This window comes from Erinaceus europaeus, chromosome 16, assembly GCF_950295315.1.
Source record: "Erinaceus europaeus chromosome 16, mEriEur2.1, whole genome shotgun sequence".
Classification (NCBI taxonomy): domain Eukaryota; kingdom Metazoa; phylum Chordata; class Mammalia; order Eulipotyphla; family Erinaceidae; genus Erinaceus; species Erinaceus europaeus.
In genome coordinates this window covers 71636619-71777614 of record NC_080177.1, presented here as the reverse complement: position 1 = coordinate 71777614, position 140996 = coordinate 71636619, and the positions used below count along the sequence as shown (strand labels likewise).

Here is a 140996-nt window from a genome sequence, read left to right as displayed (position 1 = left end):
TAGTGTACTTCTGCTTTCAGGTATATATTTTGCAGTAGTTTATGGGTACGTGTGAACATAAGCTCTCTCTCACAGAAACTGGTGTATATCTAGGTTATGGGACTTTGTTAGAAAGTGAACTACCTGAGATGAAATTAGAGTGTACTATAAAAGGAAAGGTCTCACCTGAGTAATGAAGTTGAAGGGTTGTCATTCCACACGTGAAGTCTCTGGACACAGTCTGAGGTGAAGCATGTTGAGGTGGCAATCGTTGCGTTGGTAAAAAAAATTTTCTTTTAATAAAGTAAGAATGGGATCCTACATTTCTCAAGTATTCTCAGTCTGCTTGTTGATTACTGATGGGAACAGAGACCAAGAAATAATTCCACCAGCTGCCCCTTTAAAGCAGGGGAAAGGAAAGAGCTCATTTGGTGCTGTGCTTTCAATCTAAACTGGATTTGGCATAGATTTGCACTGCCTTTTTTTTTTTTTTTGTAAATAGGCCTCTGCCTCTCATAATTACTTTTCGTTGCTAGGGGCCACCTTTTGAACAAACACTGGCTGTCTGCCTGGCTTCTCTCATTGTAAACTTGGATTTTAATTAAAAATAGATTTCCTGTCTCTGATCTTTGTACCCATTATTTTTTTTTAGCCTAAATTTGTTTTGATATTATTTGGAATTAAATTGCATTTGTTGTCTTGTGTTTAGGACAAAAAAAAAAAAAAAGCTCCCTTTCCATGTGCTTTTTTTTTTTTTTAATTTCTTTATTGGGGGATTAATGGTTTTCAGTCAATAGTAAAATACAATAGTTTGTATTTCCCAGTTTCCACATAACAATTCAACCCCCACTAGGTCCTCCTCTGCCACCATATTCCAGGACTTGAGCCCTCCTCCCACCCCAGAGCCTTTCACTTTGCTGCAATAACTATGTGGTGTGCTTTTTTTTTTTTTTAACTGCATTTCCATTCTGAGTCTGTTCATTTTAGAAATCTTTCTTTATCTCATTTGCCATTTTTTTTTTCGTGTTCTCTTTCTCTTCTCTCTGCTATTCATGTTTCTGAAGGCCATATTTTTGCTTGCCAGATATTTAATTTTGTCTTTGTCTTTCCTTTCCCTTTTTATTTTGAACTGTTTCTATCTGAGCTCCTGCTATAGTTTCTAATTTTTAAAAAATTACAAAATGTTACACTATTTTATGTGTAACCTAACCTACTCTAGTTCTAGTAGCTGACACTGGAGATCCTCTCAGGTCAACTCCAGCTCAGCTGAGTTGAAGATCAGAACCTGCGCTCCTGTCTAAGTAATAGCACATACCTACCACAGATATTTGTAAATCACCATCAAAGCATGAAAATTATTTAATAAAGTTAATATTTAGGGCAGTAAATGTGGGTTTTTCGTTCTGTTTTGTTGAAGGCCATTCTCACAGGTGTGAGGTGGTATCACAATGTGGTTTTAATTTGCCATTCTCTGGTGATGAGTGAATTGGAGCATTTCTGCATTTGTCTATGGGCCGAGTGTATCTCTTTTTTTTTTTAAACTTTTTTTAAATATATTTTTTCTTTCTTTCTTTTTTTAATCTTTATTTATTGGATAGAGACATCCAGAAATCAAGAAGGAAGTGGATGACAGAGAAGGGAGAGATACAGAGAGACACCTGCAGTCCTGCTTTACCACTTGCAAAGCTTTTCCCCTGCAGGTGGGGACCGGCAGCTTGAACCCAGGTCCTTGGGCATTCTAACATGTGCACCCAACCAGGTGCACCACCACCTGTATCTCTTCTTTAGAGAACTTACTGTTCATATCCTCTGCCCATTTTTTTTTCTTTTTGTTGAACTATATGAGTATTTTTTAAAAGATTTTATTTATTTATTCATAAGAAAGATAGGAGAGAGAAAGAAACAGCCAGACATCACTCTGGTACATGTGGAGCCAGGGATTGAACTCAGGATCTCATGCTTGAGAGTCCACTGCTGTATCCACTGTGCCATCTTCTGAACCACGAACTGTATGAGTTCTTTATGGATATCTGATATCAACCATTTGTCTGAAGTGTGGTGTACAAACATGTTCTCCCAGTTGCTATAGGTTTCCTGTTTATCCTTATGGAATTTTCTTTTGATACGTAGGAGCTTTTAAATTTGATATAGTCCCATTTTCAATCTTGGTTTTGTTTCCCTTGCCCATGGAGTGGAGTCTCCAAATACATCTTGAGTTAATGTCATGAAATGTTTCACCAATATGTTCTATGTATTTTGTCCTTCCAGGTCTAATATCCAGATCTTTCATCCATTTTAAGTTAATTTTGGTGTATGGTGCTAATTGCTTGTTTTGTTGCATTTTTTTTTTCTTAATATTTATTTATTTTCCATTTGTTGCCCTTGTTTTTTGATTGTTGTTGTTATTATTGTTGTTATTGATGTCGTTGTTGTTGGATAGGACAGAGAGAAAAGGAGAGAGGAGGGGAAGACAGAGAGGAGGAGAGAAATATAGACACCTGCAGACCTGCTTCACCACCTGTGGAACGACTGTCTGAGAAGTGATTCCCCTGCAGGTGGGGAGCCCCGGGGCTGGAACCGGGATTCTTAAGCTGGTCCTTGTGCTTCGTACCACGTGCGCTTAACCCAGTGTGCTACTGCCGGGCTCCCTTGTTGCATTTTTCTACATGTGGCTCTCCAGTTCTCCCAGCACTGTTTGTTAAAGAGGTCTTCTTTTTCCCCACTGGGCAATTTTGGCCCATTTATCATATATAATATGCCTATATGTGTGTGGATTTAGTTCTGGACTCTCTGTCCCACTCCATTGGTCCATATGTCCTTCCCCACCCCAGTAGGACACTATTTTAATTACGACTGCTTTGTACCATAACCTGAGACCAGGTATTGGGATGCCTCCATTTTTCTTCTTTTTTCCCTCAGGAATGCTTTTGCTATTCGTGCTCTTTTATAGTTCCACACAGATTTTTTATTATGTTGTTCAATTTCCTTGAAATCTGCCACTGGGATTTTAACAGGGACTGCACTGAATCTATAAATAGCTTTTGGTAGAGTGGCCATTTTAATGACACTTATTCTTCCAATCCAAGAACGGGGGTGGTTTTCCTTTTCTTTGTGTCATCGTCTATTTCTTTTAACAATGCCTTATAGTTTTCCTTGAAAAGGTCCTTCGCACACCACCAATGTGTCCTGGAGCTCAGCTTCCCCAGAGACCCATCCTACTAGGGAAAGAGAGAGGCAGACTGGGAGTATGGACCGACCAGTCAACGCCCATGTTCAGCGAGGAAGCAATTACAGAAGCCAGACCTTCTACCTTCTGCAACCCTCAATGACCCTGGGTCCATGCTCCCAGAGGGATAGAGAATGGGAAAGCTATTGGGGGAGGGGGTGGGATATGGAGATTGGGCGGTGGGAATTGTGTGGAGTTGTACCCCTCCTACCCTATGGTTTTGTTAATTAATCCTTTCTTAAATAAAAAATAAAAAAATAAATAAAAAAAAAAAAAAAAAAAAAAAAAAAAAAAAAAGAAAAGGTCCTTCGCCTCTTTTGTTAGATTTATTCCTAGGTATTTTGTCTTTGGGGGTTTGGTTATAAATAGAATTGCTTTCTTCAGTTCCCTTTCCTCTGGGTCATCTTTTATGTAGAGAAATGCCACTGACTTGTGGGTATTGATTTTGTAGTCTATTACTTTGCTGAATTTATTGATGATTTCCTGTAGGGTTTTTTTTGGGCAGTGTTTCTGGGGTCCTCTAGGTATATCGTTTCAAAAAAAAAAAACTGATACCAAAGACCAAAGTGTGTGCTCAAAGAGTCCATGTACATGGAGAGAAGGAGCTAATCTATGACTGGAAGAAGACATTTCTCTGGTGACTAGATCCGTTGTGATTGAGTAACCAATACATACTGCTTAACAATTTACAAGGAATTTACATTCTTTGTTACTTTCTTTCTTTTTTTTCCCATTTCTATTATCCTTGTTGTTGTTATTGTTATTGCTGTTTTTATTGTTGGATGGAATAGAGAGAAATGGAGAGAGGAGGGGAAGACAGAGGGGGAGAGAAAAACACCTACAGACCTACTTCACCACTTGAGAAGTGACACTCCCTGCAGGTGGGGACCCTGGGGCTCAAACCGGTATCCTTAATGCAGGTCCATGAGCTTTAGCCTTGTGCACTTACCCCACTGCGCTATCGCCCAGCCCCCATGTTATTTCCATTTTTATATATCTAGAGAGACCAAATAGAAATGTTAACAAATATCCGACCAAGTTCATTTTAAAGATCTAATTAACCTTATTTTAAAAAAATATTTATTTATTCCTTTTTTTATTGTTGGAATTATTATTGTTATCGATGTTGTCATTGTTGGATAGGACAGAGAGAAATGGAGAGAGGAGGGGAAGACAGAGAGGGGGAGAGAAAGATAAGACACCTGCAGACCTGCTTCACTGTCTGTGTAGGGACTCCCTGCAGGTAGGGAGCTGGGGGATCCTTATGCCAGTCCTTGTGCTTTGGGCCACCTGCGCTTAACCTGCTGCGCTACAGGCCGCGTCCCCAAATTAACCTTATTAAATGATTCATGCATCAGATAGCATCCTATCTAGCAATTGGGAAAGCACTGTAATAGGTACTCAAAATGAAAGGTACTTGCAGTCCAGGGGGTAGCACACTGGGTAAAACATTATACTCTTAAGCACAAGGTCCTGAGTTCAATGCCGGGCATTACATATGTCAGAGTGTTACTCTCTTTCTTTCTCTCCCATAAATAAATGAATAAATAAATCTTAAAAAATAAAAGGGATGCCAGGTGGTGGGTAGCTTACATTAAAGAAAAAAAAACAAAACAAATAAAAATATCATGATTGGGAGTCAGGCAGTAGCGCAGTGGGTTAAGCGCACGTGGCATAAAGCGCAAGGACCTGCTTAAGGATCCCAGTTCTAGCTCCCGGCTGCCCACCTGCAGGCCGGGAACGGGTGGGGGGGTCGCTTCACAGGCGGTGAAGCAGGTCTGCAGGTGTCTGTCTTTCTGCCTCTCTGTCTTCCCCTCCTCTCTCCATTTCTTTCTGTCCTGTCCAACAACAATGACATCAATAATAATAATAACTACAACAATAAAACAAGGGCAACAAAAGGTAATAAGTAAATAAATAAATATATTTTTTAAATATCATGATTTATAGAGTTCTACTTCCCCCATGCCCTTCCTCTCAAATTTATTAAAGAATTATAAAAAAAGAAAAATGTTTATATTTAGAATAAGGGTGGGACAAGGTCCTTAGAGACGAGTATTTGGGCAAAACCAACTTCCATCAAGGGAAAGCCTTGGGACTTAATTTGGTAGTGCTTACTAGGAATCTCCTGGTTCCTGAGTTTGAATTTCTACTTTTGGGAGATGCAGAAATTGTAACTAGATAAAGTATTAAATCTTAAGTAGCCCAGAAAATATGATTCATTTTTGACCTGCAGTTTCTTTCTTTTTCTTTTTTCATTTTTACATATATATATTTATTTCTCTTTTTTCACAGTAGTTATCTTTAGTATCTTTCTCACTTCCTTTTTTCAGGTGAATAGAGATCTGGAGAAACCTTCCTGATAAAGAGCCTGGTGGTAGTGCACTTGGAGGGACCCAGCCAGGCTTGAGTCCCCACTTGCAAGGGGGAGGCTTCACAAGCAGTGAAACAGGACTTAAGGGTTTCTGTCTGTCGCCCTCTTCCACCTCAGTTTCCCTTTGTCTTTATCTAATAAGTGAATAGGTAAAACATCAAAAAGAAAAGTTAGTGATTTTTTTCCTGCAACACGATAGCCATTAAAATAGCAAAAGAATAGCTAAGTCAACACTGGGACTCTGGACTTTTAGTTCCATAATATTTTCTTTTTACTTTATTTTTTTATTGCCACCAGGATTATTGCTGGGACTTTGTGCCAGCACTATAAAACTGCCATTCCCAGTGACCTTTTTCCCCTTTAAATTTTATTTGATAGGACAGAGAGAAATTGAGAGGGGAAGGGAGATAGAGAGGGAGAAAAAAAAAGACACCTTTAGACCTGCTTCACTGCTTGTGAAGCTTCCCTCCTGCAAGCTGGGAGCGCGAACCCTGATCCGTGCACATGAGGATATAAGTGCTTAACCGAGTGTGCCACCACCACCCGGCTCCCAATCTTTGGGGGTTTGTTTGTTAATTTTGTTTTATTTATTTATTTTTCCTGTAATCCAACTAATTATCACTTTTTCTCCCTTTATTGGGGGATTAATGTTTTACATTTGACAGTGAATACAATAGTTTGTACATGCATAGCATTTCTCAGTTTTCCACATAACAATACAACCCCCACTAGGTCCTCAATTTTGTTTTATTTTTAAGCCAATTTTCTTTTTTTTAAATCTGTGGCTAATAGTGGTTTACACAATTGTGAAATTATAGAGTATCGTTCTACACTGCACCTACCACCTAAGTTCTGCATCTCCATCCTTCCAATGATAATTATTAAGGTTCTCACCAAGTCTAAGAGACTGTTTGCTTCTGCTTTTTATTTTTCTTCTACAGTCTTAGAATCTGTTGGTGAGCAAGCATTACAGTTTCTATCTTTTTTTCCACTTATATATACTTCTTTTGTATTATTATTACTCTTCTTTTTGTTGTTTTTGCTGGTTTGTTTTACCAGCACTGCTCATCTCTGGCTTAAGGTGGTGCTAGGAGTTGAACCTGAGGCCTTTGGTGCCTCAAGCATGAGGGTCTTTTTGCATAACCATTATGCTATCTCCCCAGTCCTTACATCTTTTTTAAAATTATTAATTTATTTATTCCCTTTTGTTGCCCTTGTTGTAATTATTGTTGTTGTCGTTGATGTCATCGTTGTTGGATAGGACAGAGAGAAATGGAGTGAGGAGGGGGGGAGGGGAGAGAAAGACAGACACCTGCAGACCTGCTTTACTGCTTGTGACTCCCCTGCAGGTGGAGAGCTGGGCCGTACAGGATCCTTATGCAGGTCATTGTGCTTGGCACCACATGCGCTTAACCCGCCGCGCTTAACCCGCTGCGCTACCACCCGACTCCCTAGTCCTAACATCTTAAACCCTCTCCTCTCTGCCCTTTTGACCCAAAGAATGTTAACTCTCTTTTCAATCACCAGGTTCCAGATGCCACCAGGATGCTGGCCAGGCTTCCCTGGACTGAAGACCCCACCAATGTGTCCTGGAACTCAGCTTCCCCAGAGACACACCCTACTAGGGAAAGAGAGAGGCAGACTGAGTGTGGACAGACCAGCCAACGCCCACGTTCAGCGGGGAAGCAATTACAGAAGCCAGACCTTCTACCTTCTGCAACCCACAATGACCCTGGGTCCATGCTCCCAGAGGGATAGAGAATGGGAAAGCTATCAGGGGAGGGGATGGGATATGGAGATTGGGTGGTGGGAATTGTGTGGAGTTGTACCCCTCCTACCCTATGGTTTTGTTAATTAATCCTTTCTTAAATAAAAAAAAAAGAAGAATGCCAAACTAGGAGCTTCTCACATAAGCCTTTGGGGAAAGAGAAAACTAAGAATCTGTCATGTAGACTCCCTGAAAGAAACAATTGCTTAACGATGCTATACCAAAGATTTGCAAAAGACAGACCACTAGGTCCTAATGATTTCTTCCAGCTGAAAGAACCCTTCCAGCCAGATGGACAGCCATGAGATGGGACTTTTTATGTCAGACCACACAACGGGACTCTTCTCCCTCACTGACCCCACTGCACTTTATAATCCCTGAACCTCAGTTTACTCAGACAGTAAGGGGGAGGTCTTTCGAAATATGAGTCTGCCATCTTTTCAGATGTGCTGTTGATAGGAACTGATTAAGTCAGCTTTCCACACCCTTTTGGTTAACTGATCTTCTGAGTGGCAAGAAATGAAATTCTTGTGGTCCTGGAGGTGGCACAGTGGATAAAGTATTGGACTTTCAAGCAGGAGGTGCTGAGTTCAATCCCCAACAACATATGTACCAAAGCGATGTCTGGTTCTTTCTCTCCTATCTTTCTCATTAATAAATAAATAAATAAATAAAAAGAAATGAAATTCTTCAATTCCTCTGCAGCAGCTCTATAGAAGAAGGTTACTGATGGACAATGTGGAAATGCATCACTTGTTCAGGTCAAATATCAAAGTGTCCAAGGGAAGATTAGCTTGTGACATACTGGGCCAGAAATTATGAGTTGAAGTATTATCTTCTGTCATTTTTAAAGGATGATTCAGGGAGTCAGGCGGTAACACAGAGGTTAAGCACAGGTGGCACGAAGCGCAAGGACCAGTGTAAGGATCCTGGTTCGAGCCCCTGGCTCTCCATCTGCAGGGGAGTCGCTTCACAGGCAGTGAAGCAGGTCTGCAGGTGTCTGTCTTTCTCTGTCTTCCCCTCCTTTCTCCATTTCTCTCTGTCCTATCCAACAACGACAATATCAACAATAATAACTACAACAATAAAAACAACAAGGGCAACAAAAGGGAAATAAGTAAATACTAAAAAAAAAAATTTTTAAAAGGATGATTGATGTGGAAAAGTCAAATATTTTAACTAGTTATTTACTTGTTTATTTTGGGGTTGAGACAAAGAGAAATTGAGAAGGGTGAATTAAAGAGGGAGAGAGAGAGAGACAGACCCCTGTAGCACTACTTCACTGCTTGTGAAGCTTCCCCCTACAAACGGGGACCAGGGACTTGGCTGAGTCCCTGTACATTGTAACATGTGTGCTTTGCAGAGTGTGCAACTTCCTGGCCCCAAATAATCAAATTCCGAGTCCTTGTACATTGTAACACGTATGTTTTGCAGAGTGTGCCACTTCCTGGCCCCAAATAATCAAATTCTTTGCAACTTTGGAAAGTTAGAACTAGAACTCAGAGACAGATTCCACTCAATACTAGCCAGAGATCCCGCCAGGTGGGGAGGAGGTGATGAAATGGACACCTGAAAAGTATTAAGAATATTTGACAAAGTTCTGGAGGGAATTCTTTGACTTTCTATAAAATCTCTAAAGATCTGTTCAAGTATCCACAGAAGTTAGGGTCCTGCTTGCCAAAGGTTGAATAACAATAGTACATTTTCTGAACACTGTAGCAAGAAAGCAGTCACACTGTACTTTCACGTGATAGTTATAGATTCGTGTGTGCCCACTGCAGGGTGGGAGGGGAGGAGCTGGGAGTTGTGACTGACTCCAGACTGTGGTGGAAGAAATGTACTGTTTCATCAGTCATGGAAGGTGTGCATGCCCTTCAGCAGCACGTCAGGACTCCACCAGTGGACTGAAGAAGTGGTTCAGAAAGGGGGGGGGAGGATGAGCTTTGACAGGAACCAGGGAAAGGATGGCTTAACTGCTGGAAACCATGCACAGAGGTGCACTCAGTGGGGAAGGAAGCCATTTGTTCTGGAAGAGCAATTTAGAGGGTGCATGCCTTCCTTTTGGACAGCAGTTTATGAGAAAAGTGTTTGTAGGCAAAAGGGCTATGAGGCTAATTGTATTTGTGGAAGCACTTATTTAAAAAATGTGTTCTGTTTGAGGCCTACTTTGCTGTTGTAGGAGTAGGGGAAGTGTTTGGTGCTATGAAAATGGACATAGGCAGAAAGTCCTTGATGAAGCACTATATATATATATATAGATATATATATATATATATATATTATATTATATATATTAAAACTTGTCCCCAAGTCTTTTTATTTATTTTTATTATCTTTATGTATTTGCTAGAGACAGCCAGATAGCAAAAGGGATGGGGGAGATAGAGAGGAAGAGAGACATCTGCAGACCTGCTTCACCGCCTGTGAAGTTTTCTCCCTGCAGGTGGGGACTTGGGGGCTTGAACATGGGTCCTTGTGCACTGCAACATGTGCGCTCAAACAGGTGTGCCACCACCCAGCCCCTTCCAAGTCTTTACTTTTAAAATCTTCAAGCCTATAGAAAAGTAGAAAAGTGGGAGTCGGGGGTAGTGCAGCGGGTTAAGCACAAGTGGCACAAAGCGCAAGGCCCAGTGTAAGGATCCTGGTTCCAGCCCTTGACTCCCCACCTGCAGGGGCGTCACTTCACAGGCAGTGAAGCAGGTCTGCAGGTGTCTGTCTTTCTCTCTTCCTCTCTGTCTTCCCCTCCTCTCTCAATTTCTCTCTGACCTATCTATCAACAACGACATCAATAACAACAACAATAATAACTGCAACAATAAAACAACAAGGGCAACAAAAGGGAATAAGTAAGTAAATGTAAAAAAAAAAAAAAGAAAGAAAGAAAAAGAAAAGTGACTTGGGAGATGGCACATTGGCTTGAGTGCTGAATTTAAAAGTGTGAGGTGTTGAGTTTGATCCCCAGCATTGTATGCACCAGAGTGCTGCTTTGACTCTCTCTCCTCGGTTAATAAATAACTTAGTTGTTAAAGAGGTGAAGTTCCTTCCTACCCTTAAGAAAGACAGAAGGAACGGCAGGATAGATAGCATAATAGTGATTAAAAGACTCTCGTGCCTGAGGCTTTGAAGTCCTAGGTTCAATACCCCACACCACCATAAACAAGAGCTGAGCAGTGCTCTAGTTAAAAAAAAAAAAAAAAGAAAGAGTACAGTGAACCTTAGTACACTTTCCTACTATTCTAGCTAATGATGTTTCCACATACACACTTCCCTTTTTTTTTTCTTCTTCTGAAGTCATTTGAAAGTAAGTTGTTGCAATTATCATGCCTGTTCACTTTTAGATAGACTGGAGTGCATCTCTAAGAACAGGAATTAATATTCTCCTACCTTAACACCATTACTATTATTTCACCTATGAAGATCGGTACTAATTCAGTAAGGTCCTCATTGCCTTACTACAAACTCTAAAATTCTCCCCCTCTTTAATGTGGTTTAAAAAGAAAAAAAAGGGAGTCGGGCTGTAGCGCAGCGGGTTAAGCGCAGGTGGCGCAAAGCACAAGGACCGGCATAAGGATCCCGGTTCGCAGGGGAGTCGCTTCACAGGCGGTGAAGCAGGTCTGCAGGTGTCTATCTTTCTCTCCTCCTCTCTGTCTTGCCCTCCTCTCTCCATTTCTCTCTGTCCTATCCAACAACGACAACAACAATAATAACTACAACAATAAAACAACAAGGGCAACAAAAGGGAATAAATAAATAAAATAAATATTTAAAAAAAAGATTTAAAAAAAAAAGAAAAAAAATTTTTTTGATGAAGAAACAAATTGAGAGAGAAGGGAGACAGAGAGAGAGAGAGAGAGAGAGGTGCAATGTTACTTCATCACTTGTGAAGGTTTCCTCCTGCACGGGGGCTTGTACATTTTAACACATGTACTCTACCGAGTGTACTACCGCCCTTCCCCAGACAATGAATTATTTTCCTTTTATTTTTTTATTTAGCTTTTACTTTCAAAGGCAGGACTTTAATCATTTGTCCAGTGAAGCCAAAACAACCATACCCTGGAAAGAGGAGGGAAGGGTCAGAGAGAAAGTAAGGGACACTAAAATAGAGAGTCCAAAATGTTAGTGGTCTGTAAGTCTGTTAGGTGAGCAGCTAGGAGTAGTTTGAGGCATTTCTCTTTCCCCTGAATCTTTCTCAACTGCTCTCCAGGCAGAGAGAAAATTAAATCATGTATATAAATATAATAGAATTTTCTCAAAACTTGAAATATTTTTTCCATCTGAGAATTACATCAGGCCATATCACATTTCATAAGGAGTGGACACCATTTGTGAATCTAACACATTCAGCGTGTTCCAGGATGTGGAGCAGTGGGTAAAGCATTAGACTTTCAAGCGTGAGGTCCTAAAATCAATCCCTGGCACTATATGTGCCAGTGCGGTAGTAGTCTGCTGTGTTTCCTCTCTCTCTCTCTTTCTTGAAAAAAAAAAAAATCTAAAAAAAACACAGCAAACAAACAAAGCAAACTTTAAAGCTTTCAGGGGGAAAATAAAATCAGTGAAATTTTACTGATAAAAAAAAAAAAATCCAGGGTGGGGGTAGATAGCATAATGGTTATGCTAAGAGACTCTCTTGCCTGAGGCTCCAAAGTCCTAAATTCAATCCTCTGCACCAACGAAAGCCAGAGCTGATCAGTGCTCTAGTAAAATAAATAAATAAATAAACCAGTGCTCTAGTAAAATAAATAAATAAATAAATGAATAAATGAATGAATAAATGAATGAATGAGTGAATGAATGAATGAATCCACTTAAATGTTAAACTTATCATAAGGGAGTCGGGCTGTAGCACAGCGGGTTAAGCGCAGGTGACGCAAAGCACAAGGACCGACATAAGGATCCCGGTTCGAACCCTGGCTCCCCACCTGCAGGGGAGTCGCTTCACAGGCGGTGAAGCAGGTCTGCAGGTGTCTGTCTTTCTGTCCTCCTCTCTGTCTTCCCCTCCTCTCTCCATTTCTCTCTGTCCTATCCAACAACGACAACAACAATAATAACTACAATAAAACAACAAGGGCAACAAAACGGAATAAATAAGATAAATATTTTTTTAAAATTATATAAAAAAAAACTTATCATAAGATGAGAGAGGCACTAAAACCCCACAAACTTCAACTTTGGAGATAAAAATGAAGATTTAGAGAAATTAAAGTAATAATAACTTTAGTACCCTCCTCATAAATGTTTTATCAATTAAACTGTATCCTATACTCTTTTAAAATTTGTTTTTAATTTTTACTATTTATTGGATTGAGATAGACAGAAATCGAGATGGGAGGGGTGTTAGGGAGAAAGACACCTGCAGCCCCGCTTCACCACATGCAAAGCTTTCCCCCTGCAGGTGGGGACCAGGGGTTCAAACTCCATCCTTGAGCACTGTAACATGTCACATGTGCGCTCAGCCAGGTGTGCCACCAACTGCCCGCTGTATCCTACATCCTCTCCCTTGCCCTCACCCTCTCTCTCCTATCAGAGCACTGCTCAGCTTTGGTTTATGGTGGTGTGGGGGACTGAACCTGGGACTTCAAAGCCTCAGGCATGAGAGTCTCTGCATAACCATTATGCTCTCTACTCCCACCCATCTCTCTCTCTCTCTCTCTCTCTCTCTCTCTCTCTTGCCACCAGGGTTAGGGCTATGTGCCTGCACTACAAATACATAGCTCCCAGTAGCCACTTTTTTCCTTTCTATTTTTAGTTGACAGAACAGAGAGAAATTGAAAGGAAAAGGGAGCAGAAGGGAGGTTGAGGGGGAGAGAGAGAGATAGACACACCTGCAGGCTGCAGGTGTGGAGCAGAGGCTGGAACCCGGGTCCTTGTGAATGGTGATAACTGTGCTTAACAGGGTGTACCTCACGGCCCAGCCTCTCAATTTTTTTTCTCTTACCTATATTTGACTGGCATTACTATTTAGTGTGGTTTTGCAAGTTGCTTTAATCTTATCTCAGAAAAGAAGGGGTATAAAAATAAACTGACCAGTATGTTACTGTTTTTTCAGACAGTGATTGGGAAGCTTAGAGACTAGAAAGGGAAATTCTAAATATTGAAACTTGTTACCTTGTAACTGCCAGGAACAAGACACTGACCTTCGTGTTTTTCAACCCTTACCCTGGCCCTGATAAACCTACTTACTCATCACATTGATTCAAAAGCAAACTTCTTTTCATGGTTGGCCACCCACTTGGGTCAGGGAGAGTAGGTGTGGGACAAGTTCAGTTCCTGCAGTTCATGTTTCAATGGGCTCTTGTTTCCCATTTTATTAGGGGATTGGCTGGTATGAGTCAATTCTGTGAGACTGAAAAACTCCCAGATGTGCAGACCAAGTCAAGCATGAATCAGAACTGTGGACAGGATTCCATGTGGTTTAAGTAAACTCTCCCTCCAGAATCCCTTCCTGGGTGGCCATCTTGTCTTCCTGAATAAATTCCTCATCTCAGCTCAGTCTTACAAGAGAAATACTTGTAATGTAACAAATACAGCTTACAGCGACCCAGAGGGCTGGAAATAATTTAAAATGTCCATAGTAGATCCTGCAGGAGGCTTACCTGGTAGAGCCCAAACATTACAGTGCACCCGATGACCTAGGTTCAAGACCCTGGCCACCACACAAGAGTGCCTACAGTGGGGAAGCTTCCTGAGTGGCAGAATGAGGGTGTGCTTTATCTTTCTTTCTCTGTCTCACTCTTTCACCTTTTATGTAGAGGAAAGAAAAAGGAAAGCTGCACTATTCTGCAGCCCAGCAGGCACCCAGCACCAGCAACAACCCTGGTGGCAAGAAAGAAAAGTCCTTAGTGATGAAAAGATAAGAAGCCACCAGTTAAGCTGGTTTATCTTCTTTTGACTTAAGAAGCTTTTTCTCAGTTGAATTTAATGTGGCTCTAGGAGAACTTGTTGGACGGCTACTGTAAGTTGAAATAGCTAGACAGTGCTTTTTGTTTGTTTGTTTGTTTTTTCTCTGTGAAGTTCATTGTTGGACTAGGCTGTGGACATTGTAAAAGAGTTGTCTTATTATTAGCTCTTTTTTATATTTATTTATTTAGTTTCCCTTTTTTTAAAAAAAATTGTTGTTGTAGTTATTGTTGTCGTCGTTGGATAGGACAGACAGAATTGGAGAGAGGAAGGGAAGACAGAGAGGGGGAGAGAAAGATAGACACCTGCAGACCTGCTTCACCACTTGTGAAGTGACACCCCCCCCCCCGCAGGTGGGGAGCGGGGGCTCGAACTGGGATCCTTACCCAGTCCTTGTGCTTTGCACCACTTGCGCTTAACCCGCTGCACTACCTCCCGACTCCCCTAGTTTGTTGGTTTTTTTTTTTTGCCTCCAGTTATTGCTGGGGTTCAGTGCCTGCACTACGAATCCACTGCTTCTGGAGGCCATTTTTTCCCCATTTTGTTGCCCTTTCTGTTGTTGTTTTTATTGCCATTGATGTTGTTGTTGTTGGGTAGGACAGAGAGAAATTGAGAGAGATGGGGAGGCTGAGGGGATAGAGAAAGATAGACACCTGCAGACCTGCTTCACCACTTGTGAAGCGACCCCCCTGCAGGTGGGGAGCTGGGGACTCCAACCCAGATCCCTACGCGGGTCTTAGCGCTTCACACCATGTGCACATAATCCACTGCGCTAGGGCCTGACCCCCTACTTATTTATTTATTTATTTACTTATTTTTTAACCAGAGCACTTCTCAGCTCTGGTTTATGGTGGTTTGGGGGATTGAACCTGGGACCTCAGAGCCTCAGGCATGAGAGTCTCTTTGCATAATCATTATGCTACCACCCCCTACCTCCCCCCCACTATTAGCTATTAATCGCTTCACAACTGGTCATTATCCACTACAGGAAACACATACATGACTTGACCAGTGTTCTGTTTTTATATAATTTTTAAAATTTTTATTATCTTTATTTATTTATTGGATAGAGATAGTCAGAAATTGAGAGGGTAGGGAGATAGAGAAGGAGAGAGAGAGACTGCAACACTGCTTCACCTCTTGCAAAGCTTACACCCTGCAAGTGGGAACCAGGGCTGGAGCAGGGTCCTTGTGCAATGTAACATGTGCACTCAACCAGGTGTGCCACTCAGCCCCAGCAATAGCCCTGGAGGCAAAAACAAAACAAAACAAACACACATGCGCACACACACACACATACACACACACACAAAAACCACCAACCCCCAATAACATGATAAAAACAAAACTAAAACTAAAAAAGAAAGAAAGAAAAAGAAAAAAAGAAACTGCCCCACTCTCCAAAGGGAGGCTGGGTCAACATACTTGAGGAAGACTGGTCCTGAAATGAGGGCAGCCTAGAATGTTCCTAGATATGATCATGGAAGGTGAGCTCAGACCAGCAAGGATATAGAGGTTACTCAGACTTCTGTACTTAATATGAATAGACATAGTCAGATTGATGGGGTTTACAGTTAATAGTTTTTATATATCTTTCCCATATTTGGGAGCTATTCTCTGCCCTGATCCAGCTTTCTAGTCCTATTCCCAACTCTGACACCATCTCCCCAGATAATACCTTTAGCTCACCTGCATGTTAGCTGTCGGGCTCAGGCAAAAATTAATAAAGTCCTGGGTCCCTTGGAATATACCTAAAATACACTTCCTAGCTTTTTTCAGAATGGAAACCCCAGATCTCATCTGATATTCTTACCTCTAGGTTCCTGATTATTAAACAATTTGTTCTGCTCTATATCTTAATGCTTTTCAGCCATCAAGTTGAAGTTGCTACTATGATGCCAACCTGACTTCCCTGGGCAGACAACCTCACCAATGTGTCCTGGAATCCTACCTCCCCAAAGCCCTACCCCACTAGGGAAAAATATGAACAGGCTGGAAGTATGGATCGACCTGTCAATGCCCATGTCTAGCGGAGAAGCAATTGCAGAAGCCAGACCTTCCATGTTCTGTACCCCATAAAGATCTTTGATCCATACTTCCAGAGGGATAAAGAATAAGGAAGCTATGCAAAAAAAACTCTCATATCTGAGATTCCGAAGTCCCAGGTTCAATCCCATGTACCACCATAAGCCAGAGCTGAACAGTGCTCTGGTATTTCTCACTGTGTCTTTCTCTCTCTGCAACTCTCAAAAATAAAAATAAATAAATAAAATACTTTTAAATAAATAAGAATAGGGAAGCTTCCAATCGAGAGGATGGGATGTAGAACTCTGGTGGTAGGAATTATACCTCTCTTATAATTTTCTTAGAATTTTGGTCCATACTCCCAGATGGGGAGAAATGTTACTGAAAGATAACCAGAATGCTCTGAACTACAATTCCATCAAGACCCAGAGAGAGAAGCAAAAAGGAAAAATATTCAACAGTAGCAACAGGTGTAGGTGTGACTTAGAAAGGAAGAGAAGGCAGGACTATAGAAAAAAAATGAGCAAATATACATAAGTATAGATAGTTACAGAAATAATAGTCAACCCATATCTGTGGCCTTAACAGAACCACTGCAGTTTCCACTAGAGGGAATGGAGACACAGAACTCTGGTGGTGGAAATGGTGTGGAATTATACCTGTTACCTTATAATTCTGTAAATCAGAATTAAATCAATAATAAAAAAAAATACTAAAAAAAAAGAAAAAAATTGCCTAAGCCTCCATAGTCCCAGGTTCAATCCCTGAGACCACCATAAACCATAGCTGAACAGTGCTCTTGTATAAAAAAAAAATTACTTGACGCACTACACATACAAGGACACACACATGGGGCGGGGAAAGGGAAAGAGAGAGAGAACACCAGAGCATCACTCTGGCACACCTGGCACACCAGGCAACAAGAGATGGAGCAATGGAATTTGGAACCTCATATGTGCAGGTCACTGTTTTACCTGCCTAGCCACCTTCTAGGTTACCTAAATGCAAATTCTGCCTCTGAGACTAGGGAGAAAGCCTAATGGGCTGGGGAGACAGCATAACAGCTATGCAGAAAGGCTTTCACCCCAGGCACCAAAGGTCCCAGCTTCAATCTCCAGACCACCTTAAACTAGATTGAGCGGTGTTCTGGTAAAATAAAGAAATAAGTAACTAAGTAAGTTCTCTGACAGTGCGAAAGGTGATGTATGGAGGAAGCATTAGACTCTCAAGCATGAGGTCCTGAGCTCAGTTTCCATCATTCAATGTTCCAGAGTGATGCTCTGGTGTTATCTCTCTTTCTCTCTCTCTCTCCCCTCTTTTTCCCACTTTCATAAATAAATATATACATTTCAAATTCTGCTCCTGTTATTTACTACTGTACAATCTTGGGAATTTAATAAAATATTCTTAATGCTCTGTTTCCATTTATGAAATGGGGATTTTGTATCCATTACCTTGATGTTAGGAATAAATTATAATGTAAATAAAGTGCTTGATTTCCTGGTATTTGACCAGTGTTTCATAAATTGTTACCTATTATATCTCCTAGGGGAGGGGTAACACAGACTCTGTTAAATACACATATATTCTACTGTATGCATATGTAAATCACACTAAGTTGATACTGACCATAGGCCAAATTAAACTTGTCAGTCCTTTTTTGGTACGTTCATCTTAAAAAAAACGGACACAGGAAGAAGATGCATGTCAAAGGTTGATGTACACTTGGGGCTGAGCCAGTGCTGCCTGAACACCACCCTCTCTAGACTCACTATGCTTTGGAACCACTTACCCAGAACTGGGTGACTGGTCAGAAGGGAAGACCAGGGCCCGTCAGGAAGTGGCTTCAACTACTGAGTGTAAAAATTCAAAACCAAAAAAAGAAAAAAACATACCTATCCCAACTCACTCATTTATCACTTCCTTTCCCCACAAAGTACTCAGACTTCCTGTCTGCAACTTCCTTTTCTTTTAAGGTAAATTTATTTATTTATTTATTTATGGCCAGTGATTGAACCCAGAGCCTCATGTATGCCAGTTGTACCCTATTTCTCTGAGCCACTCCTATGCCCTCAAGTTGATTAAAAACAACAACACCTTTTATTATGGAAAATTTAAGACATGAACCTCATTAGACAGAAAGGTCCACAAAGCTAATTCCCAGATATCCATCCTATACAACAGTCAGCACTTGCTCCTCTAGCTTGATGTATCTGGTGATGTTGGGGACCAAGCCTGGGTCCCAGATTTGAAAGTTCAGTGCTAACCACTAAGGTATCTCCCAGCCCTTTTCTTTCTAGTATTAATTTTACTCTTGTTAGAGAGTGAGAAAGAGAGACACACACACCAACATTTTGCCCAACTGGTTTCATCTCTCCTATTTTATTATTTTCTACTTATGTGGACTTTTTTTTTAATCTTTTCTTTTTTATATATAATTTTTATTTATTTTAATGAGAAAGATACACAGAGAAAGACCTGCTCAGCTCTGGCTTATGGTAATACTGGGGACTGAATCTGGGACTTCAGAGCCTCTGGCATGAGAGCCTTTTACATAACCATTATCTGTCTCTCCACCCACACCACCCCCTTTTTAAATATTTATTTATTTATTCCCTTTTGTTGCCCTTGTTGTAGTTATTGTTGTTGGATAGGACAGAGAAATAGAGAGAGGAGGGGAATACAGAGAGGGAGAAAGATAGACACCTACAGATCTGCTTCACCGCCTGTGAAGTTACTCCCCTGCAGGTGGGGAGCCAGCCAGGGGCTCAAACCAGGATCCTTACACCAGTCCTTGCACTTTGCGCCACCTGCTCTTAACCCGCTGCACCACAGCCTGACTCCGGTGAAATTTTTTTTTTTTAATTAAAAAAGAGTTCTGGCAGTTTTGTCTGTGATTTTAACTCAAAGTGTCAGTCATGTAGAATATCTAACTACAGCTTTTTTAAAAATGATACCTTAGTCTGTTCTTCCTTATTAAAGACAAATTCTGATCTTTATGTTATTGCAAGGCCTTCAGATAAGTATGATAAGTATTCGGGTAAACCAGAACTATCTCTAAGTAACCGAGCCTTCACATGACTGGTGACTGACATTTGGTAACCCCCAAATGTGAGGTTATTGAGGTTCTTAGTAAGAGTATGACTCACAAGGAGATTTGGTTATATCTTTGGCATGTAAATCAGATAATAAAGTTATTTCCAAAAGATGTTTTAACAAAATGCCTTTGAAGGTAACTCTTAAGCCTATTTCAAAGAAGTCAGTGAATGTGGCTTTGCAGATAAAATAATAATAATAAATAATGGGGCAGGGGTAGATAGCATAATGTTATGCAAAGAGACTCTAACCTGAGGCTCCAAAGTCCCAGGTTCAATCCCCTGTACCACCATAAGCCGGAGCTAAGCAGTGCTCTGGTTAAAATAATAATATTAATTAATTAATTAATTAGTAATAGTGAACCCAGACTACCAGTGAAGTGGCATCTTTCCCAGCAGAGGTGTAGGCTGTGAGAACACAGAGAACTCAGACAGGAGGGGTTCATAGATTAAATGTGATCTTAGGGCCCTACTTCTGTAGATTTCTGTAGTCTGAAAGTTTCTGTGGTTACAACAGAGTGGGGGGTGGTTGTGGGCTGTCTTATTGACTCCTTGATATTAGCAAAACTACAACATTACAGGAGCTGCCCAAATCACTCAATTAGAAAGAACAAGACAAGGGTGTATTAACTCCTCCAGAGGATCATTTGTCAAATAGATCCCGGCAGGCTATTGCAGGATCTGAATAGGTAGAAACCCAAATTGGTACTTCTGTGATTAAAGAGATGATAAGAGGGTTACAAGAAAATCTGGTGGAGGCTCGATGGATTGGTTCTGTGGATTATGAGCAGGTTTGTGTGTGTTCGTTTTATACATGTAAAATATTGAGACTCTTTTTTATATAACTTTTTCTATTTATTTGAAGTATTTTGATTCTTAATAATGACTAAAAATAGTCAATACACACACATACACACACATTGATGAGTATTTTAGTGTCAATGGCAACCAATTATTTAGATTCATGAGGAAATGACCTCTATTGGAACAGATGATTAGGGACAAGGCAGCCAGTATATAATAAATAATATGGGTAAGTCAGTAGATCCTAAGTGACTTCAGATAAGTCACTATCTCAAAATCTAGATTATATTGTAAAAACAGGAGATAAGATGCTAGTTTTTGCTTCATGGAGAGGTTGTAAGGCCACAGGAGGTCATGTCTGTGAAACAAAGTGAAGATGGAATGTTTTCCATGTCGGCCTCTGAAGAGCCTACACAACGGCAATGTATCAATTAGAAACAGCCTTTTCCTGTGGGTGAAATCAACTCTGGCAGTCTGAACTCTCGGTGTGATGCTTCCCTCTCTGTAGGTGAGGGTCAGGGAGCTGAACGTGGGTCCTTGTGTGCACTCTACTGGTTGTGACACCACCCAGTCCTTAGAATTGTTTCTTTAAGAAGAAACACACCATATGATGATATCATAAGGAAGCTTCACTATCAAGATGTATGCCAAATGTCCTTAAATGCCTGCTCCCTGTGTGTTTTGTTGGGGTAGGGTGAACTCCCCAGGCTCTGCGTACAATTGAACACTGTAGGATCCCAGGGAGAGCCAGTGTTCAGTGATTAGGGTATCTCAAATAGCATAATTGTCTCTGAAAAGGTGCTTGCTTCTTTGCCCTTTCTCTAGATTTTTTTTTTTGTGTGTGTGTGTATGTGTGTGTGTATATCTGGCAGGCATGTGTGTGACAAAAACTTGGAAGGAAAAAAAATCTACCAGTTTATTTGTAGCAGAGTTAGGCTCATAGAACATATTTCCCATAGTCCTTCCTTTTCTTTTTCACTGTGTTTCCTATACTAAGCAAGGGTTATTAGTGAGTCTCCAGCCCCAGATTGATCTGGAATCTTGCATTCCACTGTCACTTGGCAGCAGCAAGTGCAACTGTGGGACGAGAAAGAAGCTTCTACTCACACGGGTGTAAAGAGATCCCTGGCCATGTGGTGGTCTGGGTGGTGGCGCAGTGGATAGAGCACGGGGTTCTCAAGCATGAGGTTCTGAGTTCAATCCCTGACACATGTACCAGAGTTATGTCTGGTTCTTTCTCTTCTCCTATCTTTCTCATTAATAAATAAATAAAATCTTGAGAGAGAGGGGGAGAGAGAGAGAGAGAGAGAGAGGGAGAGGGAGATATCCCTGGCCATTAGCATTTTTCTCCAACCAGTGGTTCTCAGTCTTTTATAAAAAATCTAGTAGATGCTTCCTTTATACAATTAAATGTGTAAATAGTTCTATAGTGTAGATAACACATTGATGAGCTGGGGAGACAGAGCACAGGATTTGTAAGCCAGAGACTTTGGAAAGTCTAGGTTCAATTTCTGGCATCACCATAAACCAGAGCTGAGTGGTGGTCTGTTTAAAATCTGCTAGTTTACCACATCCACCACCCAAGTACCAATACTTTGCTACCAAACTCCCCAGCCCTGGCAGGCCAGGCTTCCCATGCTAACACTCTTCTGCCTCCACACTTTAGTGTCCTTAGGTCTAATCAACAGGACATGACTGAGGTTCCACTGTATTTTCCCTTACTTTGTTCCTTTTTTATTTTATTTGTTATTTATACTCTTTTGATGCCCTTGTTGTTTTATTGTTGTAGTTATGATTGATGTCGTTGTTGGATAAGACAGAAATTGAGAGAGAAGGGGAAGACAGAGAGGGGGAGAGAAAGATAGACACCTGCAGACCTGCTTCACCGCTTGTGAAACGACTCCCCTGCAGGTGGGGAGCCGGGGGCTCGAACCAGTATCCTTATGCCGGTCCTTGTGCCTTGTACCACCTGCGCTTAATCCGCTGCGCTACTGCCCGACTCCCACTTTGTTTCTTAAGTCCCACTTATGAGTGAGATCAGCTGGTGTTTGCCCTACTCCTACCTTGTTTCATCTAGCATGACTCCCTCCAGTTCCATCCAAGTTGTAGCAAAAAAAAAAAAAAAACTATCTTCCTACAGCTGGTTAGTATTCCACACCTTCCTTAACCATTAATTTGTTACCCTGATGCTTTCACTCACCCAGACTGTAGAAACTGACAACGACAGTGTTGCTTTGTTTATGGTCTTATGTAGGGCTAATTTATTAAATTTGCAAAATCTAGATTTTTTTTTTAAATCTGAACTGGAGCCTCACACATGAGTGCTTCATTGTCTCTCGGTTACTTTTCACACACACACACACACACACACACACACACACACACACACACACACAGAGAGAGAGAGAGAGAGAGAGAGAGGGAATGAGGTACCACAACATTAGAACTTTCCACAGCACAGCACTGGCTATCTCCCATATAGTAGTACTTAGGACTCAAATCTGTGCCATGCCTGTGACAAGATAGCCATCCCACCTGGTGATCTATCTCTCTCTGGTCCCAAAATCTGGCTATTCTTATGGGAATATCGTTGTTGACTGGAGGGTGGGGGACAACAGTAGAGGACTAGGACATGTTTTTCAGACAAAGATGTGAAAATTCATGATTGACTCAAATACTCCAAAACGTCAAACGACATGCTGATACAGTTCTAAAAAGTCAAAAGCAAAATAACCACATTGGAAAAGTGATCCAAATAAAGGCCAAAGATCTCCAAGTTCCAGAAATGACAGGAACAGGTGGGATAGAAATAGGAATAGGATGTACCTCTGGAGAACCCAAGGAGGTGAACTGGAAATGAAATAAATGCACCACCAGGGTCAGCTTGCTAAAAACCACAGGAGGTAACTTGGAAGTGAAGCAATTGCTTTACAAAATAAAATTGTCTGCAATTTCCCAGGTTGGAGACATTTCCGGGTCTCAGACGTCTGGATCTGTCTTAATTTTCAAATAACCTTACTTCAAAGCGTTTGTGGGAACAGAAGGCACATTTTGTCTGAGTGTGTTTGCTCAGTGTTGGGTAAGGGAGGAGGGAAGGAGTGGGTTTAGGAAGTGAGTCTGGGTTTAAGAGCATAAGAACCAGCGGAAGGTTAGCCCTCTTCTGCAGTCCAACCATCAAGATACAGCTCAGAGAAGACACCCTGGAACACAAGAACTTGGGAAGCTGGAGGACACAAGATCTTTTCAAACGACTTAGGTGTGCAGGTAAGTCACACAGGCATTCAAGGGTGCCCCAGGAACAACACGAGAGGTTCTTTCTCTTGAAAATAATAAAATAGAGAAGAGAAAAGAGAGAACCAGAGCCTCACGCAAGCATATGCAATACTGGGGGTCAAACTTGGGACCTCATGCTTGAGAGTTTAACACTCTATCCTCTGTACTACCTCCTAGGTCCTAGCATTTTTTCCTTTTGATCTTTTTAGAGGAGTACAGATAATAAGAAGAGTAGTAAATACTTGAATGAACAAAAATTAATTTGAGATAAAAATAAATATGTGACTTCTTACATTCTAGTCCTTCAAATTTGATTTTATTATAGATTCTATTATTCACACCACTAGGACCTCACACACATGTGATTTCACTGCTCCTGGGAAGATTTTTCTTTCCTTCCTTCCTTCCTTCCTTCCTTCTTCCCCTCCTTCCCTCCTTCCCTCCTTCCTTCCTTCCTTCCTTCCTTCCTTCCTTCCTTCCTTCCTTCCTTCCCTCCTTTCTCTCTCTCTCTCTCTCTTCCTTTCTTTCTTTCTTTCTTTTTGCTGCCAAGGCTGACTAGAGTTTTATTTCTGTGTGATTTCATTGCTCCCAGTAGACTCCTTTCTACTTTTATTTTTCCAGATAGAGGGTGAGAGGAAGACATCACAGCACACCTCCACCACTGGAAGCTTTTTCTTTGTGTGGTGTCCCTATGAGGTGGTTGGGCATCCTGTGTATGATAAAAGTGCCTTCTCTACTGGGTGAACAATCTTCTGACCCAAGGGCAAAATATTTCATTCTTTTTATGAGAGAGAGAGAGAGAGAGGGAGACCATGGGGGCTGGGCAATAGCATAGCAGGTTAAGTACCCATGGTGCAAAGCACAAGAACCCATAAGGATCCAGGTTCGAGCCTCTGGCTCCCCACCTACAGGGGGATCACTTTACAAGTGGTGAAGCAGGTCTGCAGGTGTCTATCTTTCTCTCCCCCCTCCCTTCCTCTCTCAACTTCTCTCAGTCCTATCCAACAGTAGTAACAATAATTATAACAACAGTGATAAACAATAAAGGCAACAAAAGGGAAAAACTACTCCAAGATCAGTGGATTTATAGTGCAGGCACCGAGCTCCAGCAATAACCCTGGAGGCAAAAGAAAGAGAGAGAGAGAGAGAGAGAGAGAGAGAGGCCATGTGGTGTGGGGACTAAGCCTGGCTCTAGTACATAACAAGGCACCTGCTCTACCAGATGATCTATCTTCTGATTCTTCATATTCATTTCTCCCTTCCTTCCTTCCTTCCTTCCTCTTCCCCTCTCTCTCTTTCTTCTCCTTTCTTCCTTTCTCTCTCTCTCTCTTTTTTTTAATTTATTAATTTTATTTATTTATTCCCTTTTGTTGCCCTTGTTGTTTCATTGTTGTAGTTATTATTGTTGTTGTCGTCGTTGTTGGATAGGACAGAGAGAAATGGAGAGAGGAGGGGAAGACAGAGAGGAGGAGAGAAAGATAGACACCTGCAGACCTGCTTCACCACCTGTGAAGCGACTCCCCTGCAGGTGGGGAGCCGGGCTTCGAACCGGGATCCTTATGCCGGTCCTTGTGCTTGCGCCACCTGCGCTTAACCCGCTGCGCTACAGCCCGACTCCCTCTTTCTTTCTTTTTCTTTCTTTCTCTGGGTCCAGGCAGTGGAGCACTGGCTGAGCACAGACTTTATTATGTTCTTGGACTTTATTATGTTCTTGGACTTAGGTTCAAGCCCCTATTCCCACCTGCAGAAGGGAAGCTTCACAAGTAGTGAAGCAATTCTGTAGAACCACCTACCTACCTACCTACCTACCTATCTGTCTACCTGTCTATCATCCATCTATCTTCCCTTCCTTCTCAATTTCTCCTTGTGTTATCAAATTAAAAATAATAAATAAATATTAAGCAAAAGAAAATGTAGTGGGCTGGGAGATAGCTGAACATGTTAGAGCATAGGATTTATATGTCTGAGAACTCTGGTTTCAGGTTCAATTCCCAGCATCACCATAAGCCTAAGAGAGAAGTGTTCTATCTCTCATTCTCTCTCATAAACAAACTATACAAATTAAAAAATATATATATTTTAAAAAGAAAGAAAGTGTGACACAGTACTTGTTTTCTCAACCATTCTCTGATCATCTGGAAATGACTGCTGTTTAATAAGAGACAGCAATGTCAACTTTCCTCACGGATGTCCCACCTGCTACCCAACTTCACAACTGGTCCTCCCCCTCCACCTCCCCATCATCTCTCCCTGCAAGGTCTGTTATTATTACAAAGCCACAGAGAGGAGCCAGGCGGTAGCCCACCTTGGTGAACGCACCTGATTGAGCACAAATGTTACAAAGCTCAAGAACCCAGATTCAATCCCCTGGCCCCCACCTGCAAAGGGAAAGCTTCATGAGTGGTGGAGCAGGGCTGCCGGCAACTCTCATCCTCTATCTCCTGCTTCCTTCTCAATTTCCCTCTCTCTATCCAACAAATAAATATTAAAAAAAAAAAAAAACATAGAGACTATGTGGAGAGGAGGAGTAAGGGCAATGGAGCAAGAATGAGGAGGGCTTTCTGCCTTGAGAGGAACGGGGTAACACAGAGAAGGGAGAGGAAAATCCAAAGACCAAGTTGTCCGAGTCTAAGGAGGCAAGGTTATCTTCTGGATCCAAGTTCCATTCTAAAGTCCATTCTTCTGTTTCCCTCTCCTACTCCAGGCAAAATGAAGCTGACTGTGGTACAGATCTTCCTCATGGTGTTGCTGCTGCTTCTGGGTCTGGGCGTGGGTCTGGGCTTGGGTCTCCACATGGCCGCAGCCATCTTGGAGGAGAGTGATCAGTCACTGAGTGAGTTTTGGTCCAGTGATTCCCAGGGTAAGACTGAGGCCAAGGAGGAAAGAAAGGGCTCCCAAACCAATAAGATTCTGGTGCTTAGCCAGAAAGAGAGGCTTCTACCTCGCTGGCAGGAAAAGATCCACCTAAGTGAAGATGAGGTTGGAGGAAACAAGATACTCAGAGCTGAGGCTGTCTCTCACAGCAGCCGAGACTATCTTCGGATGGACTTGATGGCCAGGGAGTGCAATGCCATGATGGCGCACAAGAAAAGGGATCACAACCACACCTGCATCGACCAGTACACGTTCATCCACGAGGATCTAGACACAGTCAAAGCTGTCTGTAAGAGTCCTGTGGTTGCCTGCGAGCTTAAGAAAGCCAAGTGTCACAAAAGCTCCCGCCCTTTTGATTTGACTTTCTGTAAATTGTCCAAACCAGGCCAACTCACCCCTCACTGCAATTACCTAACTTTCATTCTAGAAAAGTACATTATCCTCTCTTGTAATGACATGAAGGTCCAGGTAGCATCTGGTCAATGAAACAATTTTTTTTTTTTTGCCTCCAAGATTATCGGCTGAGGCTCGGTGCTCCTGGAGGTCATTTTTTCCCATTTTTGTTGCCCTTGTTATAAATGTTATTGCTGTTGGATAGGACAAAGAAATCGAGAGAGGAGGGGAAGACAGGGGGAGAGAAACACACCTGCAGACCTGCTTCACTGCTTATAAAGCGACTCCCTGCAGGTGGGGAGCCGAAAGCTTGAACCAGGATCCTTACGCCAGTCCCTCGGTACTTGGCGCCAAGTGTGTTTAACCTGCTGCTCTACCACCCGGCCCCATACAAGAAATAATTTATTCTCTTCTTTCTTGTTACCTTCTATTCCTCTCTTCCCACAACCTCTTTTCCATATAACTCTCCTCTTAATGGCTCTGCAAAAGATGTCAAGGAAAGAGAAGATACTCTACTTTTCACCACCCCCTCCAACATGTGTGTATGTGTGTGTGTTTTTCCCTTGGACTCAATCAACTTGTATTTTGTTCTGGGATTAGAAGTGGCAGGGGAGATCAGGGTAAGGATGTCTAATCTCTTTAGGTTCCCTGTTTACAAACCCTATCTCTTGCCCTGGAAAGAGACTCCTCTGTGGTGCTGTTGTCAGTCTGCTCCCTTTTTCACCGGGGTCCTGACTACAAAGGGCTTAGTGTCCCCTTTACCCATGTCTTTCCCTACTATCTACCCAGAGCCTCCGTGACAATCATATGTGCCTCCTGGCATTCCATACAGCATTTCTCATTAGTGAGCACAAATTAAAGTGATTCTGTGCCTATGTCTGGAGAACCATGTGGATCAGCTTTCTTTCCGTGAGCCTGTACAGACACAGGTCCTGGAGTTAGTGCTCTCCTGGATGGGGTGTAGCATACAGAGGATGGACACACAGGCATGAGGTCCTGAGATTGATCCCAGACATCATATATACCAGAATGACGCTCCAATTCTCTCCTCAGCATCTCTCTGATAGATTACCAGGTGGTGATATGTGGTTAAGTGCACGTATCACCATGCACAAGGCCCCAGGTTCAGCACCCCCCGTCTCCACCTCCATAACCGCAGAGAGGAGGTTTCACAAGCAGGGAAGCAGGCCTGCAGGCGTCTGTCTTTCTCTCTCCCTCCTCTCTCAAATTCTCTCTGCCCTATCTAACAAAAATTAGAAAGAAAAAAAAAAGCAAATGAAAACAAAACAAACAAATACCCAACAGGAAAAACTGGCTGCCGGGAGCAGTGTAGTTGTCAACAAACAAGCCCCCAGCCACAACCCTGGTGGTGAAAATAATTGCTGAATAAATCAATCAATCCAGTTTAAGGAACTGCTGGCCAAGTTCTGTTGAAGGAAGACCAGAGCAGAACATACTGTGGAGGCCGGTGGCGGCACACTCAATAGAATACACACATTATCAACAAGGACCTGAGTTACTCAAGAGCAGTGGAGAAGTCCCAGTCAGCCACTCTTTCTCTCTCCCTCTCTCCTCCCCTCTCTGTTATCTCTGTCTCTCTCACAAAAAGAAAGAAAAAGAATTTTTTTAAAAAAATCATAAAAGTGGGGCCAGATGGTGGTGCACCTGGTTGAGTGCATGTTACAATGTTCAAGGATGTCGGTTCCAGCCCCTGGTTCCCACCTGCAGGGGGAAAGCTTCACAAGTTGTGAAGCAGGGCTGCAGGTGTGTGTGTGTGTGTGTCTCTCTCTCTCCCTCTCTATCACTCCCTTCCTTCTCTATTTCTGACTGTGTCTATACAATAAATTAAAAATATATAATAAAAAATAAAAATTTTAAAAATTTTAAAAATCATAAAAGTGATTAGTGGGAGGGTGGGGTCTTGGTAAGCAGATGCTGTCACTACACTTAGACTGCAGCACCAACATTTGGAGGGAAGGTGGTCACGACAGATGGGGGGGGCAGGCAGTGGTGTACCTGGTCACAGTGCCCAAGGACCCAGGTTCAAGCCCCTGGACCCCACCTGCAGGGCTTCACGTGTCTCTCTCCCTCTCTATCTCCTGCTCACCTCTCAATTTCTTTCTGTTTTTATCCAAGAAAATACTTTCATGCTTGAGGTTCTCAGGTCCCAAGCTCAATCTCAAGAAATACTGTAAGACCGAGTTCAGCCGCGCTTAGATAAGAGAGAGGGAGTACACACCATTTTTCCAAATCAGAAAAATAAAGACTCACACTCATGTTACGTGCACAATGGATAGACCATGAATGGAGTCGTGGGAATCTATTTTCACTCAACCTGTTCTGTTTCTTGCTCTGAAGAACAGAGACTTGGTGAAGAAGTGACTTCAGTGGAGAAGGGATTAAATCTTCTCAGGGAGAAGGAGAGATATGAGTTTGAATAAATAGAGATTGAAAGCAGTCACCTTTAGCCTCTGACCTCTGAATCCAAGTCTGTCAAGAGATAGTTTAGCTAAACATGTGGGCAAGGAAGGGAAGCTGAAAAAATAAAATGGCTAGATAGATTTGAACTGATTTTGAGAGATAGTCTCCCTACCCTCATCTCCCTCCAGGGCTTTTCACTACTCAGACATCAGGGGCAATGAGCAGTCAGGGACGCACAGGTAGTCTTTGATGAAAAAAAAAATCTAAAAAAACATGTAAAAGTGAGGGACATCCATCAAAGAAAACTGGAGGAAAGAAAATATTTGGTTCACTCTGATGTGGCTGGTCCTGCTGTGTTTTGTTTTATTTATTTTGTTTCCCCAATTTCCTTTATTTTTCCTGTCTCTCAGGCAGGCAGTCGCTTCACTGTGTTGTTTCTAGTATCCTTTCAGACTGATTCAACTTTTCCCTCTAAATTTCTGACTCACTTTTTTGAGACTTGACCTCTTGGGAAGGGTGTTGAGCAGGGTGTCTGTCTATCTGCATGTGTGGGTTTCTGTGACCTTTTCAAAGTGGATTTTAGAGCCTGAGGCGGTGAGGACTTGACCAAGCAGAGTCTTCTCCTGAGGAGGAACACCTTCTAGAGGACACAGAGACACTGCTGCACGACTCTGTCATCCATGGAACTCCCTTGATGCCAGCTCAACTGCTTCTGTGTGGTGCCAGGCACAAAGCCGGGATCTCACACACAGCAGAGTATGTACTCTACCAGGTGATCTATCTCCTGGCCCAGATAAATAAATCTTTAAAACATTAAATAAATAGATTAAAAAGCTATTGAGCCAGGGAGATAGCAAAACAGTTGACACAACATATTTTGATGCCTGAGGCTACAGAAGTCCCAGTTTCAGTCCCCAGCACCACAATATACCAGAGCTAAGCAGTACTCTGGCCTTAAATAAATAAATACTTTAGCTCAACAAATTGTTTGGCTTCATATGTTAACTCTCTTTTCAATCACCAGGTTCCAGATGCCACCAGGATGCTGGCTAGGCTTCCCTGGATTGAAGACCCCACCAATGTGTCCTGGAGCTCAGCTTCCCCAGAGACACACCCTACTAGGGAAAGAGAGAGGCAGACTGGGGGTATGGACCGACCAGTCAACACCCATGTTCAGCGGGGAAGCAATTACAGAAGCCAGACCTTCTACCTTCTGCAACCCTCAACGACCCTGGGTCCATGCTCCCAGAGGGATAGAGAATGGGAAAGCTACTATGGGAGGGGGTGGGTTATGGGGATTGGGTGTTGGGAATTGTGTGGAGTTGTACCCCTCCTACCTTATGCTTTTGTTCACTAATCCTTTCTTAAATAAAAAATTTTAAAAAATAAATAAATAAATAAATACTTAAAAAATTTTTTCACTATTTTTTATTTGTGATTAATAGTGAGCTACTACAGTCAACAATATTTATACCCCTTTCCCATATTAGGGAGCTACTCTCTTCCCTGATCCAGCTTTCTGGTCCTTTTCTAGCCATGACATCATCTCCCCAGACAATAACTTGGATCTACCTGCATATCAGATTTCAGGCTCAAGGGAAAAAAAAACAACTAGTATAGCCACAGGCCCTTTGGAATATAACTAAAATATGCCTACTAGCTATCTATAAAATGGAGGACCCCCCCCCCAACTCTTCATCTGCACTATTCCAGCCTTTAGGTTCATGATTGTTCAACAATTTGTTTGGTTTTGTATGTTAACTCTCTTTTCAGCCACCAGGTTCCAGATGCTACCATGATGCCAACCAGATTTCCTTGGATAGACAACCTCACCAATGTGTCTTGGAGCTCCACTTCCCCAGAGCCCTTCCCCACTAGGGAAAGAGAAAGGCCTGCTGGGAGTATGGATTCAGTTGTCAATGCCCATGTTCAGCGGGGAAGCAATTGCAGAAGCCAGACCTTCCACCTTCTGCATCCCACAACAACCTTGGGTCCATACTCCCAGAGGGATAAAGAATAGGAAAGCTACAGGGGAGGGGAGGGGATACGGAGATCTGGTGGTGGGAATTGTGTGGAGATGTACCTGTCTTATCCTATGGTTTTGTCAATGTTTCCTTTTTATAAATAAAAAATAAAAATAAAAAGTAGTGAGCTACTATATATATACATATATATATATATATATATATATATATATATATTTTTTTTTTTTTTTTGCCTCCAGGGTTATCACTTAGGCTCAGTGTCAGCACTATGAATCCACTGCTCCTGGAGGGTATTTTTCCCATCTTGTTGCCCTTGTTGTTGTTGTTATTGCTATTGTTGTTATAAATGTTGTTGCTGTTGGATAGGACAGAGAGAAACCGAGAGAGGAGGGGAGACAGAGAGGAGGAGAGAAAGATAGACACCTGCAGACCTGCTTCACCGCTTCCCCTGCAGGTAGGGAGCTGGGGTCTCCAAACTGACATCCTTACACCACCGGTCCTTGCACTTTGTCACATGTGAGCTTAACCTGTTGCGCTACCGCCCAGTTCCTAAGCTACAATATTTTAAGATTACAGTGTATGGTTCCATACCACAGCCACCCAAATAAATACATAATAAAAATATTTTTAAATTATTTTTAAAAAAACCATTAAGGGGACAGGTGGTGGTGCACCTGGCTAAGTGCACACATTACAATGCACAAGGACCCAGGTTCAAGCCCCCAATCCCCACCTGCAGAGGGAAAAAGTTTCACAGGTGGTGAAACAGGGCTGCAGGTGTCTCTCCTCCTCACTGTTTTTCCCACCCCTCACAATTTGTCTCTATCCAATAATAAATAAATTAAATTAAAAATTTTTTTTAAAAGCTTTTAAAATTAAATTAAAAATCAAGCCATTGATAACAAATAAAAAAAAACTACTAAAGATAAACAAAAACTAAAAAGTTGTAGGGTTTAACTGTTGTCCCATTTGGTAATGCATAAACATTACTATGTACAAGGGCCTGGGTTCACGCCTCAGGCACCCACCTGCAGGAAGAGAACGTTGGGATGAAGCCTTAGGAAGAGTGGAGCAGTCCCACAGAGGTCTCTGTTTTTCTCTCTCTCCCTCTCTACTTTTATCTGTGTCTGTAAAGTGGGGGGGGGGGCCTGCCGGTAGCTGTGGAGTCATCATGCAGGCACTGAGCCCCAGAGATAACCGTGGGGGCAAATAAGTAAATATATATCTGTTTGTTGGCAGACCCAGGAGAGCACACATGTTACAGTGAACAAGAACTTAGGTTCAAGCCCCAATTCCCACTTGCAGGGCAGAAGTTTCAGCAGCAGTGAAGCAATGTTTCAGGTGTCTCTCTCTCTCCATCTCTCCCTCTTCCTTTCCTCTTAGTTTTTCCATCTCCACCCAAATTAGACAAATTAAAGAACCTGCACAGACAGCTGGAACTCAGGAATAGCTAGGTGTAAAAGAGTCTTAGGGCAGGCAGGGTGTGGGGAAGAACTCTTAAGTCCCCACACCCTTTCTAAGGTCTGCCATCCTTCCCAAGTCTCCACACGTTGGCTAACCCCATTGCAATCAGTCTTACTTGTTCTTTCCCAAACCACTTTCTTGGGGAGAAATGATGATTTACAAGACCGTGGTAGTCACACGAGGCATAAAATGCTTATAGTCACCCCGAGATACAGACCAGGGAGCATCTCAGAATCAGGACTGTAGGCGAGTTCACCCAGCACCTAGCGAGTGTTCTGTCTCCTCTCTCCAGTCATCACTTTGGAAGAATTCCCAGCGGTCAGGCTTTTATCCAAAAGACCTGATGATCTCAGGGAAACAGCTGGCAAAATACCCTGCAGGTATTTCCATGGCTGTTGTAACATGGTGGAGAAGCCATTGCCAACCCATTAGAGACAGAGAATTAACTCATTGTACTTCCAGTTCTGCCTTGCTCATAAAAAAGAAAAAAAAAAATCACCAGTGCTTCCAGCTCTGTGCAGCTCAGTTTAGATTTCCAACAAAATACTACAGCCCACATAACACATACCCCATGCCTTCTCCGGTATCTGATAATCCTCAGACCTCTAAAAGTAGGGCTGGGGAAACAGCATAGTGATTATGCAAAAGACTTTATGCCTGAGGCTCTAAGAAGAATAAAGCTGTGGTCTGGGAGATGACGCAGTAGAAAGACATTGGACCCTCAAACATGAGGTTCCCAAATTCAATCCCTGGCAACACATATACCAGAGTGATATCTGTTTTTTTTTTTTTCTTTTCTCTCTTCCTATCTTTCTCATTAATAAATAAAATCTTTTTTTAAAAAAAAAGAATAAATAGGGAGTCAGGCAGTAGCGCAATGGGTTAAGCGCAGGTGGCCCAAAGCTCAAGAACCAGTGTAAGGATCCCAGTTCGAGCCCCGGGCTCCACACCTGCAAGGGAGTCCCTTCACAGGTGGTGAAGCAGGTCTTCAGGTGTCTATCTTTCTCTCCCCCTCTCTGTCTTCCCCTTCTCTCTCCATTTCTCTCTGTCCTATCCAATAACAACAGCAATAACTACAACAATAAAAAAGGGCAACAAAAGGGAATAATAAATAAATATTTTAAAAAAGAATAAAGTTAACTTAAAAAAGGATTTTCTTTAAAAGCGACTCCAACTTTCATTAAGGTGAAAATTTTGATAATGTGCAGTGATTTACTGTCTTTACTCTTATGCCTTACGACTATTACACATTTCACTGAGGCAACATCAATATGTTTTTTAAAAAGTGACATCACACACGCACAATATTTCTTTATAAAAAGTCTTAAAAATTCTAAGTTTCAAAATGCATTGACCCACAAAGTTTTGGGTAAGAGATTATAGGACTATAGGATTTCATTAATTCTTACTTTATTTGAAAATATGACCCTACCACAAATATATGATATTTGTGGAAATAACTGTAAGCCTCTTCTGTATTTTCATAAGCATGCTAATCAGTGATTACCTACACTTTAAGTACCCAGTAGCTGCTCAGAAGTTATAAAAATCGCAGTGAAGCAGAGTCATAAGGAACACCAAGATATTCTCTGACTTCTGTCAGATACTGAAGTTCAATAAGATCTGAGTGACTACCATGTTTTAAGGGGCTCGTTGCTGTGTTTTTCTTTTGTTTGTTTGTTCCCCAGAAGTCCTTCAAAAACGTAAGGATCGCATTCTTGCCAATTGCCTGATGGTCCCCCATCCCTTCGCTGCCATTAGCTTCTTTCATCTACCGGCAGGTGGTGCTGTTGCCATAGTGTTGGAATTCTCTTGCTTCCGCTGCTGGCCAAGGACTGGGAGAACAACCCATTTGGGAAGGGGGTGTGGGGTGCTCTAGGAAGGCCCTAGAGCAGTGAATGTGGCTCACACCACAATTCCCCTGACAGCACAGGTTACTGTTCTCTTTCGGATTGTCACAATCAGTTCCTTGCGGGAAGGGACAGACCCTGCTGGCCCAGTAGGGCTAGGTAGGCTCTGTCATCAAGATTCAGACAGATTTCAGTCCCAGTGCAGCATCTCTGCTAGTGCTCAGTGCTTCATCCTCCTCAGAAAGCTGTTGGCTGAAGCCAGGCGCTTGCTTGCTCAGTCTCTTGTCTTCCCTCAGATGGAGTCTGTCTGCTGGCCGCAATAGCAGTTGCTGTACCAGGTTCTGAATTCTCTCCTTGTCTGCTCCCACTCCTTTCACCACAGTCACCAAACTTTAGATACCCAGGTGCTTGTGTCACTCAGACAAGCCTGGCAGTGGGTACTTGAGGTTTTCCTGAGGAATTGTTGATGGTGACGCTTGTCAGGATGGGAGAGGGTTAGCTAGTGTCTTTTTTGCTATGATTCTCCATCCTCTAATGAACCTAAGTGATTTTGTGAAAGAAACATGAAAACTGGAATTTATATTCTGCTGACTAGAATAACAATCTCAGAGTCCAGGCTAGTGGGTTAGGGAGATAGTACAGTGGTTATGCAAAAGACTCTCATGCCTGAGGCTTGAAGGTCTCAAATCCACCACAAGCTTAAATTGAGCAGTGCTCTGGTGCCTCTCTCTCCTGTCCCTCTCTATATTTCTCATGAAAGTAAATAAATAAAATATTAAGGGGGGACAAAAGAAATTCCTTCTCTCTCTCTCTCTCTGACAAAAGAAATTCCTTCTCTCTCTCTCTCTCTCCATATATATATATATATATATATATATATATATATATATACTGTTGTGCCCAGAAGTTCGAGTCCTGATCTCACGCAGAGAAGACCAGAATCACATGCAATAGCAAGAGCCTTTATTGGGAAGCTTAAGCTTAGGCTGCCGACACCCTTCCAAGCAAAGGGAGAGTCTGCGACCCCAATCACCTCTTGTCCCACCTTTTTATAGTTATCACAGGGTGGGCACAGGTGGAACTATCCACATGGAACAAGGAACAATTGGCTTCGGGTCAACAGCTGCTCTCAATATTCAGGGCCCCCCTCCAACCCCACATTCAAATTCCCCCCTTGTCTTTTTGTGACTTTTAGGGACCAATTTTGGGCCAATCTCTGTTTCTGACTACTGTCCCAGTATCGGTGGGGTGTGAGGAGTAGTAGTAGCAGGAATGAAGATTAGAGTCACCAGGAGAGAGTCTACAGAGTCACGAGCAGACCAACCGGAGCCCGAGCGGGGCTGGCTACACGCACTATACGAACGCGGGAGTGGCGGATCCACGGGCCGACACCATCCACATTCAGGGCCGTGGGGATGGCTAAAATGACAGTATACGGTCCTTTCTATCGAGGCTCAAGTGTCTATTTTTGGTGGTGTCTGGGCTGGAAGGGTTGAGGGTTTGGAGGGGATGCATCTTATGAGGGTTTGGAGGAGGTGCAGCTTCATATATTGCTCTCAGTCTTGGCCACACAAGCTTTTGGACCTGAGCTATTGTCTGTAAAGAGGCAAGCAGGTTCTGAGCATTAACATCAATGAGCAAGTCTGATCTCAAGGTTGGGATTATGGGAGGGGGACGACCGAACATGATCTCAAATGGGGTCAGCTTTGCAGTATAAGGGGTACTTCTTACTCTATAAAGGGCAAAGGGAAGGAGAGTTACCCAGTCTACACCAGTCTCCAGAGTTAATTTTGTTAAGGTCTCTTTTAGAGTTCTATGGGGTCTTTAGGCACGATGTAATCTCCATTTTGCCCCAAGGACACCTACCAAGTCCTGGGTTACCTGGGAAACCAAGGCTGGACCACCATCTGAACTTAATAGAAGGGGCTTACCAAACCTGGGAAAAATCTCTTCGAGCAGTTTCTTCAGCACTGTCTGAGCCGTCTCCCTCTTGGTCGAGAACGCCTCAATCCATCCTGAAAAGGTGTCTACAAACACTAACATATATTTATCCCCATATTTTCCAGGTTTTACCTCAGTGAAGTCTATCTCCCAGTAGGCACCTGGTCTGCTTCCTTTCTCATGCACCCGGGGAGTTCTAGGCTGGTTGCTAGGATTTGCAAGTCTGCAGGCTTTGCATTCTGCAACTATTTCCTTAATCAGTTGGCTCTTATCGTGGATTCTCAGGCTGGCTTTTAGCAAAAGTTCAGTCATTTTTTTTTGTCCCAGGTGGGTAGTTCTGTGTAAATGCTGTAGCAGGTGTTTGGCCAAGGCTTGGGGTAAGATGAGTTTACCATCAGCGTTACCCACCAGATACCGTGCTTGTCAGCGAGAGGGAACTTTTTTATCGACATGACCAAACCATTCTTCTTCTAGCGTTTGCCCTTCTTCCATAGCCAGTCAACAGCATCAGGTTGAGCCTGATGTAAAGTTTCGAGACCTCCTTTGAATCTGGAGAGGTGGCAGTCGTTGACTATGTGGGTCATAGTCTGTCTGGAGCCGCAGGGGCAGTTCGGGTCGTCTCTGGCTCCCCAGCGATGGAACATAGCGGCGCACCGGCCATGGCCTGTTCGATAGCGATTGAGGAGGGCCCGATCATAACGTGCTAGGTCAAAGCCGGGTTGACGCTCGCAGGGGTCTGTGATGAGGTGTTTGTTCTTTACCTCAGCTGACTGCCAGCTCTGTTTCCAAGAGACTGGAACAGAGAAGTTCAGTGTAGGCGTAGGGGACCAGATTGGGTGACGAGACGTCAAGCGTTGGACAGGGTGGGCGAAGATATCCGCGTATATTGGCAGGTCCGGTCGAGCGTAGACGTGAGAAATGAACTTAGATGATGCCGCATCCCGACGAATATCTGGCGGGGCGATGTTGCTAAGAACTGGCAGCCATGGAACCGGGGTGGAACGGATGGTTCCAGAAATGATCCTCATGGAGGAATATAATTTGGAATCGACCAAGTGGACATGGGGGCTACGGAACCATACTGGGGCACAGTATTCTGCAGTGGAATAGCATAATGCCAGAGATGATGATCGAAGTGTGGAAGCGCTCGCGCCCCATGAGGAGCTGGCCAGTCTTGCAATGATGTGATTCCTCGCGCCCACCTTTGCTGCAGTTTTTATGAGATGTTCGTGAAATGACAGAGTGCGATCGAGAGTAACGCCAAGATAGACTGGCTGGGCTTCATGCCGGATTCTCGTATCGCCAAGCTACACATTAAGCTCACACGAGGCCGAGGCATGGTGTAGATGGAAAACAGATGATACCGTTTTTGCGGTGCTAGGGATTAGTCACCATATTTTACAGTAATCAGATATCCAAACCATAAGACGAACACACTGCCCAACACGACCACAGGAAAGGACCACACCACATGACAGAACCACACCACAAGACAGGACCACACCACACCACATGACCAAAACAAACTTGTTGTGTAGTTGTGTGTTGTGTAGTTGTGTGTTGTGTAGTGGTGTTGTGTAGTTGTGTGTTGTGTAGTTGTGTTGTGGTGTGTTGTGTAGTGTGTTGTGGTGTGGTGTTGTGTAGTTGTGTGTTGTGGTGTGGTGTTGTGTAGTTGTATGTTGTGGTGTGGTGTTGTGTAGTTGTGTGTTGTGTTGTAGTGTGGTGTAGTTGTGTGTTGTGTAGTTGTGTGTTGTGTGGTTTTTGTGTTGTGTGTTGTGTAGTTGTGTGTTGTGGTGTGGTGTTGTGTAGTTGTGTGTTGTGTAGTTGTGTGTTGTGTGTTGTGTAGTTGTGTGTTGTGTGTTGTGTAGTTGTGTGTTGTGTAGTTGTGTGTTGTGTAGTTGTGTGTTGTGTGTTGTGTAGTTGTGTGTTGTGTAGTTGTGTGTTGTGTAGTTGTGTGTTGTGTAGTTGTGTGTTGTGTGTTGTGTAGTTGTGTGTTGTGTAGTTGTGTGTTGTGTAGTTGTGTGGTTTTGTGGTGTGTGTTGGGGTGTGGTGTTGTGTGTTGTGTAGTTGTGTGTTGTGTAGTTGTGTGTTGTGTGTTGTATAGTTGTGTGTTGTGTAGTTGTGTGTTGTGTAGTTGTGTGTTGTATAGTTGTGTGTTGTGTAGTTGTGTGTTGTATAGTTGTGTGTTGTGTAGTTGTGTGTTGTGGTTGTGTGTTGTGTAGTTGTGTGTTGTGTAGTTGTGTGTTGTATAGTTGTGTGTTGTGTAGTTGTGTTGTGTGGTTTTGTGTTGTGTGTTGTGTGGTTTTGTGTTGTGTGTTGTGTGTTGTGTGGTTTTGTGTTGTGTTGTGTGTTGTGTGGTTTTGTGTTGTGTGTTGTGTGTTGTGTGGTTTTGTGTTGTGTTGTGTGTTGTGTGGTTTTGTGTTGTGTGTTGTGTGTGTGGTTGTGTGTTGTGTAGTTGTGTGTTGTGTAGTTGTGTGTTGTGTGTTGTGGTGTGGTGGTGTGTGTTGTGTGTTGTGTATTGTGTACTTGTGTGTTGTGGTGTGGTGTTGTGTAGTTGTGTGGTGTGGTGTTGTGTAGTTGTGTATTGTGTAGTTGTGTGTTGTGTTGTGGTGTGGTGTAGTTGTGTGTTGTGTAGTTGTGTGTTGTGGTGTGGTGTGTGTGGTGTGTTGTGTGGTGTTGTGTGTGGTGTTGTGTACTTGTGTGTTCTGTAGTTGTGTATTTGTGTGTTGTGTAGTTGTGTGTTGTGGTTTGGTGTTATGTAGTTGTGTGTTGTGTAGTTGTGTTCTGTTGTGTGTTGTGGTTTGGTGTTATGTAGTTGTGTGTTGTGTAGTTGTGTTCTGTTGTGTGTTGTGTAGTTGTGTGTTGTGCTTTTGTGTTGTGTGTTGTGTGGTTTTGTGTTGTGTGTTGTATAGTTGTGCTGTGTGTTGTGTAGTTGTGTGTTGTGCTGTGGTGTTGTGTTGTGTGTTGTGTAGTTGTGTGTTGTGTGGTTTTGTGTTGTGTAGCTGTGTGGTGTGGTGTGGTGTAGTTGTGTCTTGTGTAGTTGTGTTGTGTGTTGTGCATTGTGTAGTTGTGTGTGATGTTGTGTAGTTGTGTTGTGTTGTGTACTGTGTTGTGGTGTTGTCGTGTGTGTTGTGTTGTGTTGTTGTGTAGTGTGTGTTGTGTTATTGTGTAGTTGTGTAGTTGTGCAGTTGTTTTGTGTAGTTGTGTAGTTGTTTTGTAGTTGTGTGTTGTGTTGTGTTGTGTGTTGTGTTGTGTACTGTGTTGTGTAGTTGTGTGTTGTGTTGTGTTGTGTAGTGTGTGTTGTGTTGTTGTGTAGTTGTGTTGTGTAGTGTGTTGTGTTGTGTTGTTGTGGGGTTGTGTGTTGTTTAGTTGTGTTGTCTGTTGTGTGGTTGTGTGTGGTGTGTTGTGCATTGTGTAGTGTGTGGTGTTGTGTAGTTGTGTTGTGTATTGTGTTGTGTTGTCGTGTTGTGTGTTGTGTTGTGTTGTTGTGTAGTGTGTTGTGTTGTGTAGTGTGTGTTGTGTTGTGTTGTGTAGTTGTGTTGTGTTGTGTTGTTGTGTAGTGTGTTGTGTAGTTGTGTTGTGTAGTTGTGAAGCTGTGTTGTGGTGTTGTGTAGTGTGTGTTGTGTTGTGTTGTGTTGTTGTGTAGTGTGTTGTGTAGTTGTGTGTTGTGTAGTTGTGAAGCTGTGTTGTGTAGTTGTGTGTTGTGTTGTGGTTTTGTGTAGTGTGTTGTGTAGTTGTGTATTGTGTAGTAGTGTGTTGTGTAGTTGTGTGTTGTGTTGTGGTGTTGTGTAGTTGTGTGTTGTGTAGTGGTGTTGTGTAGTGGTGTAGTGTGTAGTTGTGTGTTGTGTAGTTGTGTGTTGTGTCATGTTGTGTTGTGTAGTTGTGTATTGTGTAGTTGTGGGTTGTGTGTCGTGTTGTGTTGTGTAGTTGTGTATTGTGTAGTTGTGTGTTGTGTGTCGTGTAGTTGTGTGGTGTTGTGTGTTGTATAGTTGTGTTGTGTGTCATGTAGTTGTGTGTGGTGTTGTGTGTTGTGTAGTTGTGTTGTGTGTCGTTTAGTTGTGTTGTGTGTAGTGTAGTTGTGTGTGGTGTTGTGTAGTTGTGTGTTGTGTGTTGTGTAGTTGTGTGTTGTGTGTTGTTTAGTGTGTTGTGTGGTTTTGTGTTGTTTGTTGTGTAGTTGTGTGTTGTGGTGTGGTGTGTTGTGGTATGGTGTTGTGTAGTTGTGTGTTGTGTAGTTGTGGTGTGGTGTTGGCGTGTTGTGTGTTGTGGTGTGTAGTTATGTGTTGTGTTGTGGTGTTGTGTAGTTGTGGTGTGGTGTGTTGTGTGTTGTGTAGTTGTGTAGTTGTCTGTTGTGTAGTTGTGTGTTGTTTTGTGGTGTTGTGTAGTTGTGTGTTGTGTGTTGTGTTGTGTAGTTGTGTGTTTTGGTGTGGTGTTGTGTAGTTGTGTGTTGTGGTGTGGTGTTATGTAGTTGTGTGTTGTGGTGTTGTTGTGTAGTTGTGTGTTGTGGTGTGGTGTTGTGTAGTTGTGTGTTGTGTAGTTGTATTGTGCGTTGTGTAGTTGTGTAGTTGTGTTGTGTAGTTGGGTGTTTAGTTGTGTGCTGTTTTGTGGTGTTGTGTAGTTGTGTGTTGTTTTGTGGTGTTGTGTGGTTGTTGTGGTGTTGTGTAGTTGTGTGTTGTGTTGTGTAGTTGTGTGTTGTGTTCTGCTGTTGTTTAGTTTTGTGTTGTGTGTTGTGTAGTTGTGTTGTTGTGTAGTTGTGTTGTGTAGTTGTATGTTGTGTAGTTGTGTGTTGTTTTGTGGTGTTGTGTGGTTGTTGTGTTGTGTGCTGTGTAGTTGTGTCTTGTGTGTTGTGTAGTTGTGTGTTGTGTTGTGCAGTTTTGTGTTGTGTTGTGTGTTGTGTAAGTTGTGTAGTTGTGTGTTGTGTAGTTATTTGTTGTGTAGTTGTGTGTTAATTGTGTGTTGTATAGTTGTGTTGTGTAGTTGTGTCTTGTGTTGTGTGTTGTGTAGTTGTGTCTTGTGTTGTTAGTTGTGTTGTGTAGTTGTGTCTTGTGTGTTGTGTAGTTGTGTCTTGTTTTGTGTGTTGTGTAGTTGTGTGTTGTGTTTTGTGTTGTGTTGTTAGTTGTGTGTTGTGTAGTTGTGTTGTGTTGTGTTGTGTAGTTATGTTGTGTTGTGTGTTGTGTTGTGTGCTGTGTAGTTGTGTGTTGTGTAGTTGTTTTGTGTGTAATTGTGTGTTTTGTAGTTGTGTGTTGTGTAGTTGTGTTGTGTGTTGTGTAGTTGTGTGTTGTGTAGTTGTGTGTTGTGTAGTTGTGTAGTTGTGTGTTGTGTAGTTGTGTGTTGTGTTGTGTGCTGTGTAGTTGTGTGTTGTGTTGTTTGTGTAGTTGTGTGTTGTGTTGTGTAGTTGTGTGTTGTGTAGTTTGTTGTGTTGTGTGCTGTGTAGTTGTGTGTTGTGTAGTTGTTTGTTGTGTTGTGTGGTTGTGTTGTGTAGTTGTGTTGTGTGTTGTGTAGTTGTGTTTTGTGTAGTTGTGTGTTGTTTAATTATGTTGTGTGTTGTGTGCTGTGTAGATGTGTTGTGTGTTGTGTAGTTGTGTGTTGTGTAGTTGTGTGTTGTGTTGTGTGTTGTGTAGTTGTGTGTTGTGTAGTTGTGGTTTGTTTAGTTGTGTGTTGTGGAGTTGTGTGTTGTGGAGTTGTGTGTTGTGGAGTTGTGTGTTGTGTTGTGTGTTGTGTAGTTGTGTGTTGTGTTGTTTGTTGTGTAGTTGTGTGTTGTGTTGTTTGTGTAGTTGTGTTGTGCCACCACCTGGCCCCTGTAAGGTATTATTTTTAAAGTGACAAGTTAATATTTGATTATTGTTTCAAATTTTAAAGCATTTTAAAAGTATGTTTTTTTCTCTTTTTCTTTTCTCTTTTTCTTTCCAGTAATTTTAAAAGTAACTTTTTTTAACATTAAGTTACCTACAACCTTAGGCCAAATAGATCAGAATCATTTGGTCCTGTCAGTATCGAAGATATAGTTATTAATAGATAGCATCTAATTACATAAAGCATGGTAAGGTGTGAAATTATATCCCTGTTATCTTATAATTTTGTAAGTCAATACTAAATCACTAATAAAATTTAAAATAATGATAATAACAGTAATAGGTTTTTTTTTTTTTAAACAACATGAGAGTGTTCCTGTGTGTATCTCAAGCAAAAACTCTATTCCCTACTTCAAAGAGGGAATATTTAGATTCTTTCTTTAAAAAAAAATTTGTTAGGGGGGTCGGGTGGTATTGCAGCGGGTTAAGTGCTCATGGTGTAAAGCACAAAGACTGGCATAAGGATCCCAGTTCGAGGCCCCAGCTCCACACCTGCAGGGGGGTCGCTTCACAGGCGGTGAAGCTGGTCTGCAGATGTCTGTCTTTCTCTGCCCCTCTCTGTCTTCCCCTCCTCTCTTGATTTATCTCTGCCCTATCCAAAACAACGACATCAATAACAACAATGATAATCACAACTATGATAAAACGAGGGCAACAAAAGGAAAAAAAATTTTAAAAAGAAAGAAAAAATTTGTTTTTGCTACTGATTTAATTCATTTGAATTGGGCTTTGATTCCTTTGGTCTGAAAATACAGAGGACACAGATTTCACCAGACAGTCTGTTACCTTCATTTATCTGCAAGGCTGGGTCATTCATTAGGAAGGGAAGAGAAGTCACAGTGAAAGAAAGGGTCATAAAGCCTAGGCAGTAGGCTGGGAGATGGACTCAGATTCACAACAAAGAAGCAGGAGCTGCTACTATATAAATTCCCCAAGAAATTATTCTGCTACCAAGTGACCCATCTAAGGAAACCTGATCCTGCTCTCATGCCTCTATTCAGGTGCTAAGGGATTTATTCTCTTGATAACATTCAAATAAAGGCAGCAGTGAGAGTGGGCTTCTCACAGCGAGATGGGTCATGAATTCCCCCGAAAACCTTGTTACTTCTGAGGTTGTGAAGTGTCCTGTCCTCAGCAGCCACCCTCCTGCCCCATAAATCTAAGCCAGCAGAACTTAATGCCCAGAAAGACGGTTAACAATTCACAGAGGCTGCCTCCTGCTTTGATCTGGCCTTGCCTGGGGCCCACATGAATAATGCACTAGGTGAAGTCTCTCAGCTGAAAAGATCAGAACAGAAAGGCTCTTCAGAGCTCCTGCAGTGTCTGTACTGACTCTGCCTCTCTGTGTGAGTCTGTCCGTTCCAGGCTTGAAATGTTAGCTCAAAACTAGTGACCCGGTAATCTAGTCCTTACTTGTCAGCTACCATTTCTTTCTGCCAAACTTTTTTTTTTTTCTTTTATTCTCCCAGAGCACTGAGCTCTGCTCTGGCTTCAGCTGGTGCTGGGGATTGGATCTGGGCCCTTCGAGCCTCAGGCATGAAAGTCTTCTGCACAGGACGCTGCAGGCCTGGCACCAGCACTCTGAGGCCACTGAGCTGCTCTGCTGGCCTTCCAGCCGGTGCCTGAACTGGGCCTGCTAGGCTGGGTCCTACCACCGGCCGCCCTCAGCCCCCAGGGGCCTGAGCCTGCATCCCAGCCCCTGAGGACTTGCCCTTCCTCCCAGCACATGCTGCGACGCCTGCTCACGCCGGTGCCCTTGGAACTGCGCCGCTGGCTGGTCAGCCTGCAGGCCAGATGCATGACAGACTCAGAGGCCTTCTGGAGCTGAACTCCAACTCCAGAGCCAGCATGGCCACATCCTGTTGGTGCTGGGACCCAACCCTACCTGCAGGGACCTGGGCTGGCTGCTAGGCCACAGCATGTCGTGTGAGCAGGTGGACAAGTGTCCTGGTCACCTCCCAGCTCTGACCAGCCTGCCTTGGCTTGAAGGGGCCATCACAGCAAGGGCACAAAGCCACAGCCAGTATCTCCAGGGTCCTCAGGGCACACCAGGCAGAAGGTAGAACATGCCAGACAACATCTGACAAGCTCAGGAGAGAGGAGTGTCCTTCCCTCCTTCCCCTACCCTGACATATATATGGCGAAACCTGTTCTACTTCACTGAACACTTCAGCAGGGCAGGCAGCCTCCCCTCAGCCACATGGACCCCCCATAGCACTACAGGGCCAGTGGGGAGACCCCGGGGCTTAAGGCAGGAAAGCATTTTAGTTTGCTCATATATATATGTACTAGTTTGACTTAATACTTAACTTTGATAGAATTAACACTCTGGTTTAGGGAACACACACTTATCATTTTGCAATGAGAAAAAAAAAGAGGGGACATAAAAAAGAAAAGAATGTCTTCTGCATAAGAACTATGCTATCTCCTTGTCTGATCCATGTATTTCTTATTACGCACCAGTACCGCCCATTCCTCTCCAACAAGACCCATTTGCACCTACCTATGAAACAGAATTAAGGGGTCACCTGGTTAAGCACTCGCACTACAGTGTGCAAGGACCTGAGTTCAAGCCCCTGGTCATCACCTGCAGAGGGGAAGCTTCACAAGTGGGTAAGCAGTGCTACAGGTGTCTCTCTGTTTCTCTCCCTCTTTGTTTCCCCTTCCTCTCCATTTCTTATTTATTGGATAGATGTCTCAATCCAATAAATAAATTTTTAACAATTTATAGAATTATGGAGTAAATGGACCTGAAAAGAAACTCAAAGACAATCTAGTTCAAGCCTCTCACTCGACAGAGAAAGAAAGCAGCGTTCCGAGAGCAATAGAACTTGACCAGATCCCCAGAAGTAAGAACCTCTCTTTCTCTCCCTTCTCTGCCTTCATCCTCTCTCTACCTCTAAACATGCTTGGGTTCTAGCTGATCATGGCAGAGCTAAACAGCCCATTTAGCTTTAAGAACTAAAAGGAGAAAAGAGTTATTGTATTAGCGCTGGTTTACAGTAGTGCAAGGGATTGAACCTGGAACTTTGAAGCCTTAGGCATGAAGGTCTCTTTGCATAACCATTATGCTATCTACTCCCACCTCACTCATTCCCTAAACTTTATATCTAGACTTTATCCTCTGCCCTTTACATTTTGCATGTGAAGTGATGCCTCAGTCACTTGACCCTAATCCCAGTTTCGCTTAGGTCTCACTGCTGACTTATATCAAATGGCGCCCCAACCCCCTGCAAAAAAAGGGGGGGATTAAAATATACACAGTTGGTGTCCCAGCTCAGCAATGCTCTTAAATAAGAGATTGTTTAATTAAAACAGAAGAGAGATTCCAACTCAGCAATGCCAGAATCAGTCTCAAGCATCATTCAAGGCCTCAGCTCCTGGCCACTGTTGAAGCTTGCCACAGGGAAAGCCAGCGCCAACCCCGGAGAGAAAAGAGGCAACCTTGCATTCAGGGGCTAGGCTCAAGCTTGTTGACATATCCCTGCAAAGAAACTGGTCCCAGGCCATTACAAGCAACAGTAATGAAGTACACTATACTTCTAATAACACCTCCCTCCTCCCTCCCACACACATACTTTGGATCAGACACAACAACTTTTCTACATCTCAAACAGTAGCTATACTCCTACTTTTGGGTTTTGGCACTTGCCAAAAACTTGGGTTTTTGTCTTGTGTCAGCTGTCAAGATGGCTTATTTATATATCACCTTCACGTCTTTGCTCAGATGTTACCTTCCCAGATAGGCATTCTCGAGAACCTTGTTTAAAAGTCAGTATCCCCCATATCTCTATCAACATGATATAGTATCCCACTTTCTTTTTTTTATATATATATAATTTCCATGTCTTTAGTTTTTTTTTTTACTTTTTTTTTTACTGACTTCTTTTTTATTTTATTTATTTTCATTTTTTATTGGGGAATTAATGTTTTACCTTCAACAGTAAGTACAATAGTTTGTACATGTATAATATTCCCCAGTTTCCCATATAACAATACAACCCCCACTAGGTCCTCTGAATCCTTCTTGGACCTGTATTCTCCCCACCCACCCACCCCAGAGTCTTTTACTTTGGTGCGATATGCCAATTCCACTTCAGGTCCTACTTGTGTTTTCTTTCTGATCTTGATTTTCAACTTCGACCTGAGAGTGAGATCATCCCATATTCATCCTTCTGTTTCTGACTTAATTTCACTCAACATGATTTTTTCAAGGTCCATCCAAGATCGGCTGAAAACGGTGAAGTCACCATTTTTTACAGCTGAGTAGTATTCCATTGTGTATATATACCACAACTTGCTCAGCCACTCATCTGTTGTTGGACACCTGGGTTGCTTCCAGGTTTTGGCTATTACAAATTGTGCTGCCAAGAACATATGTGTACACAGATCTTTTTGGATGGATGTGTTGGGTTCCTTAGGATATATCCCCAGGAGAGGAATTGCAGGGTCATAGGGTAGGTCCAGTTCTAACCTTCTGAGAGTTCTCCAGACTGTTCTCCACAGAGGTTGGACCCACTGACATTCCCACCAGAGTGTAGGAGGGTTCCTTTGACCCCACACCCTCTCCAGCATTTGCTGCTGTTACCTTTTCTGATGTATGACATTCTCATAGGAGAGAAGTGGTATCTCGTTGTTGTCTTTATTTGCATTTCTCTGACAATCAGAGACTTGGAGCATTTTTTCATGTGTTTCTCGGCCTTTTGGATCTCTTCTGTGGTGAATATTCTGTCCAAGTCCTCCCCCCATTTTTGGATGGGGTTATTTGTTGTCTTGTTGTTGAGTTTGGCGAGCTCTTTATATATGTTGGTTATTAAACTCTTGTCAGATGCACGTAAAGATCTTTTCTTGCCATGGCATGTAAAGATCTTCTCCCATTCTGTGAGGGGTCTCTTGATTTGGGTAGTGGTTTCTTTTGCTGTGCAGAATTTGATGTAGTCCCATAGGTTTATACTTGCCTTAGTCTTCTTTCTAATTGGATTCGTTTCATTGAAGATGTCTTTAAAGTTTATGCGGAAAAGAGTTCTGCCAATATTTTCTTCTAAGTATCTGATAGTTTGTGGTCTAACATCCAAGTCCTTGATCCACTTGGAATTTACTTTTGTATTTGGTGAAATACAGTGATTCAGTTTCATTCTTCTGCATGTTTCAACCCATTGTTTCCAACACCATTTGTTGAAGAGACTCTGCTTTCCCCATGTAATAGTCTGGGCCCCTTTGTCAAAGATTAGATGTCTGTAGGTGTGGGGGCTCATTTCTGGGCTCTCAATTCTATTCCACTGGTCAGTGTGTCTATTCATGTTCCAGTACCAAGCAGTTTTGATGACAATGGCCCTATAATACAATTTGAGATCTGGGAGTGTGATGCCTCCGGTTCTGTTCTTTTTTCTCAAGATAGTTTTGGCAATTCTAGGTCTTTTCTGGTTCCAGATAAACATTTGTAGAATTTGTTCTAGTCTCCTAAAAAATGTGCTTGGGATCTTGATGGGGATAGCATTAAATTTGTAGATGGCTCTGGGTAGTATATTCATTTTGATGATGTTAATTCTTCCTACCCATGAACATGGAATATCTTTCCACTTCTTTGTGTCTTTTTCAATTTCCTTGAGTAGTGACTCATAATTTTCAGTATACAAGTCTTTCACTTCTTTGGTTAGGTTTACTCCTAGATATTTGATTGTTTTTGTTGCTACAGTAAAAGGAATTGATTTCTGGATTTCAATTTCTTCTAGCTTAGTGTTTGCATAGAGGAATGCCACTGATTTTTGAATGTTAATTTTGTAGCCTGACACCTTACTGTATTCCCTGATGATTTCCAAAAGCTTCTTGCTGGATTCCTTAGGTTTTTCTGTGTATACTATCATGTCATCTGCAAATAGGGAGAGTTTGACTTCTTCTCTTCCAATCTGTATGCCTTTAATTCCTTGCTCCTGCCTGATTGCTATGGCAAGAACTTCCAACACTATGTTGAATAGTAATGGTGATAGTGGGCAGCCCTGTCTAGTACCTGATCTGAGTGGAAATGCTTCCAGTTTTTCACCATTGAGTATGATGTTGGCTGTAGGTTTGCTATATAAAGACTCCACTATCTTCAGGAATTTTCCATCTATTCCCATTTTTTGTAGTGTTTTGATCATAAAGGGATATTGGATTTTGTCAAAGGCTTTCTCTGCATCTATTGATATGATCATGTGGTTTTTGGTCTTGCTTTTGTTGATGTGGTGGATCACATTGATTGATTTACGTATATTAAACCAACCTTGCATGCCTGGGATAAACCCCACTTGGTCATGATGAACAATCTTTTTAATATACCGCTGTATCCGGTTGGCTAGAATTTTGTTCAGTATTTTAGCATCTATATTCATCAGAGATATTGGTCTGTAGTTTTCTGTTTTGGTTGTGTCCCTGTCTGTTTTTGGTATCAGAGTGATGTTAGCTTCATAGAAGCTGGCAGGGAGTATTCCAGTGTCTTCAATCTTCTGGAAAACTTTTAAAAGTAGAGGTATTAGTTCTTCTTTGAAGGTTTTGTAGAATTCATTTGTAAAACCATCTGGTCCAGGACTTTTATTTTTGGGGAGGTTTTTGATAACTGTTTCAATTTCATTAGCTGTGATGGGCCTGTTCATGTTATCCACTTCCTCTTTACTTAGTTTTAGAAGTTGGTAGGTATCTAGGAAATCATTCATTTCTTCCAGGTTTTCTAGCTTGGTGGCATATAGTTGTGCATAGTAGCCTCGCATGATATGTTGAATTTCTGTGGTGTCTGTTGTGATATCTCCTCTTTCATTTACTATCCAATTTATTTGGGTCTTCTCCCTTTTTTGTTTTGTGAGTCTGGCTAAAGGTTTGTAAATTTTGTTTACTCTTTCGAAGAACCAACATTTACTTTCGTTTATCTTTTGTATGGTTTTCTTATTCTCAATGTTATTGATTTCTGCCCTAACTTTAGTGATTTCTGTCCTTCTGGTTGCTTTAGGGTTCCTTTGTTGTTCTTCTTCTAGGTCTTTAAGATGTGCAATCAGGCTGTTTATTTGTGCTTTTTCTTGTTTCCTAATGTGTGCTTGTATAGCTATGAACTTCCCTCTCAGTACTGCTTTAGCTGTGTCCCAAATATTTTGATAGCTTGTGTCTTCATTTTCATTGAAGTCTCGAAACATTATGATTTCTTCCTCGATTTCCTCTTTGACCCAGAGGTTGTTAAGAAGCGTACTGTTGAGCTTCCACATTTTGGGACTATTACTAATCTTTTGTTGACTGTTAAGTGTAAGTTTAATTCCACTGTGGTCTGAGAAGATGCTTGGGATGATTTCAGTGCTCTTGAATTGGCTGATGCTGTCTTTGTGGCCTAACATATGGTCTATCCTTGAGAATGACCCATGTGGATTTGAGTAAAATGTGTATTCCAGTTTCTTGGGATGAATGACTCTGAAAATGTCCAATAGTTCTAGTTTATCTATCTCTTCATTTAGCTCCCTTATGTCTTTATTGATTTTCTGCCTGGATGATCTGTCAAGTTGAGAGAGTGGGGTGTTGAAGTCCCCTACTATGATTGTGTTGCTGTTAGTATATTGCTGTAGCTTTTTCAGTAGAAGTTTGATGTATTTAGATGGCTTCTCATTGTGTGCATAGATGTTAATAATTGTTAAGTCCTCTTGATTGACTGATTCTCTGAGCATTAAGTAGTGTCCATCCCTATCTTTTTAAATTTTATTTAAAGTCTATCTTGTCAGATATGAGAATAGCTGTTGCTGCCCTTTTTTGTGGGCCATTGGCTTGTATGATAGTTTTCCATTCTTTCACTTTAAGTCTGTGTTTGTCTTGTTGAGTTAGGTGGGTTTCCTGTAGACAACATATTGTTGGATTGTATTTTCTGATCCATCTTCCTACTCTGTGTCTTTTAATCGGTGAATTCAGGCCATTGACATTTACTGATATCAAAGGTCGAAGATATTTTAACGCCATTCTTGTAGAGGTTTAGAGTGTTCTGATATATGTCCTATTTATGATGGTCTGACTGTTTATAGAAGACCTTTCAGAACTTCTTTCAGGGCAGGCTTGGTGATAGTTGATTCCTTCAACTGTTGCTTGTCTGAGAAAGTTTTGATGCCTCCATCTAGTCTGAATGATAGTCTAGCAGGATATAGTATTCTTGGTTGAAAGCCTTTCTCATTGAGCACTCAATAGATATCTTGCCATTCTCTTCTGGCCTGTAGTGTTTGTGTGGAGAAGTCTGCTGCTAATCTTATGGGTTTTCCTCTGTAGGTGACTCTTTGTTTTTCTCTTGCAGCCTTCAGGATCCTTTCTTTATCCTTATTCCTTTCCATTCTAAATATGATGTGTCTTGGTGTCTTTAAGTCTGGGTTAATTCTGTTTGGGACCCTCTGGGCTTCTTGAATCTTTATGTCTTTGATGTTGTCTAGACTAGAGAAGTTTTCAGCTACTATGGCCTGAAGAATGCTTTCTTCTTCTCCCTCTCTTTCTTCCTCTGGTAAGCCAATAGTGCATATATTGTTTCTTTTGAAGTCATCCCATAGGTCTCTGTTGTTGTTTTCAGCATCTTTTAATCTCTTTTTGAGATCTCTTACTTATTTTTTAGTTGTCTCTAATTCGTCCTCAATCTTGCTAATTCTGTCTTCAGCCTCACAGATACTATTCTCTCTCCCCTCTACTGTTTTCTGGAGTTCATCTATTTTGTTTCCCTGTTCTGATACTGTTTTAGCTTGTTCAGCTAGTTGTGTTCTTAGCTCAGCTATTTCAGCTTTCAGCTCTCTAATAACCTTGAGATAGTTAGTGTTTTCTTCCAGAGTCTCATTTGTTGTTCCTGTATTTCTGATTACAATTCTTTCAAACTCTTTACTAACTCCTGTGATTATTTCCTTAGCTAATGTTTGGATGTTGACCTCGTTATTTTGTGCTTCACCCTTTGGGGGGCTTTTAGCTGGACTGTTGTCCTGGTTAGTTTCTCCAGTATTTCTTCTTGTTGGTTTACCCATTTTATATATTATGTTATGAGTTCCCTCTCTTAGTACTTTTCAAATTAATGATCACTATTTCCTGGATTGACTTGTGTCAATCCAGTAAGGTAATTAAAGGGTTCACAGTGGTAGAAGTTTACAGTTGTTTCAATAGTATTTTAATCCCTGAGTTGGAGCTCAGTGATTTAAAAGCCTCTTTTTTTTTTTCTTCTCTGTAGGCTATGGGAGCCTGAGGGCTTCTAACTTAATCACTGACTCCTAACTAAGAGATAAGGCAGGGTGTGGCAGAGATAATCTGGTGGTTATGCAAAGAGTCTTTCAGAGCCCCACAGCTATGCCTCTGAGGTATAGGTCTTCTCCAGAATTTCCTGATTAGATCTCTGTCCCCCTGTGTCCCTCTCTGCCACTGCTCCAGATTCTGAGGGCAGTAGCAATGGAGACTCAGAGTTGCACTTGTTGAGTCTCCGGGGAGTCCTCTCCTCCCTTCAGCTGTCCCCTTGTTGGTGGGATAGACTGGAGGTGGTGTCTCAACTGATAAGAGTGTCAGACTGCTACCAGCCACTTAGTCTCTCCCTAGGCTCCTCTCTGACACCAGCCACGTCTTTGCACTCACTGGTGATTTGGTGGGTTCCTGTAGTCATTCTAGTCCTGTCTTGTTTCAGTCCCAAGTGGTCTCCTTTGGTATTCCTAGTTGATCCGGGAGAGGAGAGGAGAGGAGAGAAACAGATCTTCTGCTGCTTGTAGCCCTGCCTCCGGAAGTCTCTCTTATATTTTTATATATAGTGCGCATAATATTATTTTACGAGCCATTGTATTACTTTGTATCATTTAAGATGTTGCCTCTTTTCTTTCTGATTTTTAAAAAATATTTATTTATTTATTCCCATTTGTTGCCCTTATTTTATTGTTGTAGCTATTATTATTGTTGTTATTGATGTCCTTGTTAGATAGGACAGAGAGAAATGGAAAGAGGAAGGGAAGAAAGGAGGAGAGAAAGACAGAAACCTGCAGACCTGCTTCACTGCTTGTGAAGCGACTCCCCTGCAGATGCATGCGGGGGGCTGGAACCAGGATCCTAATGCCAGTCACTGAGTTTTGCGCCACCTGCGCTTAACTGCCCGACTCCCTCTTTCTGATTACTTTATTTTTTTAAATTTATTTCTTTATTGGGGAATTAATGTTTTACATTCAACAGTAAATACAATAGTTTGTACATGCATAACATTCCCCAGTTTCCTGTTTAACAATACAACCCCCACTATGTCATTCATCATCCTTCATGGACCTGTATTCTCCCCACCCACCCACCCACCCACCCCAGAGTCTTTTACTTTGGTGCGATATGCCAATTCCAGTTCAGGTTCTACTTGTGTTTTCTCTTCTTATCTTGTTTTTCAACTTCTGCCTGAGAGTGAGATCATCCCATATTCATCCTTCTGTTTCTGACTTATTTCACATAACATGAATTTTTCAAGGTCCATCCAAGATCAGCTGAAAATGGTGAAGTCACCATTTTTTATAGCTGAGTAATATATATATATATATATATATATATATATATATATATATATATACCAAAACTTGCTCAGCCACTCATCTGTTGTTGGACACCTGGGTTGCTTCCAGGTTTTGGCTATTACCAATTGTGCTGCCAAGAACATATGTGTACACAGATCTTTCTGGATAGATGTGTTGGGTTCCTTAGGATATATCCCCAGGAGAGGAATTGCAGGGTCATAGGGTAGGTCCATTTCTAGCCTTCTGAGAGTTCTCCAGACTGTTCTCCACAGAGGTTGGACCCACTGACATTCCCACCAGAGTGTAGGAGGGTTCCTTTGACCCCACACCCTCTCCAGCATTTGCTGCTGTTACCTTTTCTGATGTATGACATTCTCACAGGAGTGAAGTGATATCTCATTGTTGTCTTTACTTGCATTTCTCTGACAATCAGAGACTTGGAGCATTTTTTCATGTGTTTCTTGGCCTTTTGGATCTCTTCTGTGGTGAATATTCTGTCCAAGCCCTCCCCCCATTTTTGGATGGGGTTATTTGTTGTCTTGTTGTTGAGTCTGGCAAGCTCTTTATATATGTTGGTTATTAAACTCTTATCTGATGTATGGCATGTAAAGATCTTCTCCCATTCTGTGAGGGGTCTCTTGGTTTGGGCAGTAGTTTCTTTTGCTGTGAAGAAGCTTTTTAATTTGTTGTAGTCCCATAGGTTTATACTTGCCTTAGACTTCTTTGTAATTGGATTCGTTTCATTGAAAATGTCTTTAAAATTTATGCAGAAAAGAGTTCTGCCAATATTTTCCTCTAAGTATCTGATAGTTTGTGGTCTAACATCCAAGTCCTTGATCCACTTGGAATTTACTTTTGTATTTGGTGAAATACAGTGATTCAGCTTCATTCTTCTGCATGTTTCAACCCATTGTTTCCAACACCATTTGTTGAAGAGATTCTGCTTTCCCCATTTAATAGTCTGGGCACCTTTGTCAAAGATTAGATGTCCATAGGTGTGGGGCCTCATTTCTGGGCTCTCAATTCCATTCCACTGGTCAGTGTGTCTATTCATGTTCCAGTACCAAGCAGTTTTGATGACAATGGCCCTATAATACAGTTTGAGATCTGGGAGTGTGATGCCTCCGGTTCTATTCTTTTTTCTCAAGATTGTTTTGGCAATTCTAGATCTTTTCTGGTTATTTTATTATTATTTATTTTCCATTTTGTTGCCCTTGTTTTATTGTTGTAGTTATTATTGTTGTTATTATTGATGTTGTCATTGTTGGACAGGACAGAGAGAAATGGAGAGAGGAGGGAAAGACAGAGAGGGGGAGAGAAAGACACCTGAAGACCTGCTTCACTGCCTGTGAAGTGACTCCCCTGCAGGTGGGGAGCCAGGGGCTCAAACAGGGATCTATATGCGGGTCCTTGGTGCTTAACCCCTTGGTACTGCCCAACCCCCTTTCTGATTATTTTTATGACTTTTCTTGTTCCTTAGTTATCTTTTTTTTTTTGCCTCCAGGGTTATTGATGGGGTTCAGTACTTTCACCACGAGTTCACTGCTCCTGGAGGCTATTTTTTTTCCCTTTTGTTGCCCTTGTTTTTTGGGGTTTTTTTAATAGTTGTTGTGGTTATTATTATCATTGTTATTGGCGTAGTTGTTATTGAATAGGACAGAGAGAAATAGAGAGAGAAGGGGAAGACAGAGAGGGGGAGAGAAAGATAGACACTTGCAGACCTGCTTCACTGCTTGTGAAGCGACTCCTCTGCAGGTGGGGAGCCGGAGCTCAAACCGGAATCCTTACACTGGTCTTTGTTCTTCCCACTGTTAAAGAGCGAAATCAAACCACCATCCACTGCAAGGAAGCAAAAGATGTTTATTCACGAATTGCAATCCGGGCCGAGATGGTGACTGGTGTTAGTCTACCAAGCTCGACCCTGAACAAAGCTCAAACCATACAATTTATAGGAATTCAGACTACACTCAGGGAGGGGGAACACATCACCTTACCAGCCTATATCCAATCATTTCAAACTTAGCAAAAGCCTGATCTATTCAGAGCAAAGCATGGGCTAGTTTTAGACATTACACCAGACCAATAGGTCCCAGCCAAAGTGGGGGTCACCACATTTTTTTGTTCTTTATTGGGACCACCAACCATCTGTTTGCAATCTATCAGGTCATCATTTGTCAGGCCATTTTTAACTGTCTGGTAACAGTATTCTGTTGCAGAGGTCATGATGAGTCCTGCTCACTGCAGGGTCTGTCAAAATAATTGATGGCCTCTTAGGTTCTGTCGTGGGGAAAAGGGCAAGGAATTTTCCACCTCACTGGGCAGGAGGGCAAAAAGCAACTATATTTAAACTATTCTTAAAACTCAAACTCAAAAAGCAACTATACTTATAACTATTCTAGAGTTACTGCCTCTCACATTCCCCACTCGTCTTAGCTGGGAATCAAATCCTTGATTCATCTTCATCTTCTCTTTCTGTTGAAGCCTCAGCATACCCGGTTCTAAGAACCATTATCTTAAGAGTCTTCTGTTTCAGTGGGCTCCGCAACTGTCCTCTTTAAACGAGTGTGATGAATCTAGTGGCACTTTCCGGCAACCTTTGCAGCAGTTGGTGTACTCAGGATCACGATATAAGGTCTTTCCCAAAGGCTCATAGCACAACATTCTACTTTGTCCTGCAATATAGGCTGGAGATCTGTAAGAACTTGATAACAGTTGTGGAATGGATCAGAGACAAGAGAATTACAGATCATGACAGCAGCAGTCTGCAAAAAGCCATTTCAAAGGGAGACAGTTTGTTTACAAATGGGAAATAGTGCACTCTCAGAAGGGCCTGAGCCAGGAGCGATACCCATCCCCTGCCAATTTCAAGGGTTAATTTAGTTAAAATCTCCTTTAGGATCTAATTTACCTCTCTACATGCCCAGAAATATGGGGCTCATTAGCACAATGAAATTTCCAATTTGTTCCCATTTCTCGGGCCACTAACTGACGCACAAAAACAGTGAAAGTCTGTTTACCAGAACCAATGGTGAGAGGGAACTCTCCACCTGGGCACTGTTTTTAATCTAAAATTTTCTTGCTCACCATCTATGCCCCCTCGGACTTTATTGGGTAAACCTCTACCCAACCTGAAAATGTGTCTATAAATATCAGCAAGTACTTATACCCAAAAGTCTCTGATTTTAATTCTGTAAAATCTATTTAGTCTCTAGTCCTAATCTCTCGCCCATTTTATCTTTCTCCTTACTGTATCCAGGGTCCTTTGGAAGCAGGAAGTCTAGTGGAATCAATGCCAAGGCTGGCCCTGCTTGCTGTGTAGCTGCACAAGCTGCTTCATCTGCCCTCTAGTTTCTTTTCTGATGTCCGGAACAATGGGTCACGGCTGCTTCTTGCAGGGTCCATGTGGCCTCCAGTAGGTTTTTTTTTTTTTTTTTTTTTTTTTTGTGGTGGGAGTCAGGAATCTTCCCTCCCCACGTGCTCCATGCACACGCCATGTAGCAAAGGCATACCTCTTGGTAGTCATGTTTTTGCGGGGAGCCTCAGGATCCGTCTCCAACATCAGGGTGGCAGGGTTCAGGCCGGTGGCAGCACTGAATTTCACTCACGGCTGGTCTAGGAACAGAACTTGGTAGCAGGTTAGGTGGGCATTGGACTTGCCCCAGTGATGGCTTGTCTGCTTTCCTTACCAGCTGAGCCACAGGTGCTATTGTCCTCAGGCATTTTGTCCATCCAGCAGCTACTGGGCCCAATATTTGACAAATAAGCAATGTTGTGCCATGGCCCAAGTTTTTTTTGGGTCAGCACTCCCCGGCTTATGCCTTTAAGTTCATCCACAAGCAGTCTAAATGGCTTGTTGGTAAAACAGCCTTTTTTCTAGTGTCTTTTTTCTTTTCAGTAGCATCACTGGTCTTTCTCTACCCCTAGACCCATCTTTTTGACTTTCTTTTCTTTTTTTTTTTTTAAGTCTAATGTCAAAACATTTGCCAACTTTTTTAAAAAACCTTCTGAGCAATCTCTCAGCTTTTTTAAAAAAAAATCTTTCTGTCTTCTGTAACTTTCTTTTAACACCTGGGGCAGATTTGAGCAACAAAAGGCCAAATTTAGTGCCATTTTATTTACCTTAGAGAGATTTGTGGGCCATTTTACTGCCCCTTGGAGACCCCCTAAGAGAGTCTGGCAGTATGATTGAAGGGGTATCACTGCTGTACTTGTACATTTGTAACCAGTAAGACATACACAAAACCAGATTAAGAGCTTACCAAAATTGACAATCTAATGACCAGAATTGGCCTATACATCTCTATATAATTTTAGAAGGCCTTTTTAACAAACAGATATACCAGTACAGTACATAAAGTCAATACCGAATGTGTTGACATGATAAAATGATTACCATTTCTTTAGCATTATTTAAAACTGCTTAAACAATTTAAGCACAATATTAAAACATTTTTTGTTAAGATCTTTACTCATCACAAAGCTATCATGAGTAGGCATAGATATAAAACTCTTAATAGATTTTGCCCCTTAGAGCTCTAATATGGCAACTTAAAAGGCTAAAATAAACCTCATAAATTAATATTCAAAACAATAATTTTGTTAAATCAGGATTTGCCAAAACAAGTCTTCTATCAGACCAAAAACACCATTTGCCAAGAATAAATCTCTGACAGCATCTTAAAACAAACCAGATAATTTTTAAAAGCAGAAAGATAATAAAGAGGAAAACCAGAGCAAAAGCCTTAGGCTAGAAAATCATTAGTATAACCACTGTGTTATTTTTCACTCACCTAAGCCAGTTCTACTTCTTTAGTTGAGAAGGTATTTTAAAACTCTTACATGTCAATAACCTTTTCTGCCATTTTTTACACAGGAGATAGAGACACATCTTCAGTGTGTGATACCTAACTTGAGAAGCTCTGTTTGAATTTTAAAGAGCATACATTTAAAAGTTATCTTTTTAACCTCCTGTAGCAATTCCCATAACCAGGATCTCTAAACCAAATTCAGTTTAACTAATTTTTTTTAAACTTTAAACGAGCTTTAATTACTTAGAGAGTTAACATATACTAGTGACTTCTCAAAACATCTCCAGTGTCAGACAAATGCCAAATTTGCTGTGGACCAATATCAGTTAAATACATAGATAATTTGCATATCAATTTGGAGAAGAAAAATTGTCACATCAAATACTTAAGACTTTAAATCTTTAGCTGCCTTAGCAAATTAATTTTTACCCTTATATTACCACATAAGAACTGTATTGAAAACTCTTTTTTAAAGAACTTTGATAAGAATATAGCTTTAAAGTCACTTACACTTTTAACCATAAGATTAACGTTTTTCAGGTGACAAAAACAAACCTAACACACGCATATAAACATGTAAGACATATCATAGTCACCTTTTTATCATTTATATATCTGAGCTGATTGTTTAAGGGAAAAGAGCAGCTTTTAACCAGTACAGACACATCTTAGCAACATACCTGGTCAAACACAAATTTAGATCTGCACTCACACAGTTTTTCAAGATGAAACATCTCACATTTATACACTAAGATTTTCTTTTTTAAACTAACAGCTCCTAGGACGACCTTAACTAGCCCTAGAAAAAACAAGGAGGAATAAACAAATTCTTTCTGCTTCTCTCCACGAGAAGCCCAAGAGGATTAAGGACAGTTTCCAGACATCTCCATTCAGCTCATCTTCACAAAACTCTTGCTGTGCCCATCTTTAAGAGTTACCCTGACCAAGTTTCTTCCAAAATGGGTCACACACCCAAGAAGCCAGTCATTTGAAACATTCACTCACAAAACATAGCTTGTCAGGCAGTGCTGAAGATCAGGTTAGGTCCAGACCAAAACAACAAAAGTCCAGGAATTAGGTACTCCAAAGAGAAAAACTAAAATTACCAGGAGCCTGTTCTCCCAGCTGGGGAGTATCAGAAACCAAACCCTAATGGAAGAGGAGAGCAATGAGAATATCTATTTCAACAATCATTAGGATAACAGACAACAGGGAAACTCAGCTACCATGAGTGGGCAGAAAGCTTTAAATGTTGGGGGGCTCACAAGCCAGCCAGGCATGCCCCTGCAGCTGAGACCTGAACAGCAGGCAGGGAGGGAGCACTCACGGGCCCGTCTGGGGTAACAGCCACACCTAGGCAGGGCAGGGGTGTGGTCCCTGCACTAGAGCTGCTGCCTGGCCCATTCCTGCAAAGTGAAAGTGAGTGAACACAAAACACAGACTGACAAACAGACAAGACACACACAGACAAGCGCGCTTAATCAATCTGATATTAACAAATGTCTAGACAATATCTAACACCCTGGATTCCACATTGAGAGTGGGAGAGAACAGACACAAAGAGTGGCCACAAGAGACAGAACTAATATTCTGGGCTGTCGGACCCTATTCCAGATCCTTAGGGTGCGGACCCTGTTTCAGATCCAGTTATCACCCAACCCTGGGCTGTTGGACCCTGTTTCAGATCCTTAGGATGCGGACCCTGTTTCAGATCCAGTTATCACCCAACCCAAGCAGCCTGGAAGTCGTCACTTCCCAGTGCTGCGGTCTGGGATTTCAATGCGGCGTCCCGCAATCCACAGACCCCCAAGCCCTGCAGGGACACACAGATGGTACCGTACTCAAAAAGAAAAATCAGGCCTGACTTACCGGCGCCGGGCAAAGCTTCCAAGGCCTCCTGGGGTCCGGACCTGGGATGGGGTGTCCTCGGGAATCTCTTGTCAGAGGAGATCTCGCTGGGGCCTCCAAATGTTAAAGAGCGAAATCAAACCACCATCCACTGCAAGGAAGCAAAAGATGTTTATTCACGAATTGCAATCCGGGCCGAGATGGTGACTGGTGTTAGTCTACCAAGCTCGACCCTGAACAAAGCTCAAACCATACAATTTATAGGAATTCAGACTACACTCAGGGAGGGGGAACACATCACCTTACCAGCCTATATCCAATCATTTCAAACTTAGCAAAAGCCTGATCTATTCAGAGCAAAGCATGGGCTAGTTTTAGACATTACACCAGACCAATAGGTCCCAGCCAAAGTGGGGGTCACCACATTTTTTTGTTCTTTATTGGGACCACCAACCATCTGTTTGCAATCTATCAGGTCATCATTTGTCAGGCCATTTTTAACTGTCTGGTAACAGTATTCTGTTGCAGAGGTCATGATGAGTCCTGCTCACTGCAGGGTCTGTCAAAATAATTGATGGCCTCTTAGGTTCTGTCGTGGGGAAAAGGGCAAGGAATTTTCCACCTCACTGGGCAGGAGGGCAAAAAGCAACTATATTTAAACTATTCTTAAAACTCAAACTCAAAAAGCAACTATACTTATAACTATTCTAGAGTTACTGCCTCTCACACCCACCATGTGTGCTTAACACACTGCACTACCGCCCAACCCCCTGAAACATGTATTTCAAGTGTGCAGAAGTCACTCCCACACCTATGGACATTTAATCTTTGACAAAGGTGCCCAGACTATTAAATGGGGAAAGGGTGCTGGAAAAAATGGGTTGAAACATGCAGAAGAATGAAACTGAACCACTATATTTCACCAAACACAAAAGTAAATTCCAAGTGGATCAAAGACTTGGATATTGGATGCCGGCCAGACTTCCCTGGATTGAAGACCCCACCAATGTGTCCTGGAGCTCAGCTTCCACAGAGACCCACCCTACTAGGGAAAGAGAGAGGCAGACTGGGAGTATGGACCGACCAGTCAACGCCCATGTTCAGCGGGGAAGCAATTACAGAAGCCAGACCTTCTACCTTCTGCAACCCACAATGACCCTGGATCCATGCTCCCAGAGGGATAGAGAATGGGAAAGCTATCGGGGGAGGGGGTGGGATATGGAGATTGGGCGGTGGGAATTGTGTGGGGTTGTACCCCTCCTGCCCTATGGTTTTGTTAATTAATCCTTTCTTAAATAAAAAAGAAAAAAAAATAATTAAAATAAAAAAAAGACTTGGATATTATTAGACCACAAACTATCAGATACTTAGAGGAAAATATTGGCAGAACTCTTTTCTGCATAAATTTTAAAGACATTTTCAATGAAACGAATCCAATTACAAAGAAGACTAAGGCAAGTATAAACCTATGGGACTACAACAAATTAAAAAGCTTCTTCACAGCAAAAGAAACTACTGCCCAAACCAAGAGACCCCTCACAGAATGGGAGAAGATCTTTACATGCCATACATCAGATAAGAGTTTAATAACCAACATATATAAAGAGCTTGCCAGAATCAACAACAAGACAACAAATAACCTCATCCAAAAATGGAGAGAGGACATGGACAGAATATTCACCACAGAAGAGATCCAAAAGGCCAAGAAACACATGAAAAAATGCTTCAAGTCTTTGATTTTCAGAGAAATGCAAATAAAGACAACAATGAGATATCACTTCACTCCTGTGAGAATGTCATATATCAGAAAAAGCAGCAGCAGCAAATGCTGGAGAGGGTGTGGGGTCAAAGGAACCCTCCTGCACTGCTGGTGGGAATATCAAGTGGTCCAACCTCTGTGGAGAACAGTCTGGAGAACTCTCAGAAGGCTAGAATTGGACCTACCCTATGACCCTGCGATTTCTTTCCTGGGGATATATCCTAAGGAACCCAACACACCCATACAAAAGATCTGTGTACACATATGTTCTTGGTAGCACAATTTGTAATAGCCAAAACCTGGCAGCAACCCAGGTGTTCAACAACAGATGAGTGGCTGAGCAAGTTGTGGTATACATACACAATGGAATACTACTCAGCTATTAAAAATGGTGACTTCACCATTTTCAGCCCTTTTTTGGATGGGGCTTGAAGAAATCATGTTAAGTGAAATAAGTCATAAACAGAAGGATGAATATGGGATGATCTCACTCTCAGGCAGAAGTTGAAAAACAAGATCAGAAGAAAAAACACAAGTAGAACCTGAACTGGAATTGGCATATCGCACCAAAATAAAAGACTCTGGGGTGGGAAGGGGGAATACAGGTCCAAAAAGGATGACAGAGGACCTAGTGGAAGTTGTAGTGTTATGTGGAAAACTGAGAAATGTTATGTATGTACAAACTATTGTATTTACTGTCTACTGTAAAACATTAATCCCCCAATAAAGAAATTAAAAAAAAAGTCACAGAGACTGGCATTTGATTTGGACTGCTAAGTGTTTATTAAGCACCAAACCTCCAACTACAAATGTCTGTGTGTCACAATTCTTTTGAACTGGGCTTTGAGTCCCCATGATCTGAAAATACAGAGGACTGATTTCACAGGACAGTCTCAGTTACTTAGTCTTTAACAGGATTTCATTTATCTGCAAGGCTGGGTCATTTATTAGGAAGGGAAGAAAAGGCACAGGGAAGAGAAGAAAGGGTGACAAAGCCTAGACAGTAGGCTGGGAGACAGACTCAGAATTCACAACAAAGAAGCAGGAGCCTAGAGTGGGGATAGATAGCATAGTGGCTATGCAAAAATACTCTAATTCGGGAGTCGGGTAATAGCGCAGTGGGTTAAGCGCACTTGGCTTAGGGATCCCAGTTCGAGCCCCTGGAGTCCCACCTGCAGGGGAGTCGCTTCACAGGTGGTGAAGCAGGTCTGCAGGTGTCTATTTTTCTCTCCCCCTCTCTGTCTTCCCCTCCTCTCTCCATTTCTCTCTGTCCTATCTAACAACGACCTCAATAACAACAATAATAACTACAATAACAATAAAAAACAAGGGCAACAAAATGGAAAATAAATACAAAAAAAATTTTTTTAATACTCTCATGTCTGAGGCTACAAAGTCCTAGGTTCAGTCCCCCAAACCACCATCAGCCAGAGCTGAGCAGTGCTTTGGTAAAAAAGAAAAGAAAAGAAGGGAAAAGAAGAGAAAAGAAAAGAAGGGGAAAGAAAAGAAAAGAGAAGAAGTCTAAGGGACATATCTCAGTTACTTCATAAAGTTATACCCCACGGGAGTCGGGCTGTAGCGCAGCGGGTTAAGCGCAGGTGGCACAAAGCGCAGGGACCGGCATAAGGATCCCGGTTCGAACCCCGGCTCCCCACCTGCAGGGGAGTCGCTTCACAGGCGGTGAAGCAGGTCTGCAGGTGTCTGTCTTTCTCTCCTTCTCTCTGTCTTCCCCTCCTCTCTCCATTTCTCTCTGTCCTATCCAACAACGACAACAACAATAATAATAACTACAACAATAAAACAACAAGGGCAACAAAAGGGAATAAATAAATAAATATTTTTTAAAAATTATAAAAAAAAATTATTCCCCAGAAAATTATTCTGCTACCAGCTTACCCAGCTAAGGAAACCTGTTCCTGCTCAGCCTCTATTCAAACGCTGAGGGATCTAGACCCTTGATAACATTCAAATTTTCAAGAAGACAGCAAGGGGCCAGACACAGGCTGTGGTGCACCTGGATAAGCACACACATTACAGGCCACAAGGACCCAGGTTCAAGCCCCTGGTCCCCACCCGCAGGGGAAGCTTCATGAGTGGTTAAGCAGTGCTGCAGGTGTCTCTGTCTCGCTCCCTCTCCCCATTCAATTTCTCACTCTATCTATCCAATCAGAAAGAGAGGAAAAAGGAGGAGAAGAAGAGTGAGAGTGGGCTTCTCACAGCGAGATGGGTCATGAATTCCCCCGAAAACCTTGTTACTTCTGAGGTTGTGAAGTGTCCTGTCCTCAGCAGCCACCCTCCTGCCCCATAAATCTAAGCCAGCAGAACTTAATGCCCAGAAAGATGGTTAACAATTCACAGAGGCTGCCTCCTGCTTTGATCTGGCCTTGCCTGGGGCCCACATGAATAATGCACTAGGTGAAGTCTCTCAGCTGAAAAGATCAGAACAGAAAGGCTCTTCAGAGCTCCTGCAGTGTCTGTACTGACTCTGCCTCTCTGTGTGAGTCTGTCCGTTCCAGGCTTGAAATGTTAGCTCAAAACTAGTGACCCGGTAATCTAGTCCTTACTTGTCAACTACCATTTCTTTCTGCCAAACTTTTTTTTTTTCTTTTATTCTCCCAGAGCACTGAGCTCTGCTCTGGCTTCAGCTGGTGCTGGGGATTGGATCTGGGCCCTTCGAGCCTCAGGCATGAAAGTCTTCTGCACAGGACGCTGCAGGCCTGGCACCAGCACTCTGAGGCCACTGAGCTGCTCTGCTGGCCTTCCAGCCGGTGCCTGAACTGGGCCTGCTAGGCTGGGTCCTACCACCGGCCGCCCTCAGCCCCCAGGGGCCTGAGCCTGCATCCCAGCCCCTGAGGACTTGCCCTTCCTCCCAGCACATGCTGCGACGCCTGCTCACGCCGGTGCCCTTGGAACTGCGCTGCTGGCTGGTCACCGAGCTCCACCGATAACCCTGGAGGCATATTATGGGGGGCAGGAGGTGGCACACCTGGTTAAGCACTCACATTACAATATGCAAAGACCCAGGTTCAAGCCCCTGGTCCCCACCTGTAGGGAGAGAGCTTCATGAGTGGTGAAGCAGGGCTACAAGTGTCTCTTTGTTTCCCTCCCACTCTACCTCCCCTCCCCTTTCAATTTCTCGGTCTCTATTTAATAGTAAATAAAAATAAACAAATAAAAAAAATTTTTTTTTTAAAAAGTATGTTTACGGGAGTTGGGCGGTAGCGCAGCAGGCTAAGCGCACATGCGCAAAGCTCAAGGAGTGGCTTAAAGATCCCCGTTCAAGCCCCCAGCTCCCTGCCTCAGGGGAGTCCTTTCACAGGCGGTGAAGCAGGTCTGCAGGTGTCTATCTTTCTCTCCCCCTCTGTCTTCCCCTCCTCTCTCCATTTCTCTCTGTCCTATCCAGCAACAATAACAATCACAACAACAACAATAAACAACAAGGGTAACAAAAGGGAAAAAATGGCCTCCAGGAGCAGTGTATTTGTGGTAGAGGCACCCAGCCCCAACAATAACCCTGAAGGGAAAAAAAAGTATTTTATGTTTTTATTAACACAAAATAATAAGAGAAAGAAAAAGAGAGAATTAGGGTATTACTCTGGCATGTGGGGTACAGGGGATCACACTTGGGACCTCATGTTCCCAGGTTCAGTGCCCTGCTCTCTGTACCACCTTCCATTATCCAGACTTAATACTTTATTTTTTCCCATTTTTAAAATTTTATCTATAAAAAAGGAACACTGACAAAACCATAGGATAAGAGCGGTACAACTTCACACAATTCCCACCACCAGATCTCTGTATCCCATCCCCTCCCCTAATAGCTTTCCTATTCTTTATCCCTCTGGGAGCATGGACCCAAGGTCATTGTGGGATGCAGAAGGTGGAAGGTCTGGCTTCTGTAATTGCTTCCCCACTGAACATGGGCATAAACAGCTGGATCCATACTCCCAGCCTGCCTCTCTCTTTCCCTAGTGGGTCAGGGTTCTGGGGAAGCGGAGCTCCAGGACACATTGGTGGGGTTGTCTGTCCAGGGAAGTCTGTTTGGCATCATGGTAGTATCTGGAACCTGGGCTGAAAAGACAGTTAACATATAAAGCCAAACAAATTGTTGACCATTAATATTTTATTTTGACAAAACTGATATTCTGGTTTAGGGGACATATGCTTTTCCTTTTGTAATTTTTAAAATTTTTTTTAAATATTTATTTATTTTATCTACTCCCTTTTGTTGCCCTTGTTGTTTTATTGTTGTAGTTATTATTATTGTTGGATAGTACAGAGAGAAATGGAGAGAGGAGGGGAAGACATAGAGGAGGAGAGAAAGACACATGCAGACCTGATTCACCGCCTGTGAAGCGACTCCCCTGCAGGTGGGGAGCCGGGGTTCGAACCGGGATCCTTATGTCGGTCCTTGTGCTTTGCGCCACCTGCGCTTAACCCGCAGCGCTACAGCCCGACTCCCCCTTTTGTAATTTTTTTCCTCATAAAACCTCTGCAATGCAAGGAAAGAAAGGAAGAAAGAGAGAAAGACAGAGAAAAAAAGAGAAAGGAAGGAAGCAGGAAGGAAGGAAGACAGAAAGGAAAAAAGAGGGAGAGAAAGAAAGAAAGAAAGAAAGAAGGAAGGAAGGAAGGAAGGAAGGGAGAAAGAAAGACTTCTAAGGGGCCAGGTGGTGGCACAGATGGTTAAGTGCACACATTACAGTGCACAAGGATCCAAGCTCAAGCCTCTGCAAGGGGGTAAGCTTCACAGACATGAAGCGGGGTTTCAGGTCTCTCTGTCACTTTCCTTTTCTATCTCCCCCACCCCTCTCCATTTATCCCTGTTTCTATACAATAATAAATAAAATTTAATTTAATTTAAAAAATTTTTTAAAGAAGAAAGTATTCTCGAGCCCCCAGTTTCCCACCTACAGGGGAGTCGCTTCACAAGCAGTGAAGCAGGTCTGCAGGTGTCTATCTTTCTCTCCCCCTCTGTCTTCCCCTCCTCTCTCCATTTCTCTCTGTCCTATCCAACAACGACAACATCAATAACAACAATCAATAACAACAATAATGACTACAACAATAAAACAAAAAGGGCAACAAAAGGGAATAAATAAATTTTTTTTTTAAAAAAAGAAAGTCTTCAACATAACTATGTTTCTATCTCCTTACTTGCTCCAACCCCCAGTACTAACCCTCCTCTCCAGGAAGACCAGTTTGTACCCTGTCAGGAAATTGTAAGGATGTGGTAGAGCCTGGCAGGGCTTGACCTGAGGAGTGCATCTATCCTGTCAGTCTCTCTACGGAGAGGTTGAGCAAGGAGGGACAGGAGTAACCCCAAAGGTTTCCCCCATCTTATCAGACTCCCTGTCTCACAAAGCACCCTGCATTCCTGATACTATGGCCATTAGATAAAAAGAAAGGGGGAGATGTCGGGAAATTGTGAGGCTGTGAGTGAGCTTGGCAGGGCTCACAAAGCACCCTGCATTCTTGATACTATGGCCTATCTACATAATCATTGTTTTGCCTGAAAGATCCCCACCCATTCCATTCCTTTGATCTATCTTCTTTCTACCGTTGAGACCCTCCCTCCCTGCAGGGTATTATTAATTGTACCATTTAAAATACTCGCAACAGTTGCTAAAGAAGTTCCTGCCTCTCCAGCCCTTTTGCCTTTCTCAACCCCTTTCCTAGCCATTTCCATTTCCGACTTGCCACTTCTGGATCTGCCCTTTAAAAGCTTTGGCCCGGGGCCAGGTGGTGGCGCACCTGGTTAAGCACACCCATTTACAGTGTGAAAGGACCTAGGTTCAATCCCTTGGTCCCCACCTGCAGGGGAAAGCTTCACAAAGCAGTGAAGCAGGGCTGCAGGTGTCTCTCTGTCTCTCTCCCTCTCTATCACCCCCCTTGCTTCTTGATTTCTGGCTGTCTCTATCAAATAAATAAAGGTAATAAAAATAAATAAATAAATAAATAAATAAATAAATAAATAAATAAATAAAATAAAAGCTTTGGCTCTCTGATCAATAAAGATTTGCATTGCCTCGTCACCACATGTTTGGTTCCTGAGTCATCTCCCTCGTGTTGCTGAGTTAGTAGCAGCCCAGGCTGGCTCCGGTCGAGTTCTCCTCAACCCAGAGAGTATGCACCCCGGAAGAGGCACTCCCATGCTAGCCCGGCAGTACCCTACATAAAAGAAATAACTGGGGCCAGGTGGTGGCACACCTGCTTAAGTGCTTATTACAGTGCACAAGGACCTAGGTTCAACCCCCTGGTCCCCACCTGCAGGGGGAAAGCTTCACTAGTGGTGAAACACACAGATTACAGTGTGCAAGGACCCAGGTTCAAGCCTTGTTCTTACCTGCAGGGGAGAAGCCTCAGGAGCTGTGAAGCAGTGCTCAAGTCTTTCTATGCCTACCTCAGTTTCTCTATGTTTTTACCCAAAATAAGTAATAAGCAAAATATTTAAAATAAATGAGATGTTATGTAAACTTAATGAAAAATCATCTCTGATGAACAAACATCAAAATTTTAAGTAACAGATCTATGACAGCATAACTCAACTTATCCTTAATCCATCCCTGGCCATTTTGCTCTTGTTGTTTTTACCAGAGCACTGCTCAGCTATGGTTGATGGCAGTCCAAGGAAATGAATTTGTGACCTTTTCTGCCTCAGGCATGACACTCTTTTTTTGCATAACCATTATGCTACCACTCCAGCCTAATTTAATTTAATTTAACCTAAATCAAAGCCGGAAGTTCACTACTCTAAGTCAACTTTTTCAGATATAGAAAAACAGAGAGGGCGAGGGTGGGAATTGTATGGAATTGTACCCCTCTTATCCTATGGTTTAGTCAATGTTTCCTTTTTAAAAAAATTTTTTTTTAATATTTATTTTATTTATTTATTTTCCCTTTTGTTGCCCTTGTTGTTTTATTGTTGTAGTTATCATTGTTGCTGTCAATGTTTCCTTTTTATAAATAAAAAATTTAAAAAGAAAGAAAAACAGAGAGGGGAGGGTGGTGGTGCACCTGGTTGAATGCACATGGTACAATGGGCAGGGACCCGGGTTCAAGACCCCTGCCCCCCACCTGTAGGGGAAACTTTGCAAGTGGTGACGCAGTGCCGCAGGCGTCTCTCTTTCTCCCTTTCTATCTCCCCCGTGATCTCTACTTCTGGCTATCTCTAGCCAGTAAACAAAGATAATTTAAAAAAATAAGGAGAGAGAGAGAAACCAGAGTGCCAAAGCTTCCAGCAATGTGGTCTCATACATGGTTACGGGGCACACACCCACATGAGATATCTTTCTTATCTTTCTAGCCCTGTCATCTACAGTTTTGATTTAAAATTTAGATATTTGCACAACAGAAACTTTTCCATTCATTTACATATATCTACATCGGTGTTTTTTTTTTTTTTTTTTTGGGGAGAAGGGATTCCCCTCTACATTTTGCATGCGAAGTGATGCCTCAGTCACTTGACCCTTAGAACTAACTCACTGCTGACTCACATCAAGTGATACCTCTCCCCAAGCCACTCATCCCCCCCAAAAGGGACAAGGAATTAAAACACATGCATAATTCACAGATGAATTCAGTAAGAGACTTGTTTAATTAAAACAGAAGAGAGATTCCAGCTCAGCAATGCCAGAATCAATCAATCTCAAGCATCAGCTCCTGGCCACTGTTGAAGCTTGCCACAGGGAAAGCCAGCGCCAACCCCAGAGAGAGAAGAGGCAACCTTGCATTCAGGGACTAGGCTCAAGCTTGTTGACATATCCCTGCAAAGAAACTGGTCCCAGGCCATTACAAGCAACAGTAATGAAGGCCTCAGTGGGGGAAATGTGGTATCTGCAGGCAGGGTATCTGGTCCCTTCAGTGAGCTGACAGGCTGTCATTCTGAACATGGATTCACTCTGGAAGCATGAGTCCAGGGAACTGTTGTGGCAGGCCACTTTCTTGGGGGACTTGCAGACACTGTTGATATCCCGAGGCCTCTCGTGGATGAAGACATGCTCTTTTCTGCAGCTGTGGTCAGGCTCCCTGATGGTTCTCTGTAAGATCATGGAGTTGCAGTACCTTACAGGAACGTCACTCTTAGGGTAGTCCACATGCAAGTACTCCATGGTCAACCAAACCCTATCTTCGTTCTGCTCATTTTCCCAGAACAGAAGCAGCAGGAAAATGATCACCATTAATATCATCAGGGGTAAGATTTCCTTCGCATCCTTTGCTCTAATCCCTAGACAGCCAGAGAAGACAGAAGGAAGCAAAAGGCCGTCAGATTCCCCGTCTCCACCACCAGACTTCGCTTCTCCCTCCTTAGGACACTTAATTTTCTCCACTACCTCAAATCATGCTGGGCCTGCAGGTCCTGCTGGGGCTGGGGCTTTCAAATAGCTCACTTGGACAGTGCACTTCTTTGCCATGTGCAGGACCAAGTTCAAGCACAGCCTGCACCATTCTCTCTGCCTTTCTATCTCTGTGTAAAATAAATCAAATAACTAATCCTTTTCTGAGCAGTTCAGATCTCCAAAGTTGGCACTGACTATTCTCTAGCTCCACGGTATTATTGCATTTACAAGATCTTTAATAGTGTCTCACGTCCAGTTTCTCCTGAGTTGGCCAAAGTATTTAACTGAGCTAAACATAACAGAAACTGCTTAGCAGTACCCACGCCTGACTTTTATTCGTATTGCTAAGTGACTTCTTTTCCCTAAAGAATCTCAACCCTAATAACACCCAATTGCACTGGCATTTAGCAACTATCGGTCTGTCCCTCTGCACTCCTCCACCCACACTGCCTCTATCGCTCTGGCTCGGTTCTATGCTAACTGCTCTCACCTTGTGCTTTTACTGTGGTTCTCACAGGTAACATATCCTTGTGATCATGGATCTGAGAACGTCCTTTGTGCTCTGTGCCCTCACAGTAACTGCAAAGGAGCCAGTAGAAGGTGGGAAGGACCAACTTGGAAAGAACAGGAAGGGAGGGGCATGAGGAGGAGTGTGCTTGTGGGCTGTGGGGGCGGGAGAGGGGCTCCCTCTAGAGGGAGGCTTGGGTAAGGCAGGTCCTGGATGAGTGCTCAGTAAACCAACGTGATCTTCTCAGAGCATTTATTAAAATTCTTCTGTGTACCAGTACTGTCTACTTTCCAAAGTTCTAGTCACTCCTTACTGTAAACCTGTGAGGTAGATATCATCTTCATTTTGTTAATGAAAAAGTAATTTGCAGAAAGGTTAAAGTGGAGGGTTGGCGGTGACGTGAACAACAAGGCTTAACAATCTTTGCTCTAGGAGGAAATTCACAGAAAGTTCATCATGATCCAGTCAAAGGGAAGATCAAAGGGGTTCAGGTTCCCTGTCTTGCTTGTCCTGGAATCTACTCCCTGTTTTCCCTCCTTTAGTTCTTCCCCCCACTCCCACCCCGTGTAAATGTGGGAAAGAGGAGGGGTTGCATATTTGTTAAGAATAGAGGAAATCACCAAAAAGATAACCAAGTAAAGGAAAACCATAGGAAAAAAAAGTCAACATCTAAAATTTTCACCTGGGCCTGCAAATTACCCCACTCAGATTCTGGTTGATTTGCCAGGTGTGGGACTCACTCAAGTTCAAGTCCAGCTCACACTTCATTGAAGGGAGTTTTCATGCTGTGGTCTCCTTCATTCTCTCTCTCTGCCTCTCTGTTACCATATAAAATAAAAATTGCCACCTAACTCTCTGGGAGACAGCTCAACTGGTAAAGCATTGGGCTCTCATGCTTGAGGCCCCTCATTCAACCCTGGGTGCTGCATATACCAGAGTGGAGCTCTGACTTTATCTCTTTGTTTAGCTAGAGCCTGGGGTTGAACCTAGGACTTTAAAGCCACAAACAGGAAAACCCTTTGCATAGCCATTGTGCTGCCTCTTCTGCTCCCCTCTCGCTGACTTCAAAAATACGTATTTATGGAGAGTCGGGCGGTAGCACAGCGAGTTAAGTGCACATGGCACGTAGTGCAAGGACCAGCATAAGGATCCCGGTTCGAGCCCCCGGCTCCCCACCTGCAGAGGCGTCGCTTCACAGGTGGTGAAGCTGGTCTGCAGGTGTCTGTCTTTCTCTCCCCCTCTCTGTCTTCCCCTCCTCTCTCCATTTCTCTCTGTCCTATCCAACAGCAACAGCATCAATAACAACAACAATAATAACTACAACGACAATGGCAACAAAAGGGAAAATAAATAAGTATAAAGATGTGTATTTATTAGCATAAGGGAGCGATCCAGAACATCCTGGCACATGTAACACTGACCGACCACTGCACCACTTCCTAGGGTACTGATATGTGTCTCTCTTTCTCTCTGTGGTGTGAAGCACTCTCTCATATGTAATAAATAAAATGAGTCCTTTTAAATTTGTCACTTAACTCCTTTAAATTTTCATTTCTTTTCTGAATAAATTTTCATTTCTTTTTTGAATTTATTTATTTATTTATTTTCCCATTTGTTGCCCTTGTTGTTTTATTGTTGTGGTTATTGATGTCTTCGTTGTTAGGACAGGGAGAAATGGAGAGAGAAGGGGAAGACAGAGAGGGGGAGAGAAAGATAGACACCTGCAGACCTGCTTCACCGCCTGTGAAGCGACTCCCCTGCAGGTGGGGAGCTGGGGGCTCGAACCAGGATCCTTAAGCCTGTGGGCATGCTTTGCGCCACTTGCACGCTTAACCCTCTATGCTACCGCCTAACTCCCGTGTGGTTTTTGTGCCTGTGTTTTTTTTTTTAAGATGTATCTATTTATGAGACAGAGAGAAGCATCATTCTGGTACATACAATATTAGGGCTCAAGCCCAAGACCTCATGCTTGAGAACTCAATGTTTTATCCACTGAGCCACCTCCACTGCTGCCAAGTTTCCATTTCATTAAAATATATATTATTTTTTATTATTTATTAGAGAAATTGAAAGGAGAGAAAGAGAGGGAGCGAGACAGCTACAATACTGCTTCACTGCTACTGAAGCGTACCCCCACTCCCACCCCACCCCCACTCATACTCTGTAGGTGGGGAAGGAGGGAGGGTTTGAATCTAAGTCCTTGCACATTGTAACATATGTGCTCAGTCAGGTGCGCCACCGCCTGCCAGAGCTCCTACAGCCCTGCCCCTGTGGGTGACATTGCCAGGAGAAGATCTGTTCCCTCTAAACTGTTTAGTTTGGGGTGAGCTTTTTATAGAACTATTTAAGTAATTAGATTCCAACCATGTTAAACCCAGAATGCCTGAAATGCATTACTCTGGAGCCTACAGAGCACATCTGCAGATTACTGCTTCCCTACTGTGTTTAAGATTCAGTGAACGGGTCTGGGCAGTGGTGCAGTCAGGAGGGCACATGTTAACAAGCCCCCAGTTCCCCTTGCAGGGAGAGGGGCTATGGGGCAGGTGGGGGGAATTCCACAAGAGGTGAAGCAGGGCTGCAGGTGTCTCTCTTTCCCTCTTAATCTTCTCCTTCTCCATCTCTGTCTCTATCCAAAATAAATAAATAAATAAAATACATTATTTTTAAAGATACCATAAATAATCAAGTGATCACTTCTCTGCTCCTTCTGAATATATGCCCATGATTATTTATTTTTTTCAGGTCAATTAAACATATATATACTTTTTATTATTTATATATATATATATATATTTTTTTTTTTTTTTTTACCAGTGCACTGCTCAGCTCTGGCTTATGGTGGTGCTGGGGACTGAACCTGGGACCACAGAGCTTCAGGCATGAAAGTTTTTGTTGTTGTTGTTTTACTGGAGCACTGCTCAGCTGTGGTATATGATAGCATGGGGAACTGAACCTGGTACTCTGGGACCTCAGGCATGAGAGTCTCTTTGCATAAGCATTGTACTATCTCCACAGTCTAGAAGAAACTTTCAACATGTCCCCAGGCTATTTTGTTTTGTTTTCATTCAGGTAGAGAAATAGGACATACACCAGAACCCCAGTTTCATACCTGGTGAGCTATCTCTCCTGCCCTCAACACTTTAAAGTACTTACACTGACATACAGTGGAACACATGACCTTCCTGGTGCAGTCCCCTCCTTTTCCAGAAATGACACATTCCCCACATAGGTACAGCCCATTATTCAAAAGCACTTTATTCAAAACAACACCTACAAGCCCCGTGTCTCACTCACAGGCATGGGGTCAGATAATCTGATAACAATCTTATCTGAGTATCAGGTAAGATACCTTGAAAGAAAATGAATGTTGTCCTTTGCCCAGATAAGAATCCAGACACGATAAAACAATGACAGCAATGAGACCTCTCCCTTTTCAGAACCTCTTCAGTCACCTATGCCTTAAAAATAAGCATAAGCTTTTTGACTTACAACAACAATTCACAGTTAGTGAATGATTTTAAAAGTTCCACAGGGGGAGTCGGGCTGTAGCGCAGCGGGTTAAGTGCAGGTGGCGCAAAGCACAAGGACCGGCATAAGGATCCTGGTTCGAGCCCCGGCTACGGAACCATACTGGGGCACAGTATTCTGCAGTGGAATAGCATAATGCCAGAGATGATGATCGTAGTGTGGGAGTGCTCGTGCCCCATGAGGAGCTGGCCAGTCTTGCAATTATGTTATTCCTCTTGCCCACCTTTGCTGCAGTTTTTATGAGATGTTTGTGAAATGACAGGGTGCGATCGAGAGTAACGCCAAGATAGACTGGCTGGGCTTCATGCCGGATTCTCGTATCGCCAAGCTTCACATTAAGCTCACGCGAGGCCGAGGCATGGTGTAGATGGAAAACAGATGATACCATTTTTGCAGTGCTAGGGATTAGTCGCCATTTTTTACAGTAATCAGATATCCTCGAGGATGTCAAACTTGGATGCCTGAGTTGCACAGCAGATGTCATCAGCATAGATGAACTTCCTTGAAGAAGTTTCTGGAAGGTCATTGATGTAAATATTAAAAAGTGTAGGAGCCAGAACAGAGCCCTGGGGGGGCTCTGGTCATCAGTTGGCGCTGACCAGAAGACCAGACGTGCTGTGTTTCTTCCCCTGGACATAATATCCACTGACTGCTTCCCTTAGACTTGCTGGTGGCACACTAAGACACTCTATATATTCCTCCCATGAATTTTCTGACAAATTACAACAGGTTATAGACTCCACCACAAATAGTCTTGAGTCACTACAGAGCCCCTTATGGGACCCTTGATTAGTCTTTTGTTAATGATTACCTTAGGACCCTTTATTTTCAATAATATTACTGATTTTATAAAACGGCAGATTGACTCCTTGGCATCAAAACCCTTACAAATATATTATCATAGACTTGATTTGGCTGACAGAGGCCTGGCTGAACCTGAGGGTGACAGACCTCCCTTTCGGATGGCATAAAACTCAGAATTATGCATTGAGACATCCAACCTTGGCAGGGCAAGGACACCAGTAAGGGGGTGCAAGGCAAAGCACTGCAGGGGGAGGATTCTACATAGTCTGCCTCTGAGTCCCCATGAAGCAAACCTGATTTGCATGGAGGTTGGTGTCAGCAATAAAAATTTTGTGCCTTGAGGTTCTCTTCATCCTGGAAACTGTGGCTCTGCCTCCCCTCCCCAAAAAGACACCAAGAGCCTTATAAGATGCAGGAAGACTGGTTTTACATTCGCCCCGCGGGAGGAATCGGGTCAATACTTCGCCCCTCTGGTTAATGCCCACCAAAACTGCTGTTATGGTCTCTACCCCTCACCCCCGATTACCTGCCTCTGTTAAATTGTAATGAAGGGAGGAGATGCCAGGAGCCATTCTCTGCTTGATAAGCTTTGAAACAATGGAAGCCCTCGAGACAAGTTTTCATTTCCCCCACAGGCAGGCCATTTCCCCTCAGGTAGGCCATTTATCAGAAAGCAAGTGACACACCACATAGTTGTGGTAACAAACATGGTTTCGGCCATTGTATGTTGCAAGGAACATTCCACCCTGATGATTGCCCCCCCTCCTCCTTCTCCTCTTGCAATCCCCCTTCCCCAAAGCCTTATAATGCCTGTGAACACAATAAAATTTTGCAGCTTGATCAGAATCCTGTCTTGCTGTCATTTCTCGTGTCTCCTGTTCCTTTCATTCCAGGTTTGTTGGTTCCTAGCCCCTGTTCTCGCCCCGCTGGCCGGGACAATTGAGGGCTACAACAAGCTATTAACATAAGTTATCCTCCTCTAAATCCTGAATAAATAACTCTTGCATGATAACAAAAAGGAGAAGAAGGGGAGTCGGGCAGTAGCCCAACTGGTTAAGTGCAGGTGGTGCAAAGCACAAGAACTGACATGAGGATCCCGGTTTGAGCCCCCAGTTCCCCAACTGCAGGGGAGTCGCTTCACAGGCGGTGAAGCAGGTCTGCAGGTTTCTATCTTTCTCTCACCGCTGTGTCTTCCATTCCTCTCTACATTTCTCTCTGTTCTGTCCAACAACGATGACAATAAGAATAACTACAACACCCCAAACCTAGATATAGTCCAGGTCCCCTGAGATAGAGCATAGGTTCACCTGTGCCCATAAAGTAAGGGAAAAATATATACCTGAAAGCGGAAGTACACAAGAGCATGCAGGGAAAACCCCCACACTTCATCTGCACTATTACAGTTTTTAGGTCAATAATTGTTCAACAGTTTGTTTGGCTTTATATGTTAACTCTCTTTTCAGCTACCAGGTTCCAGATGCTGACGAGACTTCCCTGGACAGATGACTCCATCAATGAGTACTGGAGCACAAATTCCTCAGAGCCCCACCCTACTAGGGAAAGAGAGAGGCAGACTGGGAGTATGGACCGACCAGTCAACGCCCATGTTCAGCAGGGAAGCAATTACAGAAGCCAGACCTTCCACCTACTGCAACCCACAACGACCCTGGGTCCATACTCCCAGAGAGATAGAGAATAGGAAGGCTATCAGGGGAGGGGGTGGGATGTGGAGATCGGGTTATGGGAATTGTGCGGAATTGTACCCCTCTCATTCTATGGTTTTGTTAATGTCTCCTTTCTTAAATAAAAAAAAGAAAAAGAATAACTACAACAATAAAATAAGGGCAGCAAAAGGGTATAAATAAATAAATATTTTTTTAAAAAGGAGAAGAGGAAGAAAGAGAAGAGGAAGAACAACAACAAGGAGAAAGAAACAAACAATACCTGCCCTCAACACCCAAAGAGAAATGATGACTGGCTTTAGAAATAACGATTTTGTAGAAGGATATAAATCATGCGTTGAATACCTTGTGCTTTCACAAGCAACACTGGTAATATTAGCCTAGTCCATCTACAGAAAAAAATGGTAGAGTGCAAAGTGGTTTTCATATAGTACCTTATCTCCAAGAAGATTGTACTTCACAGTAAGAAATTTGCAATTTTGACGCTAAGCAGAACTTGGACTGGAGTTGGTGTATTGCAGAAAAGTAAAAGTCCGGGGTGGGGGTGGGAGAGTGGGTAGGTCCTGGAACATGATGGCAGACGAGGAGGTAGTGCGGGTTGTATTGTTATGTGGAAAACTGGGAAATACTATGCATGTGCAAACTACTGCATTAACTGTCGACTGTGAAGTACTGATCTCCCAATAAAGGAATTTTTAAAAAGGAAGAAATCTGAAATTTTATTTCGAGTAGGGGAAGGGGGTAAAAGGAGGGCTCGTCCGGGATTTGAACCCGGGACCTCTCGCACCCTAAGCGAGAATCATACCCCTAGACCAACGAGCCAGCTATGAGAGTGTTTACAGTTTGTAAACTTTACTAAAGAAAGTTTTCAGTCACGTCCACAGTTGGTTGTAAGATTCTTTTAGTAACGATGGCTATGGAGTGACGCCTAGTGGACACGCGAACCACTGCAGTCTCTGTCGCCCAATTTCTGGAAAGCAGTTCCAGACTTTAGTGAACGTTTTTCGTTCATGCCTGAGCTAGTTTTGTTCCCAGTGGGGCAGAGCTGCTGCGGGGACAGTAGGAGGCGATCGCGACCTGGACAGTCCCAGGGACTGGGCGACCTCGCGGCTCCGGGAAGGGCGAGGAGGCTTTGGCAGCCGGGCAGGGGGAGCTCGGTCCGGCAGGGGAGGGTGTCTCTGGTTCGGTCTTCCACTGATTCGCGGCGGGGTTTCCCCTGGTCGGATCCGCCGCCCTCTCGTCGGTGACCCCAGACCCAGCATCGCGGAACCTCTCCCCACAGGGCACCCACTCTGCACCCCCCCAGCCCGACTCCCCAGCACCCGGAGCACCTTAGTCCTCCTGCAAAAGGTCTCTCGGAATCCCGTGCAGAAGGTGTGTCACGGATCTGGCCACCGAGCTCAAGCATCGCGGCTTGAAAGATGAAAACAAGAGGGGTGGAAAGGGAGACTCATAAAGAATTTCCCCAAAAGACAAATGTACAACTCATAATGGGGGTAAAGGGGCGGACCATAGTGAAAGGTGTAGAATATAGAAACTCAGCTTCATCAGAGGGTAGCGTGGCCGAGCGGTCTAAGGCGCTGGATTAAGGCTCCAGTCTCTTCGGGGGCGTGGGTTCGAATCCCACCGCTGCCATGAACGTTTTGGAAGTGTCTGTGTCGTCCTGTCCTGATTAACAGTGTATATATATCATACTACACATACATTTATGTACACCCGGATCTATAGGTTTCTATATGCCGCATTCTGATGTTTCAAGTTGCCAGAATTTGGGAGTTTATAGTTTTTGTGACCTCTTGTGTTTCTGAGTCCTTTATCTTTTTTTTATTATCTTTTTTTATTATTATTATTTTTTTTAACCAGAGCACTGCTCAACTCTGGCTGGACAAATTGGTTTTATCAATACGTGTCTTAAATTCCTTAAGTTCAAAATGGAAATTATAATAATATATAACTAGTGGAAGAATTATGAAATTTGTTTGTATATTTAAGGTGTTAATAAAATCTGGCTATCAAAAAGTGGTGTGTTTTTATTACTTAAATACGGGTTTGGCCATATTTAGGAACACGGGATAGTCCTTCACTTTCTTTCCTCTCGTTTGTGTTGAAACTCTAGAGAGAAGGTAAAGAGAGAGAAGATAAAGACTATTGTCTACAGATGACTACAGCTTTTCAAAACCATTTTTTTGAAAAGCCTTTCTGTATAGATATGTGTCATTCTGCTACCCACAGGGAGGAAAATAACTTGGTGGTTTTATATTGAGAACTTTGAACTAGGTGTTTGAGTCAATGTGTAGAGATAAAAACAGATGTAGGCTTTCCATTTATAATCTAAACCCATAGCAGTGGTTCCTATCTTTTGGAAAAATTCCAATCTAAGTCTACAGAAGCCAAAAACTAATGCTGTTTAGTGGTGGTTTACTGGGGGCACAAAGCAGATGCACATATTCAAAGTGTTAAGTGTCAAGAGGGTTTCGGGTCTGGGTCATTTCAACCGGCAGAAGGAGCATTGAGGTATAAAAACTTGGGCTCGTCCGGGATTTGAACCCGGGACCTCTCGCACCCTAAGCGAGAATCATACCCCTAGACCAACGAGCCACACCATCGGGTTTATTTAGTTGTGCTTCAAGGCTCATTCACACTAGATACTTCCTAGAGAAGTGTGTGGCTGAGTGCCTTCTATTGACAGGAATGTGCTTATTCAAGCAGCAAAACACAAGCTTTTGCAGCAAGACTCACTGTTATGCTGGATCCTGACCTGGAATGTAGCAGTGAAAATATCTGAGTACTGCCTTTAAGTCTTCTCAGACGGTGAGGAGGATAAGAGACATCTGCCGAGCTCAGAGGTATTGTAAGGAGATCTGCCAAATCCATCCCCCTTGGGAAAAAAAGAGGCCCCAGCGAGATTTGAACTCACGACCCCTGGTTTACAAGACCAGTGCTCTAACCCCTGAGCTATGGAGCCCTCTCCACTGAACAGGATCTCTACTTCTTCTTTTGTAGATATACTGGTCAACCATCTGGAAATGTTAGCTAAAGTACTTTAATTAAAAAATCCAAAAACAGCCTACCTTATTTTGGTGTGTGTAGGTACTGAGCCATAGCTGAAAAATGCCTTATAGTCTCGTTTTGTAAATGACTGTCTATTATCATTATTATTATTTTCAGAAAGATTGAAGTTGTATTGTTACATAGAAAACTTTGGGTTGACTGGGTTTACCCCTAAGGATGAGTAAAAACATTGCCAGAACTCTGCTATGAAGGAAATTCAGAATTTTGTGCTGGTTTCCGAATAGCCTAGAGTAGTGGGGGAGGGGAGAGAGAAAGAGTGTCAGTGGTAGTGTGGCCGAGCGGTCTAAGGCGCTGGATTTAGGCTCCAGTCTCTCTGGAGGCGTGGGTTCGAATCCCACCACTGCCATAATTGTATTTTAGTCTAGTCTATAATGGTTTTAAATTCATCTTCCATTCCCCCCCACCAAAACTTGCGTTCTTCCGTGAAGTCTCCATTTGCTAATCACATCCTCCTAATTTTCTTTTTTTTTTTTTCTTTTTTTTTCCTTTTTTTTTTCACATTTTTTTTTTTTTTATTAAAGAAAGGATAATTAACAAAACCATAGGGTAAGAGGGGTACAACTCCACAGAATTCCCGCCACCCAATCTCCATAACCCACCCCCTCCCCCGATAGCTTTCCCATTCTCTATCTCTCTGGGAGCATGGACCCAGGGGTCATTGAGGGTTGCAGAAGGTAGAAGGTCTGGCTTCTGTAATTGCTTCCTCGCTGAACATGGGCGTTGACTGGTCGGTCCATACTCCCAGTCTGCCTCTCTCTTTCCCTAGTAGGATGGGTCTCTGGGGAAGCTGAGCTCCAGGACACATTGGTGGTGTCTTCAATCCAGGGAAGTCTGGCCGGCATCCTGATGACACCTGGAACCTGGTGACTGAAAAGAGAGTTAACATACAAAGCCAAACAAATTGTTGAGCAATCATGGACCCAAAGCTTGGAAAAGACATCCTCCTAATTTTCTGCTTACAGTCCTGCTTACCTACCCAGACTTATTCCTGACGCCCAAGTTTTTGCACCGTAAATTTGTTTCTGCACTAGTGGGAGCTATTGCAGTCTAACGCTTATGTTGACAATTACTCATGCTTGTGATCTGCTTCAAACATCAGTCAGACTGGAGGGCTTCTACCTTCCAGGAACCCACCACCCAAAGTGAGTTAGCCCTAGCTCTTCTGTGGTGGGGAAATCATGGTTTTAATCACATAATATTCATACATAATATTCATACCTGAATATTATGAATGAAAGGATGAGTGACTGAGTAAAGTCTCTTTAGTTCAGACATTGCATCATGGAAGTGGGTAACTGATGATGTGGTCCTGGCTTGTATGGTAAGTGATGTTAAGTGTATGTTTAGTTTTGCAAGAAAACTGCCGAACGGTCTTCCATAGTAGTCATGGTATTTTAAAACTGAATGTGGGGGCTAGCATGACTATATAATGTCTTTTTAAGTTAAAAGAATAATAATAAAGATTTATTTGTTAATGGGAAAGGAGGGGTGGAGGTATATAGCATAATAGTTATGCAGAGAGACTCTCATGCCTGAGGCTTCAAAGTCCAAGGTTCAGCCCCTTGCACTACCATAAGCCAGAGCTGAGCAGCTCTCTGATTGAAAGAAAGAAAGAAAGAAAGAGAAAACAGAACCAGGATTCAAACTCAGAATTTCACTTGAAGAGTCAATAATTTCAGTGTTTCACTACCCTTTGGTTTTGGTAGTACAGTGGTTAAGCAAATGGCTTTTATACTTGAGCTCTGAGATCCTGGGTTCAGTCCCCTGTACTATCACAAACTAGAATAGCTCAATGCTCTGGTCAAAAGTAAAAACGAGTCAATCTTAACCTTGTAAGGAGATTGAGTGCAAGCTTTCTTCTTGTATAGTTCAAAAAATACAAGTATAAGAAAATACGCATCATCCACAAATAATCTTATTTTGTGCTAAGTGCTTTTTTTTTTTCATATAGAAATATTAGGACACTAGAAACAAACAGAATATTCCATCAAGCACAGTGTCTTCTGAAGTGTCCTAATTTACAATACCAGCCTGTCAAATGTAGTAGCATTGTCAGTATGCAGTGTGAATAGCTATTTTCTCATGTGGTGGTAAATATCCCACTGCTTTAGTTAGTATTTCTTATTAATGAAGGAACAGTTTTATATACATATATTTAGCCTTTTGCTTGGCTTATTCTGTCTGCTTACGTTCTTCCAAGGGCAAGACTTCACTTTGTAAACCTGGAGATTCCTGATATGTGCTGGTGTTTTTAGCTTTTCTTTCCTCTTTTTCCTTTTTCTCTTCTTCCTTTCTCTCTCTTTTTTTTTTTTTTTTTTTTGCTTTCTTATTTTTTATTTGTTTACTGAGGGATTAATGTTTTGCTTTTTTTTATTATTATTCTTCATCTGTGCGGTTCATTTTAGTGAAAACTGTAGTAATGGGGGGGGGCGGCAAGAGCCCCTTAATGCTAGCTGATTTTAAAGATTAAATTTAAAGTTCAATTCAGATCTAAAAAAGGAAATCACTAATACGCAAACATTAATTCACAGAAAACCGAACCACGTGATCATACAGAAATACAAACTCTCAAAAGTCTGAAAAAAAAAAGAATTAAAACATTGTTTAGAGTTTAAATATTATGGGGGTCGGGTGGTGGCTCACCGGGTTAAGCGCACATACGATTTAAATATTACAAATTCACAATTGTTTGAATTAGACTGTCACTTTCTGCGGGAAGAGGGGAGTAGGTAGGGGGGGAGTAAAAAGAAAAAGCCCACTCCTTCGAGCCGGAGTCGAACCAGCGACCTAAGGATCACAGCAACTCCCCTACAGTCCTCCGCTCTACCAGCTGAGCTATCGAAGGGGGTAAGCAAGTGGACTCAGCGTAGCTATTTGTGCTGATAGCAACAACTAATGCAACTTGGCTTTTCTGTATTTGTAGTTTGGATTCATTGACATTTGAGAAACCTCGAAAACCGATCTACGGTGAACACCCAGCGCAGGGTTCGAATATCCGAGGAACTGAGAATAAACAAAGATCAGAGACCTGAACTGGCGCATCTGTGCAGCTTTGGGGCTGAGCTGCCCCAGAGTGAATTGTGCGCCAGTTTCCGCTGGAGGAGCTCAGGCGACACGCAGGAGAGCTGAGCTCATTCGTGGTCTACCAGTTAGCTGAAGCCGAGCTGCTGTCTTTACAGCCCAGCAGTTTGTAGTTATTTTAGGGATTAAGTGAAAGCACTTTCTCCATTTTTCTTTTCCCCCAGGATCGTAGAAGCTCAGATTCTGTGATCGTTCCAAATCTCCAGGATTTGACTCTCCCAGAATAAGCACACATAAATGCTTTCTTTCTCCAAATTTATTTTGATGGTATACTAAAACACAAAAGTTACTGTCTACAGGCTCCAGCGAGATTTGAACTCGCGACCCCTGGTTTACAAGACCAGTGCTCTAACCCCTGAGCTATAGAGCCAATCCTTAATGTAGTGCTTCCCACTAGCTCTCCTAAATTTAGGAAACTGCAGCCAAACAATTCTTAGTAGCATTTAGTGAAGTGCCTACTCTCTTGGGAGGACTCAGCTTTGCCTGAGTCTTTTATTGGACACTTCTATCTCTGGAGCATCATGGCTCGGGTTTCTCCAAAAATACACTTTGATGCTATAAGGTTTCTGATAAAAATCGATGAATTTACAACAACAACAAAATTTCAGATAGCTTGATGCTACTGGCAGAATGAATAAACGTTTTTTAAATATCTATTTATCTGTTCAGTTACTTATTCTTCACATAGAGAAGCAGAGAGGCTGAGAAATAGTGAAAAGTGCAAAGGTTTTCTCTAATGCAGTGGAGTCAAGCACATGACAAAGCAGCGCACTATCCAAAGGAGGTATTTTACTAGTCGTATTTTTTTCTTAAGATTTTGTTTATTAAATCAATGAGCTGAGAGAGAGAGAACAAGAGCATCACTCTAGCATAGTCAGTGCCAGAGATAGAATTTGGAACCTCGTGTTTGAGATTCAACCCTTTATCCAGCAAGCCACCTCCTGGGCCTCAAATATATATATAATAAACAAATAAATATATTTACATTTTTTTCTTTTTTAATGTTTGATATTGGTTTACAGAACCATAAGATAACGAGGGGGTAGGGGCTCAAATATTTTATATTTTAGAAAGATTTATTTACTTATGAGAAAAAAAAAAACAAAGAGACCATCGCCACGTGACATCAGGGAATGAATTCAAGATTTCATACTTGAGAATACAATGCCTTATCTAGAATACCCAGGCCACTGAACAATCATTTTAAGGAGAAAGGAATGGGCCAGGAGGTGGAATAATGGATAAAGAAGCATCAAACTCCCTAGCATTAGGTCCTGAGTTTAATTCCCAGAAGTGCATATACCAGAGTAATGTCTGTTTTTTTCTCTTTCTTCTCTTATCTTTCTCATTAGTAAGTAAACAAAATCTTTAAAAGTAAAATAATAATAATAAGAGAGATAGAGACAAAAGAAATTCTTCCTTGATTTCCTCTTTGACCCAGTAGTTGTTAAGTAGTGCACTGTTGAGCTTCCACATTTTAGGACTATTACTAATCTTTTGTTGATTGCTAAGTGTTAGGTTAATTCCACTGTGGTCTGAGAAGATGCTTGGGATGATTTCAATGCCCTTGAATTTGCTGATGCTGTCTTTGTGGCCTAACATATGACCTGTCCTTGAGAATGACCCATGTGGACTTGAGTAGAATGTGTATTCCAGATTCTTGGGATGAATGACTCTGAAAATGTCCAGTAGTTCTAGTTTATCTATCTCCTCATTTAGCTCCCTCATGTCTTTATTGATTTTCTGCCTGGATGATCTGTCAAGTTGAGAGAGTGGGGTGTTGAAGTCCTCTGCTATTACTGTGTAGCTGTTAATATATTGCTGTAGCTCTTTCAGTAGATGTTTGATGTATTTAGATGGTTTCTCATTGGGTGCATAGATGTTAATAATTGTTAAGTCCTCTTGATCGACTAAGCCTCTAAGCATTAAGTAGTGTCCATCCCTATCTTTTTAAATTTTATTTAAAGTCTATCTTGTCAGATATGAGAATAGCTGTTCCTGCCCTTTTTTTGTGGGCCATTGCCTTGTATGATAGTTTTCCATCCTTTCACTTTGAGTCTGTGTTTGTCTTGTTGAGTTAGGTGGGTTTCCTGTAGTTAGCATATTGTTGGGTTGTGTTTTCTGATCCATCTTCCTAGTCTGTGCCTTTTATTATATAAAGTCCAGAGTTCAAAGTAATTCTCAGGTTCTCTTTCTCTCTCCTCCTAGCTCTCTCATAAATAAATAAATAAATATATAGATAGATATGCTTTGTATTTCTTCTCTCTGGCAATAAGTGCAATATTTGGGGGGAAGTGTTTATGAAAATATTCAGATAATGCATCTAGTTTATAATTGTAACAAAACTTTTTCCAAATTATTTATTTATTCTCTTTTGTTGCCCTTGTTGTTTTATTGTAGTTATTATTGTTGTTGTTGATATCGTCGTTAGATAGGACAGAGAAATAGAGAGAGGAGGGGAAGAGAAAAGGAGAGAAAGATAGACACCTGCAGACCTGCTTCACTGCTTGTGAAGCGACCCCTCTGCAGGTGGAGAGCCGGGGGCTTGAACGAGGATCCTTAAGCTGGTCCTTGCGTTTTGTGCCACCTGTGCTTAACCCACTACATTACCTCCCAACTCCCAAAACCTTTTTATTATTATTATTATTATTATTATTATCTTTATTGTATAGAGACAGCCAGAAATCAAGAGTCAAGGGAGAGCTAGAGAAGGAGAGAGAGACACCTGCAGCCCTGTTGCACCCCTGGCAAAGCTTCCTTCCTGCAGGTGGGGACCAGGGGCTTGAACTCGGGTCCTTAAGCTTTGTAACCTGAGCACTCAACCAAGTGTACTACTACCTGGCCTCTCTCTCTCTCTCTCTTTCTCTCTCTCTCTCTTTAAGAAGCTTAGTTTTCATAAGCAATTGGAAGACAGCTAATAATTTTAAACAGGTTTTAAACTTTGGCAAAGGTAGTCCAGAGATCCCTCTGAGAAATGGATAGGAACTATGTATTCTCTTTCCAAATGTATAAAGGCTCAGACTCAAAAAATGTACATATTTACATAGGGGCTCATAAAACTCCTGAAACCCATCTTTAGAGTCCATAATGATGGGCTAATACCTCACAGGCTAGACATCTTGTGAAATAATAATGATATTGACTGTGGCTTAGCAATTTTAATATGGATATATATATATATATATATATATATTAAATTTTTAAAAAATATTTATTTATTTTCCCTTTGTTGCCCTTGTTGTTGTTATTGATGTCATCGTTGTTGGATAGGACAGAAAGAAATGGAGAGAGGAGGGGAAGACAGAGAGGAGGAGAGAAAGACAGACACCTGCAGACCTGCTTCACCGCCTGTGAAGCGACCCCCCTACAGGTGGGGAGCCAGAGGTTCAAACCCGGATCCTTAACACTTGTCCTTGTGCTTCTTGCCATGTGTGCTTAACCCACTGCGCCACCGCCTGGCCCTCATCAAAATATATTTTAAAGAGAGAGTGACCCTCGGGAAGAGTTTGAAAATTACTGATTGCTTCACTTTATTTTCACCTCATTGTTTTCTTATTGAAACTTTGAGTAAGTAGAAGATCTGCCCAGAAGCCAGTTGCCACCTTCCTAAATATGTCTTTCAAGACTTCCTTGACACGCTCGTTGCGTAAAGCATAGATGAATGGATTTAGAAGAGGTGTCACAAATGTTGTGACCACTGTCACTGCCCAGTTAGTATCCACAGAGCCACTCTGTGACGGCCGTACATAGAGAAAAATGGCGCTTCCATAGAAGAGGGTCACTACCATCAAGTGGGAGGTACAGGTGGAAAAGGCTTTCTGACGGCCTGCAGCAGAAGGGATGCGCAGAACCGCCAGGGCAATGTGAGCGTAGGACACAGCAGTGATCATCAGCGAGGACACAATCACAACAGTGGCCAGAACAAAGTCAGTTTCCTCCAGCTTCTTGGTGTTGGTGCATGCCAGGCGGAGCAGTGGGCCGCTGTCACAGAAGAAGTGTTGCACGACAGTATCCTGCCCACAGAAAGGCAGCAAGGCCACAGCCACAGTGGGGCCAAGCACAGGGAGGAGTCCCCCCAGCCAGCAGGCCAAAGCCACCCAAAAGCACACCATGCCATTCATAAGCAAGGGGTAGTGCAGAGGATGACAGATGGCCAGGTAGCGGTCCACAGACATGACGGCCAGCAGCAGGAACTCAGAGGCCCCAAGAAAAAAATAAAAATAGAACTGGGTAATACAAGCAGCAAAGGAAATGGTGTGCTGCCTTGAGAGGAAATTGCTCAGCATCTTGGGGATGATGACGGAAGTGAGCAGAATCTCTAGGCAGGACAGGTTCCCCAGGAAGAAGTACATGGGAGTCTGAAGGCGGGCATCAGCTCCGACCACCCCAACGATCAGCACATTTCCGGTGAGCGTTAGCAAATAGACCAGAAAGAAGATGGAGAATAGTTCCACCTTTGTGTCATTGAGATTTGGGAAACCTGCCAGGACAAACTCTGTCACACCACTGCTCTGGTTCCCTCCAGGAGCCATTACTGTCCTTCCTACCTGTGCAAGACACAAACAGGATCCAAGTGAGGACAGGTCTTCTCAGAACAATGTTTGATCATCCCACTGTCTCTAATCATAGATCCTGTTAAGACTGGAAGGACCCCAAGGACCCGCCTAAGGATACCGGTTTGAGCCCCCAGCTCCCTACCTGCAGGGGGGTCGCTTCACAAGTGGTGAAGCAGGTCTCCAGGTGTCTGTCTTTCTCTCCCCCTTTCTGTCTCCCCTCCTCTCTCGATTTCTTTCTGTCCTATCCAACAACAACAGCAGTGATGACAATGATAATAATGACAATAAGGGTAACAACAAAGGCAACAAAATGGGAAAAAATGGCTTCCAGGAGCAGTGGACTCGTAGTGCAGGTGCTGAGTCCCAGCAATAACCCTGGAGGCAAAAAAAAAAAATACTGGAAGGACTAGGGTCCAGGAGGTGATGCAGTGGATAAAGAGGTCCTGGGTTTGATCCCCAGCATCGTATGTGTCAGAGTAATCTGGTTCTTTCTCCTTTCCCCCTCTCTCACTAAAATAAATAAATTAAAAAATATCTGAAGAACCGAAGGCTTCATTTAATTGATTTTAGAGCTAGAGGAGATTTTTATACAGAGTAACTACATTACGTGGGAAAAATGCCAGGAGCCTCCATCTTCACAGCTTCTATTCTTAGGTTTTAAGTAACAATACTTCATTATTATACTAGTATACCATTGAACATCAGAGCAGGAAAAAAATATATGTATATACATATCAGAAAATTAGTCATATGAAAAACACAGTTCCCATTTAATCAGGATCAGAACTTGAACCAGGCTGCCTGCCTAGTTTGCAATTCCAGCATCTCTACTTACTAGCCAAGTAATCTTGGAAAAAGTTACTTGACTTCTTTGTGTTCCTCAGTTGTAAAAATCTGTAAGGGGCAAGTGAGCCGAGAGTGCCGAGTTTAAGAGAGTTTCTAGCACTTAGGTGACAAGTGATATCGCAGAGAAAATCCTGGCGTCTAGGCTTGGGCTCCACATTTTCTCTTGACTTGCCATTTCTTTTTTTTTTTTTTTTAATAATTTATTTCTTTATTGGGGAATAAATGTTTTACATTCAACAGTAAATACAATAGTTTGTACATGCATAACATCCCCCAGTTTCCCATTTAACAATACAACCCCCACTATGTCATTCATCATCTTTCATGGACCTGTATTCTCCCCACCCACCCACCCACCCCAGAATCTTTTACTTTGGTGTAATACTCCAATTCCATTTCTTTTGGAGGACTGTCAATGACACAGATCCTGCTTGTCCTTCAACAACTGTTCATCCGTAGAGTGAGTGGGGGTGGGAGGGAAGTGGTGCACCAGGTCGAGCAGACACATTGCACTGAGTTTTGAACCTAAGTATTGAACTCAGGTTCAAGCTCCCTGGTGCCCCCCTGCGGGTGGGGGGGGAAGCTTTTCAAGTGGTGAAGTGGTGCTGCAGATCTCTGTCTCCCCTTCCCTCTCAATTTCTGTCTCTATCCAAAAATAAATAAATAAAATGGAGATATAGATAGAGACAAGACACCTGCAGCACAGCTCAGCTCTGGATTATGGCAGTGGGATAGGGGCCTGAATCTCAGATTCTGAAACTCAAATTGTGAGTCTCTTTGTATAACCATTATGTTATCTCCTCTGCCCAAGACTACCAGCACTTATAAGAATCAAATTGAGGACGCCCATGCCTGAGGCTCTAAAATCCCAGGTTCAAACCCTCATACCATAAACCAGAGCTGAGCAGTACTCTGGTTAAAAAAAAAAAAGAAAAAAAAAAAAAAGAAGAAGAATCAAATTGAGAGTGGGGGTAGATAGTATAATGGTTGTACAAAGAAACTCTCATGCCTGAGGCTCCAAAGGCCCAGGTTCAATCCTCCACACCACCATGAACCAGAGCAGAGCAGTGTTCTGATTAAGACAAAGAATAAAAATGTATAATATTTTTAAACTTTTGTTTTTAAACTGTTTCAGTTATTAGAACAATACCAGTGGGGGTTAGGTAGTAGCACACTTGGTTGAATGCACACATTACTGTACTCAAGGATCCAAGTTCAGACCCCTGGTCCCCACCCGCAGGAGGAATGTCTCACTAATGGTGACACACTGCTACAGGTATCTTGTCTCTATCTCTCTCTATTTTATTTATTTATCTTTTAATCAGAGCACAGTTCAGCTCTGGCTTATGGTGGTGCAGGGGAATTGAACCCGGGACTTTGGAGCCTCAGACATGAGAGTCTGTTTGCATAATCATTATGCTATCTACTCTCCGCCCCATCTCTATTTCTTATCTCCTCTGTTTTCTCTCAATTTCTTCTATCTAACAAACAGAAGAAGGGGGCAGGAGGAGGAAGAGGAAGGAGGAGGAAAAAGGAGGAGGAGAGGAGGAAGAGGAAGAAAGAGGAGGAAGGAGGAGGAGGAGGAAGAAGAAGGAGGAAGAGGAAGAAGGAGGAAAAGAAGAAGGAAGAGAAAGAAGGAGGAAGAAGAAGGAGGAGGAAGAAAAAGGAGGAGGAGAAGGAAGGAGAAGGAGGAGGAGGAGGAAGAAGGAGGAGGAGGAAGAGGAAGGAGGAGGAGGAGGAGGGGTGGGTCCCCTTTGCTCAAGCGTGAGAAGCGTTGATCTGGCTCTTCGTCAGCCTACTGTGGTCTAGAACATCACAATAGTTGTTCCCAGCAAACACTGGTCTCTTACAGTTTCTCACCTATAGAGGATCCTGCCTGAGTAGGAAAATGTTTATGTCTTTAGTCTAAGGCCAAGATATATATATATATATATATATATATATATATATATATATATATGTATGTATGTATGTATGTATGTATGTATGTATGAATGTATATATTTTCCTCCTGGGATTCTATTTAGAATCTTGACCTCTTTCAACTTCTATAGAAATTGTCTTCCTATGTGACCTGGTAGGTGGCAGGCACAGTAGATAAGGTTTTAGACTCTCAAGCTCCATTACCTGATACTCAGTATATCATATGCCAGATTGATGCCCATTTTCTCCCTCTCCCTCTCCCTCTCCCTCTCCCTCTCCCTCTCCCTCTCCCTCTCTTTCTCTCCTCTATCTCATTGATTAAAATTTTAGGGAGTCAGGAGGTAATGCAGTGGATTAAGCTGCGGGTTGACACAAAGCACAAGAATGGGTATAAGGATCCCTGTTCGAGCCCCCAGCTCCCCACCTGCCAGGCAGTCACTTCACAGGCAGTGAAGCAGGTCTGCAGGTGTCTGTCTTTTTCTCCCCCTCTCTGTCTTCCCCTCCTCTCTCCATTTCTCTTTGTCCTATCTAACAATGACGACATCAATAACAACAACAATAATAACTACAACAACAATAAAAAGGGCAACAAAGGGAAAATAAATAAATATAAAATAAAAATTTTTTTAATTTAAAAATTAACCAGGGAACTGCTTGTCTCTGGTTTATGTTGGTGCCAGGGATCGAGCCTGGGACCTTTGGTGCCTCAGGCATGGAAGTCTTTTTGTGTAAGCATTATGCTATCTCTCCAACCCATAAATAAAACCTTTTAAAATTGTGACTTTCAGAATTGGGCGGTAGCACAGCAGGGTGCTAGCAAAAGCGCAGGGACCAGCGTAAGGATCCCGGTTCGAGCCCCCGGCTCCCCACCTGCCGGGGAGTCGCTTCACAGGCGGTGAAGCAGGTCTGCAGGTGTCTTTCTCTCCCCCTCTCTGTCTTCCCCTCCTCTCTCCATTTCCCTCTGTCCTATCCAACAACGGCAACAATAAAACAAGGGCAACAAAAGAGAATAAATAAATTCTTTTAAAAAATGTGACTTTCTAGTGGTTAAAAAAAAACATTCCATTTTTTATCTTTGGGTTGTGTATCAGTGTTATATTTGGTGATTCAGAGAATAAAGGTGATACTGCACTGCTGTCATGTCGCTCACTGCAGAATGAGGATGATCCACAAGTAAAGGTGTCACAGATGGATGTTACAATTCAGCAGAGTCTAAAAGAAACACATAGAGGGGGAACCAAACAGGGGCAGGGTGACGGCTCACCTGATTGATCGTACATGTTACAATGTGCAAGGACCTGCATTCTAGCCCCTGTACCCACCTACAGAGGGAAAATTTTGCAAGCGGTGAAGCAGTACTGCGGGTGTCTCCATTTTTCCCTTCCCTCTTGATTTCTGGCTGTCTCTATCCAATATAGATGATTTTTTTAAAAAGATTTTTTAATTATTATTTATTTATTCCCTTTTGTTGCCCTTCTTGTTTTATTGTTGTAGTTATTGTTGTTGTCATTGTTGTTGGATAGGAGAGAGAGAAATGGAGAGAGGAGGGGAAGACAGAGAGGGGGAGAGAAAGACAGACACCTGCAGACCTATTTTACCGCTTGTGAAGCAACTTCCCTGCAGGTGGGGAGGCGGGGGCTTGAACCGGGATCCTTATGCCGGTTCTTGTGCTTTGCGCCACGTGCACTTAACCCGCCGCGCTACCGCCCGACTCCCGATAAAGATGATTTTTAAAAAAGAAAAAATAAATAAAAATAAAGGGAATCAAACAAGATTTAGAGATACCAACGGTCTTCTAGAGTAAATGTGATGGCTAATGTAAGTTCTTAAAAAAAAATCATGGATTTGATAAGAAAGAACAGTGGTTTTTTAATTTTATTTATTTATTTTTTTATCAGAACACTGCTCAGCTCTAGCTTATGGTGGGGCTGGGGACTGAACCTGGGACTTTGGAACCTCAGGCATGAGTCTCTTTGGCATAACCATTATGCTATCTACTCCCGTAAACAGTGAGGTTTTAATGAGAAGAAAGAAAAAAAGTCAGAATGTGAACATAGGACATTTAGGGTTGAAGCACAGATTATGAGGAGTGATGTGATGTGAAACAGGGTGCCCATCTCTAACAAGACTCTTTCTGTAAAAATAGTCACATTGACCTGGTTTGGGTGGTAGCATGGTGGCTAACTGCACATGGTACAAAGCACAATAACCAGCCAAAGGATCCTGGGTCAAGCCCCTGGCTTTCCATGTGCAGTGGAGTCACTTCACAAGTGGTGAAACAGGGTCAACAGGTGTCAAAAAACAGTTCTGTTGAAGAGACTTTACTTTTATATTAAGTGAGACGAAGATATAGAACAAAAGGAATAGTTTCTATGTCCTTGATGTCTCCACAAGGATTAGAATCACCATAAAGGAGTTCTTTTTTTTTTAACTTTATATATTTATTTATTTTCCCTTTTGTTGCCCTTGTTTTTTATTGTTGTTGTAGTTATTATTGATGTCATTGTTGGATAGGACAGAGAGAAATGGAGAGAGGTGGGAAGACAGAGAGGGTGAGAGAAAGACACCACTTGCTTCACCGCCTCCACAGCGACTCCACTGTAAGTGGGGAGCCGGGCGCTCGAACTGGGATCCTTGCGCCCGTCCTTGCGTCACCTGCACTTAACCCACTGCGCTTAACCCACTGCGCTCAGCCCACTGCACTTAACCCACTGGGCTACCGCCCGACTCCGCACCCTAAAGGAATTCTTTCCCTTTTTGTGGCTCAGCAAACTGTTTCACCCTGAAAGCCATTCTCATACCCTGGTCCTCGAGACTGACAATAACCTGGAATCCTTGGAGTTCCTAAGGATGGGCCTTTGCCACTTGGGAAAATAGGGAGCCATCGGATAATCTGCTGCTTCTCTGTGCTTTTCTCCAGGGCATTAGTCCCCTAGATACTGGTCTTCTGCCTTGCAAACAAAGGGGCTTCCAGATTCTAAGAAGGTTGTGTCACACTGGTCCTTTTTCTCTCAAAATTTTAAAATTTCATTTTATCATTTTATTGGGTGGGGGAGCTAATGGTTTACAGTACAGTTGTTGACACATGAGTACACTCTCTTGTCTTCCTGGGATAGGTGTTTGCAAAACACTCTCATAGCCAATTTAGGTCCTTTTCCACCACCACACACTACAACTAGGAAATCTCTTCCCCTCCTCCCCAGACCCTTTCTTCCTCTCCTTCCCCAGAGTCCTTTGATTTGGTACAGTCACACTGGTCTTTCTTATGATTATAGACAGCTCAGATAATGGAATCCACCCTCTTCTTCCCCGTAAAGAGAATTTTCTGCAATGGGACTTCTGACCTAAGTTTGGACAGACACACAAGGAAGACAGTAATTGTACAAAGCTCCAGGGTATGTCACTATAAGACTTTGCCCCTGTCTGGAAGGCAGGGGCAAAGCTGCTGGAGTTCGATGGTTCATCCAGCTACAAAAATAAGCACTTACCTAGAGGGTTAGTTTTTTCGATACTGTTTGTATCTCATGGTTGCTATATATTTCACTTAGCTCTTCATTTTCAGATGGTCAGATTCATGTACACACTATCAGTTTCTTGTTTTAGACATTCAATTTCCCCAGCTTCTGGCATTAGCTCGAGTGCAGGGAAGATGACTGAAGAAGTCATTAACTTCTAATCAGTTTCTCTTCAGAAGCAAAGGTTTCTTCATACCCAACTTGAGTTTCCAAAAAGGGTTTCCTCAAATGAGAACAGACTGATGAACCCAGACATTAGAAGTCTAGCTAGCAGCAGTGACTACAGGAGAAAAGAGATGCAAATGATGACACAAGACAAGGAGAAAGAGAAAATAATTCCTGAAAAACCCCAGGGGGATTTGCCATTCAGTGGAAATTGCCCAGATTCTGCCTGACCCTTCATTCAATGGGAGGTGACTGGGAGTATTTCTGGCTTCTTCTGTCAGCAAAAATACTGGGAGAATACAGTGGTTTGACCAGTTGCAGAAGGTCACAGCCATCCTACAGATTTCTCCTGTATGGCACTCGGGGGAAATGATCATTTCCCAAGTAACACAGACATTTGTGTCTTCTCTCTGATGACTTAAAATGATATTTGGGAGTCTCTCCCTTGGCTTCTGGCTTGGGAAGAGATAGGAATTCCCCCAGGGTGTGACAAAACAAAGGCAATTGCCCTGCATTGTCTCTGCCTTCTGTTTCTCCCAGCCTGAAAGTTGTCCTCTGGTAGTAGAGGGTATGGTACCACTCATCCAGAATACTGTTCACAGCTCTGGACCAGGGGCTGGAACCTGGATCCTTGAGCTGATCCTTGCACTTCACACTATGTGCACTTAACTCAGTGCTCTACTGCCGGCCCCCCAATATTTTTTAAATATTCTTTTTCATATTTTTAAAAATATTTTTATTTATTCCCTTTTCTTGCCCTTATTGTTTTATTGTTGTAGTTATTATTGTTGTTGTTAGTGATGTCGTCGTTGTTGGATAAGACAGAGAGAAATGGAGAGGAGGGGAAGACAGGGTTATCGGTGGGGCTCGGTGCCTACACCATGAATCCACTGCTCCTGGAGGCCATTTTTCCCATTTTGTTGCCCTTGTTGTTGTAACATACTATTTAAAAAATATATTTATTTATTCCCTTTTTGTTGCCCTTGTTGTTTTATTGTTGTAGTTATTATTGTTGTCTATCTTTGTTGTTGGATAGGACAGAGAGAAATGGAGAGAGGAGGGGAAGACAGAGGGGGGAGAGAAAGATAGACACCTGCAGACCTGCTTCACTGCCTATGAAGTGACTCCCCTACAAGTGGGGAGCCGGAGGCTCGAACTGGGATCCTTATGCCAGTCCTTGCGCTTAGCACCACCAATATTTTTTATTTTTATTATTTTTTAAAGATTTTATTTATTTATTTATGAGAAAGATAGGAGGAGAGAGAAAGAATCAGACAGCACCTTGGCACATGTGCTGCCGGGGATTGAACTTGGGACCTCATGCTTGAGAGTCCAATACTTTATCACTGCACCAACTCCCGGACCACCAGTATTTTTTTTTTTAAGATTTTGTTTATTTATTACTGGGAAAGACACAAGCCTTGAGAGGACAGTTAATATTCGCTATGAGTTCTCAGCTTTGATATACCTAAAGCTGCCCTTTGCTGATGCAGGCTAATAAACAAAGTCACTCCGCACCATGTTCAGACGTGTACTGTCAAGTACACATCAGATACACAATGCATAGAAACTGTTTGTGAGGTATCCCTGGAACGGACTCAGCAGAAAGGCTTTAAACGTAGATATTGCCTTTTAGGTAAGAGGAGGGGAAAAATGTCATTTATACTGAAGGCCATGCTTCTCACACAAATCTTGATGCTTTATTCAATCCTAATGAGAACAGCTTTTTAAAGATTTATTGATTCAGAGAAGGACAAATATTGGATGACCTCACTTGTAGGTGCAACTTAAGAAACAAGGACAGAGAGGGCAAACAGAATAAAACTCAGACTGGAGGGAGGGAGGGTGTGTTGCACCAAGGCAGAAGACTCTGGGGAAGGAGAGGATGGGAGAGGGTGGAGAGGGCATTGGGATTCTAGTGCTTGATAATGAAAAAAAGAACTCAAACTGGGGAAGAGAGTGTTGTATTAAGACCTTTCACAAGGAGATGGGAAGTTGTACCCACGTGTGAATAAATGTACTGTAAACCATGAACCCCAATAAAAATGATAAAAAGAAACCCCTGCTTGTTCATAAGGCATGGTTTCCTAGACGCTGTTCATCAACTTTATAAAAAAAATTAAAGGGCTGTGGTCCAGGAGGTGGCACAGTGGATAAAGCATTGGACTCTCAGGCATGAGGTCCTGAGTAGCACATGCACCGGAGTGATGTCTGGTTCTTTCTTTCTCCTCCTTTCTCATTAATAATAATAAAAAATTCAAAAAATAATAAAAGGGAGAGGTAGAATCCTTCTGATTCTAAGGAGACGGATCCACTATGCTATTTCATGCAACTACCAATTTCTAGGGTCTCACCTCATTCCTCTTTTATTTTTATTTTTTTAATATTGATCTATTTCCTTTAGTTGCCCTTTTTTATTGTTGTAGTTATTATTGTTGTTGTTGTTGATGTCGTTGTTGTTGGATAGGGCAGAGAGAAATGGAGAAAGGAGGGGAAGAGAAAGATACCTGTAGACCTCCTTTACCGCTTGTGAAGCGACCACCCTACAGGTGGGGAGCCTGGGGCTGGAACCGGGATCCTTACGCCGGTCCTTGCGCTTTGCACCACGTGCGCTAAACCCACAGCGCTACCACCGGACACCCCTCTTCTATTTTTTAAGTTTATTTATTTAGGAAAAGTGAAAATCAGAATATCAGTCTGGCACATGTGATGCTGGGATTGAATTTGGGACCTTATGCTTGAGAGCCCAACATTTTATCCACTCTGCCACCTTCCAGGCCATTATTTATTGATTGATTAATGATGGAGAGGAGAGAGAGAACTACGTCCTCAGGTATGAAAGTCTGTTGCATAAAGCTCTATACCATCTCATTGGGCCAAAGAATCATCTTTTGAAAAATTGTTCTTCTTTACTAATAGGAAAGAGAGAGTGGTTCAGGAGGTGGCGCAGTGGATAAAGCATGGGACTCAAGCATGAGGTCTTGAGTTCAATCCCCAGCAGCACATGTACCAGGGTGATGTCTGGTTCTTTCTCCTCCTATCTTTCTCATTAATAAATAAATAAAATATTTTTAAAAACTAGGAAAGAGAGAAAGGGAGAAAGAACCGGAGAATGACACTAGCAGATGGCATGCCAGGGATCAACTCAGGACCTCGTTGTTGGGGGTCCAAAACTTTATACACTACACCACTCCCTGGTCATAAGAGTCAGCTTTGAAATAACCAGCTTAAAGACCTGGGAGATAGTGTCGTGGGTAAGGCCTTGGACTTGGTTTTGAGTTCAATCCCTAGCATCTCATATAGTCTGGCTTCATTTTCCCCACTCCTGCCAAGAGAAGTGATTCAGTCAAAGAGTGCAATGTTTCCTAGACTGACACAATATAAGGTGGCACAAGATACTCTTTCTATTTTGACTATGTGCCTCCTCTTTGATCATATTCCCTGCCATTGTGCCCTACTTGAGAGCTTGTTTGGAGGTTCTAGCAGAGGAGCACAGCTACACGTATGCCCTTGACTGAAGACCGGTTCGTCTCTATTCGGGGAAGGCCATCCTCTTTGCCTAGCCAGCCATATCAGCCGAATCAACCCTGGCGATCACTGGGGTGACAGATGTCACAGCCAGATCGCCCTCACATCCTATTCTGTCCTACTTAATTTACTCTTTTATCAGTCATTTTCTAGTTTCCCCGGTCTCTTCTGGGCTTCCCTCTTGGTGGTCCTTGTTGACTATCACTTTTCGACCTGTCACACTACACTAACATTATGCTTAACAAACCACTTAGGAGTGAGTTTGTTTAAGTCTGGGACAATGTTATCATCAGTAAGGTCATGAGTAGGTTATTAGTAGTTCATATGGGTCAAAGGTTATATTTAGGGAGTTGGGCGGTAGTGCAGCGGGTTAAGCGCAGGTGGCACAAAGCACAAGGACCAGCTCCAGCCCCCCAGCTCCCCACCTGCAGGGGAGTCGCTCCACAAGTGGTGAAGCAGGTCTGCAGGTGTCTATCTTTCTCTGCCCCATTCTGTTTTCCCCTCCTCTCTCCATTTCTCTCTGTTCTATCCAACAACGATGACATCAATAACAACTACAACAATAAAACAATCAAGGCAACAAAAGGGAATAAATAAATAAATAAATAAATATTTTAAAACAACAACAACAAAAAAAACTGGGGGGCTGGGCGGTGGTGCACTGGGTTAAGCACACATAATACATAGCACAAGGACCCACTGAAGGATCCTGGTTCAAGCCCCCAGCTCCCCACCTGAGGAGGGGTCACTTCACAAGCGGTGAAGTAGGTCTGCAGGTGTCCATCTTTCTCTCTCCCTATTTATCTTCCCCTCTCACTTTCTCTCTGGCCTATCAATATTAATTAATTAAAAATTTAAAAACTGACCACAGGAGCAGTGGATTCATAGTGCAGGCACCAAGCCCCAGCAATAAACCTGGAGGCAAAAAAAAAAAAATCTGAATATAATAACAGAATATTAGCCCAATTTACAAAGGAGTAGAATTCTTGGTTATGAAAAAATTTTTTGGGGTTATGCCAAAAAGCCCTAGAATTTCAACATTGGTCCCACCCTGCTGATTTCTGCACAGAGTGACATACAAGGCAGCACTCTCTTTGTGGATATTCCTTATATAGATCACCAGTCAGTGCAAAATGAAATTGTTAACATTTGTTTAAAATTTAAAATTGTTTAAAATGAAATTGCTTAAATATTAATGGTTTACAGTGGCCATTTTTCCCCATTTTGTTGCCCTTGTTGTCGTTGTTATTGTTGTTGGATAGGACAGAGAGAAATGTAGAGCGGAGGGGAGACAGAGGGGGAGAGAAAGACAGACAGACACCTGCTTCACAGTGAAGTGAAGTGACCCCCCTGCAGGTGGGGAGCCGGGATCCTTATTCTGGTCTTGTGCTTTGTGCCATGTGTGCTTGACCCGCTGTGCTACCTCCCAACCCCCTATTTTTCAACGTTTAAAAAAGTCATTTATTTTATTTTTGAGAGAGATGCAGAGAGAGACGCACACACAGAAAGAAACACGAGAGTACTGCTCAGCTCTATTTTTTAACTTCTATCTATGAGTTGGATCATCCCATATTCATCCTCCTCTTTCTGGATTATCTCACTTAAAGTGCTTTCTTCAAGCTCCATCTAAGATGAGGTAAAGAAAGTGAATCCACTATTTTTAGTAGCTGATATATATATATATATACCACAATTTTCTCAGCCACTCATCTGTAGCTGAACACCTGGGTTGCTTCCAGGTTTTGACTCTTACAAATTGTGCTGCTATAGGCATAGGTGTACACAGACCTTTTTGGATGGGAGATGAGTGTGTTTGGTTCCTTAGGATATATGCCCAGGAGAGGTGTCACTCACCACCACCACCCCCAGCCACCCAGTCTCAGTGTGAAAGAATAGACTAGGTATACATAGCTTTCAGGACAGAGTCCAAAACTCCAAAAACAATATAAACAACTGCTAAGACACAACAATATAAGACTTAAAAAAAAAAAGGACAAAATGAAAAATATTCCAGACAGATGCGACGGTTGTGTCTCTCTTTTGAGATGACCGATGTTCTCGTAATATTCCCTGGCTCTTCCTCACTTTTTGACAAACCAGCACTCCAGAGAAGGAGCGGCGGGCTAATAATGTGGGAGAGGAGCGTGATTCGCGGTGCCGTGATAGTTTCTGAGCTGAAGGTCATTTGTCTATGGACTACGCAGGTGTGTTCTGTGACAAAACACACTACACTAGATAAAAATCCGGAAAGTCTTTCCTGTTACTGGTTTCTGCAAGAAGGCTGAGGTAGGACTTTTTCTAAACACTAGGGAATGAAACATGGCAACAACAAAAGAGGCACCTCCTTCGAGCCGGAATCGAACCAGCGACCTAAGGATGTCCACGGGAGCCGCGCCTACAGTCCTCCGCTCTACCAGCTGAGCTATCGAAGGGCGCACAGGCAGCGGTGTAAATCATGACTATTTCATGATGTCAGTGACGCCAAGACGTCCGCCTTGAAGTTAGTAGGAGGGGGCGGGGAAAGGGAGTTGGGGAGGGGGAAGGACTTTCGGCCGAACAGGTGCCAGGACCCTGGGAGTGGCTAGGGGGTGGCTAGGCGGCTGCCCCCAAACGCCACATCATTTCACCACCACCCGACCCCAGCCCTCCCGGGGTCTGAGCGCGCTCCCGATGGTGATGGGGAAGGCGGCCGTGTTTGCGGGGAGACCCAGCCCAGGACCCGAGGAGGAGCCCCATGGGTAATCCCAAACGTCACGGCGAGTCTGCAGACTTGCCTCCCTCTTTCTGCTCACCGACCCACATCCTTTTGGTCCAAGCAGCTGCCCGCTGATGTCCAGGTTTTCAATGTATCATTCACTGGTAGCAAAACAAAAAAACAAAAAGGAAAGAAAAATACCCAGACGTCTCCTTCGAGCCGGAATCGAACCAGCGACCTAAGGATGACCACACGCGCTCCGCCTACAGTCCTCCGCTCTACCAGCTGAGCTATCGAAGGGCGCACGCCCGCACGTGTGGGCCGTCACTCTTCCACGTTGTAAGTGGCCAAAGACACTGGCCTGCGGGGCCCGTGCGGAGCCTGGCGGGAGAGCGCGGCGCCCTCGCTCCACAGCGCCCCGTGGCGGCCGGGGCTGGCGGCGGAAACCCTGCGCTCCGGGCTGCTGTGGGGCAGCCAGGGACCCCTGGCCCGTGCCGGATGATTTTTCCAGATGCAGCGGATAAGGGTCTCAACCTCCTGCTTCATTTACACATTTCTGCAAGTGGGGGGGGGGGGGGGGGCAAAAAGACGATGTAGAAATGTCAGAAGATGGGTGGGAGAGGGAGGTAAAGGGAAGATTGTGCGTGGAGGTTTGCCGGGGGTCAGAGAAAAGGACTGTTGGAGGCCTTCCGAGTGGGTGGGGGATGGCCCACCTCCCCAAGACTGATGTGCGGTAGTTTTCACCATCAGTTGTGACCTGCCCGTCCACCCACACATCCCTGTGGCCGCGGCAACAAAGGCTCTCTGTGCTTCATTCACAGCGTAAAAGATCTGAGCCACCTCCTTCGAGCCGGAATCGAACCAGCGACCTAAGGATATCCACAGCTCTCCGTCTACAGTCCTCCGCTCTACCAGCTGAGCTATCGAAGGGCGCTCGGCTTCCTCCATGCGTCATCGGCCTTTCATAGTGGGAGGTACTCAAGACGCCAAGACTCGAGGCTGTTCTGACCTCGTGGAGAGCCTGCTGCAGAGCTGCGCCTGGCTCCACCGCTCCCCTCCCTGGCGGCGGATGCAAATTCTCCGCGTGTGGCTGCTGCCTGGCCTGGCAGTGAGCCTGCAGCCCTACTATGAAACGTGTCCAGTTTCAGGTTATAAATAAATTTATCCACTCCAAAACCTTCCTTTCACCCTCTCCTATCCTCCCTCTCTCCCCCCCAAAACTATCCACCCCTGATTTGCCTTTTGGATTTCTCAGCCCCAAACCATAACTCTAGGATCATCAGAGGAAGGTAAAGAAATTATCTTAACATCCTTCCCAGTAGGCATACCTGTGCCTGCCCCCTCCAACAACAATTCTTAATCCGAGCACTAAAGGGAATCTTTAAAGAAACTACCCGCTCTCAAAGCAGTTTTTGGGATCTAGACGATCTTCAGAGAAGTAACAGTTTCATTAAGTCCAGGGTTATAGAAATTTCTGCTTGGCACACAGTAAAACCTCAAATTCAATATTATTGGGCTTCATGCATTTGTTTCCCACTTAAATTGAATATTAAATGGAGTTGGAGACACTCAGGAGAATAGAGCCTAAGAATAATCCAGGCAAAGAGTTAAGTTTGAACTAATAAACAAAGGGAGTCAAAGAGGCAGTTTATGACATAGAAATTGCTTTACCTTCCCATGTGAGGAAATGAGGAATTCAGGTGCAAACATGGGAAATGTCATATCCTGAAGAAAAAAAAAAAATCAGATGTTAAGTGTTAGAGCTGAAAGCTAATGCTTCTACTGATGTGAGGGCTAGATGATAAAAACAGTAGTAGGTGGTCCAGGAGGTGGCACAGTGGATAAAGCACTGAACTCTTGAGCATGAGGTTCTGAGTTTGATCCCTGGCAGCACATGTACCAGAATTATGTTTGATTCTTTCTATCTCTGGCTCCTTCTATTCCTCTCATTAACAAACAAATAATATATATATTTAAAAAAAACAGTAGACTGTAGCTGCTGAGAATTCCTTCCATATTATTTAGTCTTCAAGTTGCATATAAGTGAAGGAAAAGAAAGAAAGAAAGTAATGCCAGGGATCAAATTTAGGACTTTGGCTTAAGAGTTCAGCACCTTATCCACTGCACTACTTCCTAGGTCACAAAATCCTGTTGCTTAGAGGTATTGCCAGTTTGTCTTATATTTATTTAAATATAATTATTACCATGGCTTTAACATCTGTAACTGAATATACCAACATTATGCTATCTGTTTTAGTTAATTCTTACTTTGATTATTCGTGGAATTGCTCATCTTTGAATGTATACTGTTCAATATCTTTATAGAATTACACATAGTGACAACTTTTTGATGTATCTTCATGGGGCGGGCTGGGTGGGGAGGTGATTTACTTTTGTTTCTCATATACACCCAAAGAATTGTCAACCCAAGGTAATCCTAAAAATATTCCATGGGGGGACTCCAAGATTATATAAATCCAAATGATTAACTAAAGAGGATGGAGACCTGTAATCATAGTTTCTCAGGAAATGCTAAAAGCTTGTACTTTTCTTGTTGTGGTCCAGGGGGTGGTGCAGTGGTAAAGCTTTGGACTCTCAAGCATGAGGTCCTGAGTACATGTGCCAGAGTGATGTCTGGTTCTTTCTCTCTCCTATCTTTCTCATAAATAAATTTTTAAAAAAAAACTTGTACTTTTCTTTATTTTTAAGATTTTATTTATCTTATTGAAGAAGATAGGAGGAGAGAAAGAACCCGGCATCACTCTGGCACATGAGGCACTGGGGGTTGAACTTGGAACCTCATGCTTGAGAGTCCAGTGCTTTATCCAGTGCCACCATCTCCTGGACCATGAAGCTTGTACTTTTCTATCAGCATTTTTCCTTAGCAAATTCAGCTGGCTTCTGGTAAGTTCCACAATTACTACAAGCATGGAGATAGAAGTGGGATTATTTGGAGTCCCAATTTAACAGTGTCTTACTAGGTTTTCCACTTTCATGGATACTGGATACTGACATGTCTCTCATCTCTCCTCCACCCAAACAGGCTGCCAAAGCTCTAGTCCAAGTCTGCAATAATTAGCAAAGATCTTCAGAGCTGCAAAAAGTCAATGCCCAGAACCTTTTCTTTTGTGGATTCCATGCTCCCTTAGATTCTGGTCTATATACTTGTTTGGATTATGGTTGACCTGTTATCCAAAATGCCACACAGACAAAAAGACAGGAAGTATAGATAGGAAATATTTAAAAAAAAAACAAGTGAAGCAGGTCTGCAGGTGTCTATCTTTCTTTCCTCCTCTCTGTCTTCTCTTCCCCTCTCGATTTCTCTGTGCTATCCAAAAAAAAGGAAGAAAGAAAGAAAAAAAAAAGAGAGAGAGAGAGAGCCTGGAAATATGGAGAGGACCAATGGATATAAGATGCTAGGATTTGTGTTAAGAGGAGGATGAAGTTCATGGGAGCTATGAGAATGTCTTGCTTTTAGAGTTCCACATATTAATAGGGCAAGGTTACATCAAATCACACAAAACATCTGTTGAGTTAGAGTCTCTAAGAATTGTAAGTTCCTGACAGAAGGCACAACAAGAAAACAACAGATGCCTGAACATAAACTTGCTTCTTCGTGGTATATTTTACAATCTTTTTTTTTTTTTTTTTTTAACCAGAGCACTGATTAGCTCTGGTTTTATGGTGGTGTGGGGGACTGGACCTGGGGCTTCAAAGCCTCAGAGTCTCTTTGCATAACCCTGATGTTATCTACTTCCTATTTTATAATCCTTCCTGACTCTTTTCTCTTTACTAGCTCTTACTTCCTCTCTCTCTCTCTCTCTCTCTCTCTCTCTCTCTATTTTGCATTCTCCCCTTTCCAATCGCATAACTTTTACCCTCTTGCCCTTTGATGTTTCAGTATCTGCATTATAGCAAATTTATGGTCTCTCTTCCTTAAATTCACCATGTATATCCTGCCTTGTGAATTTCCATCTTTTCTTTTCTTTCCCTTTCTTTCTTTTCCTCTTCTTTCCCTTTCTTTCATTTCTTTGTTTCTTCTTTCTTTTCTAGCTGAAGTACAGTTGATTTTATTCTAGAAATTTCAGTCGCCTATCAACCTGTCTTCTTCCCTTCTCCCACTTCCAGTTGAGTGGATATCTGCTTTGGTCGGTACTCTGCACTCGTCCCTTAAATACCTCAGTCCTCTTAGCCTTTGCTTATGCATTTTCTTCTTTCAAGGGTATCTCTGCTCTTATATTTTTGTAAATCATAATCCTCCTTCAAGGTGCAGTTCAAACCCCAGCTCCTCCTGAGATGAATTCGTAGGTCATGATGCTTATAGCACCTCCCATCACCGTCTAGCACCTAAGGATCGCTACTTTTCACTGTACTTTTATCTCACAAGGATAGGATAGTAACTTGACAGTGAAGACCTTATTGGGAGCCGCAATTCTTAGTGTAGAGCCTAGCGCAGAAAAGGAATTCTGTGCTTGCTGAGTGAAGGAGCGAGTTAAATAGAGAATTTACGAATAACCTACTCTGTCTCAGACTCGAGCAGTGAGAAAGTTGCTGCGATTAAGGGCAGGCAGTTGCAGGTGAAGGACTTGAGGTTCCCAAAGAGATAACACAGTGAGGATGTCTGGATCCCAGGTGAGGCCTGTGGCTGGCAATTTCCTTCCTTTATGCCGGGCTTCCCTTCTTGATTGATTTTCAGCCTGAAGGAAGCAAAGGAGGGATATTTAAACACCAAGGTTATGTCGAACTGGGTAGAATTTCCACTTTTAAGATAATGGTTATCACTGCCACTCCGGCTGAATAAGCACCCAACATAAACGTCTTCCTTGTCTAAGAATGGAACAGAAGCAGCTTCCAGGAGGCCCTATAGCTCAGGGGTTAGAGCACTGGTCTTGTAAACCAGGGGTCGCGAGTTCAAATCTCGCTGGGGCCTGCGGTGATTCCTTTTCTTAAACACGCATATCTTTCCACCTTCTTCGCAACTCTCTCCCATAATTTTTGCCTCGAACGTAACTGGGCTAATTATATCTTCTCGCCGCAGTTGGAAGCTTGCGATTAAAGACCCTCCGCGCTCTCCTGTTCGGTCGCGCTCTAGTGCGCAAGTGCCGCGGTGCGGACGGCAACATGGCGGCGCCCGCGCGGAGCGGTGGGGAAGCGCCGCCGACTTCCGGCCACGGTGACCGGCGGAGCCGCAGCGTCCGTGGGGCTGAGCCCCCTGCTCCCGCTTGGGGCGGACTCGGAGTCGCGAACTCGAGTCCCCTTTCCGAAGGGGAGGCCGTCCCCGGCTGTCCAGGGTGGGGCGAGGGAGGAAGCAGCCCTGTAGCCTGCAAGCTGCAGACAGTCAGCGGGGAGGACGGGCCCAGATCGGGGGTCCGGCCCCTGCCCCGAGCTTTCTGAGGCCCGCAGCCCCTTCCATGCTGCCGCCCGCCAGGCCAGCAGCCCCCGACCACGGGGAGAGCAGCATCCGGGGGCCCTTCCTCGGGCCGAGGGGGCTCTGGGGCGCCTGTGAAGGCCCCGGGGGTCGGGGGTCGGGGGTCGGGGGTCGGGAGACTTTCAGGGAAGCGGAGAACCCATTCAGGAAGGGACCTGTGGACGCCCATCTGACTCGCAAAGTCTTGAATAGAAGATCCCAGAGGATCTCGGCCTGTGCTTCCTTCGATAGCTCAGCTGGTAGAGCGGAGGACTGTAGTGCTGTTGTGCCTGGTCATCCTTAGGTCGCTGGTTCGACTCCGGCTCGAAGGAGTAGCCTATGTTTTGGGACCCAGGAGCACTTGATCTTCGGTTCTTTGTATTCTGGAGTTTTCTTCTTCCACACTTTTATGTCCAGTCCTAAGAACAGGATCAATCTGAGCCATTAGCTCTTGAAAAGTTGATACTGTTCAAGTGCTGCTGCATCTGATATAACTTTTCCCTTTGGTTTCCATACATATGCAGGGTTTCCATATATATATATACACAAAGCGCACACATGGACCTTGGGGCCTGGGAGATGAGGTTGGGGGTATCTGTGAGGAGTGGGGTGAGTGTGTGTGGGTGGCTGTGTGCTGTGACTTTCAGCCCCAGTGTCTGACCCCATTCTCTACCTACTCGTCCCTTGAGGAGGAGGCTAATTAGTTCATTTATCAAACAGCGATATACAACCTGCTGCACCTCTAGCCCGACGATTGCAGCTAGAGCAGAAAGGTGGAGCAGACAGCTTGGGGTGAGACTGCGAGAGGGAACTCCGGGCCTCGAGAACAAGTTAAAGCGACTGAGTGTTCAGAGAAGCGAGAGGGCTCTGGACTGCTGGAGTCCTGCCGAGCCAGATGTGGGTCTTCGCCCAAACCGGCCGGAAGAACTCCACTACCCTGCAAGCGGACAGTCACAAGGCGGAACGAGACTCCGCGGCGCGGGCGGCCAATGGCTGAGCCGAAAGCAAAGCTCAGAGGAAGCACAGGCAGGCCGCCCCCTGCCGTGGCTCGTTGGTCTAGGGGTATGATTCTCGCTTTGGGTGCGAGAGGTCCCGGGTTCAAATCCCGGACGAGCCCAGTTCTTTTCCTCTTCATTTTTTTTTTTTTTTTTTAGGGAATCTACTTAAGTTCTGCTGAAACTTTCTCGCGTCCCGAACACTTGTGTCCAGTAGAGACAGCCAGAGCCACGGCGTGCACTGACGTCTGCGGGAGCAATCGGCCCCGCTTCCCAGGCTGTGCTCCCCCCGTGCCGGCTGCGGGGGGGCGGGTCCCGGCGGGAGGGGCCTCTGGGTGCAGCCCCCCGGCCCCGAGCCCCTGGTCTCCTCGGCGCCCCTGCACCCCCAGCCTCGCGCTCGCCGCTCTGAAGCAGAGACCTAGGTGGGTCCACACTCCTCCTCCTCTTCCTCCTTGTTGGCAACTTTATCAGGAGCCACTTGGGGCCCGCGGTGTCCCTTCCGTCTAGCGGGAGCAGAGGAGGCGTTTGCGGAGCTGGACCAGAAGGAAGGGACGGGAGGGAAGTAACGAGTCTGGGTCTTGGGCGAGGGAGTCTGCACCCCCCCCCCCCCCCCATGCAGCACAACTCCGCGTGCCCGCCGCTGGGCTGGGATGGCGGGGTGACCCTGGAGGCCTGCACTTGCTCACGACTGGCGACATTTTGCTGGTCACCAGGGTTGGTAAGATTCACAAAGTGAGGACTTGTTCCCCCCATTCATTTACTTTATTATTTTATTTTACTTTATTTTATTTGCCTGCGTACTGACATTTGGGAAGTAGAGATTTCCTGTTTACTCCGTCTCCTCACCCTTCACCCTCCTACAGGCCGAATTGTGAAATTCTTGCAAATACTTTGCCAACAACCTGTTCCCTAAGTCTTCTTAGGCGGATGCTAGGATTCTTGACTTTCTTTCTTTCTCTCTTTCTTTCTTTCTTTCTTTCTTTCTTTCTCTCTGTCTTAATATTTTTGTTTATTTGCTATTGAATAGAGACAGAGAAAAATTGAGAGGGGAGGGGGGAAGAGACAGACAGACACTTGTAGCCCTGCTTCATGACTTGTGAAGCTTCCCTCCTGCAGGTGGAGACCAGGAGCTTGAACCTGGATCCTTGCTCACTGTAATGTGAGCGCCTAACCAGGTGCGCTGGCCCTCTTTCTTTACAGTGAGTCAAATGGTAGCACCACACAAAGATAGTAGAACAGTTCTGTTCAGGAAAGAGTAGAGGCAGTTCCAGCACTATTCTGGGGGCCAGGAAAGACTCATAACCAAGGCGCGCTCTACATGTCATGTTACACTCAAGCAATCACTAGAAGCCCAAGTGACATAATTCTCTGAATAGCACAGAACTAATTTCCTGCATGGAGCCTCACATATTGAAAGAACTTCTTAAATACACAGCTACTAACTAGTTAGTGTAGAACAATAACTTACTTTTTTTTTTTTTTTTTTACAAATAAGGGGGAAATAAAAATATTTTTAAATTTATGAAAATATTCAAACTAGGTTTCTGTTACATTGCAAATTTGAGTGGTACCTTTAAAATTAACTTTAATTAATTTAAATGTGGTAAAGTAACCAAATAGGATGCCCAGCAGTCAAACTCAGAACCCCATGCTGGAGAGTCCAACACTTTATCCATTGTGACACCACCTGGGTCACAGTTTATGGTGCGTTTTATTTTGTTTTTACCAGAGTACTGTTCAGTTCTGTATTCTGGAGGCAGCAAGGATTGAACCTGGGACCACAGAGCTTCAGGTATTGAAGTCATAAATAATAACAATAGTAACAACAATAACAAAATAATGTCAGCTTTGGTTTTTCAAATTACTAGTGTGGGGGAGTCAGGCGGTAGCGAATTGGGTTAAGGGCACGTGGTGCAAAGCTCAAGGACCAGCTAAGGATCTCAGTTTGAGCCTCCCGCTCCCCACCTTCAGGGCCTGCAGGAGTCGCTTCACAGGCAGTGAAGCAGGTCTGCAGGTGTTTATCTTTCTCTCCCCCTCTCTGTCTTCCCCTCCTCTCTCCATTTCTCTCTGTCCTATACAGCAACAACGACAACAATGATAATAACCACAATAATAAAACGAGGGCAACAAAAGGGAACAAATAAGTATTAAAAAAATAATAAAAACAATCGCTAGTGCGGAATGTCAAAATTGCCTAGAACATTGGGAAGCAGGTAGCCCCAGGAGTGCCAGATGTTTCTTGTGCAATACATGTTTTCTTTTTCTTGTTATTTATTTATTTTTAATCTGCAAAATGTCGTGTTGGCAGATCATCTTTGACGGCCCTCTCTAATCTTTTCTTTCTTCAGCTTAGTGTGTGACAATGTGTCATTGCCCTGACTCATATAAAAGGTTCTTCTGTAATGTACAGAACAATAGTTGGCAGAGAAGTCAGGGAAACCACTCCAGAAAAAGAGGAATGATTTACTTTTAAAAGAACAATGTTGGTTTGTAAACAGACAAAAGTAATGAACTTACTGAGTCCCTATTTGAAACATTTGTTAATGTGATTCATCGACTAAAGTAGATGGGTAAGAAACTGGATGAAAACAGGTCACTGGAATCCCTCTCCAAGAGTTTCATTTACTTTCAGCAATCTCTCTAAACAATTATTCTCCCCAAAACACCTTGAAATACCCAGGGAAGAGGTAAAAAGCACAAAGCCCAGAGTTTGCTGGAAAGTGAATGTTTAATTTTTGTGTTTGTTTGGAAATAAAGGGACCTTGTCCTCACCCACCCTCTGTCAATAATGTCCTCTGTTCCCAGAAACTTGATCCTTTTCTTTCATGGGAACTTCGTCATCTTTAAACCATTACTTCTGTTTACAAAATAAATTTTATAGACTTAGAAAAGATACCATTATAAAGGAAGTTAGAAGTTATTTATTTCCTTTCACCACCTAGTTCTGTAATCTTAAAAAAAATAATCTATTCACTAATGAAAGGGGGTGGGGAGAGAACCAGAGACACTCTGGAACATGCAATGCCAGGAATTCATGCATGAGAGTCCAACACTTGATTCACTGCACCACCTCTTGGATCACCTAATTTGGCTTTATTTCTTTTTATTTTATTTACTTGATTTTTTTTCCCCAGGAATTTTAAACTTTATTCAGGAAAACTGAGAACACCCACATATTGGAGTACACATAGGCCAAGAGAGAGAAGGAAAGAGAGAGACCCTGAGAGCCCTTACTCACGATGGCAGACTCACCTACAGAGAGAGACTTGCTTATTTAAGTACTACATATGGATGGAGTCACTCAATGCTTATCTCCATGTGACTTCTTTAAGGTTGTATCCAGGCTGGTGCAAAAGGCAGGGTTTCATCATATATGTATATATCTGAGTAGTATTCAAGTGTGTATATCTATTACAATCTTTATCCACTCACCTGTTGATGGGAACTCAGATTATTCCTAACTTAGACTGTTGTGCATAAGACTGGACTTATTTTCTGTTCCATCACTAGACTCTCATTGTGCCAAGCTGAAAAGAAAAACTGACTCACACAGACAGACAGGCTTAGCTTCTCAAATATGCCAGGACACACCTGAAGTTGAATCCGTGCAATTTAAGTTGTGAACTTGGAACCTTTGCTCCATGCTTGCCATCAAAGGATTATGTACTGGAAATAGTAGATCCCCAGAGAAAGAAGTGGGGAGATACTTCTGGGATGAGCTGGAGACGGAGGGCCAGTCAGCCTGAAAGGAGGTGGTGTTGCTTGAGCTAAGTCTGGTCTTAGCTCAAAGGGTGTGTGTGTGTGTGTGTGTGTGTGTGTGTGTGTATGTGTGTGTGTGTGTGTGTGTGTTGTAGTCTGCATCATTCATCTGCTGACTGACATTGGGTTTCCCTCATTGAAACGAAACCAAAACGAGGGCCGGGCGGTATCGCACTGGGTTAAGAGTATGTGGCAAGGGGGTTGGGCGGTAGCGAGTGGATTAAGCACACGTGGCGCAAAGCTCAAGGACCGCATAGGACCCAGTTCGAGACCCAGGCTCCCCACCTGCAGGAGCATCGCTTCACAGGCAGGTCTACAGGTCTTTTTCTCCCCCTCTCTGTCTTCCCTCCTCTTTCCATTTCTCTCTGTCCTGTCCAACAACAACATCAATGGCCACAATAACAACAAGGAGCCCAACAAAATGGGAAAAATGACCTCCAGGAGCAGTGGGTTGGTGGTGCAGGCACCGAGCCCCAGCGATAACCTTGGAGGATAAATGAATAAATAATAAACTAAATAAAAATTTAAAACAAAAGAGCATATGGCAGGACACAAGGACCTGAGTAAGTACAGTTCTAACCTAAACGGTGAAGCAGCTTTACAGGTGTCTTTCTCTCCCCCTCTGTCTTCCCGTCCCCTCTCAATTTCTCTCTGTCCAGGTGCAGTGTATTGCTAGTACAGACACCGAGATCCATCAGTAACCCTGGAGACAAAAACAAAACAAACAGAAAAAAACAAACAAACACCAAAACCAAATGGAAGGTCACACTAATTACAAGTATGATAACTTTACGTACAGTGGTTTTACTGCCAGGCAATCTGTCTTTAGTTTGCACTTTCTCAGATACAGGTGTGGGAAAACTTGGAGGTATGTGAGTTAGAATAGAGAAATGTATACACACATGTTAAAGGCAATAAATACTGTTCTAGATAGATCCTATACCACTGGAGGTAGTTGCCTGGAATCTGTGACATCATTGGCATCTTTGCTGCTGCCCAATATGTGAAAGGATAGAATTTGTGAATGATCCAGGGGACCTTTGACCCACCGTCCAGTGACTGGATGCTTGATCAGTATTGTGTTAGCGGTGGAGATAACTGGTTTTTTCATCTGTGCTGCAAGGAACAGGAGATTGGTGTTCAGGGCCAGTTTCTTGTTGAAGGTAAAGATGAAAGGGAGAAGAAGGTCCTGGAAATGTAACAAGGATATTTCTGGGAGCTCCTAGAAGGTAAGTTGAGCCCAGGGACTGTCACGTAACCTCTCCACGTGCTTTTCTTATTGAGTTGTGGAAGAATCTTCATAGTATTCTTTCATGAAACCAAATTATGTGAACAAATATAAGGTACAGTGGAAAAGCATCCTGTTATTAGAACTCTTCTTATTCTGCAGAATTATTCCAAGGCAGCTTATAGAGTTGCCTGCTAGGATTAGAAATATCTCCAAGTGAGTCGGGCGGTGGCACAGCGGGTTAAGCACATGTGGCGCCAAGTGCAAGAACCGGTGTAAGGATCCCAGTTCAAGCCCCTGACTCCCCACCTGCAGGGAAATCAGTTCACAGGTGGTGAAGCAAGTTTGCAGGTGTCTATCTTTCTCTCCCCCTGTCTTCCCCTCCTCTCTCCATTTCTCTCTGTTCTATCCAACAATGACGACATCAATAACAACAACAATAATAACTACAACAATGAAAAACAAGGGCAACAAAAGGGAAATAAATAAATATTAGAAATATCTCCTATTGGGCAGGGGTAGATAGCATAATGGTTATGCAAATAGACTCTCATGCTTGAGACTCCAAGGTCCCAGATTCAATCCCCTGCACCACCATAAGCCAGAGCTGAGTAGTGCTCTGGTAAAAGAAAAAAGGAAAGAAATATCTCCAACCATCAGAAACTGTGATATCTGAGTGCCATTTTGGATAAGAGTAAGAATCAAGGGAGTCCGGCGGTAGCACAGCAGGTTAAGCGCAAAGGACTGGTGTAAGGATCCCGGTTCAAGCCACCTGCTCCCCACCTGCAGGGGAGTCGCTTCACAGGTGGTGAAACAGGTCTGCAGGCACCTCTCTGTCTCTCTTCCTCTCTATCTCCCCCTTCTCTCTCGATTTCTGTCTCTATCCAATAACAAATAAAAAATTAAAAACAAAAAAGAAAAGAAAAAGAGTGACTTTGGGACAAAAGACCATGTTTATCACAGTCTGCTACTCAGGACAAATCCATAGTCCATTCACGTGGGTTAATATTTGACCCAACTTATACCCAGGGAAAAGGTGAATGACTCTGCTCCACCAGGATTGGGCATCTTTAGATCTAGACTGCCCACCCCCTTCACCTGATCATTATATAATCAGAGAAAGGAGGGGGACCTTCAAGTTCACACAGCTGGAACCCGTCTCCAGGAACAAACTACTGAACTTCTCTCCTGGGACAAATCCGTGGAATTCATCTGCAGTTAAAAGGAAGCTTCCAGATTTTTGTAAGATTCTCTTGGGTAATCTGTATTTCTACTTGTTTACAGTATTTATTTGTTATTTTTGTTTTTCTTTCTATTTGTTTATAGTATTTCTAACCATCTGACTATTCCAATGAAACTGTCCCTCCACCCCATGTGTCTGCATCCATGCTCATGAATTAAGAATCAAACAAATCGACTTGGGTAAACAGTTCCCTTGAGGTATCCTACATGCGACTGAAAGGGAAATTAGTGAGATGGAGACTAAGAAGAGGTCTAGGAAGAATTCTGAAGTTGTGATGATATCCTTACAATTCTTGGAAAACCATCTGCTGAAGAGCATCTGGAACCCCGTGGGTGTAAATATGACAGGTGGTTTAAAAATGAAACAGAGAGGATCCTTTCAGTTCTCTTCTAGCCATCCTTGTGATTTTTTTAAAAAAATTTTTTTATCCAAAAAGTTGTGCATGCTCTTTGAAGCACACTCCCAGATCAATAGAAGATACAGTAACAATTTGAAGAGAATAAAGGAGGGAGGGAGATGAGAATACACAGAGGGTAGTATACTTTCATTGTGTGTGTGTGTGTGTGGGGGGAGATATCACCCTGAAATGTATTAAAGGTATAAAGCTATATTTATGAAAATGCTAACTTACTCCAACTACCAGATGGGTAGTGTGCTCAGATGGCTCTCTTTGACTAGAAAGCGTTGCCTTTGGAGAGCAAAAGAGAATCTTTATAGGAGGACGGAGGGATTGGTTTGAGACAGAGGATGAAGTTAGTCTAAAGAACAACTGGGCGGCTGGGGTGGGGGAAATTGTTGAGCAGTTAGACTCAGCCAGCAAGACTTGTAAGTGTGAGGCCCCGAGTTTGATCACTGGAACCACGTATACCAGAGTGATGCTCTGGTCTCAACTCAATCTCACTCCCTCTCATAAAATGCACATATGCATATATATATATAACCAGTTCCACTGCCCCACTGCCAGAAAGCTGACAGACATGTATGTGCTTGGATAAAGAGGCATATGCCGTGAATGAGTTTGACCCTCAGATGTGAAGGTCTACACCCTGGGCTGAGGTGAATTCACTTCTGCAGCAGTTCTCTGTCTCTGCTTTCTCCCAGTTCCATTTCACCTCTCTTTGGGGGGAGTTAACCACGGAAAACATGATTGAGCAAGTGGTAAGTGGGTGAGCATATGATAAGATAGCAGTGACAGCAAGCGGTGTATACGTGCTGGAATTTGGTCTCTGGATATTGTAGGGAGTCAAGATTACAATAAACCCAAGTGAACCTTAGCTAGGTTGTTGTTACAGAATGAGGGCAAAACTTCTTCAGCTCAGAAAAAAAGATATTCCTTTACCGCTCCAGGCTGACGGGAAGGGCTTTCAACCTCCACAGAAAAAAACGACTTTTAGTGGTCCAGGAGGTGGTGCAATGGATAAAGCATTGGACTCTCAGGCATGAGGTCTGGAGGTCGATCCCTGGCTGCACATGTACCAGAGTGATGTCTGGTTCCCCCCCCTCTCTTCCTATCTCTTTCATTGATAAATAAATAAAATATTTTTAAATGACTTTTTGGGGGCCAGGTGGTGGCACACCAGGTTAAGTGCACACACTACCGTATGCAAGGACCCGGGCTTAAGCTCCTGGTACCCACCTGTAGAGTGGTGAAGTAAAGCTGCAGGTGTCTCTCTGTCTCTCTCCATCTCTATCTCCCCATCCACTCTCAATTTCTCTCTATCTCTATCCAATAATAACATTTTAAAAAGAGAAAATAAAATTTAAAAAATAATTTAAAAATAAAGGAAAGAAAAAAAAAAGGACTTTTTGGATGTGAAGCCCCTTGTGTAGTATTGGTCCTGTGCCTTAACTAGAAATGACCTTGTGCTTGGCTTACATGTTGATGTGTGAGGGACGAGGTCAGGGGATGGGTCATCATGCCATCTATTTCTTCCTGCTGGTACTTTGTGCCACCAACTAAATTTATGCAGTCTGGTCCCTGCAAACCTACAGTCACTAGACTTTTTTTTTCTTAAAGATATTTTTTAATATTTATTTATTCCCTTTGGTTGCCCTTGTTTTATTGTTGTAGTTCTTATTGTTGTTGTTATTGATGTTGTTGGATAGGACAGAGAGAAATAGAGAGAGGCAGGGAAGACAGAGAGGGGGAGAGATAGACACCTGCAGACCTGCTTCACCGCTTGTGAAGCGACTCCCCTGCAGGTGGGGAGTCGGGGGCTGGAACCGGGATCCTTACACCGGTCCTTTGCTCCACGTGCGCTTAACCGGTGCACCACCACCCGACTCCCAGGTTCTCGTATCTTAATAAGGACCATGGCATTTCACATTTTTAAGATTAGCATCTTAGAGATGAACAGTTTAGGCAATACTTTACATAATTTTAAGAAAAGTTTTGTGTGTGTGTGTGTGTGTGTGTAGGGGGAAGGGGGTGGGGCTAGGAAGCGGCACAGTGAATTAAGCACTGGGCTTTTGAGTATTAAGTCCTGTGTTTGATCCCTAGCATCACATGTGCCAAAATGATGCTCTGCCTCTCTCTCTTCTGCCTTCTCTCCCTCTCTCATAAGTACATACGTAAATATATATATAGATATATCAGTATATATATATATATTAATATTTTTGTCATCACTAGGTCTCCTTGCTCGGGGAGGACTTTTTCAGGTATATGCATAAAATGAAGGGGAGGCAGAGAAGGAAGCATAGCACAGCACTGAAGCTTCCTCCAACGTGTTGGGGGTTGGGCTTGAACCTGGGTTATGTATACAGCAAACTAGGGACACTATCCAGAGACGCTAGCTTGCTATCTCTAAAATGAACAATAAAAGATTTTATGAGGTTCTACTATGAGACAGGCACTATATGATTCAAGACGAATAATATGGACTCTGTTCTCCTGTAGATTACACACCACCAGGCAATACTGACAAGTACACAGGTCATTATTTTTCCAAGAACACACGGGTAGTGGTTTGGAAATGACACTCATGAAACCTGACATCAGGATAATATTTATTTATTTTGTGTTTGTGGACAGATCCTGAACTTGTGAATTTACTTTATTATTTATTTATTTTTCTTATTGAGAGAGGAAGGGATAAAGGAAGCTAGAGCTGTGCTCCTTGATGAAGTCCTGGGCGCTTTCAGCTTCCAGAAGATCCTGAACTTGTGTCGTTTGCTTTTACATTTTGCATCTAGTGAGATATCCTGGTTTTTATATCTAAAGTAGAGGGTGTTTGGACAGAAATTCTAGACAGGCTAGTCACAGAAGACTTTCCCCTTCTGTGAAATGTCCTGGCAACCTGTGTAACATTGCCTGCAAATGCCTTCTGTCTTTATACCATGGAGGGCATTGGCGCCACAATTATCCACCACTGCCATCTAGCGACTCTTTCGGGTACTGCGAGCTCCCGTTCTATTTTCTGATTTTTGCACACTGGTATTGTGATAGACGTCTAAGGTCCCTTCCTATCTTGCAAGTTTGCAATCATAGTCCGTGTTAGAAAGCGCTATTAGGCCATGGAGGAGCACCAGATTTAATTGATTAGTCATCAGTAAAGTGCCAAAAAGCTGTTTGAAAAGCTAGCAAGTGGAAACACGTGTGAATCACACGTGCGCTTAACCCGCTGCGCTACCACCTGACTCCCTAAATATCGCTTTTTAAAAAAATATTTTATTTATGACAAACATAGATATAGATAGATAGACAGACAGACAGAACCAGCCACCACTCTGGAACATAGGCTACCAGGAATTGAACTCGGGACCACACGCCTGAGAGTCCAATGCCTTATCCACTAAGCCATCTCCCAGACCATTATATACCTCTTTCTTTCTTTTTAAATTTAACTTTTTTAAAAAAATCTGCCACTAGGGTTATTTCTGGGGCTTAATGCCTCCACAGGGAATCCACTGCTCTCACATAATCTCTCTTTCTTTGTACCTTTTCCTTCTTTTCACCCCACCCCCGTCCCTTTGTTTTTTCTTCTTTATAGAGGCAGAGAGAAATTGAGAGTAAGGTGGAGACACACACACACACACACACACACACACACACACACACACGCACCTGAAGCCCTGCTCCACCATTCTTGAAGCTTTTTTGCAAATACTAAATATCTTTCATGCAGCCCAGGAAGTAGTTCAGTGGATAAAGTGTTAAATTCACAAGCGTAAGGTCCTGTGTCTGGTCCCTGACATTGCACGTGCCAGAGTGATGCGCTGGTTCTCTCTTCCTCTGCATCTGTTTCTAAATTATAAGTAAATGAACAGATATAAAAAATAAATACATAAGGGCCAGGGAGACAGCAGAATGTCTGTGCAAATGACTTTTGCTCCAGGTGCCTGGGATGCGTGACTTCTACAATAATCTCCAATATGAGACCGATAGCTCCTAGGAGGTAATAGCAGCAATTCCTCCATTTCGTCTCTTGGGAGAGTTATTAACAAACCATTATAGAAAAGTCCAGTGTTCCCTGACCACTATAAATCAGAGTTGAGCAGTGCTCTGGTCTCTCTCTCTCTCTGTGTGCGTGTTTTACTAAAACAAAACAATTAAAATATATTTAGAAAAGTACAGTGCTTTTTTTTTTTTTTTGATTAAAAAAAGTCCAAGGCATTTGCTTCTGCCTTGCTCCATGGTAGTGGGATCATTTGCTGACATGTGCATACAAACTAGGACATGCTCACTGGTAATAACTCAGATGGCTGGCAGTGTGGGAGGCGCCCCCAAACAACCTTGGATGGCTCTTCCTCCAGTCTTGTGCAAGAGCTGTTGCCAAAGCAGTTCCAAGAATTACCGGGATCTTTGTGTCACTCCTCCTGTGGCTACAAGCCACTTCTTTTTCTTTAGGGTAGTAGGCTCGCCTCCCTTTGTCTCGGGGTGAAACTCTCTCTACAGAGCCTTCAGCCAGAGTGATTTCAGCGTCTGCAATCCTGTCTTCAACAGTCCTCTGGACACTGCTGATATATTTCGACGGGTAAGGTGTTTGCATTGCCATACACAAGAGTGACCCATCTTTGAGCCCTGGCATCCCATGGGAGCTGAAATGGGAGCTTCAGTGCGATGGTGTCTCTTCTTGTTTTTCTTTTAATATTTTATTTATATTTTTTAATGTTTTCTATTATTATTATTATATATTTTTTGCCTCCAGTGTTATTGCTGGGGCTCGGTGCCTGCACCACGAATCCACTGCTCCTGGAAACTACTTTTTTCCGTTTTGTTGCTCTTGCTGTTTTATCACTATTGCGGTTATTATTATTGTTGCTATTGATGTCGTTATTGTTGGATAGGAGAGAAGAGGGGAAGACAGAGAGGGGGAGAGAAAGATAGACACCTGCAGACCTGCTTGACTGCCTGTGAAGGGACTCCCCTGCAGGTGGGGAGCCGGGCTGGTTGGTCCTTGTGCTTGGTGCCACGCGCGCTATTTTCTTGTTGTAGTTATTACTGTTGTTGTTGGATAGGATGGAGAGAAATGGAGAGAGGAGGGGAGGACAGAGGGGGGAGAGAAAGATAGACACCTGCAGATCTGCTTCACCACCTGTGAAGCGACTCCCTTGCAGGTGGGGAGCCGAGGGACCCTTCTGCCGGTCCTTGTGCTTTGCGCCACCTGCGCTTAACCCGCTGAGCTACCGCCCGACTCCCCGCCTCTTTCTTTCTATGTGAAAGTCTGCCCCAAGTCATGAAGCCCCAGTGACAAGATGAATGTCAATAGACCTTATGATGGTTTGACTGATTAAAGCTCAGGGATTGCTCGGGACAGAAAAGTGTGGTTGGGGATAGAAGCTGTGCTTCGGAAACTTTTAAGTAAATAAACTTTACAAAGGAAAGAACTGACAAGAGTGTCAACTTAATGAGGAAGGGAGAACAAGAGGTAACTAACTGGGTGACAGAGGACCCCATCTAGATCCACAGTGCCTGCCGTGTTGTCATCTGTGGCTTAGGGCCTCACTTGGCAATGGGCACTTCTGTGCCCCTACCACACTTCCTTTTGCCCTTGACAGGAGCCTTTGTTGGACAAGATGGTGATGGGCTTGGGTCCCCTGTTGTTGGTCTTCATGCTGGTTCTGGGTCTGACCCCGTCAACCTTGTCTCAGGATGACATCGCATACAGAAACTTCCTGACCCGGCACTATGATGCCAAACCCAAAGGACGGGATCACAAATACTGTGAAAGCATGATGGGAAAACGAGGCATGACCAGGCCCTGCAAAGACTTCAACACCTTTGTCCATGGCACAAAGGAAAGCATCAAAGCCATCTGTACCGATGAGAACGGGAGCCCTTATGGACCAGAATTCAGAATAAGCAAGTCTTCTTTCCAGGTCACCAACTGCAAGCACTATGGAGGGTCCTCCCGCCCTCCCTGCAAGTACAGAGCCACATCGGGGTCCAGAAGAATTGTTATTGCTTGTAGAAATGGCTTGCCTTCTCATCTCGATGAGTCCATTTTCCATGTCTAACCAGCATGTCACTGGCCCAGCCACAGCTTTGCCCTTCCTTCCTCTCTGCCACACCCGCAAACAGTGCCAGCCGCCTTCACAGCCAGAGTTCCAAAAGCCAGTTAGTTGACTTGTTATTTTCTGTTTTACCACATGCTTATTAAAGAAAAGTAAGAACTGAAGGCTTCTCACTGACCCTTGGTCTGCTGACTTTTTATTTCCATTTTCCTCGACTCAGCTGTCCCCGGACTGGATGGAATAGAAATGCCTTACTCCTTATCTTTTGAGTCAGGAGGTGAACCTTTTTTTAAAAATTATATTTATTTATTTTCCCTTTTGTTGCCCTTGTTGTTTTTCATTGTTGTTGTTGTTGTTGGATAGGACAGAGAGAAATGGAGAGAGGAGGGGAAGACAGAGGGACACCTGCAGACCTGCTTCACCACTTGTGAAGTGACTCCCCTGCAGGTGGGGAGCCGGGGGCTCGAACCAGGATCCTTACGCCGATCCTTGTGCTTTGCGCCATGTGTGGTTAACCCGCTGCGCTACCGCCCAACTCCCGGTGAACCTTATTTTTATGTGAAAATAAAAATGTCAGACTTCGCTTAGAGAGAAAGCTGGGACAATCCCAGAGCTGATGGTTAATGAGCAGATTTTTCAGGTGGGGCAAGTTGTTTTGCTTTTTTTCTAAATCTTTTTTTTTTTCTTTTAATTGGATAGAGACAGCTAGAAATTGAGGGGAGAGGATAAAGAAGGAGAGACACACCTGCAGCACTGCTTTACCACTCAAAGCTTTTCCCCTGCAGATGGGGACTAGGGGGCTTAAACCCAGGCCCTTGCGCATTGTGACATGTGCGCTCAACCAGGCGCGCCACCACCCAGCCCCTTCCTTACTCTTCCCGGTGACATGTTACACATGTTCCCTTTTTTACTCCTTTTGTTTTCCCTTCTTTCCTTTCTCTCACTACTTCTGTTTATTTCCTTCCTTCCTTTCTTTTATTTTTATTTTTTAAAATGTTTATTCATGGGAGTCGGGCGGTGGCGCAGCGGGTTAAGCGCACGTGGCACAAATCGATGTTTATTCATGGGAGTCGGGCGGTGGCGCAGCGGGTTAAGCGCACGTGGCACAAATCGCCAGGACCTGCGTAAGGATCCCAGTTCGAGCCCCGGGCTCCCCACCTGCAGGGGAGTCGCTTCACAAGCGGTGAAGCAGGTCTGCAGGTGTCTATCTTTCTCTCCCCCTTTCTGTCTTTCCCTCCTCTCTCCATTTCTCTCTGTCCTATCCAACAACAACGATATTAATAACCACAACAATGTTAAACAACAAGGGCAACAAAAAGGAAAATAAATAAATAAATAAATAAACTTAATTTAAAAAAATGTTTATTCATTTATTTTGATAAGACAGAGAAATTGAGAGGGAAGGAGAGGTCGAGAGAAATACAAACGTCCTTCAATGCACCGGGGGCCAGACTCAAACCTGGGTCTTGCATCTCTGGCACAGCAGCGCACTAACCAGCTGAGCTATTTTGCTTCTCCTCTTTGTTTTTCTTTTTTCTTGTGGAGTCAGGGCCTTACACATGTTTGATTTCACTGCTCTTGGGCTGCTTTTTAATTCAGACAGAGACACACAGAGAGGAAGAGGCACCACAGTACTAGTGCTTCTCTAGTGCCATGATAGACCTAGTCCATGTGCATGGCAAGGCAGGCACCCTGCCCAGTGAGATGTCTCTCTGGCCTCTAGATAGGTTTCCAAGTGGAGATAAGCTTATATTAACAGATTCTCTTTCTAAGATATACTGATGAATCAATAACATAGGCAACTTGATGTAGTCACTTATTATATTATCCAGATGAAGAAATAAAAGGAAGCCAAGAAAAATGCATTTTGTAAAAACAATAATTACCAACTAAGCATGTAACTATGTGGGAGGTGTTGTGATTTTTTTTCCTTTTTATTATCTTGATTTATTGGATAGATGTAGCCAGAAATTGAGAAAGAAGGGGGAGCTAGAGAGGGTGAGAGACAGGATACCTGCAACATTGCTTCACCACTTGCAAAGCTTTCCCTCTGCAGGTAGGGACCTGGGAAATTGAACCCAGGTCCTTGTACATTGTAACATGTGTGCTCAACCAGGTGTGCCATCACTGACCCCTTGTTGTGATATTTACACTGATTTGATCATTAATTCTTCATAATATCCCTCAGACATAGACATTATTATTATTACTCTCATTTTTTTCCCTACGAGGGAACACCAGAACACTGTTTAGCTCTGGCTTATGGTGGTGCTGGGGATTGAACCTAGGACTTTGGAGCCTCAGGCGTAAGAGTCTCTTTGCATAACCATTATGCTATCTACCTCCACCCATGACCAAGTAGTATCTCCAAGGCCATAGACAGTGTTATATGGCAAAACTCAGTCTTTACAATCACAGCATCAAAAGATACTCTTATTGAGAATTAATGTGGTGCTATGGACAAAAAGCCTGTAGACAAACTTTGACCAAAAACTCTGTGTTGGGATGATTCAGTGATCATTTTGACTTAATGGTGTTGCTTGAGCCTGCCCAGTGACTATTTACATCGAACTTCTACTCACAGAGATTTTTCATGTTGTACCACTTGGTTGGTATAAATAAGACCTCAGATTTGCTCTCACATGAATAACTGAGGCCTTTGGTGTGATCATATATCTTTCTAAACCTTGGTGTTAGCTACAAATGAGAATGAAGGAAAGTAGACAGAATTGTGCAAGATTCAAGGTGCAAGGTTAGATCTGGGGAAGCAACCCCAAAGCACATTGTTCTGATGAGGCTATTGTCTGGGGACCAAGTGTCCCTTCACAAACTTTATCTACTGGTCTTGGAGTGAAGAGTAAATCAAACATGATTTTTCTCTGCTACCTTTCATAAATGCTTCACTTCTCTCTCTTCTAACCCTTTATCTTGTATTTACTACTGTAGAAACAAAAATGTGCTGTGAGGTTTTTTTTTTTAAATCTTTCTATGCATGGGTAAAAGGTGACTGGGATAATAGGAGGGGGTGTTTTAAGGAATAATAGTTCTGTCTGATATTGATCATTATCACCAACCAAGTGAGAGGCTGTCTGTGGAGCAAGTTGCAGGTCCCTTGCTAGTAGTCAGTTCATTGATTCACACCGTGCAGTTTCGGCACAGACAGTAGCTTCTTTGGGAGCAAAGGGCAGCAGTACCAGTAGACAACAAACCAGGAGCACAGGCCAGCCCTTGGACTGCACGTGTGGAAATGGGAATTGATTCTCACAACAATTGTCCTTGCGACTAGGGGTTACTCAGTTCCTGTTGAATCCAGGATGCTTTTTCTTTGTTCTAGTGAGTCATCCAGCCTCATGCCAGAGGTAGACTTACAGCTCCTGAGTTCATATCAATCTCAGGAGTGACAGTCAGGTGGCAGCATCTGGCTAGCTAGTGCAGATGATCGTGTGATGACATTCTCATCCACCCCCAATTAAATGGTTGTTAGAGAGAAACCACTCTGACCATAGAATCGGCTTTAATACATTGACTATATGGGGAGGGAGTGGATAAGAGAGGCTGTAAGAGAAATAAAAGAGACACAAATTTTAGAGCCAGATGGGCCTTAAAAAAGGTAAAAAACAAAACAAAACAGTGTTCTGAAACTGTGGCAATGCTTTCTTTGATGTTGTTCTGGAAGGGTATTATTGGTGTTATAATTCTATAATAAAACTTTCATCTATTTTTGCATCATCCCCACACAATATTCGTACAACTATAGAACCAGACAACCAATGCTCATTGCCCAGAGAGGCAGAGCATCAGTTAGAGCGCCAGGGTGTGTTACCATCAAGGTCTAGCTGTTCAGGTTGTGCATAGAAACAGCAAGGAAAAAAAAAAGTCCAAGCCCTTTTCTGTGGAGACTGTGTTATATAAGAAAAGTTAGAAGATTTAAAAAATAGTTTATTCATCGATTTTTGTCCCTTCTATTACACTTGATAGGGCAGAGAGAAATTGAGAGGGGAGGGGAAGACAGAGAGAGAGAGAGACAGAGAGAGAGAGAAAGATACCTGTAGACTTACTTCACCGCTTGTGAAGGGCACCCTCTGCAGGTGGGGAGTTGGGGGGCTCAACTCCGGTTCTTTAGCATGGTAATATGGGCACTTAACTGGGTAAAACACCACCTGCCCCCCCATTCATATATTATTTATTGCATAGAGACAGTAAAGAGGAGGTGGGGACGGGGGAGAGGGGAGAAAGAAAAAAAAATGCAGCATTTGTTTAACTTCTTGTGAAGTTTCCCTCCTGCAGGTGGGGACCCAGGGCTTGAACCTGATCAGGTCCTTGCACATTGTAACATGTGCACTCAACCAGGTGCCTCAAAAGATGTTCCAGGGAGTAGGGCAGTAGCGTAACAGGTTAAGCACACGTGGCACAAAGCGCAAGGACTATCTTTCTTTTTTTTATATTTATTTACTTATTCCCTTTTGTTGCCCTTGCTGTTTTATTATTGTAGTCATCATTGATGTCATTGTTGTTGGATAGGACAGAGAGAAATGGAGAGAGGAGGGGAAGACAGAGAGGGGGAGAGAAAGACACCTGCAGACCTGCTTCACTGCCTGTGAAGCAGCTCCCCTGCAGGTGGGGAGCTGGGGGCTCGAACTGGGATCCTTACACCAGTCCTTGCGATTTGTGCCACATGCACTTAACCCGCTGCACTACAGCCAGACTCCCGAGTCTATCTTTCTCTCCCCCTCTCTGTCTTCCCCTCCTTTCTACATTTCTGTCTGTCATAGCCAACATCGACGACATCAGTAACAACAACAATAACTACAACAACAATGACAAACAACAAGGGCAACAAAAAATTTTTTAAAAAGATGTTTTAACTTTTATTTCTACAAACTTAGGGTACACTTCATTTTCCACATTTGTTTTATTCATTTGTTCAACAGTTCTCTCCTTTCAGTCATTCCTTCTTCAATTCCCAGATATATGGAAGCAGAATTAGTGCATTGACTTTCTTAAACATACCCTGGGTCTATCCAAATTTTGGGAATCGGAGTCTCCAGGGACTCAAACACTCCTGGAGATCACACACCTACAGAATTATCTTGAGAAATAGACAACTCCCAGTCCCATACTAGACAACTCCCAGCTCCATTTAATTTGTCTTTACTCCTTTCTCACACCCTCATCCTGTGGGACATCTGTCTATAAACATCTGGATGCCACCCAGTTAGTCTCTCCCTGAGTCACTGTGCTGGCTACCGCGTCTTCTCTCTGCAGCTAAGAAAGACACTTGCTTTCAGAGAAGCCCACGTTTGCAGACTAAACAGTCTCTGGGAAGCAAGAGTAGGCAAAGTGAATAGGAAAGAGGAGGGAGATGGTGCTTGAAAGAAGGAAAAGGTAAAATAAATAAAAAGAGGAAACTTGGAGGAAATGTCAGTGTGCCAGTCTCAGCACTGCTCTCTAGAAGTTGTTTCTTACTTTCTTTTCTCCTGCCCCTGATTCTCCTCTAGATCCCATCATGGCGACTACGACTCTCCAGAGGACCCATTCATTACTTCTGCTCCTGCTCCTGACCCTGCTGGGGCTGGGGCTGGTGCAACCTTCTTATGGTCAGAGTTACATGTACCAACGATTCTTGCGGCAACATGTCGACCCCAGCGTGTCAGGTGGCAATGATGGCTACTGCAACGTGATGATGCAGAGGCGGAAGATGATTAGGCCTGTGTGCAAGCAGTTCAACACTTTCATCCATGAAGACATCGGGAACATCAATAGCATCTGCAGCACCGCCAACATCCAGTGCAAGAATGGCAGCATGAACTGCCACCAGGGTGTCGTGAAGGTCACAGACTGTAAGGTGTCAGGAAGCTCCAGGTCCCCGAACTGCAGATATCGGGCCCTAGCCAGTACTAGGCGTGTTGTCATTGCCTGTGAGGGTACCCCAGAGCTGCCCGTGCACTTTGACAGATAGGCGCTGCCTCGAAGGGGTTACGACCCAGCTGGCAACAATTCCATTCGTTTACTCCTTGAGTAGCAGCTAGCAGTGCTTTCCAGCTGTCCGGTTTGGTCCTCTCTGTTTATTCCTTGTTCTTTTTTTTCCTCTCTGTAACCCATTCCGTTGGCTCAGCCTCCCTCTCTTCGGATCCCATTCTCTGGAATTTTGTCCTTTTACATAGTTACATGGCATTTTAAGAATTTCACCATGCTTTCACTTGGGCTTTCTCTTTTTAATACCACGGCACCCTTGTGATGCTATTGTACATAAGAACCCTGAGTCAAAGAATTTGCTGAAGACCATAAAATTAGTGGAAAAGCTGAAACAAAGAGGAAAAGAAAAAACAAAACAACAAAAACAGGTTACTAGCCCAGGGATATTTCTGCTTTATCATAAGTTTTTTTTTTTTTTCCTTCATCTGCTTTTTGTTATTCCACAGAATCAGCTGTTGCGAGGAAACTTTAAACAGATGGAAATACATACTGGCTGAATGAGACTTCTGTGGAATTTGGCAGCCTTGTTGTTTGGGTCAAATAAGATCAAGAAATCTTAAGGGAGCAAACATCTGGCTCCCTAAGAGTTTGGGGCCAAGGGATCAATTTCATGGGAGAGAGCCCTGAAGGCAAAATGTAGATAAGTTTTTGAAATTAATAAAGGGCCCTAGGGAAACTCAGTTCTGTGGAACAAGGGGGAGGCATGACTGGCTTCTGGAACCACTTTCCAGATACCTCTGTCCCAGATCTCCCAAGACAACTTGGAGGAAGTCATGGCCTGGTGCCAGTTAGTCTGTCTGAATCCACCCCCTCTTTCAGGAGAAAGTGGAGCTCTCTGTGCTTTCCTAACCCTCCCTTTTACTTTCTAAAGTCATCTGCTGAAAGCTTCTAGTTTCCTGCTTTGCATCTCATGGGCAAATATTTAGAATCTATTGGACTTCTACATGCTACTTATTTTTTTGAAACTGTTAATCAACTTAATATGTTTGGTTATTGCCTAGCCTTGGAGAAACTAAAAGGAGTGGTGGTAGAATGATCTTTTTCTCCCCTAACAAAGTGATAGAAGGAATTTCTGTTTGTTTCTCTTCCCAAACTTTGGATCACTTTAGTGAGTTGCAGTATTAAAAGTGTATTAAATCACAAGACACGTGTACTCTTCCTGACTGAAATGTTGAAAATGTTTTCTGTAAGATGACTGTGCTGTGGCTCTTATGTGTATGTAATCACTTCTTTTTCTCCTCTTTTCTTTTAATTCTTTTCTAGTTTATAAATAAGAACTGAGATTTCATTCCAAGATGTTTTTTTTTTCCTGATTAGACAAGCTGAAGGTCAGTTGTGAATGTTTGTGTGAACTAAAGGCAGAGTTAGGCTAATCCTGTTCTGTGAAGAGACCATGGAGAGAAATGTTTATGTCTATGAGGAACTTAGCCAACATGTTCTACCCTGGTGTTTCTGCATCCCCCAAGCTATACTGAAATGGGACCCAAAAAGGCCAGTCATTGATACACAAGGTTGAATACATAAAACAGGTTGGGGGTATGGATCAAACTGCCAATGCCCATTTTGGCCCATACACCCAGGGGGATAAAGAATAGGGAAGCTTCCCCACCTGCAGGGGAGTCACTTCACAAGTGGTGAAGTAGGTCTGCAGGTGTCTGTCTTTCTCTCTCCCTCTCTGTCTTCCCCTCCTCTCTTGATTTCTCTCTGTCCTATCCAACAACAATGACATCAATAACAACAACAATAATAACTACAACAATAAAACAACAAGGCCAACAAAAGGGAATAAATAAGTATTAAAAAAAAGAAGAGGGAAGCTTCCAATGGGGGGGATGGGATACAGAACTCTGGTGGTGGGAACTGTATGGAATTGTACCCCTGTTATTTTACAAACTTGTTAATAACTATTAAATCACTAATAAAAAAAAAAAAAGAAAAAAGCCTATCTGGAAATGGTGGAATCATGAAAGCACAAAGACCTGGTTTTCCATTAAAAAAAAAAAAAAAAGGCAGCTGTGGTCCAGGAGGTGGCACAGTGATAAGGCTTTGGACTCTCAAGCATGAGGTCCTGAGTTCGAACCCCCACAGCACATGTGCCAGAGTGATGTCTGGTTCTTTTTCTCTCCTCCTATCTTTCTCATTAATAAATAAATAAATAAAATCTTTAAAAAAAACAAGAAGAAGAAAGGAAGGAAGAAAATGTTCAATAATCAACCCTCTCTCTTGCTTGGAGTAACTTCCTTATTTTTGATCCTATCTGGCTGTAAGTCTTTCATTGTGTACAATTCCTTGGAGCACTTTCCTAGCTGCTAGACAGGGTGCTCCCTGACTCAAGAATTATTGAATAATTTGATATCTTTAAAACCCTCTCCACTAAATTTTTTTTCTAAATATTTATTTATTTATTTATTCCCTTTTGTTGTCCTTGTTGTAGTTATTATTGTTGTCATTGTTGGATAGGACAGAGAGAAATGGAGAGAGGAGGGGAAGACAGAGAGGGGGAGAGAAAGATAGACACCTGCAGACCTGTTTCACCACCTGTGAAGCAACTCCCTTGCAGGTGGGGAGCCAGGGACTCAAATCGGGATCTTTATGCCGTCCTTGTGCTTTGCACCACCCGCGCTTAACCCACTATGCTACCGCCCGACTCCCAATTTTTTTTTTTGTTTTTAATAGCTATCTTTTCTTTTCTTTTAAAATGTTTTTTTATTATATTTATTTATTTATTGGATAGAGACAGCCAGAAATCGAAAGAGAAAGAGGTGATAGGGAGAGACACAGAGAGACATCTGCAGCACTGCTTCACCGCTCATGAAGCTTTCCCCTTGCAGGTGGGGGCAGGGGCCTCAAACCCGGATCCTGCAGGATTGTTATATGTGTGCTCAAGCAGGTGTGCCACGACCTGGCCCCAATAGCTATCTTCTACCATAACTGAAACTTTCACTCTTATGTGTTTGACAACCAGGTTGTGTTACGGGTACAGGGGAACAAACTCAGGACTTCAGTTAAGGAGACCTACTCCCATTTGTCCTGACACATTAGCTCTGGTAGCCCTTCCTACTCCTATATGCACTGGGTCACTACTTAAAACAAGTTTTCATCTAAGACAAACTTGTTAGGAGACACAAAACTTTTTCTCTCCTCTTTTTTAAACTTCTTTATTGGGGGATTAATGGTTTACAGTCGACAGTAAAATACAATAACATTTCCACATAACAAAAAACTTTTCTCTCATTCCCTTCTAGAGTCTTTGTCTGGTCTAATAAATCGTCATAAAACAGACTGGCAGGAGAAAAGAAAACTTAGTTTTATAGTTAAAGGGGAGAAAGACAATTCACAAGAAGATGAGATAAGCAGATGTTTGGTAAACAAGTTTTTCTCTTCTTTTCTTTTCTCAGACTGTTCTCTCAAGTTATCTAAACTCAAATCTCCAGACTTTTCTCCCTTTTCACTCACCCTCATTGACCGAAGAACTGAAGAGTAGCTGAGTAGAACCTGTTAAGACAGATGCCCACCTCACTCCACCACCAGTCTATCAGTACATGGCTCCCTATTGCTCGAGGAAGGCTTTCTATGCCTTTAAACACAAACATACTGAAAACACACTTCCTAGTCAAAGAGAAGATCAGGAGTTTGGGACATCGTATAGTATCGCTACTAATATGCTTTGAAGACCTGGATATAAACTAGGCATTCTGACTGTAGGGGGGGAGAAATGATTTTTCCTTTACCCATTCTAAGTTCTCAGCTGAGACATTCTCACCCCTGAATACAAGACAGACTTAACAAACAGAAATTTAACAAAATCTAAACCTCTTGTTTACATAGCAGATACACAGGAAAACTGAATGCGATTTTCTGAAAAGGCGCAACTCACTAACTAAAGTATCATCTTACTACAGACAAACCGTATCAAGGTGGGGGGGCCAGTTATGGGATTATCAGGAAAAGTACATGGGGGTCGAGCAGAGGTGTACCTGGTTAAGTGCACATATTACCAAGTGCAAGGACCTGGGTTCAAGCCCTAGCTCCCCACCTGCAGGGGGTCTGCTTCACAAGCAGGTCTTCAGGTGTCTTTTTCTATCTTATCCTCTCTCATTTTTTTCCTCTGTCCTATTTAAAAAATAATATTAGAGGGAGCCAGGCAGTAGCGCAGTGGGTTAAGTGCACGTGGCACAAATCACAAGGACCAGTGTAAGGATCCTGGTTCGAACCCCTGGCTCCCCACCTGCAGGGGAGTCGCTTCACAGGCGGTGAAGCAGGTCTGCAGATGTCTATCTTTCTCTCCCCTCTCTCTGTCTTCCCCTCCTCTCTCCATTTCTCTCTGTCCTATCCAACAACGATGGCATCAATAATAACAATAAGAACTACAACAACAATAAAAAGGGCAACAAAAGGGAAAATAAATAAATATTAAAAGTCAATATAAGAAAGAAAAAGGAAAATAGAGTTTGAAGTGCAAGGATCCCAGTTCAAGTCTCCAGCTGCACAAAGGTCCTGATTCAAGGACCAGCTCCACAAAGATTCCGGTTCAAATCCCCAGCTCCATACCTATGGGAGGGGGGTCTGCTTTGCAAGCGGTGAAGCAGGTCTGCAGGTGTCTATCTTTCTCTCCCCCTCTCCATCTTCTCCTCCTCTCTCAGTCCTATCCAACAACAAAAATAGACACCAGGAGCAATGGATCTGTAGTGCAGGCTGGCCAAGCCCCAGCAATAATCCCAGAGGGAATTAAAAAAAGAAAGAAAAGTACAGTACATAAGGGTAAGATTGTGAGTCATTTAAGTCTAAGCCTTCTCCATTAGTAAGGGTTTCTCACAACTTGTAGAAAGTCTTTTCTTCCTGGAATACGGAGATGACCTCATAGAGATTTCTACTATTCATATAACATGCTCCTTACAAAATGCTATTTTCTACTTTGCTTTCAGAGTTTCTCCTGTGTCTGCTGTTTCTCAAGAATTAACCAGTTCAAAATAATTCTTGTGCCAGAGATGTTTTGGAAGGAGGGGTGGCATATTCTGCTACCTCTCATGATATTCTGATAGTCAGGAGGCCCAGTGCGAAACCTGATCAGAGACTGTGCCAGGAGCAGCTCTTAAAGAAATGAGTTGTTAAGAGTCTACTTTAGGCTCTCCCTTTATGTATACGTCACACCTTTCACTTCTCAATGAAGGCTCCACAGTTAACTACTCCAGAGGGGGCTTTTCCTTGTTGAAATTCCCACAGAACATAGTCATCCAAAGACTTTACCTCAAAAGGTTGTCAGAGAGTGAATTGAGTAGCCAGATCTCTAGTTTATTTCAGATAGTTCTCCTCCTAGGACTTGGCAGTTCCTTTGTTCCTAGGAGTCAGTCTTTGATGTAGGACACCTTTGCTCCAGGCTAGTCTCAGAATGAACCCATGTGTTCTAAGCGAGTGGACACAGGAATAGGTCGATGTCATGAGATGGTGCTCTCCTCCCCCACCGCTGCTGAGTGGTTAGAAGGCTGTGTCTCCCACCGCTTATCTGCTCTTGGTTGCTGCCTTGGTTTGAAGGAGAGCAGAGAAATACAGATTCTGTGCTTTTTGGATCCACTACGACCAGTGACATTCTGAGATCTGCGCAGGGTGAGTTAGAAGGGATGGTGCAGTGGATGCTTGAGAGGAAAGGCCCAGAAACACTGTATCAGGGCATAAAATAAACCATCCTGTAACACCTCTGAATTCCTCAGAGACTGGACAAAAAAAAAAAAGTAGAATAAGAGTCAGACATATTGAGAAGAAAAAGGTAAAGAGATGTTTGTTAATAATATATGCCTGTTGTATACAGGGGAGAAAATCAGAAAACAACAGCTCATATGGTTTTCAGATATAGCTTGTTTATTATTATTGTTATTATTATTATTATTAGTTGTTGTTGTTGTAGTAGAGACAAAGAGAGTGAAAGAGGTCTACCACACCAATGCTTCTTTCAGTGCAGTGGGGGCCATGCTTGAACCTCCGTTACGTACGTGGCAAAACAGCACACTAAGTGAGCTATTTTTTTATGTTATCTGTATTTATTTATTGGATAAGAAACGGTCAGAAATCAAGAGGGAGGGAGAGGTAGAGAGGGAGAGAGACAGAGAGACACCTGCAGCCCTGCTTCATCACTCATGAAGCTTCCTCCCCTGCAGGTGGGGACTAGGGGCTTGAACCCGAGTCCTTACACACTGAAATGTGTGCACTTAACCAGGTGTGCCACCACCTGGTCCCCCTAAGTGAGCTATTTCTTCAGTTCTAGATATAATTTTTAGACCTTTAGCTAGAACAAAGACTGGGGAAGAAAAGGGAAGATTAGTTAAAGCTATTAGCAAAGAAAACCAGCTTGAAGTAATCTTCATGCCAAAGAGGCAGATAGGGGGCATTTTAAATGATAAGTCTAGGACACTTGTCTTTTTAAAAATATTTATTTATTCTCTTTTGTTGCCCTTGTTTTATTGTTTTAGTTATTGATGTCGTTGTTGTTGGATAGGACAGAGAGAAATGGAGAGAGGAGGGGAAGACAGAGGGGGAGAGAAAGACAGACACCTGCAGAGCTCCTTCACGACTTGTGAAGTGACTCCCCTGCAGGTAGGACAGGGGTGAGGAGCCCAGGCTCTAACTGGGATCTTTAGGCTGGTCCTAGTGCACTTAACGCACTGTGCTACAGCCCAACTCCCCAGTCTAGAACACTTCTAATGAAGATAGGAGCAGGGCTTCTGAGAAAGGAGGTGGATAGTCAGAGTGCTAATGTGTTTCACAGACCTGGGGAAACATTAGAAGGACATCATGGTGGGGGGGGGGCAGACGGCAGCACAGTGGGTTAAACACACGTGGCACAAAGCACAAGGACCAGCATAAGGATCCTGGTTTAAGCCCCCAGCTCCCCACCTGCAGGGGGGTCGCTTTGCAAGTGGTGAAGCAGGTCTGCAGGTGTCTGTCTTTCACTCTTCCTCTCTGTCTTCCCCTCCTCTCTCCATTTCTCTCTGTCCTATCCAGCAATGACAGCAGCTATAACAACAAAGTGGTCACAACAAGGGCAACAAAATAGGAAAAATAGCCTCCGGAAGTAGTGGATTTGGAGTGGTAGTGCTGGCACCAAGCCCCAATGATAACCCTGGAGGCAAAAAAAAAAAAAAAAAAGAAGGACATCATGGGTCTTTAAGAACGAATCTACTGTTTCAGGGAACCAAAATCTTCCTGCTAGGAAAACATCTCCCAGGTCTTGGCTTTTCTCTAAAAGATGAAAACCCATTCCATATCTTAGATGTAAAATTTAAAACAGTCTTTTAAAGAGATTATTTTAATGTGTTTTATTTTATTTTAATGACACAGAGGGAGAGATACAAGAGAAAGACCAGAGCACTGCTGAGCTCTGCTTATGGCGGTGTTGTGGGAGGATTGAATCTGAACTAGGAATCCACTGCTCTTGTGGCCATCTTTTTTTTTTTTTTTTTGATAGAACAGAGAGAAATTGAGAGGGGGAGGGAACAACAGAGAGGGAGAGAGAGAGATACCTGCAGACCTGCTTCACTGCTTGTGCACTATGTGCCCTTAACCCAGTGCACCACTGCCCGGCCCTTGGGATTGAATTCGGAGTCTTAGGCACGAAAGTCTTTTTGCAGAACCATTATGCTATCTCCCCTGCCCTGTTTCTCTCTTTATAAACAGGCTCAGTGTTTTGTACTGCTCTGGGTTGATTTGTTTCAGACAGAGAGAGAGAGGGAAAGACCTCACAACACGGAAGCTTCCCCTAGTGCTCTGGCATTTCCCATGGTGTGCTGGGGTGCTCCAACCTGAGTCACACCCAGGACAAAACAGCTGGGTGACACTTACACATATATGATGTGTCTAGTGAGTGTGCTGTGTGGTTAGTATAGGTGGTTGATTTGGGTCATGTGAAACAGATTATGTTTGGATGTGCTTTGTAACACAATATTTGTGTGGTCACATGTGTAATGATGTATCGACATCTGACCCGTTTCTCTTTGAACATATGCTCTTCTGAGAATAAAGTTTTTAAGGGACCGCTGTTTCTTCCTTGTGGGTGGTAGTAAATGCAAACAGGAGGTGTTTAGAATTCTCAAAATAAATAATTCTGAATTTTGTTCTCTCACTCTAAAAATACATCTAACATATTTTCAGTTCTTTTTGTTAAATTGCCACCAGGGTTATTGCTGGGGCTCAGTACCTGTACAACAACAAATCCACTGCTCCTGGCAACCTCTTCTTTTCTTCTCTTCTCTCTCCCTTTCTTTTCTCTTCTCTTCTTTTCCTTTCTCTTCTCTTATTTTATTTTTGAGTAGAGGTAGAGTGGGGTCCAGGTGGTGGCGCACCTAGTTAAGTACATGCTAGCATGCACAAGGACCTAGGTTCAAGTCCTCACTTCCCACCTGTGGAGTGATTAGGCAACTACTGCAGGTGTCTCTCTCCTTGCCTTTTTAAAAAAATCTTTATTAATTTATTGGATAGAGACAACCAGAAATCGAGAGGGAAGGGGGTGACAGAGGAGGCAAGAGACAGAGAGACACCTGCAGCCCTGCTTCACCACTTGCAGAGCTTTCCCCACGCAGGTGGGGACCAGGGGCTCGAACCCAGGTCCTCATACATTGCAACATGTGTGCTCAACCAGGTGCACCACCACCCAGCTCCCCTCTCCCTCTCTATCTCCCTTCCCCTCTCAGTTTTTCTCTGTTCTGTCAAGTAAAGAAAAACAAAAAAACATAGGCAGAGAGGAATTGAGAGGAAAAGGGGAGAGACAGAGACACTTGTAGTACTGCTTCAGTTTTCAGTTCTCACTGATTTTATTTTTTTAGGTCAGGAATATTTCTAAAGTATTTTGTTGAGGAAGTGGTTGTTTTTCAAAATTGTTGTGACAGAAATAGAGTCTCACATTTCCCAAGGTGTCAGCATGCCTCACCCACTGCCAAATCTTCTAAGTCGTATTATCTAATGAGACTTGTCATAAATAAGTCTGGGGACTTATCTGTAGTTGAGTCTAGTCTGGGACCCAAATAGTAAAATGGAGCTCAGGTGCCAACGTGAACAGGGAAGGGAATTTCATGGTGGTGCTCAGTTCTCTGAGCAGTGTCTCTATAGTGCTCTCCTCTCTCTCCCCTGTGGACCCACAGGTGACCTTGGTGACTGAGATGGCATCCTCTTTAAAGGTCCCAGGACCTCTCCTGGCTCTGCTGTTCCCTCTCTGTGGGCTTCTTGTACACAGCCAGAACCTCTCCTGGAGAGAATTCATGAGACAACACTACCTTAGTGCAAACTTGGAATTCAGTGCATACAAGTGCAGTGATCTCATGAAGGACAAAACAGCTCCAACAGACAAGAACCCTCACACCTTCGTCTATACCCTGTGGTACAAAATTGAGCAGCTGTGCAACAGGAACTGGAGAGATCGCTACCGAAACATCTATATATGGACCCACTATCCCTTCAAAGTTCTCCAGTGCTACCTGGATCAACAGAGGAAAAGCTACAGAGAGAGAAGGACCTACAGCTACATTGAATTCCACTGTGGCAAGAATGGGTATGTTGATAGCATAGAGGACTTCCGGTTGCTTGAAGAGCTCAAGAAAAAAATGTAACCACTTGCTTAGGTCTTAGTCGTGTTTAGTGTGTCCCAAGTTGTAGCCCCAGCTCACAGCAATAGCTCTTGTTACTCCGTATTTTGCTTATGCACCAATTTTTTCATCTACTTGGAGTTGCGTATCACATGGTTCCTTAATATCATAAATTTGCCCATGTTGTTACTTTGCCTGGAATGCCCTCACATACTCACTTACCTGATTTACTCTAATTCCCCCCCGCCCCGGATTTAACTCATAAGGCATTTCTTTCCAACACAGCTAGAAATTTTCCTGATATTATATCTCTTTATACCTGCCCGAGCTAGATGATTTTTCACTTCATAAAATACATTATATTTTTATGATGTGTAACATATATATCTGTAATGATATATATATATATATGTATATATATATATTATATGTCTAACATGTGTTGTGTGGTTGGTATGGGGGTGTGTGATGTAGATTATGCTCGGATATGATTTATGATCTGTTACTTGTGTGTGTTAAATGTGCACAAGACTATGTGTATAATGTTAGTATAAACATTTGTTTGCTAGCCAGAGGAAAAACTATGATCTAGCCACTGATTATGGTGATATGCTTAGTTCCATGGGGTGGAGTAGGCAGAGGTGATTGGGTATAAAACATGTAACATCTTTTCAGTTCATAATGGGCCTAGGAAACAGACTAAATCAGGCTGAGGAGAGATTATCAGGGCAAGAAAATGCAACCACCATATTCAGTGAATTTAAAGCTCTCAGAAAGAAAAAGGTTAGGAAGAATGAAGCAGTTCTGCATAAAATAGCAAACACCATCAAAAAGACAAATGTGAGAATTATTAGGATCCCTGAGGAAGAAGGGAGAGAGGAGCAGAGAACATATTTTTGAAAAATCATAGAAAAATTTCCAACTTGGGCAATGTTAAAAATATAGACATCCAGGAAATTGAATGAACACTCAATTTCCTGAAACCAAAATGGTACATATCAAGACATATCATAGTAAAACTATCCAAACGCAAGGGAAAAAATATTGCAGGGAAAGGAAGAAACTGGCATACAGAGATAGAACCATCAGGAGCACATAAGTTTCTTACTACAAACCCTAGAGGTAAGGAGGGGATGGAATGAATGACACACACAGTACTAAATGGTAAAAACTGCCAGACACGAATGCCAAATTATCTTTCAAGTATGAGGAAGAAGTAAAGATCTTTTCAAATATACAGAAACTAAAGGAATTCACCACTCGCTAAATCTGTCTTGCAAGAATTACTGAAGGGAATCCCACAGGAAAAGAAGAAGCAAAGGATTTCCAACTTCTTTTTTTTTTTTTTGCCTCCAGGGTTATTACTGGGGCTCTGTGCCTATATTATGAACCCACTGCTCCTGGAAACCAGTTTTTTCCATTTTTGTTGTTGTTGTTGCTGTTGATGTTGTTGTTGTTGGATAGGACAAGAGAGAAATCGAGAGAGGAGGGGAAGACAGAGAGGAGGAGAGAAAGATAGACACCTGCAGACCTGATCCATAACTTGTGAAGCAACTTTCCTATAGGTAGGGAGCTGGGGGCTTGAACCAGGAACCTTGGGCTGGTCCTTGTGCTTCCCAGGGAAGCAGTTAGCCTGGTGCACCACCACCTGGTCCCCTGAATTTCCAACTCTTAATGAGCTGGTCCATGGTAAAGTAGAACCAGGAACACAAACAAAACAAAACAAAACAAAACAAAGAGAGAAAAAGAAAAAAAGAAAGGAAGAAAAAGAAAAAAAACAGACACAAGAAAGAGAAGGGCAAAATGGACAGAGAGAAATAAAGTGAACCAAGACTAACTTAAAAAAATAACTGTTGTAGATATTATAAGTTAGATAAAGTACTCGTGATAAACACAAATAAAAATACAGCACAGAGATAAATATGAAACATATATATAACAAGTTCATAATAGAAAATATTCCATACAAAAGTAACAAGAGAAAGTAAACAGGAAAAGAAATAAGAAGATTAAAAAAAACCTTGAAACAGAGTCAGAATAGTTACAATTAAACCACATATAACAGTAATCACCCTGAATTTGAATAGTTTAAATTCACCAGTCAAAAGATTGAGTGTGATTGTATGGATTAAAAAGCAAGATCCGCCCCCACACGTATGGAAATCTAATTTTTGATAAGGGGGCTCAAACTATTAAATGGAGAAAGGAGAGCCTCTTCAACAAATGGTGTTGAAAAAATTTGGTTGAAACATGCAGAAGAATGAAACTGAACCACTACATTTCACCACACACAAAAGTAAACTCCAAATGGATCAAGGACTTGGATGTTAGACCAGAAACTACCAAATACTTACTGAATAATATTGGCAGCACTCTTTTCCATCCAAATTTTTTTAAATTAATAATTTATTTATTTTCTCTTTGTTGCCCTTGTTTCCATTGTTGTAGTTATTATTTTTGTTGATTATTTTTGTATTATTGTGTTGTTGATTATTATTATTTTATATTGTAGTTGATTATTGTTGTTGATTATTCCATTGTTGTAGTTATTATTGTCGTTGTTGGATAGGACAGAGAGAAATGGAGAGAGGAGGGGAAGACAGAGAGGGGAAGAGAAAGACACCTGCAGACCTGCCTCACCACCTGTGAAGCGATTCCCCTGCAGGTAGGGAGCCAGGGGCTTGAACCAGGATCCTTAGACTGGTCCTTGTGCTTTGTGCTATGTGTGCTTAACCCGCTGCGCTACCACCCGACTCCCTCCATCCAAATTTTACAGGCATCTTCAATGATATAAATCCAATTGTGGGGCCAAATGGTGGCACACCTGGCTAAATGCTTACATTACAGTGCGCAAGGACCCAGGTTCAAGTCCCTTGGACCCCACCTGCAGGGGAAAAGCTTCATGACTGCTAAAGCAAGGCTGCAGATGTCTCGCTCCCTCTCTGTCTCCACCTTCCTTCTCAACTTCTCTCAGTCTCTACCCAATAATAATTAAATAAAATATTAAAAAAATACTAAACAAATCCAATTGCAAGGAAAACTAAAATAAAAATAACCCTGTGTGATACATCAAATTAAAAAGCTTCTGCACAGCAAAAGAAGCCACCAGGAGGTGGTCCAGGAGGTGGCACAGTGGAAAAAGCACTGGATTCCCAAGCATGAGGTCCTTGGTTTAATCTCTGGCAGCACATGTACCAGAGTGATGTCTGGTTCTTGCTTTCCTCCTATCTTTGTAATTAATAAATAAAATATTAAAAAGAGAAAGAAAAGAAGGAAGGAAGGAAGGAAGGAAGGAAGGAAGGAAGGAAGGAAGGAAGAGAGAAAAGAACTTATCACCCAAACAAAGAAACTCCTCACAGAATGGGAGATTTTTATATGTCACACATCATATAAAAGGCTAATAATCAAAACTCAGCAACAACAAAACAAACAAACAAATGACCCTATCCAAAAGTGAGGTGAAGTTATGAACAGAATATTCACCAAAGAGGAGATCCAAAAGGCCAACTGACATGAAAAAAAATGGTCCAGGTCACTGACTGATGATCTCACTCACAGACAGAAGTTGAGAAATAAGAACAGGAGAAACACAAAGCAGAATTTAGAGTGGGTTTGGTGTATTGCACCAAATTAAAGGACTCTGGGTGGGTGTTCAGGTCCTGGTGCACAGTGGTGGAGGATGACCTAGGTGGGGTGGGGGTAGAGTGTTTTTCAGAAAACTGAGAAATTTTATACATGTACCAACAACTGTTGACTGTAAAATGCTAATCCCTCCAGTAAAAATAAATAAACAAATAAATAAATAGGAAAAAAACTCCATCTATTCTATGGACTAGAATACCTAGTCCATAGAAATACATATCTAAAAGAAAGACAAGCAGAAGCTTCAAGTGACAGTATTTAAGCCAATAATGTAGAAAAAAAAAAAAGCGGGAAGAGCAGCTATTCTGCCATCAGATAACATAGACTCTCAGGCAAAGAAGGTGAAAAGAGATAGTGACGGACACTACCTATTAGTCAGATGATCAATACAAGAAGACACAACTCAATAAAAATAAGTAGGGGTTGGGACAGTAGTAACCCCACATAGTGCAAAGCGCCAGGAGTGGTGCAAGGATCCCAGTTCCAGTCACCCCCCACCCGCTCCCCACCTACAGGGACGTCGTTTCACAAGTGGTGAAGCAGGTCTGCAGGTGTCTGTCTTTCTCTCCCCCTCTCTGTCTTCCCCTTCTCTCTCCATTTTTCTCTGTCCTATCTAACAATAACAACAGCAGCAGTAGCAACAACAATAACAACAACAATAATAGGGGGGGAAATGGCCTCCAGGAGCAGTGGATTCATAGTGCAAGCACCGAGCCCCAGCGATAACCCTGGACACATACACAGACACAAATCAGGACACAGAACTCTGGTGGTGGGAAATAGTGTGAAATTATACCCTTATTATCTTATAATTGTGTAAAGCATTATTAAATCACTAATTAAAAAAAAAGAAAAAAAAGAAAGACAGACAGAAAGACCGAAAGAGGATGAAGAATACAGCAAACTGTTTTCCCTCCATTCTCCTTGCAAACAAGGAACTTGAACTCAAGCCACTTTTGCTTTCATGTTGTCCCTAGAGGTTCCCTAAATTACAGTTACAGAAACATCTGCTTCCTGTGTTTCTGAACAAAACAGCATATTCTTAGAATAGATGCATTTGAAATCTCACGCAACCACGTCCCAATCACGAGTCCTTGATTGTACACTCAATAAATATGTGCCTATGGCAGTTTCCTGGCCACAGTCTCACTAGGGGTGGTGGACCTCTGCCTCCTCCCTGCTTCCACTCTGCTTTTGTGTCTTTCTTTCTCTCTTTCTTTCTTTCTTTTTTTCTTTCTTTCTTTCTTTCTTTCTCTCTCTCTCTCTTTCTTCCTTTCTCTCTTTCTTTCTTTCTTTCTCCCTCCCTCCCTCCCTTCATTCCTTTCTTTCTTTTTTAGATATTTATTTATTCCCTGTTGCCCTTGTTGTTTTATTGTTGGTTATTATTGTTGTGGTTATTGATGTCATCATTGTTGGATAGGACAGAGAGGAATGGAGAGAGGAGGGGAAGACAGACAGAGGAAGAGAAAGACAGACACCTGCAGACCTGCTTCACTGCTTGTGAAGCGACTCCCCCGAGGTGGGGAACAGAACTGGGATCTTTACACCGGTTCTTGCGCTCCGTGCTTACTTGAGCTTAACCCGCTGCACTACCACCTGACTCTTTTCTTCCTGCCTTCCTTCCTTTTTCTTCTTCTTCCTTCTGTCCCTTTCTTCTTTCCTTCCTTTCTTTTTTAAAAAAGATTTTATTTATTTATTAATAAGAACGATAGGCAGAGAGAGAAAGAACCAGACATCACTCTGGCACATGTGCTGCCAGGGATCGAACACAGGACCTCATGCTTGAGAGTCCAAAGCTTTATCACTGCACCACCTTCCACTCATCCTTCCTTTCTTTTATTATCTTTATTTACAAAATAGAGACAGCCAAAAATTAAGAGGGTAGGGGGAGAGAGGAAGGGAGAGAAAGAGAGACACCTGCAGCACTGCTTCACCACTTGCAAAGCCCCTATAAGTGGGGACCCAGGGATTTGAACCCATGTCCTTGAGCATTGTAACATATGTGCTCAACCAGGTGCACCACCACCTGGCCCCTGTCTTTCTTTTTCTCAATTGCCATTGCTCTCTTCAGGAGTCCCTCTCCCTTGCAGTGCAGAACATCACAGCTCACTATCTCTCTCTCTCTCTCTCTCTCTCTCTTTCTCTCTCTCTCACACACACACACACACACACACAAATAAACAAATAAGTTGAGTAACTTTTTTTTACTAGTCGGCTTCCATTCAGCCAAAGGAGTCAATTCCATTAGTATAGCTACTTATAGTCTGGGGACTTCAAGAAACTTGTGAACCCACTGACACTGTATGAATTCATCTTGATTGTTTCCTTTCTTGGATGAAGGAGCCATAGCTTTCATAAATTCATGTAGGCATTTATGACTGACTCTTGGTTTAGTGGCTGAAATATAAACACCACAAATATGCACATAATTACCAACAACACCACTGAAACTATCCAGAACTCAGCTTCACCAACTAGGATTGATGGTCGTAGAGAAATTTCTATTAAAATTGAGAAAGTCTGACAAAATTTCCTATTTTATAGCCACATAGTCAATGTCATGGAAATCAGTGCCATCAGGATGAAGGTACTAATTGATAGACTTATTCAAAGATGAAGGTACTAACTGATAGACTTATTCAAAAATATTCTAAGCATGACAAGACATAAACATCAAACTTACATTAGTTTCATAACACATTATGATCAAATAATCAAAACATGGTGTTGGGGTCCTGGGAAATATTTCAACTGGCAGAGCTTGGGACTTTGGTGTCTGAGGCTTCAGGTTTTATTCCTGACATTACATGCACAGGAGAAGTGCTCTGGGTTCTCTCTTTCTCTTCTTTCCTCATATGTGAAAGTCTATGTCCTATGAGATAAAAAAAAAAAAAAGTAAAACAGCGCAATTCTGCCTCCATTCTTCTTGTCAAACTGAGACCAACTCTGTAGAATTAAGGGAGCAAAAACATACACAGTAGTCAAGGCTTGTGGTTTAGACTTTATTTGAAAAAAACTTTAATTGGACAAAACGAAGCCTTGTAAACACCTCTGTACTAAAAAGGACCCAGACTGAGCAGTACTCCTCAGTGGAGGAGGAGTCTCCCTTCTCCTCATGACTATACCTTCTACCCTACTCTTCTCTTTTCAGATAGAAAAAGAAACAGAGGGAGAGAGAGAGGAGAAAGATACCACAGCATTTATGTTTCCTCCCGTGTGGTGAAGACTGGACTCAAACCTGAGTTTAGTGCATGACAAAGCAGACATACTATCCAGGCAAGCTACCTTTCTAGTCCAGTTTTTGTTTTTCTAAACCTTACAGAGTCCATTTCAGTTTTATTGAAAAAGGGGAG

At 42.9% G+C, this 140996-nt stretch overlaps 6 protein-coding genes, 2 long non-coding RNA genes and 13 other non-coding genes across 26 annotated transcripts; 10 read left to right on the top strand and 11 right to left on the bottom strand.

Annotated features, from left to right (window-relative positions):
- Window positions 1-23347: 23347 nt before the first annotated feature.
- RNASE10 (ribonuclease A family member 10 (inactive)) lies at window positions 23348-28507 on the top strand. Its single transcript, XM_060174162.1, has 2 exons — window positions 23348-23432; window positions 26146-28507. Exon 2 carries the CDS (start codon window positions 26151-26153, stop codon window positions 26799-26801), a length of 651 nt encoding a protein of 216 aa, XP_060030145.1. The 5' UTR covers window positions 23348-23432; window positions 26146-26150; the 3' UTR covers window positions 26802-28507.
- A 40197-nt stretch (window positions 28508-68704) lies between these two features.
- Window positions 68705-77452, bottom strand: RNASE12 (ribonuclease A family member 12 (inactive)). Of its 2 annotated transcripts, none has more exons than XM_060175397.1 (2): window positions 77319-77452; window positions 68705-69353 (listed from the first exon to the last, which is right to left on the bottom strand). In XM_060175397.1, exon 2 carries the CDS (start codon window positions 69313-69315, stop codon window positions 68860-68862), a length of 456 nt encoding a protein of 151 aa, XP_060031380.1. In that variant the 5' UTR covers window positions 69316-69353; window positions 77319-77452; the 3' UTR covers window positions 68705-68859. The 2 variants fall into 2 exon arrangements, with proteins under 2 accessions (XP_060031380.1, XP_007538013.3); XM_007537951.3 differs by lacking the exon at window positions 77319-77452 and adding an exon at window positions 69956-70079.
- Window positions 76738-76809, bottom strand: TRNAP-AGG (transfer RNA proline (anticodon AGG)). Its single transcript has one exon. It is a non-coding gene; the product is annotated as a tRNA-Pro (tRNA).
- An 88-nt stretch (window positions 77453-77540) lies between the features above and the next one.
- Window positions 77541-77622, top strand: TRNAL-AAG (transfer RNA leucine (anticodon AAG)). The gene has a single exon. It is a non-coding gene; the product is annotated as a tRNA-Leu (tRNA).
- Window positions 77623-78513: 891 nt separating this feature from the next.
- Window positions 78514-78585, bottom strand: TRNAP-AGG (transfer RNA proline (anticodon AGG)). The gene has a single exon. It is a non-coding gene; the product is annotated as a tRNA-Pro (tRNA).
- Window positions 78586-78879: 294 nt separating this feature from the next.
- TRNAT-UGU (transfer RNA threonine (anticodon UGU)) lies at window positions 78880-78952 on the bottom strand. The gene has a single exon. It is a non-coding gene; the product is annotated as a tRNA-Thr (tRNA).
- A 371-nt stretch (window positions 78953-79323) lies between these two features.
- TRNAL-UAG (transfer RNA leucine (anticodon UAG)) lies at window positions 79324-79405 on the top strand. Its single transcript has one exon. It is a non-coding gene; the product is annotated as a tRNA-Leu (tRNA).
- Window positions 79406-81818: 2413 nt separating this feature from the next.
- Window positions 81819-81904, bottom strand: TRNAY-GUA (transfer RNA tyrosine (anticodon GUA)). Its single transcript is given in 2 exon segments — window positions 81819-81854; window positions 81868-81904. It is a non-coding gene; the product is annotated as a tRNA-Tyr (tRNA).
- Window positions 81905-82437: 533 nt separating this feature from the next.
- On the bottom strand, window positions 82438-82510 carry TRNAT-UGU (transfer RNA threonine (anticodon UGU)). Its single transcript has one exon. It is a non-coding gene; the product is annotated as a tRNA-Thr (tRNA).
- Window positions 82511-85676: 3166 nt separating this feature from the next.
- On the bottom strand, window positions 85677-86672 carry LOC103126205 (olfactory receptor 6S1). Its single transcript, XM_007537092.1, has one exon. It carries the CDS (start codon window positions 86670-86672, stop codon window positions 85677-85679), a length of 996 nt encoding a protein of 331 aa, XP_007537154.1.
- Window positions 86673-99015: 12343 nt separating this feature from the next.
- On the bottom strand, window positions 99016-99105 carry TRNAY-GUA (transfer RNA tyrosine (anticodon GUA)). Its single transcript is given in 2 exon segments — window positions 99016-99051; window positions 99069-99105. It is a non-coding gene; the product is annotated as a tRNA-Tyr (tRNA).
- A 473-nt stretch (window positions 99106-99578) lies between these two features.
- On the bottom strand, window positions 99579-99668 carry TRNAY-GUA (transfer RNA tyrosine (anticodon GUA)). The gene is given in 2 exon segments: window positions 99579-99614; window positions 99632-99668. It is a non-coding gene; the product is annotated as a tRNA-Tyr (tRNA).
- A 92-nt stretch (window positions 99669-99760) lies between these two features.
- LOC132533364 (uncharacterized) lies at window positions 99761-101354 on the top strand. Its single transcript, XR_009545236.1, has 2 exons — window positions 99761-99894; window positions 100190-101354. It is a non-coding gene; the product is annotated as an uncharacterized LOC132533364 (long non-coding RNA).
- LOC132533365 (uncharacterized) lies at window positions 99810-104061 on the bottom strand. Its single transcript, XR_009545237.1, has 4 exons — window positions 103889-104061; window positions 101040-101093; window positions 100378-100493; window positions 99810-99924 (listed from the first exon to the last, which is right to left on the bottom strand). It is a non-coding gene; the product is annotated as an uncharacterized LOC132533365 (long non-coding RNA).
- Window positions 100210-100298, bottom strand: TRNAY-GUA (transfer RNA tyrosine (anticodon GUA)). The gene is given in 2 exon segments: window positions 100210-100245; window positions 100262-100298. It is a non-coding gene; the product is annotated as a tRNA-Tyr (tRNA).
- A 164-nt stretch (window positions 104062-104225) lies between the features above and the next one.
- TRNAT-UGU (transfer RNA threonine (anticodon UGU)) lies at window positions 104226-104298 on the top strand. Its single transcript has one exon. It is a non-coding gene; the product is annotated as a tRNA-Thr (tRNA).
- Window positions 104299-105017: 719 nt separating this feature from the next.
- Window positions 105018-105107, top strand: TRNAY-GUA (transfer RNA tyrosine (anticodon GUA)). Its single transcript is given in 2 exon segments — window positions 105018-105054; window positions 105072-105107. It is a non-coding gene; the product is annotated as a tRNA-Tyr (tRNA).
- Window positions 105108-105820: 713 nt separating this feature from the next.
- Window positions 105821-105892, top strand: TRNAP-UGG (transfer RNA proline (anticodon UGG)). Its single transcript has one exon. It is a non-coding gene; the product is annotated as a tRNA-Pro (tRNA).
- A 5890-nt stretch (window positions 105893-111782) lies between these two features.
- On the top strand, window positions 111783-125575 carry RNASE4 (ribonuclease A family member 4). Of its 5 annotated transcripts, none has more exons than XM_016194668.2 (2): window positions 111783-111999; window positions 123955-125575. In XM_016194668.2, the coding sequence occupies exons 1-2, from the start codon at window positions 111798-111800 to the stop codon at window positions 124413-124415; spliced, it is 663 nt and encodes a 220-aa protein (XP_016050154.2). In that variant the 5' UTR covers window positions 111783-111797; the 3' UTR covers window positions 124416-125575. The 5 variants fall into 5 exon arrangements, with proteins under 5 accessions (XP_016050154.2, XP_016050158.2, XP_016050163.1 ...); XM_016194672.2 differs by having other exon boundaries at window positions 111783-112014; XM_016194677.2 differs by lacking the exon at window positions 111783-111999 and adding an exon at window positions 116838-116976.
- Window positions 116840-118461, top strand: ANG (angiogenin). The gene is made up of 2 exons (XM_016194688.2): window positions 116840-116976; window positions 118001-118461. Exon 2 carries the CDS (start codon window positions 118019-118021, stop codon window positions 118457-118459), a length of 441 nt encoding a protein of 146 aa, XP_016050174.1. The 5' UTR covers window positions 116840-116976; window positions 118001-118018; the 3' UTR covers window positions 118460-118461.
- A 7987-nt stretch (window positions 125576-133562) lies between the features above and the next one.
- EDDM3B (epididymal protein 3B) lies at window positions 133563-134343 on the top strand. The gene has a single exon (XM_007537919.2). It carries the CDS (start codon window positions 133579-133581, stop codon window positions 134023-134025), a length of 447 nt encoding a protein of 148 aa, XP_007537981.1. The 5' UTR covers window positions 133563-133578; the 3' UTR covers window positions 134026-134343.
- Window positions 134344-140996: the final 6653 nt, after the last annotated feature.

What these genes read in the sequence shown, in the direction of transcription:
- LOC103126205 (XM_007537092.1), bottom strand. Translation starts at nt 86,672, where the DNA reads ATGGCTCCTGGAGGGAACCAGAGCAGTGGTGTGACAGAGTTTGTCCTG.
- RNASE12 (XM_007537951.3), bottom strand. Translation starts at nt 69,989, where the DNA reads ATGTTACCTGTGAGAACCACAGTAAAAGCACAAG. An exon ending in AACCACAGTAAAAGCACAAG is followed by an intron (nt 69,354 to 69,955) that starts GTGAGAGCAGTT and finishes CTGGCTGTCTAG; the next exon opens with GGATTAGAGCAAAGGATGCG.
- RNASE10 (XM_060174162.1), top strand. Translation starts at nt 26,151, where the DNA reads ATGAAGCTGACTGTGGTACAGATCTTCCTCATGGTGTTGCTGCTGCTT.
- EDDM3B (XM_007537919.2), top strand. Translation starts at nt 133,579, where the DNA reads ATGGCATCCTCTTTAAAGGTCCCAGGACCTCTCCTGGCTCTGCTGTTC.
- ANG (XM_016194688.2), top strand. Translation starts at nt 118,019, where the DNA reads ATGGTGATGGGCTTGGGTCCCCTGTTGTTGGTCTTCATGCTGGTTCTG.
- RNASE4 (XM_016194672.2), top strand. Translation starts at nt 111,798, where the DNA reads ATGACTCTGCTCCACCAGGATTGGGCATCTTTAGATCTAGACTGCCCA. An exon ending in TTTTTGTAAGATTCTCTTGG is followed by an intron (nt 112,015 to 123,954) that starts GTAATCTGTATT and finishes ATTCTCCTCTAG; the next exon opens with ATCCCATCATGGCGACTACG.